The sequence below is a fragment of the Schistocerca piceifrons genome, chromosome X (assembly GCF_021461385.2).
Source record: "Schistocerca piceifrons isolate TAMUIC-IGC-003096 chromosome X, iqSchPice1.1, whole genome shotgun sequence".
Lineage (NCBI taxonomy): Eukaryota > Metazoa > Arthropoda > Insecta > Orthoptera > Acrididae > Schistocerca > Schistocerca piceifrons.
The window spans coordinates 320,058,472-320,202,650 of NC_060149.1; the positions used below are offsets into that span (position 1 = coordinate 320,058,472).

General features: G+C 40.0%; 1 protein-coding gene across 1 annotated transcript; it reads left to right on the forward strand.

Annotated features, from left to right (window-relative positions):
* Positions 1-8,546: 8,546 nt before the first annotated feature.
* Positions 8,547-115,064, forward strand: LOC124721615 (THUMP domain-containing protein 3-like). The gene is made up of 7 exons (XM_047246674.1): positions 8,547-8,843; positions 33,783-33,863; positions 62,829-63,318; positions 68,686-68,864; positions 74,782-74,967; positions 99,065-99,199; positions 114,163-115,064. Exons 1-7 carry the CDS (start codon positions 8,661-8,663, stop codon positions 114,331-114,333), a joined length of 1,425 nt encoding a protein of 474 aa, XP_047102630.1. The 5' UTR covers positions 8,547-8,660; the 3' UTR covers positions 114,334-115,064.
* The last annotated feature ends 29,115 nt before the right edge of the window (positions 115,065-144,179 follow it).

Sequence of the window (144,179 nt, forward strand, 5' to 3'; positions counted from 1 at the left end):
TGGATGTACCGTGCACTATTCAGTGTCCCCTCGACGATCACCAGTGGTGTACGGCCAGTGTAGGAGATCGCTCCCCACACCATGATGCCAGCTGTTGGCCCTGTGTGCCTCGGTCGTATGCAGTCCTGATTGTGGCGCTCACCTGCACGGCGCCAAACACGCATACGACCATCATTGGCACCAAGGCAGAAGCGACTCTCATCGCTGAAGACGACACGTCTCCATTCGTCCCTCCATTCACGCCTGTCGCGACACCACTGGAGGCGGGCTGCACGATGTTGGGGCGTGAGCGGAAGACGGCCTAACGGTGTGCGGGGCCGTAGCCCAGCTTCATGGAGACGGTTGCGAATAGTCCTCGCCGATACCCCAGGAGCAACAGTGTCCCTAATTTGCTGGGAAGTGGCGGTGCGGTCCCCTACGGCACTGTGTAGGATCCTACGGTCTTGGCGTGCATCCGTGCGTCGCTGCGGTCCGGTCCCAGGTCGACGGGCACGTGCACCTTCTGCCGACCACTGGCGACAACATCGATGTACTGTGGAGACCTCACGCCCCACGTGTTGAGCAATTCGGCGGTACGTCCACCCGGCCTCCCGCATGCCCACTATACGCCCTCGCTCAAAGTCCGTCAACTGCACATACGGTTCACGTCCACACTGTCGCGGCATGCTACCAGTGTTAAAGACTGCGATGGAGCTCCGTATGCCACGGCAAACTGGCTGACACTGACGGCGGCAGTGCACAAATGCTGCGCAGCTAGCGCCATTCGACGGCCAACACCGCGGTTCCTGGTGTGTCCGCTGTGCCGTGCGTGTGATCATTGCTTGTACAGCCCTCTCGCAGTGTCCGGAGCAAGTATGGTGGGTCTGACACACCGGTGTCAATGTGTTCTTTTTTCCATTTCCAGGAGTGTAGTTCCCACGCCTTCTGTGCAGGTGCGATTATCGTCAGTGTTTGTTTTGATTGAGCATGAGCTTTAAGTGTCAACCATGGGCTCTAAGCGGGAATGTCTGACAAGTACTGAAAGTCAAAAGTTAACTGAAGAAGTGGAAGCAGGAGAGAAGAAAAAGGAAGACACAGCTGCAGAGTTTGGGATTCTGGCAAGTAAGCTGTCGACAATAATCAAGAGCGACCATGTCTGGTCGTGGTTCAAACAAAACACCTGTACTTTGTGGTACTATTACTACAGCATTAGTAGAATACGCTATCATAGCACACATTGGAATGAAAATGAACATGGTTAATTAGCTATAAATACTAGAGTTAACAATAAACGTAAAATAAATGAGTTTCTTGTGGTAACCTGTGGAATAAAAGGTTTACTTTCACTTGCGCACTCGTGCATTAGCTTCAATACTAAATTTTCACAACACATTCACATAAGCACATGGCTGAAATAAACACACGCATTGCACATACACTACATACGTTTACACAGATTGTAGGGGTGTCTGGAAGAGGATCGCTCAGAACGTGGTGATGCCTCGGCCTCGAAGTCTGGACTGCGACCTCGCGATTCTCGCTTCCTGGGTTTGAGAACAGCAGGTCTGCCTCTCGGTCGGTTCACATTGTCTTGCGATACTACAGGAAATCAACCCAGAAATGGCTTTACACGATTGACATGAACGAGAATGGAACATAGGGCAGTTGAAGCTTAAGAGTGACTGGCGACAACACCTCCAAGATTGGATATTGTCCTTTCCAGAACTTCTTAAACTTTTTGACTTGACTCTTCTTTAACACCACGTTGCCCAGCTACACAAGATCTCCAACTTGATACTGTGGCACTGCTGCTTGGCGGTCGTGTTGTCTTGCTTGCTGAAGAAAAGATTGATGATTTTGCTGTTTCACTTCCCTCCATGCTTCCATTAGCTTGCATTCTGTATCCCTTACGTGTTCATTGCTGATTCCGGCAGTCGATCGTGCAGAGTCCAAGAGCGAATGCATTCTTCTTCCATAGACGATCTCATATGCACTTATGCCAGTTGAGCTGTGCATTTTCGCATTGTAACAACTTTCCAAGTTCAGTAAACAGACATCCCAATTGTCGTGTTTGTTGCTCACATAATGGCTAACCATTTTAATAATTGTTCTATGGATTCGCTCGACTCTTCCATTTCCTTCAGGGTGTGCTGGTGTAGTCCTTAACTGAGTTATTGGCTTGAGCTTACAAGTCTGTTTAAGTAATTCACTCATAAAATTCGTTCCTTGATCACCAACTTAAGAATCTACTCTTTTACAAAAACTTTAGGTATAGTCTCAGCGCTCTGATCAGGTATTGGTTTCATGAGAAGGTATCTAGAGAAATGATCTAACATTGTCAATATGTATTAGTTTCCATGTTAAGTCTTAGGCAATGTTCCTACGACATCTCGTCCTACTCGTTCAAATGGTTCACTTATCTCTGGCAATTCTTGCAATGGCACTCCGCTTTTTCTTACATTATTCTGTCTGTTACAGGAATCACATTGTGAAACAAACTCGAAAGCGTCAACTTTGCGGCTGTCCTGATAATAAAGAATTGTGTTGTTCTCTCATGATTTGCTTTTTCATGCTTTCTGGAATAACTAGGCGGTTTCCTTTACTAGCAATTTTGTACAGTAATCCATCTATTTCGATAAGACGTAGATCATTTTTCCATAATTTGCTTTGTGGATCTTCTTCTTGAGCTGTCTTTAACTCTTTTTCTCAACTTATTGTAACACAAACTTTGAATGTTCGCCTGATTGAATCAGCATTCATGTGTTGTTTACCAGGTCGGCGAATAACCCTAAATTGGTACTCACTTAATGCCCATCTTGTTAATCTGGAACTTGGATCCTTCAAGCTCAATAACCATTTAAGTGTGGCATGATCTGCAATAACTGTAAATTCTCTTCTTGATAAGAAATATATGTTATGTGTTATACCAAAAACCAAAGCACAAAGCTCCTTCTCAGTAGTAGTATAATTACATTCTGCTTTATTTAATTGTCTGGAAGCAAATGAGATTGGATGTTCATGATCATCAACTTCTTGAGACAAGATTGCACTTATGACAAAATTGGATACATCTGTTGAAAGAATAAAAGGTTTACTGAAATCCAGATAGGCTAACACTGGGGCTGTGGTTAGAGCAGTTTTAAGTTCTACCATTGACTTTTTGCACTCTGTTGACCAATTAACTGTGGCTCCTTTCTTCAGTAGCTGTGTCATTGGATGAGCTATATTCGTATAACTGGCTATAAATTGTCTGTAGAAATTTGACAATCCCAAGAATGATTGTAGTTCTTTCAAATTCTGTGGTTTAGGAAAATTCTCTACATCTTCAAATAATTTTGGATCAGGTCGAACACCTTCACTGGTTATAACATGACCAAGATAGTTAACTTTACTTTGGGCAAAATGACATTTATCAGTTGATAAAGACAGGTCTGCACTTCTTATATGCTCAAAAACAGCATGTAGTCTCTCAGTATGCTGCTTCATGTTTTCACCAAAACTTATTACATCATCAAGGTAAACAAGTGCTTGTGTTGGGGTGAGCCCTCGTAAAACTGAATCCATCAGGCGTTGAAATTTAGCTGGAGCATTACGAAGTCCAAACAGCATATGAAGATACTTGCATACTCCTGTTGCTGTTACAAATGAAGTTTTCAGCTTGATCATATGGATGCACTGTTAACTGGTGATAACCGCTTGTTAAATCATATACTGAAAAAATTCGACATCTGCCCAAGTAATCCAAGGTTTCCACTAAATTTGCCAAGGGATAAATGTCGGGTGTGTCACAGCATTCAAAGATCGGTAATCAACACAAAAACGGAACTGTGGTTGTCCAGAAATTGATTTCTTCTTTATAATTACAACAGGCGGACACCACTGTGGGTCTGAAGGATCTCTTGGTTTTGTAATTCTGGCTCCTAATTGTTCTTTAACTATGTCTTCTAGCAACTCTCTTTGACTAAATGGTATTTGGTAAGGTTTCTGTGTGATTAGGGCTGCATTCCCTGTATGAATACGATGCTGAACTAAATGAGTGACAGGTATATTTGCACGTTCTCGGAATAAATCTGCATACTCCAACAAAACAGGCGCTAAAATCTTCTGTTCATCAGTTGTCAAATGTTCTATCTTCTTCCAAATCTTGCCCTTCAGTTCATTATTAACTTCGTCTATGCGTAATTTTGCGGTACTGTTACGAAAATCTGTGTTTATAACTGCAGCATTTGTTACCTCACCTGGAATCTGTATTACATCACTTTTACTTATGTTCGACACTTCAGCAACTATCGTTCCTTGCGGCAAAACAACATCCTCATTGCTCATATTCGTTATTGTAACTGGGACTTTTGCGACGTTCTGTCTCACCATTGTAGCGACATCTACACTTCTAGCAACATAACAGTGAATTCTATCCAATAACTCACTTTTCTTGGATCGCTCGATTAATAACAAAGTTCCTTCCTTGTATTGTGGTGACTTAACTTCAATGTAGATTGTCTTTCATGCTCCTTTGGGAATTTGCTGAAGATGATCAATTTGAACATAGACTCGGACGCTTTGAACTGATGCATCGTTTGGGCGGTCCATTCGCACGACGTCAGTATTGCTTCTCTTTTGAGTACGATCTGAAGAACGATTTCCTAGGTTGTAGTTGCTACAGCATAGTCTGAGCTTTCTTTCTGCGATCTCTGCCTCGTTAGTGCACAAGAAATCAGATCCAAGTACACCGTCGTAACGCGTTTCGTTGTTTGAAACTACTTGCACCCTTTCTGTATATTTATCCTTATCTTTATTTTCACCTTCATCTTTGCCTTGCCCAAGAATTAATTCTAAGTCAACTTCTCCATAGTTATGTAGTTTTCCTGCGTTTAACCCTCGCACTTTTAATAGCAGCCGTTTCAGTTTATCCCGTTTATCTATGCCACACCACATTAATAAGGTCTGTGCTCCTGTGTCAATAAGTAGTTTGATGTTTCTCCTGCGATATACAGCACCTATCACGAAGTCATTTTCGGTCTGATTTTCGCTGGAACTAACAGGAATCACTGTCTTGGGCAAGGGGCAGACGGAGTGGTGACCCGTACGTCCCCGTATTCGATTAAAGATCTGGCAGATTGTCTTCTGTTCGCATTACCTTTCTTCTTGTTGCGACAATCTCTCGCAACATGACCCTGCATCCCCCAGTGATAGCAGATTTGATTCTCTTTACAACCCTTCTGCTTGTGACCCAGCTTATTGCATCTGTAGAGTTGTTCTGTTGTGTTGAAAACTCTGTGTTCTTGTTTCTGCATCTCATTCAGTCGTCTTAGTGCTTCAACAAAACCAACAGCTGATTCTATTGCCTCTTGAAACGTTTTGCATCGTGCCAGTCGAACAGCTTTGCTTACTTTTTCTCCATGCAACCCATGAATGAATGTGTCCAAGGCTCTCTAGTCGGTTTCGAAAAACTGAATGTGATTTTCATTTTCATCTTCTACTAATTCGTACGTTTGAGCGTTGATGTTTCGAATTCTGTCGACAAACTGCTCGATAGATTCGTCTCGTGGCATTCGCAAACTCTGAAGCTGCTCTCTGTAAAATCTGATCTCGTCTTTACGTTTAAATCTCTGAACAACAATCGTTCTAAACTCATTGTGATCTTCTGTTTTCACGTAAGTAGGCTCTGCGCTAATGAAATCTTGTGCTGCACCCTGAATTCTTAATTTGGCAACCACTAGCTTATCAGAATATTTCCATGATCCTAACAGGGCGGTACCTTCAAGTTCACGAAAATCACCTTCACATCATCTTCGGGTTTCCTGCTAAACACTGGTACTAATGGCAATAATGAAAAACTCTTTTCTATAGTTGTATCTGTACTGCATGAACTATCATTTGCCAAGTCTTTCGGAATGTTACGCTCACTTCTTTCTGCTTTTAACAGCCGAATCTCTTCTTTCAGTTCATTAATAACAGTTTGTAGATCGACAACGTTACTTTGACTGGATTGCGACACTTCGTCTAATTTAACGCCAACGAGTCACTCAAATTTAAAATAAAAATCCATCACTGCCTTTCGTATTCTAGCCAAACTGGAGTAGACCAACCTGAATTCCAATGTTGGATGTCCCCGTGTAGTTGGAAGACGTTCATGCTGTTACTGCTGCTCGAAGTTCATGTTGTGCTGTACCTCTTCAGGACTGTACATTTTCCATAATTATCCTCATGCTGACACCACTTCTATAAGGGGATAGCTTGTGTTGTTGCCCCGAATGATGATTACACGAATATTTTGTCAGTATTTGTAAGTGGTGGGTCCTTGAGGTACAGCAATACGCGAAAACGGAGGAGTAAGTTTAAACAGTATTATTAACAAAGGCGGATTATAAAACACGCACGCTACGCGCACCAATCATCGCTATGTCTGACATCCTAATTACGGTTGTATCGAAAAGCTCCATGGAGAGCTAAGAAAAGAGACATAATCGCGCTTGAGGCCGCGCTAGTGAATACGGCGCGCTGCGGACGGCGGCCAATCGCTTACTGCTGCGTCGCCTTGCCGCCGGACACACGTGTACTGACCAGCAAATTGTCAGCATTCCAGACAGGTCGGCTGGCGAGTGCGTGTTACGCATCGTACAGCTGCAGGCGACCCATAGACCCTTACACAGTAAACATTGTCAAAATCCTTCTCTACGTCTACAAATGCTGTAAACTTGGGTTCGCTTTCGTTGACCTACCTTCTATGAGAAGTCATAGAGTTGGTATTGCCTCACATGTTCCTACATTTCTCCAGCGTCCAAAGTGATCATCCCCAAGGTCGGCATCTACCAGCGTTTCCATTTTTCTGCAAAGAATTCGTGTTAGTATTTTGCAAACCTTCCCCTCAAATTCCTAACTTTTTGCAATTTCTTCAATTTTAATCTACAATTCGTAACTAATAAAATGTGGTCAGAGTCCACATCTACCCCTGGAATTGTATTACAGTTTAAAACCTGGTTCCAAAATCTCTTTTTTACCACTCTATAATCAACCCGAACTCTTCCAGTGTCTCCAGATTTCTTCCAAACGTACAACCATCTTTCATGATTCCTGAACCATGTGTTAGTGATGATTAAATTATGCTCTGTGCAAAATTCTACCAGGTGGCTTCCTCTTTCATTCCTTTCCCGCACTTGACATTCACCTATTACTTTTCTTTTCCTCCTACCAAGTTCCAGTTCTCCTTCACTATTAAATTTCCGTCTTCCTTAACTATCTGAATAATTTATTTTATCTCGTCATACATTTCTTCAATCTCTTGATCATCTGTGGAACTACTTGGCATATAAACTTGTACTACTATTGTGGGTGTGGGCTTCGTGTCTATCTTGATGATGAAGTCTTCTTGGGTTATCATCTGAATCAAGGGGTCTTTCTTCAGCAACGTTTCAACAACTTATTTCTCCTGATAACGACATCTATCTGAATATTCCCCACCCTGAGATTGGAATGGGAGACTATTTTACATCCAGAGTATTTTACCCAAGATGATACCATCATCATTTAACCACACGTAAGAGCTGCATGCCCTTGGGAAAAATTGCAGCTATCGTTTCCCCTTGCTTTCAGCCATTCACAGTACCAGCACAGTAAGGCCGTTTTGGTTGATATTACAGGGCCAGATCAGTCAATCATCCAGACTGTTGCCCCTGCGACTACTGAAAAGACTACTGCCCCTCTTCGAGAACTGCAGGTTTGCCTGGCCTCTCAATCCCATCCATTATGATTGCACCTGTGGTACAGCAATTTGTATCATTGAGGCGCGCAAGCCTCCCCACCAACGGCAAGGTCCATGGTTCACGAGGAGTTAAAATTGTTAGTAATGAAAATTGCTTCATCAATTTGTGGTTTTATGTATAAACAGTGTAGGTGTCAGCTCTCATCTGTTATTCTGAAACCTAAATCTTTTTCGCTTCCAGATATATGACCTCGCTTAAAGAAGAAAAATATCCAAGCTGTAATGGAACATTTCCACTTTACCATGAAAACAAAGCAAAATAATAAAAATAAAAATTAATGAGATACAACAGCAGAAAATCCGCTACTATAACATCAGTGATTGCGGCGAAAATAGGTTAACTTCCAGCATTAATAGATGACAACATCATTAAAACTACATCCCGAGAAACATTAAAGGCCAGTTTTTACTAACATGTTACATCTATGCAATTAAGTATATGGCTGTTCACTTTCACATCATCTTTAAATGTCATTTATATAATATCAATTCAGTTCGAGATCTTACCTTTCAGACAGACCATCGGTCTTTTGAGGCTAGGGAAACAGTTTATCAGACGTTGTATATCTCACGATTGAAGACAGACCATTCAGAATTTGGATTTGCCTGATCACAGTACTGCATCGATGGTAGACTATCCCCACGGAGATGCCACGGCTCTTAACACCGGCTTGCGTGGCAGGCTATAGTGGCGAGTTTGCGTTCATGCCATTTTAGCATGCATTCTGAAATCTGGCATAAATTCCTTCTGCCTGGTTTAGAATATCTTTGTGGAAATCTTTGAACGTCTCGGCGATCGCAGGTGATCTTTGGTTGGATGTAAACATCAACAGCTGTGTGCCTGCGTGCTTGTTGTGCTGAACTGCTATATAGTAGATTTGTAATATATTTCTACGTGGATTTTAAATTTTCTTTGACGATGAATATATTCAGATTAATGGAAATTAGTGCAGCACAAGCCACCAGGTGCACTGTGGAAGCAACTGTTGCTAGTGGTCTAGAATCAGTACCAGCAAGTGAATTCAAGAACGCTTTTCTCGCAGAACATTGTACTTCTCGAGGAAGAGTATTTGCTAATGTCTTATCGAGTCAAATTCCAGAGGTAAATATGGTTTATTCGTATGTGATTTAGCCGCGTGGTTAATGATTTTATCGTTTTCCATGCAGTAGATCGCCGGTAACTGTGACAAAGTCACTATGACAAGCGTCTGTTAGTGCATAACGCCTGCAGTACTAAGGTGTTTTGGGCACCCATGATGGTTGTAGTAAGTTTTTGATACTAAGTGGGACATTAAATACAAAACGCTTGTCACCAGTTTTAGTAACAGTTTGTTATTTCGCGTATAATCTTTAAATATGGAACCTACCGATACCACCCGTCATCTCTGATCTATGGAATCATCAAAGAAGTGACATAGGATCATGAAAAACATGACATAAACCCCTCATTCAAATGCATAAACTGTGCTGTAAGAAATGTTATCATTAGTCTCATATCATCACATTTGTTGGCTCTGCCAGCTCTAAACCATACTATCATTTTCCTACCCAACCCAGACCACGGATTATGATACAGATCAGTCTCCACAACCTAAATTCCAAAAAAGTAGTATAGAAGTGAACTAACTGCAGTATTTTCACTGTCCCATTGTTTGCACACGGATAGTGTCAGTACCACAACACAGTTAAATCACTTGTCTAACACATTGTCTGGCACTGGTCTGCTGATGGTGGTAATGTATATATGCATATAGTTCTCCAACCAGCTGCCTGCAGTTATTGCTGTTTCTTTACTGCCTTTCCTTCCAATTTCAACTAACATAAGTTTCTCAGGTGTCCAGAAAGGTAAGCTCATAAAACAGGCATGGCCTTATTTTGAATGTCGTACTTGTTTTTTTTTTTCTGTTTGAACATTGAGGGCTTTTACATAGTTTTCCTATTGGTGGTGAGAGAGAGAGAATGTCCCCAAGTTCCAGTGTCATCAAACAGGTTGCCGTTTGAAGGGGTTGTGAGTTGTGCTCGGATAGCTCAGTCGATAGAGCACATTCCTGCAAGAGGCAAAGGTCCCAGGGTCATTTTCTAGTTCCTCACACAGTTTTAATCTGCAGGGAAGTTTCAAATCCTCAGACACACTGCTGCAAAATGAAATTTCATTCTGGGAAGGGTACACTTGTACCCCACCTCGCGGTATCTTGCCAGGATGTACTCAATGCACGTGTTGAGTATTAGGCTCCCAATCACAACTCCGGTAGTAGCCATCATCGGTCATAATTTCAATGGACTCTTTATTGTGGCGCAACTGCCATCCTATTCATCTCCATTGATTGTGATTTTTGGGAATTATTTCTCACTTCGCACTGGTGTAGGGGGGGGGGGGGGGAGACAATTCTGGCCACATCCATGGCATTGAATGAGCCACTGATGCCCCCTGGATTGATCTGTTTTGTGAGCTGAAGCAGTAAGTGGTTGCCTGGGGATCAAATCCTGTACCCATAGATTTTTAGTCTGGTATTAGCACAGTGAGCCACACTATTCAACAGTACGTCACATGTCAGAACATTCGTGTGAACTTTTGTGGGGCATTTTTTGTAGTTGTATTAATTCTACCTGGCTGTGTGACGTATTTTGGAATTTTGCAGGCTACATAGTACACAGCTGTAGGGGTTTACCATATGTTGAATGGTGGCTGCTGGTTGAAAATACAACTACTTTAAGTGTTTGAACTTCTTAACAGAAATGTAGCAGTATATAGATGCGTCTGGCACCAAATGGCCCACCAATAATCATAGAAGTTAATAATCCAAATGTGATTGTTCTCCCATCATATGTTCTCAGAATAGAATGTCCAGCTGTAACCCTTCCCACAAGAGAAGTGCACTAACTGGCATTATCTGTTCATTATCTCTGTGGTAGTCTACAAAATGTTAATTAGACTAGATATACTAATTGTCCCATAGATCATAGCAAGGACATTTTTGAGTATGTGGAACTTGTGAGAAAACTTTTTGCCAGATGAAGTGTCTGTTTTGAAAAATCATTACACAGGGCCACTTCTTTTATAAACTGATAACTCATTGCTATAACATTGTCCCCCCCCCCCTTTTTTTTCTTGTTGCATTTGATAAAGTACCTTATCCTTTCTAGATTCAAGAGCTTTCTCTGTCCTTTGCCACAACAGTTATAAAATGTTACAGTCTCAGCCGATTGATTGATTTTTGTTTGCAGCAGTGTGCACTTTTTTGTAACTTCCTTTCAGAGTAAAACTGTGTGCAGGACCAGAACTTTACTCTGGAATCTTGCCTTTGTGATAATGCTCTTATTGAGTGAACTATTCAGTCATGACTTACGCCCCTTCCTCAAATGTTTACTTCCGCCAGGACTTCTTGCCTACCTTCTAAGCTTCACAGCTCTCCTGTGTGCTGGACCCATATACCTGGATGAAGCTATATTACAGAGAAGTGGTTTAGCCAAAGGTATTATTTCCAGAATGAGTCTTCACTGTGTAGTTGTATATGTGAGCTGTTTTGATACTTCGTGGTAGGTTAAAACTGTGTCCTAGCTTCAGGGTAGAAAAACCTGGGTATTAAAAAAATAAAAACACCAACCCAGTGAGTAAAATTTTCTTTTTTGGGTCTTATTGTGTTCTGAGGATTTTTGGGATTATGGAAGTGTCAGATTCCACCCGTCTGCTTTGACCTATGACGTAATCAGTATGGCGGAAACGGCTATTCTGAGCGTCTCCAATATGGCGCCTATGATGTTACTACATACACACGGCAACAAACACGAAAGTACGTATAAATAAGACAATATCTCCCTCCAAAAATATAATCAAACTAACAGGACAACCGTGGGAAATTGGGAGTTTTAGGGAGGAGACAAGCTAAATATAACATTAAAAAACACACACACACACACACACACACACACACACACCACGATCCCAAAACACACACGACGATGAACAAAAAACAATAATTACAAAATCTACAGGAACTGGACTCTTCCCTTGACCTTATAGGTCAACCGCAGCTGACGATACCAAAACACCAACACCTACATACAAAACCACGAAAATTGGAATCGCTCATTTCCCTTGACCTATATAGGTCAACCATAACTATTGATACGAAAAATTCAACACCTACAACTACGAAAAACAAAACAAAAACCACAACACCTCAAAGAGTCAAAAGTCAAACATCCCTATGTACATTAAAACACATTCAGTACACAACACCAACTCCCAAATTCCATTACACACAATATCCTCTGGAATCAGTCATTTCCCTTCACTTATATAGCTCAACCGCACCTGTCGCTACCACATTATAAAACACCAAAAATTACACCACCACCGCAACCATTGTTACCAAAAACCCTAGACAAACAAAATTGGAATTGAACACTTCCCTTTACCTATGTAGCTCAACAGCAGCTCACGATATCCAAACACCCATAGCTATGATCACACATTGGAATCTAACACAACAGCAGTCACAATACCAAAACACCCATAGCTGCGACCGCGCATTGTAATCGGACACTTCCCTCGACATATAGGTCAACTGCAACTCACGATACCAAAACACCAGTACCTACGACCACGCATTAGAATCGGACACAACAGCAGCTCATTGTACCCCGGCTATGACCGCACATTGGAATCGGGACACTTCCCTTAACCTATATAGGTCAACAGCAGCTCATAATACCAAAACACCGATACCACCAACCAAACAACACAGAAGTAACCCACCAACCATCATAACACACAAAAAATACACCCAAAAGAACGACTACTTACCACAAAAAAGTTCTGGTGCTGCACTCTAGGTCACACACACACACACACACACACACACACACACACACACACACAAAAAAAACACAACCAAAAGAAACTCCCAACCCACCCACAACCTGCCACTCCCCCCCCCCGCCACCCAACCTCCACACTCCCCCCAAAATCAAAGATTCATCAACAAATCAAAACCAAAAAATAAACAAATCTCAGTCACACACTACAACTCAGAAACAACTGCAACAGAATAGATCCTCCACAACATAATCACAAAACAGCCGCCATCCCCCCCCCCCCACCTATTCCACAAAGATTACCAACTACTACACCCCCCCTCCTTCCCCCTGAGCTTCAGCTGTCCACCCTTGCGGCACCTCCTTAACCAACCACCTTCGGCCTAAGCGTTTTACTAATTGCCCTTAAAAAAAATATAAAAATGCAGCAGTCCCCAGGGTCCCTCTTCGCCAACAATACTCATCTAAATGGCACTGAAGGTTAGAAGAACACCTCTTCCCCCTCCCAATAACTGACTTAACCGCCCCCAAAACCCCTCTATTCTATTTGTACATGCCCCAGTCTCATAATTCTTGAATTCTATACTATGGTTAACAACTAAATGATGATACCCCCTCTCACCCAACCCCCCTATAAGATGAAAAAGCATTGGAAACTATTGTGCTGCCCTCCTCTATACACTCCTCATTTAAGCCCACCAATTCACTTTTCGTGCACCCCTCCAAAGCCCTAAAAACACATTCTGAAAAACCAACCCCAAATACAATGGCCCTCCACACCCATACACCAACCAGAGACTTACACCTCTCATACTTCCTCTTCCCAAACTGCAGCTTGTCAACCTCCACCACCATCCCAGGTGCACTGAACTTATCCCTGTACTTAATGCATTCCGAACGAACTTCCCTACAAAACGAAAACCAGTCAAAAATCACACTGGACTCGCATTCGGGAGGACGACGGTTCAATCCCGTGTCTGGCCATCCTGATTTAAGTTTTCCGTGATTTCCCTAAATCGCTCCAGGCAAATGCCGGGATGGTTCCTTTCAAAGGGCACGGCCGACTTCCTTCCCCGTCCTTCCCTACTCCGATGAGACTGATGACCTCGCTGGAAATTTATGCAGAATTCTATGCCCATCAGCCTATAGCTGTGTTGGAGGCAGCTTGCCAATCACGTGACTGAATGGGACAGTGAAAATATCATGTTCATTTGGATCAAATGCAGTTTTCATTGAGTCAGTGGAGTAAAACCTCCATTACTTCAACTGCCTTTTCCTTTGTTGCAACTTTTTGAATAATACAAACATAATGAAAAATTTGCTTTCCCCTTTTTCCCCCAACTACTTTCACCTTAACAAATTTCATTTTGAGAGGAAGAAAAAAGAAGACAAAAAACCTTGACATTCACATTTAGTGAACAGCAAATCTTCAACGACAGTATCGTCTGAAGGATCAAAATTACGTTCATCAGTTTCCAGAGCTTCTGGCAGTTTCATTACATCAAGCTTATCTTCCAATGAAAAATTATCACACTTTAGGAAAAGATTTTTTGTTGGGCTTTGAGACTTCTTCGCTAGCTGTGGATGACTTGAAACAACTAGGCTGAGGATAGCTTATATCATTTGTACCTGCAGACAATTTGAACTTTTTATGTAGTGCAGATATGTTTTCATTTGATGACCTTTTGAATGATTTTGGGCCAATATTCAGTGTGTGAACAACTATTCTTTCTTTTTGTATTTGAAAGGCTATTTTTTTCTTCTTGAAAAAAAGAATGGATACTTTAAATAAGAAACCAAAGATTAAGCTAGAGCTTTATTTTTCTTGTCCATGTCCTATTCCCCTGGGAGTTTAGATAAGCTAGAGCTTTATTTTTCTTGTCCATGTCCTATTCCCCTGGGAGTTTAGAGTACAGCCTCTTGTTAATGTAGATGATCACTCAATTCTTCCAATGTTTCCTTATAGACATCTAAGTACCATCTTGCACCTGGAGACCTTTACTAAGTTCTAGGCATTGCAGTTCAGTTTTTAATGTAGTTATGGCTTTACTTTGTGTTCAAACTGACACTTTATTCTTTAATTTCACTGACAAGGGAACCTCCCCATTGCACCCCCCTCAGATTTAGTTATAAGTTGGCACAATGGATAGGCCTTGAAAAACTGAACACAGATCAGTCGGGAAAGCAGGAAGAAGTTGCATGGAACTATGAAAAGAATAAGCAAAATATACAAACTGAGTAGTCCATGTGCAAGATAGGCAACATCAAAGACAGTGTGACCTCTGGAGCGCCGTGGTCCCGTAGTTAGCGTGAGCAGCTGGGGAACGAGAGGTCCTCGGTTCAAGTCTTCCCTCGAGTAAAAATTTTCTTTCTTTATTTTCGCAAAGTTATGATCTGTCCGTTCGTTCATTGTGTCTGTGTTTTGCGACCGCACTGCAAAACCGTGTGATTAGTAGACGAAAGGATGTGCCTCTCCAATGGGAACCGAAAACATTTGATCGCAAGGTCATAGGTCAGCCGATTCCTCCACAGGAAAACACGTCTGATATATTCTATACGACATTCGTGACGGCATGTGCGTCACATGACAGGAATATGTTGTCAACCCACCTAACTTGTACACTTGGCGAATGGGTAAAAAGATTCTTCTACCTTGCCCGATTTAGGTTTTCTTGTGGATGTGATAATCACTCCCAAAAAAGTGGATGAAAACATAAGAGTTTGTCACATAAACTGGAAATAAAAAATTAAAGTTTTCACCCGAGGGAAGACTTGAACCAAGGACCTCTCGTTCCGCAGCTGCTCAAGCTAACCGCGGGACCACGGCGCTGCTAAGCTCAGACTATCGTTGATGATGCCTATCATGCACATGGACTACTCAGTTTGTATATTTTGCTTATTTTTTCATAGTTCCACGCACCTTCTTCCTGTTTTCTCGATTGATCTGTGTTCAGTTTTTCAAGGACTATCCACTGTGCCAACTAAATCTGAGCGGAGGTTTCCTTGTGAGCAATAAAGTTGTAGTGAATTGTGTCCATTCTTTAAAGTTAAAACAGAACATGAATCTCAATCTAAAACTTGTGCAATAAACAGAAAATTTGAAACAACAGACTATCTTTGAATTTAAATTCATGGTTGCCCCAATCGTAATTTGCAAACACTGATTATAAACTGCATTTTTGTTTTACACCATATTTAGGCAGTTACACGTGGATTAATGGAAATTCAGTGATGGTATTTAGGATGTTAATTTTACCCCTGAAGGAAAAAAAAGTTAGGAGGTAAAGGTTACTCTTTTTTAAAGAAATATGAATTGTTAATTGTTAAAATTGTTTGTACTGTCAACAAGGTGAGACATCTTCATTAAAATGTGTGAATTTTAACATATAAGAACCTGATGATAGGATGAACCATTTCTTCTGGGCCAAGAAAGTTTTTACCAATTGACTTCAGAAGTAGATATGTAGGACATGCTTAAAAAAAAATTTTGAACTATGATTTTTTTTTTAAAATTTTGTTTTAAGATATGTGAATTCAAATCAATGAGTTCCACTGTATTATATAATACTTTTTATTTGCAAGAAGATGTATAAGTTTATCCAGAAATGAAAAGGGTGAATATGACCATAGGGTCAGTGTTACCCCCATGGGGTCATAATCTCCCTATTTGGTAAATCACCTGTATGGCAAAACACCCATGTTCTGCTGTGTGAAGACGTCTGTAACTGCCTGCTTGACATCCTCATTGACACTTCAAGGCCTTTATTAAGGGACTGAAAGCACGATAATTGCATGGGGCGGATGCTTGACTGTCTCCCACTTACATTGTTGTCCATAATGGATGAGACTGACCACCCAGATTGACCTGCATTATGTGTTGAATTGCAACTGGCATAGAACTTGGAGCTCCATTCCATAACTGTGGTTTCCGACTGACATACTGCTCCCTTACACAGTCTTCATTCTCTGACAGGTGTCTGCCAGTATTTGTCCTTTGGCAGCCAAGAAAAGAATAACAGTGGGTGGGTCCTGTTTATATGCATTTGGTGATAAAATTGCTGCACTTTACGTTTTTGCGTTTAGCACATGCACATCAGAAAGATACAGATCCCACACTATTCCCATGCCTGCAAGTCAGTGCTTATGTACCCGTATCGGAGTTGTGCCATGCTGCAGCAACACCCTCAAATGGAAACTTTTTGATTACTCCTTATAAACTTTACTTTACAGTCACTATGATTCTAGATTAAAGTGCAAGAAAAGTTAAAACACTATATAATAAAATAAAGTTTTCTGACAGTAAATAGTTGCCCTCAATAAATATGATGGCTCTTTTGTGTAAGGCTACCTATTATTTTGTATATTAATTAAGTTTTTGTAATTAAATGTCATTGGTTTTTGCTGTTGACAAGTGTTTTTTTTATATGCGCATGATTTTTTTTTGGGTCGGGTTAATGGCAACCATCCTGCCCAGACGGGGATTCAAACACAGTACATTGTTTTTCATAGGCATTGCTCTTACAATTAACTTGAACAGGTACAAGTTGTGTACTCTTGTCACAAGTTTTGTATTGCAGTGCAATTTCTCCATTTAGTCCTGTGCGGGTTGTCTCCTCCAGATTCAACACCAACTATGTTCAGTTCTCCCTGTCAGGTATCAGCACTCTCATGTTGTACTTACCACGATGAAAGCTTAGATCTTTTGTGTAGCATCCCAGAAATTTGCCTAATGTGGTAACAATATTTCTCTCTTCCTGGAGCTCCCTCAGTATAAACTCCTTACAACACAGCTATCTGGAAAATTTCATTCACTTTGTGGAAAGGTATTTCTTACTCATGAGTCAAACTCAGTGGGACTGCAATCCATAGCATTTCACTTTCTTGGCACAGGACTTAACTTCATCTGGTGACAATATTATTCTATTATTTCCTACAGCCTCCAGAATTTGATCCAGCCATCTCAGATTTTCTATAAATGTTTGTGATATTATGATGAAGTCTTAATTGTACGTTTTTCATTAGGTATTGAATTGCAGCATTAAACTTCAATTTATCATTTGCACAAATGTGGAACTTTAATCCTCAATATCAAATTCTGGATTACTGAACATCAACCATGTGAGATGATACACTTAACGTAATGTACTCACATTTGGAAGAATGGCAGTTCGAGCCCCCAGCTAGCTATTCAGTTTAGCTTTCATTTATTTCCATTCCCAGTTGTGCAGAACATTTTATTTAGTAGCTCTCAAGGTTAAGCTCAAAAATTGAGTGTTGCTGTTAGTTGAACTTACCAAAAGAAGAAATTTGCATAACTGCATTAGCAGATATTACGGGGCTCCTGCAAAGATGAAATTGTAAGTTTCATGTGGTCTCTCTTGATTCATTTCTTCTTCTTCTCCTCTCATCTCTTTGTATCATGCACACAATTCTTTTCTAGTTACCCTGTTATTTTAATCATACCTTAGCTCTTGCCTCCATTTTCTAAGATATTCCTTCACTCCCATTCTTTAATGGTATAACATGCTACATCAACATGGAGGTTTTCTACTCAAGTTTCAATTTCTTGTTCTATTAAGATACGTTAAAATGTTTCCAGGTATTACTTTATTGACGCCATAGCTTTTATACCACCAGATAAGATGTTTTAAATTTCTTATGATACGTGATGACGATGGTCTGAGAACTGAAATTGGTCATAATACAAACAATTTATGTGGTGATTATCTGCTCTTGATTCTAAACTATCACTTGTTTTAAATATGTATAAGCTGTGGGGCACTATCTTCACAAAATATAGAAGGAAGGTGGTTAACACACATTCCTTCTTCGTTTTCACTGTTTAGTAATTTGAAAACTTCCATTAGGATTGCTGATGTAGAATATCTGTCCCAGAATCTTCTTACAATTATGAATGTTTCACTATCACGAAGAGGTCTAATATTGTTCAATATCCTTGATAGAGCTTGAATCCTTTTGCAAAGTCTGTAAGTACAGATTTCAGGGACATTGACTAACAGCTCTCAATTTTTAATAATCCAAGACAAAGTGGCAGTTTGTACTTGTTGCTTTGCTTTGTTGTTCCATTCACTACTTGCCAATGGCTCACCATGCTGTATCTACTTCTGAAACCAGTTCCGTCATTTACATGATTAAAATCCAATGTGTTTTCAAAGCTATTGGTGATTGTTGTAGTGACTATCTTGCACATCACAGAGAGTAAGCTGACAGTTCTATTATTACATGGTTTGCCTGTTTCTTTTCTTATGAAGTAGAAGAATTGCAGCACTGCCCTGGTTTTGAGGAAATGTCTTCTTTAGCAAACATTCTGTAAACAGTATTGCAGTTTCCTTTATTATTTTGTGCTCCAGCTTTAACCATTACTATTAAAACACCTTTTTTCTTTATTATATCTTGAATTACTTTATTATACCCTTCATTTGGAATTTCTTCTAGAGTGTCATTATTTTCACAGTCATCTGTTTGTGTTTTTTGTTCATCTCTTCAGCTGTATAAACATTGCAAGAAGTCTTTGTGTGTTTGGACATTTTTCTCTCTGTTGTTAGTGTACCATCTGCCTTCTTAACTGATGAAATATGGCGTGCACCCAACAAAAGTTTTTGTTTTGTTTTTTTTACACTTATTGTTTCCAAATTGTGTTTTCAATGTACCTTCTCAAATCCTCTTGAAGACATTTCTGAATAGTTCTGTTTAATTCAACATTTTCTATTACATTCGTACTATGGTTTGCTTGAAACTCGTACGTTATCATCGGTAGCTGTCTTGATCCATTTGAAATTCTTTTGCTCCCTTCATACTTGCAACATTTTATACTGTAAACACAAGTACTGTTGTTAAAGAATTGCCCCTACCCTCTTAAGTCTGTAGAATCCTAATTTTCTAAGATACTGGAGTTATTGTTTGATTTAATCTAGCGTACTTCCCTGTTATGTTATTACCGAAATTCTCATAATTTTCATTTTTCGATTCCTGCCTCATGACTCTATTCCTTTCTAAGTTTGTATGTGTTTTTCCTCTAGAAATTATGTAGAACCATGATATCTTGTAAATTTCTTTAATTCTTTGGTAAGATATAGGTTATGTTATTTTTAGTTCCATTGCTTCATTTTCCAAGTCCATTTTGTATTTATTGTGTTCTTGAAGAACATATTATAGACATACATGTCATATTCAGTGAATTCTGCTACAGCTCGGAGGGAAGCAGCAGGTGTGTAGGATAGGAATGTAGGAGAGAGGCAGCAGGGGTACAGAATAGGAATGAAACACAGGGCGCTGAAGTTGCTGTGTGTGTGTGTGTGTGGTGCATGATGATGATGGTTATTATTATTATTATTATTATTATTATTATTATTATTATACATGGAGGTGTGGATTGGGAGTGGGTGACAGAACAGAAGAGAGGGTGACTGTTGGATTGAGGACATGGGTGCAGTCGGTTAGTGGAGATTTATAGGAGTATTATAGGAATGAAGGATGTGTTGCAAGGATAACTCCCATGTGGGTAGTTCAGAACCTAGTTCTGTGGGTAAGAATCCAGATGACACACATCGGTTGTGAAGCAGTCATCAAACTTGAGCACGTTGTGTACAGCAGCATGTTCTGCCACTAGGTGGTCAACTCTGCTCTTGGCCACAATATAGCAGTGGCCATTCATTCTGTTGAGAAATTGCAACAGAGCTGATGTATGAACAGCGTTACTACAGGTTCTGGAAATCAGGGAATTTCAAACATTTCAGGGGAATTGGGAGAATGTCAGGGAAATTTGAAAAAAAAGAAAAAGAAAAACACTGGAAAAATCTCATTTTTGTCTCAGTACATGAAATGGTTTGTTTACTGAAGTGTCAGGCATCGTCGCTGGCTGGATGCAGCTGAGTTCCATGCGCCGCTTCACTCCTTCCTCATTACTACTGTTTCTCCCCTTCCTACAACTCCCATCAGCTGCCACCACTTCTTGCCACTAGCCTAGCAGCTGCCAGTGAGAGGCAGGGAGGCATGAGGAGTGGTTCATGTGGATCCGATTCTGACACTGTAGACGCCGTGGCTGGAGACAGCAATCATGTGCATGAGTTGTGTGTGAGTTATTGTGTGAATGTATGTGTGCTCTCATTGTCTGATAAAAGCTGTGGCTGAAAATTTAGTTGCAGCTCAGCAATCATTTTTGTGGTGAGTTGCTACCTATCTTCCGTATTGATTCTCAGAGTATTTGGACAAGTTATCTGTTGCATGGATAGATCACCATGGTTTAATTTCATCAACATGCTGTCTGTCATGAATAGCTGGTCACATGAGTGGAATACCACAACGGGCCAGAACCGCAGGCCGTTTCTGCAGGTGTTGTAATGGATTGGGCCTGCTGATCTAAAGCCACTTGGTTCCCACGAATGTGCAGGCCCTGCCCATCAGATCTCATCTCATGATCTGCCCACAGGCCGGGTCAGTTTGTGTGTAGTGTAATGCAGTGGATTTTCATGGTTTATCCATGGACCCAGTACTGCAGTGCTCCTCAGCAGGCCAGAGGCCATAGGCTATGGATTTCAGGAATTGCAACAATCTCACCGCAAGTACGTTGTACAGTGTGGCATTTTATAGACATTTTATTTGTTCTAGTACATATTGGCAATTAAAAAGTAGTTTGTGTTAGAAAGTATGGATGGTAAGAAGAAGAAAATTGTGTCAGTTGCTGGCAGTTTGTATGCTGTATGCTCAAATATTTCTCAAAAGAAAAATCACAAAATACCTGTAAAATAATAGACATAACACAGTGGGTAATAACCGACAGTAACGAACATAGTAGAACCAAATTTTATTGGCGGTCACGTATAGTGTTGGTTAACACAATTCATCCCCACCTTATAAACTTCTTTCAAGAGGCCTACTTTTTTCCGAGGTTGTTTCTGGACTCAGTGAAGGTATATTAAATCCGTCTTGTGATTCCAAGGAAATGCGTTTTTGTAACCAAATGTGTTTCATTATATTCAAATAAAATAACATCAGTGGTCTTAATGAAACACATATACCATTTGGCTTGGTTTCTCCATCTAAAAACATTCCATCACAAAAGATGTCGATGTTACTTAAGATTTTTGCTCACATCAGGAAACGCCATATGCTTGCAAATTTTTTTTTTTGATATTTCCTTTTTTGCACTATTGTTTCTTTTACAGTAGCTGCAAAGACAGTGTGTCAACTTATATCTTAACTTACCCTTGAGATTTTAAAATTTGTCAGGGAAAAATGCTAAGAGTAGCCTGGAAATCAGGGAAATATCAAGGAATTTCACTTGGGGAAACTTATGGCAACTCTGATGAAGTAACAGCTTTTGCAAGTGGCTCTGCCTCTGATGGGATAGGATAGGCCTGTCACAGGAATAGCGTAGGATGTGCCAGGTGGGTGAATTGGGCAAGACTTGCATGGGATATGTACCTGTGGCAAGGGCTTCTGACTGGGAGCAGCTTTGGGGTTGACCAGGATGTTACGTATATTGGGTGAGCAGTGTAATACTGCTTTAGTAGGGGTAGAAAGGATCATTGCATTATTTCTGGATGTGATGATAGGTAGTTGAAGCCCTGGTGTAAGATATGCCTCAGTTGCTCCAGTTCAGGATTACATTAGTGATGCGAAAGCTCCTTTGCAACTGTTTTTGTGGGGATAGTGCATGCCTGTGAAGGCCTTTGTGAGACTGTCACCATACTGCCAGGTCAAGCAGAAGGAAAAAAGTGTGTGTGGGGGGAGGGATTCATGCAGGTTCGAGAGAGAGCCAGAGAGAGAGAGAGAGAGAGAGAGAGAGAGAGAGAGAGAGAGTGCTATCTCTTTAAAGGATTCATCCAAAAGTTATTCTTTTTTGTCCACCTTTCAGCGAGTCAGTGCTTCTACTATTTAGTGAATTCTCCTTTATGCCCAAATTATTTACTGTGTATGGTCTCTGTCATTTATGATATCATAACTGAAGTTTCCCTCTGAAGAATTGTTGTTTATGATTTGTTGCACTTTCACAGTAGGATATCCCATTGCCATACTGGAATTTGCTTTCATCTCGTAGCTTCTGTAACTTGTTTTGGGGATATTCTGCCTCTTCCATAGAATTTGAGCACATAGATATATTTGAGTGAATGATTTCCATAGAATGTATTTTGTATTTTTTTGCCAAGTCTCTCTGTTTTTTCAGGAATGCCTTCACTATGTGTTATATTGTTTTTAATTTTCTTGTTCACAATGAAGTCTGCATTTAAATTTCCTGTATGCATTGTTCCTCTGTAGTAAAACATATGTCTTCATTTTAATTCTGTTTGGTCTGCATTTTCTGTGATTTTTCTGATAACCCCATTTGAAATCATTTCATTTCTCTTCCAACTTCACTAGCTTTGTGCGGTCCATTCTATATCTATTTAGCAACTTTGTGTAGCAAAGTGTGAGTGTAGAAGTAGCTGAGCATGCCTTGGGGCCCAAAACCATTGCCCAAGTTACCTTAGGCCACTACTTCATGTTTTTTCATGTAGGCTTTAATATCAACAATTCAGGAAGTCACATGTGTCAGTAAGACCTCCCACAATCATACCCATGATACATTTCCCTAGCAGTGACCAAATACTTTAATAAGGCATATCAACAGTGCTAAACCTTGACTGAGCTGTGCCCACTGAAGTTACAGCCCAAGCTCAAATGCTTCTGAATTCAGAACCTTGGATCAACACAATCAGATAACATGCCACAGATCACACAGTCTCCTGTCAGTACCTTTATTTGGCAGTCAGGTATTCAGTTAGCTCTAGAAGAAGTTGGAATTGGCTAGTTTATTACCAGCTAGTGATAGCCTGATTCATCTCTGTTCAGCAAAGTGCCTGTGGAAGTTGACACTTTGACTGTGCTTCAGTACTAACACATCAAGGAGGCACATTTATGTGAGTCGTGGCAAATTTATTTCCAAAGAGTGCTGTACTAAAAGAAAATAACAACTATATTGAATATTTACTTACCCTCACTTTGTCTATAATAATACTGAGCAAGGTGGCGCGGTGGTTAGCACACTCGTCTCGAATTCAGGAGGACAGTGGTTCAAATCCACATCTGGTTGTCCACATTTAGGTTTGCCATGATTTCCCTAAATTGCTCCAGGCAAGTGCCAAGGTGATTCCTTTGAAAGGATTTTTTTTTACCATCCTTGAAACAGTTGGAGCATGTACCATCTCTAACAATCTCGTTGTCAACATGGTGTTAAACTCTAATCATCCTCATTTGTTGTTTTGTTTAATATTCTATCAAGACAAAAACAAGGGACAGATATACTGTAGTGTGATAGTCCTTACAGCTGAGTGTAGTGATTAAGACACTGCACAGGAAGGACTGGCATTCAGGACAATTGGAATTCAGTTTCCATCTGGCCAGCCAGTTTTATGTTTTCCTTGGTTTCACATAAGGCAAATGCTGGGATGTTTGTTACAAAAATTCATAATAAGTTCAGGAAAAACCACTTGTGTGAACCAGAGCTCATGTTGTTCACACATTATTTGTTGCAAGTAGTAGATGCAGATGAAAAGGGAGAATACATCTAACCTAGATTTCCAAAGTGTCTGACACCCTACCACATTGTCGAGTAACTGGCAACATAAAATTGCCTGAAATATTTTCGGAGCTATGTGATCGTCTCAAAGAATTTTTTGACTAGTGAAACCTAACATACTATTTTCAGTGGTGAATGTTCAACAGAATCAAAAGTAACTTCAGATGTGCCCCAAAATAGCATAATAAGGTCACTAATGGTGTTAATAGAAATAAACTTTTTATCACATGGGGTCAGCAGTACCATCAAACTGTGCTTAACACTTTAAGTACTGGTCAGTGTGCATAGATTTCCTGTACATTGAATGACCGAGCCATCCTCCTGCCTGCCATTGAACTAAAACATTCATTTGACAGTAAATTTAATGTTGGGATGGACACCGTTCATGTGGTTGATGAGCATCTACCATCTCTAACAATCTCATTGTCAACATGGTGTTAAACTCTAATCATCCTCATTTGTTGTGTGCATTTTCACCATAAGGCCATATCAAGAAGGTGGCACCAACATATCAAAGGAAACAAGATGGTTGCAACCTTGCAGAATTCAGAGCTTGCTCCTCAAACTGCTCCATGAAAAAGATTGCGATCACCATAGACAGTGGGGATTCCATGGCTGTGCCATATGTCATCTCATAATAGTCATTAAGGTACATGAAGTACATTGTCATTCAGGCATGGTGGGACAGCTTTATGATCTCCGGTGAAAACTGTTGCACCAAAATGTCCAACATTAATTTTATGGAAAGGGATGGCAAGCATCTGTCCCAGTTTGGTCATTTGGTGTACAGGAAATCTACGCTCACTGAAGGGTACTTAAACACCTACAGATTTCACCAACCTGTACACAAGAAAGCAGCACTGAACACATTAGTACACAGGGCAAATATTATATCTGGTGATGTCCATTTAGAGTGTGAATTTCAACATTTGAAGCCCGTGTTGAGAGAAAATGATTATAGTAAGGAAGAAACTGCTAAAGCTTTCAAGTGCCACCGACCAAAGGCACCTCATGAATCAGTGGAAGAGGCCAAGGCAGCTGCATTCCTTCCACACTGTGGAACAACTAGTAGCAAGATAAGGTCTTGCTGAATAAACATGGACCAAGACCAGTGTTCCAGCCCACCTCCAAGATAAGAGATACGTTACACCTCGTTAAAGACAACATGGGTCTTAGAGTTCCTGGTGTGTATGGTGTCCCCTGTGAATACTGTAGTATGTACATAGGCCAAACCATTCACACTGTTGCCGAGCATTGTGCAGAGCATTCACGGCACATCAAACAAAGGTAACTTGAAAAGTTGGCCATGGTGGAACATTGCCTAGCAACTGCACATAAAAACAAATTTGAAAGAATGAGTATTTTGGTTACAACATCAGTAGAGCATGGGGACAGGCTTTGGGCATTGAGCGAAAGCAAAGATGTAGACTAGTGCTAGTAGAGATTCAGGAGCGGCAGTTTCAAACATGACACTGGCCACTCGCACCATGTGGAATCACTTGGTCCCACAGCGGGACAGAGTTGCTAGGAGCTATCCAACTTTCCTTCTGTATAGGCACCACTCTAGTCCTCTCCGGAAGGCTGTAGATGCTGCTGTTACATCTATATAAGAAAAACACTGTGCCAGCCCCAGCAGTCAGTGATTTCAACTCCTGATGATGATGACGGAGACAGCTGTCGTACACTCAAGTGTTTTATTTGAAATGATATGACATGTAAACTGAGAAGATTTTATTGAACCTTGCCACCATGTAAGACTGCAAGGACACAAGTACCTTACCTGATGCGTCATTTTGTTTTGTGATAAGACGAGAGAAATATATTGTATTGGTAATAATCAGCTTTCTGGACAGAATATTAGTCCCCACCCCTTAAAAAGAGTACATTGGTTACTTTGGGGTGCTATAGGTAGTGTAGAACTAATACAAGATTGTCATGTGACATCCTGCTCCCCCTCCCCATCTCTTACATAACTTGTGGCAGTGAAGTGATGAGCATATGCAGGTCAGTTGTATGGAATCATCACAGTAAGATGGATCAATTTGGAGGTGTGACAGAATATCAGAAAGGAGTTATTGTGTTTGGATGCATTCATGAACACACCATGAATGAAAATGACTGATTTATTGTGGTGCGTCAGTGTGGACTTTCCCGTGTGTGTACATGCAATGGTGCACTACTCACAGACACATAACATTGCATAACAACAGTGTTCATAAAAGTGTCCTGACTGACAGGGTACAGAGAAGAATGTCATGCCTTGTCAATAACAAACAGTTTCAGAGCTGGCAGGAATTGCAGCTGCCAGTGTATGCAGGTCCACCTCAGCTGGTTTCTAAGAGTTCACTGCAGAGGGAACTTCATGCGATTGACATTTGGAATAAGGTGCCTCGCAAAAGGACATTGCTCACAGCACCACATAAAGCTACATATCTTCATTGGGCCAAATAAAAAAGAAACTTAACAGTAGCTGACAGGCGACATATGGCATGGTCTGATGAGCCACAATTTTGCCTCTTTTCATATGCAGTGAGGCATGAAGTAGTACTATGGCCCAATGATGTGTTTAACCCATGGTGTGTATGTGCAGCATGCAGTTCAGGCCAGAAATGGTTATATGATGTTTTGGGGTTTTGTTTCATATCACGACTCTGGCCCACTCATTTAGGCTACCATCAGCATGAACCAGGACATTTATTTGCATATTATCGGTGACCAAGTGTTGCACTTTCTGTGACATCTCCATGATGTGTTTGCTGTGAACACTCGTGTCTCCAAGATGATAACATTAATGCTCACAAGGATGCATGCGTATGTTCCTGGTTTGACAAACACTCAGGCACTCTGTGACAATTTTGACTGGCCTGTTAAATAACCCGATCTTTATCCCACAGAAAATGTCTGTGACTATTTGGAACAGTGGGTGCAGTGTACCAATCAGTGTCCCCATAATTTGGTAGCTCTGCAAGTTCTAACAATCAGTGAGCGGCTTCAGCTGGATATGCTACACACAAAAAAAAAACAAACTATTGTGCTCTCTTCCTTGCCGAATTGTGGTCATTATCAAGACTAAAGCTGGTGTTTCATGCTATTAATGTGCTGCCTCCTATGGCTGACTATTTTTTTCATGGTGTGCTCATCGTGAATATCTATAGGAAACATGGTTGTTCTGGTTCTAGCTTATAAGAAAAAAGTGAATGATGGATTGTTATGGGTCAACAGAAAGTTGCATTCTTGTAAGGGATGATACATATGGAGTCCTCTGTCTGCCCCACAATCAAATCCCAGCAGAACTACATCAGTGTAGTCTAAGGAACTCTGGCCATATGTACAACCATTTTCCTGGATCAAAAGCACCAGTTCATGCAAAAGCTGAAAAGATGTTGTAGAGAAAAGTATTACTGATGGGAAATACACAAATTGCTTTAAAGCAACTTGGCAACAGAATACCTTCCATCCAAAAAGTTCTGAGACTGATTGTATTCCTAGTGTAGAAGCACTGCCAGCACTGTACCTTTGGCAGCAGTTTGAACTACTAATAACAGTAAATTACAGATGTGCTTTCTTTCAAAACTGCTTGTTGTGTAGAAAGACAGCGATCAAATTGAAATATGGTCTACTGTACAGATCAGTTCAGTTTAACCACTACGAAACGCAACATAGTAGCTTGTTGTGTAGAAATGGAGAAAATTAAAAGAGACGGAGCATTTCTCTAAATAGAAGCTGCTTTCATTTTCTGTCTGTTCATTTGCTAGGAAAGAAAAAGAAGAAGAAGAAAAATAGATTTTGCTGTGTATAGAACTAATTAATTGAGCAAGAACATTTGTATAGGTAGCCTAGCTGCAGCATGTCCCTGTTCACCATTTGTAAATTTTTTGAAAGATGCTTATAGGACAATGTACCAAAGTCAGTTGACACAACCCCTCACCCATCTTCAGTGCATAGAAATTCACAATTGTAGTATGTCCTATGATGAATAGATTGCATGACTTGTCACAGTAACTGTCATACGTTCTAACTGAAGATAAAGGAAGACACTTTATTAACTTTCACAAATTCTTCCATCTGTAGAATGGTGGGTAGTTCTTGTAGTTGTAAGACTTGCCATCAAGAAGTATTACATCTTACAGTCACCAAATTGGCCACAAGTGTCGCCTTAGTGATGGTATCAGTCAAAACTGAGGAATGATCATTCTGCAGTTGAATAGATAAGAGGGAATACTACAGATTTCTTTGAAAGTTGGATCTCACACTGCCAAGATGAAAATTTCATAAGCCTGATAGACTAACAAATTGAGAAATTGCATCTACATACATACTCTGCAAGTCACTGTAGAGTGCTAGCAGAGTGGTACCTTGTACCACTAATAGCTGTTCCCTTTTCAGTTCCACCCTTAAATCAAATGTGGGGAATATAACTGTCTATGTGCCTCTGTACTAGCTCTAGTTTTGTATTTGCAGTCTTTATGTGAGATGTACATTGGCAGCAGTAGAATCGTTCTGCAGTCAGCTGCAAATACTGGGTCTCTAAATTTTGCCAATAGTGTGTCATGAAAAGAAGGGAGTCCCATATGAACTCACAAAGTATCTCCATAATACATGGAAGTCTAGGAATGTGAAAGTTGCCCTTCATTTGTAGTTCACAGAATATAATGTGAGAAAATGGTATGCTGAGTTTCAGACAGGTGATGCTTTTTAAATCCATGCTGATTTGTGGACAGAAGCTTTTTTCTCTCAAGGAAATTTATTGTATTCGAGCTTAGAATATGCACAAGAGCTCTGCAGCAAACCAATGTTAAGGACATAGGTCCAGCATTTGCTATTGTGGCTCTGTGACTATGTCAATAAATTACATAATCAGAAAACAGAGCCGATGGGGTGACTAGGATCTCTAAGGACTGTCAGTGCATCCGAGGTAGGCTCCCTTAACTGAAGAAAAAGGAAGGAAGATTAGAATTTAGTGGCTGAATTGAATGAGGACAGGGAAAAAAAATGAGCTCTGTATTTTTCAAAGGAACTACCCTTCAGTTGATTTAGAGAACCCACAGATCACCTACATCAACACTGCCTGAGGATGATTTCTATCTTCATACTCCCAAATAGCATGTTCATTATTAGACCTACTCTTTTATTGCCCCTATTTAATTTTGTAATGATGACCTTGTACTCACCTGACCAGAAATATTATTCTTCGTGGCATTGCATTTCACTAGGCCTAATTCTCATTATATCTAACTTCAGTCTATCCATTTCTCTTATCAGATTCACAGAATAGAACTGCGTGTCTTTAGGAAATGTAACAGTTCTACTTACCTCTTACTTACAAGCATATCACAGTACCATCATAGCAGGTCTATGTCTGCTAATGTTACTAGTCCGTATCAGCTAGTCATTCAGACTTTTGCACTTACGACTACTGAAAAGGCTGCTGCACATCTTCAGGAACAAAACGATAGTCTGCTCTCTCCACAAATACCCATCTGATATGGTTATTTGTTTGGTATGGGTGTCTGGATCATTGAGGCATGCAAACCACTCTGCAGCTGGAAGTCTCACAGTTTGCGAGGGAGTAGAAGAGTATATGTCATTATTAGGCTTGAAAGGTACTCCATATTTTAACTTTCTTCAGCTCAGCTTCCACTTTCGTGAGCTAATTGAACATTTTGTGGTAACAAATGTTTGTTTAAGGCACAAAGCAATATGTGATGTAATTTTCACAGTTACAGAAAAACCATGAAATTAAAAACTTCATACAAATTAGTCTTGGTTGATTTGTTAATAATAAAGTTTTCTTTGAATCTTCTCTCAACAACACAAAAATTTCCCTTGTTTCCATGAAAATTAGTCCCTATAATGAGAACATCCGAAAATATTTCTGTTGCTTTGTACAGTTTGATCAGCTTTAACATTTCATCTATGGACTAAATTTTCATAGCTATTGTCGCTAGAAAGGGATTTAAATGTGAGAGCTGCTCACAATGCAAATGGTGTGCAAGTTATTTGAGCTACTTTCTGAGAGTGGAATTGTTTCCTGTCTACTCAAGAGTCAGTTGTGCTTACTCTTGTGCAGGTACCAGATATACCTCTCATGCCTCTGAATCTTAGCTCTGTGTACGCTTGTAAGGTGCATGCTAGAAGGCCTCACAAGAGCTACTCACTGATATTTACTCCGTAACTGACACACAGCTTAATTTGCTTGTTCAAGTCCATTGGCTCTATAATTCTGTAATATGGAATTTAATATGTGCAATATTTACGTGTGCCAGACTGAAGCACTATCATAGCTTCTCTCCCTTTCTGATATGCCAGTGATAGCAGCTGCATCCAGAAAGATTTTCACATGAGAGTTTTTGATGTGCTCTCTGTGCTGTCACCGTCAGACACCACACTTGCTAGGTGGTAGCCTTTAAATCGGCCGCGGTCCGTTAGTATACGTCGGACCCGCGTGTCGCCACTGTCAGTGATTGCAGACCAAGCGCCGCCACACGGCAGGTCTAGAGAGACGTCCTACCACTCGCCCCAGTTGTACAGCCGACTTTGCTAGCGATGGTTCACTGACAAATTACGCTCTCATTTGCCGAGACGATAGTTAGCATAGCCTTCAGCTACGTCATTTGCTACGACCTAGCAAGGCGCCATTATCATTTGCTATTTATCTTGTGATACATGTACCGTCAGACCAATGTTCACCAATTATGGATTAAAGTTAAGTATTCCCGCAGCTATGTACGTTCTTTGCTACTATAACTTCCTTTACCTGTTCCAGACCTCACGCCAGCCTGCGTGAGCTTAAACGCGTGCCTTTCGACTACCCGTCATTGTGGATTGGCTGTCTTGCCAGTCCACAACACTCTCTTCCTCTGAACATCTCATTTTGTAGAGCTGTTTTTTCCTACCGTTTTCACAGCAGCAACCCGTCTCTGACCGATTTGTCACATTGTAATGACTATTTATGGTCCCTGGTGTTGTCATGTGGTCATTGTTTTGGCTGTTAAATGGGCTGTATCGTTGTGCAGTCTGCCATGGAATATATCTACAATAAACCAAGTGATGACAATGCAGTGCACTCTGTGGAGGCATGCACAAACTATGTGAACACTAATGTGCCAGGTGTTCAAAAAGATATGATTCAGAAGTGTCAGTTTTTGAAGCTACATAATACGGAAAAGTCGCAGAACTTTCTCTCTATTAACTCCATGGACCGTGAAATTTCAACAGGAAATGGCAAATTTAGTAAACTTCTGATGCAGGATACACTGTAAGGAACAGTAAAGCACATCATCTGTCACCATAAGTAAAAAGACTTGTGGCTTTACATGAGACTGACCATTTGTGATCTTGAGTCATACACAAATAATTCCATGACTACCACACAAAGGAAGAAATGTTACGATGAAGTAGATGTATTAAGTAACCAGGCTAACAAATTATCCCATACAACACAGTAATCAATCAAATTGTTTTTTCACAAAGATGTAAACCGAAAATTATGTTCGTGATGTGGAAACAAAGTTGCAGAATGGGTAAGATTGTAATTCTACATTTTCCTTTGGTTTGTTTCCCTCAAAATTTACAGCAGAGGTTCAGTCTGGTCATTGTTCTATAGTCCCCCCCCTCCCCCCCCCCTCGTTTGGTTTCAAAATTTTAGATGCAATTAAAATGACAGTGTGATGTCTATACCAGCTGCTGTAGAAAGTTGAATGCAATTACTATGAAGCTCCTCATCTTTTTTGAACCCTCCTGGAGTTGTCCCACTTTTGGCAATTTTTCCGTTACCTTAAACCTCAGAGAGATTTGCTAAGTAGATCATCACGTTATTAGTCTTTTCTCTCTTGAGCATAGGTCAAACAATGTAGCTGGTTTATGGTATTGGCCTTTAGTAGACACAGTGTTGTATTTTGATTTCAGTGAGTGGCACTATTAAAGGTCTCGTCTACTGTAAAGTGAACTGAAACATCACTAAGCTTGATGGGATGCTCTTGCCTTCCTAAAACTGAAGAAATCGCACATACTCCCTGTTATTTCAAGATATACTCTTCAGTGCCTGCTCTGGATAAAAGTGTGGCTTGACGTTTGACATGTACACAAAGTATTGCCAAAATGGGTTATGTTATGTAATACAGATAGTCATAAGCTCTACAGGAAATTGTTCTTTGCAGCTTTCAACTACGATTCTGATTCCTTGAGTGTAGTACCAGCAGTACATAGTTCAATAACTGACAGTGATTTGCTGTGACTATTGGGTGGAAGGTAGTGTATATACACGAAAGAGAGGATTTAAAACACCCTCATGTAAACCATTACTTGAATTCCATTTTATTAAGTGAGAGAGACTAACAAGGCTCTGAAAACATTCAAAGAAAGGCAGTTTACTTGTGACTGGTTGCTTCAGTAAAAAGTTGAAGAAACTGCAATGGGAAAGGGATGAGACACTGAAAGCAAATTATTTTCATTAGAACTGCTCTTCAGATTTTCAGAGTCTGCACCATCAGAAGCTTTAAAGTGTGTATTGTTAACTGTGCCCTATCTAGATATGGTAGATGAACCAGAATGATAAGAAACTTCCTGGCAAATTAAAACTGTGTGCCAGAATGAGACTCGAACTCGGGACCTTTGCCTTTTGCAGCTAAGCGCTTTACCAATGCTGCTATCCAAGCATGACCCATGACCCATGACCCATGACCCATCCTCACAGCTCTACTTTTGCCAGGAAAGCGTCTGTGAAGTTTGGAAGGCAGTAGATGAGGTACTGGTGGAAGTAAAGCTGTAAGGACAGGTCGTGAGTCATGCTTGGGTGCTCAGTTGCTGGAGTATTTGCCCGCAAAAGACAAAGATCTTGAGTTCGAATATTGGTCCGGCACACAGTTTTAATCTGCCAGGAAGTTTCACATCAGCACACACTTTGCTGCAGAGTGAAACTTTCATTCCAGAATGATAAGACTGGAGTGATTAGAGTAGGGTATATAATGAAGTTGTAGTATCATGATTTTTCTTTTGCAGAAATTGTGAGTATGCTAAGCTCTATTGATGATGTAGGTTCTGTTGATGAATTTGTCCAGACAGAGGTTGCCATACTAATTTGTAATGAGACCCAAGCTGTGTGTAATACAGTTCTTCATGTGCTGTGTAGTTCCTTTCTTGTTGCTTATCCCATTAGAATTGACTGTGTATCTCTGCAAATTGACAAAGTGACCAAATAAACCTGTCAAAAACTGCACAGCTCCTCACTTTATTTTGTGTGTGTGTGTGTGGGGGGGGGGGGGGTGTCTTTCCCAGAGAAAGTTCCAGAACACACCCTTGTATCACAATATGCCATTTGCTGTTTTGCTTTATTAATAAGAATCATATGGTTCCATTTTACATTGTTCCGAACAGTCAAACTATATTCTCTTACTAAATTAGTTTCATCAGTGAAAAGTTTAATTCAGCTGTTGATACGATTAGTTATCAAGAATGAAGTGGAACTATTTTTGTTGGTTATCTGGTGATAAATAGCTTAAATGCATCCATATATAAATTTCATGTGTAACAGTGACAGTATATTTCTGATCATGATGATTATTATGGTTGAGATTTTTAGAACATGTACCTAATTAGCATGAGATTTGATGAACTGGCATGAAATTAATGTTTTCCTACATGTAGGTACTTCAGATGCGATCGGTGGACAATCTTTCATTAGTTGCGGAAGTAACAAAGGACATAACTTTCAGCACGGCTGATAAGGTATGGGCATTTTCATATTTGTTAATCATATATAGGTGTTTAATTTTTTTTATATTTTCTGTGAAAATACAAGAATTTTTTATGTGGGTGTATATAGTGCTGTATTATCAGTTAGTTAGTTAGTTACTTAATTAGTTAGTTAGTTTCATGTTCCATGGGCCATTTTGCATGATAAATTTTAATGATGTGGAACTAGTCATTTTCAGTTAGAAGTCTATTGAAGTTTCAACTCAGTGCTGCACTTTCTTATCCACATTGATTGCGTCAGCAACTGTGGCAGCTAGTCTTTCATTGAGTGATTTCAACAACCACCGGATTAGTTGCATATCTGTCTTCAACATAGGCTGAAACTAATTTTAAACTCATTGATGTATTAGATTGATGCATAAGTTCATAGTGTTTTGCACATTGGTATTTTGGCTGCTATGGGTCTATTTATCTATGTCATTTTTTGTATGTAGTTCACTGTTGCTATTTGAGTGCACATACTCTCATTTTGAGATAGTGAGTGGAGATGTGGACACTAGAAAATGGAGTGCCAAATGGAGAAATGGCAGTATTTCCAACATATTCTTGTGTTTGAGTTGGAAGTCTATTGACAGCAGCAGAGGCAACCAGAAGTATTTGTGCCATGTATGTGGATAATGCCATTGGACAGAGCATGACAAGAAAATGGATTTTTCGTTTTAAGGAGGATCATTTTTACATTAGTGACTCTCCATGTTCAGGAAGACCTTTGGAATTCGACAAAGGTTATTTAAACACATTGCTCCACAATGAGACATGTCAATGTACTCATGAACTGGAAAATGTGATGAAATGTGATCATTCCACCATTATGCAACATTTGCATGCTATGGGGAAGGTTCCAACATTGGGTGTGTGGGTACCATATGCTCTAAGCCAAAATCACAAAAATCAGCAGGTGACCATATCTGCATCTCTGCTTGCCCGTCATCAATTGGCTTGTGAACAACACCAACCACTCCTATCCTGTATTGTTACTGGTGACAAGAAATGGGGTCTTTATGCTAACATGAGTGGAAAAAAAGGAATGTTTGAGCCCAAACAAAGCAGCAACTTCCTGTACGGACACCTGTGCACATCCACGAAAGGTAATGTTATGCATCTGGTGCAGCGACAGTGTAGTGTACTATGAATTGCTTTCGTGGGGTGTAACCATCACTTCTGACATTTACTGTCAACAGCTGAGATGTCATGCAGAAACAATCCAAGAACGACGACCAGGAAGACTGCCTAAAGTGATGATAGTCCACGATAACACCCACCCGCATTCTGCTAGACTGACAAAAAATACTGTGGTTGGGAAGTCATTCCATATCCACCATATTCACTTGATCTTGCGCACTCAGATTGTCACCTTTCCTGCTCACTGTCAAACAACCTTCAAGGGACTTCCTTCCCAGATGAAAATCCACTCCGAACATGACTGAACTAGTTCTTTGCCTTAAAACTATGTGATTTCTACAGTCGTGGAATTGAAAAGTTACCCCAGCTTTGGGAGACTGTTATAAATAGCAAAGGAGAATATATTATTGATGACTAAAGTCTCTGTTATGTCTATCTGTTTTTTTTGATTGAATTATGGAAAATCTCTACAAACTTAGACACTAACCTAATATAAGGAGTACCTATGCTAGTGAGTATTCTGAAACCCAGGTTTTATAATATTTCAGGCGAGTCTCTTTAATACTACGGTAATATACACCGAGTTGTCTAACCAGAAATGTATCTTTAGATGCTTATTGAATTTTTCTCCAACGGTTTTATGGAACATTCACTGCATGAATGGTTTCAAAATCCATTGCAGTCAGCTCTAAGTGATCTGTCACGTATTTTGACAAGATTTTAATCAGCCTCTTTAACTATTGCAAGTGCTATACAAAATAATTGATAAATAACTAGCAGAAAAAATAGTTTTCAATATTCTAGACGCACCTCATACATAGCAAGTACATCCTATATTATAATCATTACTATTCTGGTGCTTACAAGGACACACAAAAATTTGCAAAAAGGAATAGAAAGTTAGCAGAAGACAAAGCCGCTTCCAACTTAGGCAATCATTCACAAATGCTTTACCCTTGCAGACAGTCATAATGAGAACAAGAACCAGGTTCAGCAGAAGTTGCAGGAAGTGAGTTTTTGTGATAGTGACGTGGATTTCAGTAAACTTGGCCAATGTCGATTGAGGAGGGTGAACATAGATGTTAACATGCATTCAGTTTAACAAACCATGTTGGATGTTTGATAGGTTGGGAGTGCACATGCAGTTTCTTAGACTAGACGGTAGTTTGAGGACCTCCGGAGAATGCTCACCAGTCAATTTGCAAAGAGTGAAATCACACTACTTACAGCGTAAAAACACTTCAGCTGTCAAAATTGTAACAGTAAATTGTTGAAGTATTTGTAACAAAGTTCCTAGATTTACTACCCTCCATGAAAGTTGTCATACTCAATTACTCTTGGAACTGAGATCTACCCGAAGTAGAAAGCTCCAAAATATTTAATGAGGTATGGATTGCTTATTAAAAGGACAGGTTTGATACCATAGGAGTGGAAATGTTTGTTGCTGTCAACAGAAATATTGCGTCTATCGAGGCTGAAATTGGGCGTGACAGTGAAATTATCTGGATGCAAGTAGTAGGTGTAGGTGAACTAAAATTAATTGTTGAATGATTTTACTAGCCATTTCTGCCATAAACGTTTTAGAATCATTCAGAGAAAGTGTATGCTTACTAGCACATAAATACACAGATATAGTTGGTTGCTTAATCTATTGAGTATAGACTGGGACATCCATGCATTCATTGCTAGTGATATGGACAGACAGTTTTGTGAAGTACTTATGAATAAGTTATCTGAAAACTGTCTTGAACAGCTAGTTATACAACCCACATGCAATGTAAATATTTTAGACCTTGTAGCTGCAAACAGGGCTGACACTCTAGCAGTAGTCTCATTATAGAGACAGTAATTGGTATTCATAACAATGACGGCTACTAAAGTTAATAAATCCATCGAAGAAGGCTAGCTGAGCACTTATGCTAGAAAGAACGGATAAGTAGTCGTTTGCATCCCACATGGACAATGGACATTGTTTAATTCCATTATGAAGGATGCAGAGGAACTATGGCCAAAGTTTAAAATGATTGTAAATCACACAATGGATGAGAATGTGCCAGGTAAATGGGTAAGGACAGAAAAGACACACCATGATTTAACAGTAGAATTCAGAAAGTGCTGGGGAAGCAGAGATTGTTGCATTCTTGGTTCAAAAAAGAATGTACAAATCAAGTCAGGTAAAAATGAGTAGAAATTTGTGCATCTGCTAGAAGATTGATGCATGAAGCATACAACTTCCACTGTCATACCTTAACAAAAGATCTTGCCAAGAAGCTGAGGAAATTTCACACGTAAGGAATCATTCATGCAGGAGGATTATACAAACTTACCATCGTTTGACCATTGCACAAACTTCTGTAAGGAGGACATAGAGTAGCTGTCCTTGGCAAAGGGAAGCAACTGAGATAGTTTAAAACAAATAGGTAGAAGGTTCTGGATGGAACACAAGTTTAGTTTTAGAGAGTACACTGTGGCATTGGCCCCTTAGCTTGCATTTATCATGGATTGCTCACTCAGTGCAAAGTCCAAAATGACTGGAAATAAATGCAGGTAATTACTGTACATAAGAAATGTAAAAGAATGGGCCCTCATAATTACAGACCAATGTCCATAACCTTGGTTTGTAGCAGATTTCATGATCATATTCTAGTTTGAATATTGTAAATTTCCATGAGAAGGAAATGCTTCTGTCTACAAATCAGCACAGATTTAGAGTGTATTGCTCATGCAAAACTCAGCTTGTACTTTTTGCACACGATGTCTGACAAAGCATGGATGAAGAGCAACAGGCAGATTCCTAGACGTGTGGAAAGCATTTTACAAGGTGCCCCACTGCAGACTGTTAACGAAGATACGGGCATACAAAATAGGTTCCCCAATATGTAAGTGGCTCAAAGACATCTTAAGTAATAGAACCGAGTATGTTGTCCTTGACTGCGAGTGTTCCTCAGGGACAAAGGGATAAGGAGTGCTCAGGGGAAGTGTGATAGGGCCACTCTTATTCTCTATATATGTAAATGATCTGATGGATATGGTGAGCAGCAATCCGCCGCTGTTTGCTGATGATAGTGTGGTGTAGAGGAAGATATTGTTGTTGAGTGACTGGAGGAGGGTTCAAGATGACTTATACAAAAGTTCTAGTTGGTATGGTGAGTGGCAGCTTGCTGTAGCTGTAGAAAAACATAAATTAATGCAGATGAGTTGGAAAAACAATCTCATAATGTTTGAGTACAGCATTAGTAGTGTGCTGCCTGACACAGTCACATTGATTGAATATTTAAGTGTAACACTGCAGAATGACATGAAATGGAATGATCACATAAGGACAGTAGTAGGGAAGATGGATGCTAGACTTTGGTTTATTGGGAAAATTTTAGGAAAGTGTAGCTCATCTATAAAGTGGATAGTGTATAGAACACTCATATGACCCAGTCTTCACTGCTGCTCAGGTATTTGTGATCCCCACCTAGTTGGATTAAGGAAGACATTGAAGATGTACTGCTAGATTTATTACTAGTTGGTTCGACCGGCATGCTAGTATTACAGAGATGCTTTGTGAACTCAAATGGGAATTCCTGGAGGGAAGACGACTTTCTATCTGTGAAGCACTATTGTGAAAATTTAGAGAACCGACATTTGAAGCTAACTGCAGAATGATTCAACTGCTGCCAATGTACATTTTGGGTAAGCACCACAGATGGAAGGAAAGAGAAATTAGGGTTCCTAAGTAAGCATGCAGATGATCATCTTCCTCCCGTTTCTTTTGTGAGTGGAGCAGGAAAGGAAATGGCTAGTATTGGCACGACATACTCTCCACCATGCACCATATGGAGGCTTGCGGAGGATATAGATGTAGTCACAAATGTAGTAACAGCAGCAGTGCCATGTAAAGTAATTGAACAGACTAATTTTGTCTCAAGTTTCTCTTTATAAATATGTGAAGAGGGCAAATGACTTGCCACTACTGATGAGTACAGGGCTGCAAAACATTAAACAAAATTAAGCAACAGTTTGATTGTTCTAGCTTACATACTTTTCCATTGTAAATACTGTTACTGATATTAACTGTGTTTATATTTTTCACTTATTCTTATAGGTGTTGTCATCTTGTTTTTAGAAACTATAGCTATAATCAAATTACTTCATTTCTATTTTTGTTGCACTTATTTAACTATTTTGTTATGGTCTTAATTACAGCCCTGTAGCTCCTTTCAAATAATTACGCCCATCTTTTGGCTTTTATTCCTCTGTGATAATTCTGGTAGTGACATTAAACATTATACCAATTTATTTTTCTTCTGTACTCTGTGCTCCATCTTATATGTATCTCACAAATGTTATTTTAGTAATCATATCTGATCTCTTCATCTCTTACAGTTGCCCTTTTGTGTGCCATGATACGTGCTGTTCCAGAGTGTTTTTCTCTTAAATTTCTTTTGTAATTGCCTGTAAAACCATTATTTGTAAATTCAAAAACAGCTGGCCCATGTAGTTAACAGTAAACCCCTCTTGTAGCATGTACCATTTGAGACCAATGAGCAATTCCATAACACACTTGCATTTACTAAACAAACTAGTAGTTAAATGAGCTGCTCTTCCTCAGATCTGCTCTGTCTTGGTTAAGGTCACATACACAGTACTCAGAAATTAGATGAGTGAGGGTTTTCTTCTTTGACTTCCGGAAGGCTTTTGATATACCTGGGTGCCATTATCTACTGCCTTGTAGCCCTCATGGATAAGCAGAGCAAACTGAGTTTTACAAGACCATCATTGTTCATTTCTTCAGAGGAATACATGAGTGTAAAATATGTTCTGTGACTGTGCAACATATTGTCATATATATAGTTCTATAGTAGTGCATATCTGTGTGCATGTCTATTCATTGACATTTCTTGAAAACTTTTTCTATTTCTTCAAATGCTTTTTTGCTGTAGTGATAAGTATCTCGTTGCACAATCAATTATCTCAAAATCTATTTCAGTGTTGATGCTATGCTTGAAAGGAGGAATTGTATTGCAGTCTAATGTAGTCAAACAGTTCTGAAGCACTGAATCCATTATCTTTGCCTTCTCTCTATCATCTTATGCTTTAGTGTCAGTATGATCACTAAGCATTTTTATGTGCGATTTTGATTCATTAACTGAGACTAAACTGGTCAAAGGCTTCTGTCCAGTCACTCGTCAACCAGTCTGCTGTGGCAGTAGAAGACATCAAAAGGGAACCTGAAGTTTTAAATTTCACATTTAAAAAAAATCATTCATACATACCATCATCTGACCATTGCACAAACTCCTGTATGGAAGAATTAGAAACAGGCATCCCTTACTTGAGAGGCAACTGAAAGTGTTAAAAACAAATAAGTTGCCGGGTCCAGATGGAATCCCAGTTTGATTTTACAGCATTCAGTTTTTCAGCAGGCCCCTTACCAAGCTTGAATGTATTGCAAATCTGTTGCCCACCACGAAGTCCTAAATGAATGGAAAAAGTGCTAGTGACTCGTGTATATATGAATGGTAAAAGAATATACTCGCAAAATTGCAGACCAATATCCTTATCAGTTTGCTGCAGAATTCGTGAGCATATTCTAAGTCAGAATGTAGTAAATTTCCTTGAAGCAGAAAACTTCTGTCAACAAATCAGCATGCATTTGGACAGCACTGTTCTTGTGAAACTCAGCTTGCCTATTGAAGCGATTCAAATGTGGGCTGCTAGATTTGCTATTAGTATGTTCTATGAACACCCAAGTATTGCAGAGGTGCTTCATGAACTTAAATGGGAATCTCTGGAGGGAAGATGATGATCATTTCACAAAGCATTATTGAAAAAAATTAGATAACTAATGTTTGGGACTGACTGCAGAATAATTCCACTCCCGCCAATCTACATTTTGTAGGAGGACTGTGAAGACAAAATAAGAGATTAGGGCTTGCATGGAGGCATATAGATTGTCTTTTTTTTTCGGACTCCATTTGTGAATTGAATAGGAAAGAGAGTCAGTAAGAGTGGTAAAGGTGCCACCCACTACCATCCTTCCTTCCTCCCTCTGAAACGGGCAGCGGAGGCAAGGGCGCTGTCTTTCTCTTCCAAGAATTGTGAATGTTACAGCAGTGCTTTTACTGTGAGGGAGCTTAAACATGCAGTCTCTTAGTCCCAGGCATCTGCTCCAGGACTGGGCAGCATTCACATTCTGATGTTGCTACACCTATCTCGTCAGTGCCTACGCTTTCTCCTCCACACATATAACCAGATTTGGACAGATCACACATTGCCCAGTCGCCAGCATGAGGCCATTGTTATTTCCATACCTAAGCCTGGTAAGGACAAGCACCTTTCTTCCAACTTCTGCTCAATTTACCTCATCAGTAGCATCTGCAGCTTGATGGAACATAAGATTAATGGTGGGCTGGTGTGGTGGCTTGAGTCTTGGAATCTCCTCACTAATGCCCAATGTGACATTCACCTGCTTTATTTCTTTGTTGATTGTTCTCGGTGTTGACATACTGCATTGTTATACTGGCTGAAAAATGAGGACTGGATGTTCAACACTGACTACTGTAAATGGTGCAGCTGACAGTTGCGTTTCACAGTTCTTTACTTTCACTGTTCACCCCCCCCCCCCCCCCCCCCAATGTTACACAGTTAATATGGCCAGTTCAGTATTGGTTAACTTTTGAGAAGCCTCATTAATAGTTTGCAGGTAAACGTCAGCATACTGCTTCAATAGTTTACCATTGAACATCTGTGAGCAGTAAAAACCTAAGCACACAGTTCTTGCAGAATAATACGGTATGTGTGGCACTATTGAACAGGCACTGTCATTATTTTAACACACGGCCTACTTGTGTTACACATGCACCCCCATATGTATTCGCCACTGGTCTTGAGTGATGTCTTGATCATCTTTACTCCTGGAGCATATGGCTTCTGCTTTTCCACTGACAGGACTGTCTGTATGAACTTCTGGTGATGTGGGAAGTTTCTTCCCTCATCCCTATGTCTCAGCCCATTCCTTTTTCCATTTGTTGACACAACGAAATTCTTGGGACTCATGTTTGATCGGAAACTCTGTTGGTCTTCCCACGTCTCTTACCTAGCAGATTGGACCACCTCCTCCATTTATACCGGTCCCTTGTCCATTTGAAACTGGATTATGGATGTATTGTATATTCATCCACACATTCATCTATCTGTACTAGTCCCATTGGAAGTCTTTGTGCTGAGGCTCCTGACTTACCGTTGTCCTACTGGTGGGATGTTCTCCTCAGCCATTACACGAACTGTCTGTCTGCTATGCCCGGTCATCCATGCTGTGGTCCCTTTTTTGACGATTCCCTTGACCCCCCAGTATGGGCTGCACCCATCTTCTCTGTTGCCTCCTGGAGTTCGCTTTCATTTGCTGCTTTGAGAGCTTTGCTTTATGCTACCTACCATGTTCTCCACAGGTGCAAGCATTTCACCACCCTGGCTTTGTGCTGAGGTGTGTGTTCATTTCGGACTTCCTGACTTGGTTTATTGCAGTGAGTTTCTTGCTCTTCGCATGCAGTTTGGGACAGTGTCGTCATCTACACCGATGGTACCAAGATCACTGTTGTGTCAGATGTGCTATTGTAATTGACGACAATCCTTTTCAATGTCGGCTTTTTTAGCAGTGTTCAATTTTTACTGTGGAGCTCTGTGCTCTTTATGAGGCACACCAACTTTCAAGTCGTGTCATCTGCTCAGATTCACTCACTGCTCTTCAGAGCCTTTGTGTGTGTATGCAGTCCACCCTTTAGTATAACGGACCCAAGAATGCCTCCACTCACTCACCGTAGGGGGAGCCAACATAGTGTGCCTATGAGTTCCTGATCATGGTGTGCCAGGGATCAAGGCTGCTGGTGCTGCTGCAAAGGCTGCAGCTCTCCTCCCCAGCTTGCTAGTCATTCTGTTCCTTTGGATGATCCTAGTGTCACTGTCTGTTGGCAAGTAGTATCACTTTGGAGTGCACAATGGTCTTCTCTCCAGGGGTACAAACTCCAGGACATTAAACAATGGTCGACTTCCTATTGGGCCTCATTTTGCGAGGCAGTCATTTTAGCCCAGCTGCGTATAGGACACTGTCATTTTAGTCACCACTATTTATTAAGTGGTGACCCTGCCCCACTCTGTGTCTGCTGCTCTCAACCCTTGATGGTGCACCACTTTCTAGACCATTGCCCATTTTTTAGCCGTTTATGTTTACATCTATGTTTGCCATCTACTTTGTCAAATGTTTTAGCAAATGACACAAATTTTGTTGATTGCGACTTGCTTTTTACTTGCCATAGCGGCATGGCAAAGCAAATTTGACCCCCTCCCCCCCCTCCACCCCCACCCCCCCACAGGGATCATCTCAATGATGTTTTAAGGAATTTTCCCTAGGGTTGTCCTTGTCCTTAGCTACTCCTCTTTTAAAGTTGCTTGATTGAGGGTTTTTTTTTTTTTTTTTTTTTTTTTTTTTTTTTGCCCCAAATTACTTGTCTTTTCCTACATTATGATACGGGCACTTATAACCGTAACAGTTTTGCGCCCTAAAGCACCAACCAACCACCCTGCTTAAGGCAATCTTTTAAAGTTTGGTAACCATTTGGAACATTCATCTCAGGTGGTATCTGGTCCAGTGCCCAAGAGAATTCTGCTGGGTTTGTAATGAATCAGGTATAATAGTTGTCCTTACCTAGAAATATTTTTAGATCTTTGACATTCATGGGGGCTGAATTTTATCAATCATCACAACATAATCCTTGGTTGCTTCCAGCAGTCCATTTGCTTAGAGTTTAAACCCCAAATGTGGAACACCTCTTGCTGGCAGCCTTTGAAACAAAAGTTCAGAGTTGTGAAGGTGATCCTCTGAAATTATACCTGTGACCAAAATATTGTCAGGGTAAGCTGTGTAGTTGAGAATGTCCTGTACTTGTTAATCCATGAAGTATTGAAATAATATGGCGGATGACTTAAGAGATTCTGAAAGGTAAATGATTGTAATGGTAAAGGCCTTGTGACTTGTTTAGCACAAGGTAAGTTTGTGATGCTTCATCAAGAGGATTTGAAAATATGCCCTTGCAACATCAATTTTACTGAATAAAATGCCATGGCTTAATTTTGCAAATAGTTCATCTGGGGTAGGTAGAGGATAAGTTTCCCCTTCAGCACGTGTGTTATCATTACTTTGAAATCACCACAGAATTTCAATTTTGAGGCTGTTCTTAAGCGCTAGGGCACCAGGCGGGTTTCTTCAAAACATGGAGCTGCTGTTATTTAAAGAAAGATGAGAACTTTGAAATCAGTTGTCAGCCTAGGTCAGATGAGAACATTTGCTTGTATTTGTCACAGAAAAGCTTCAAGGCAGTGCAAGGCTCTTTGGACTGAATGATGTGCACTATTTCATGAATCATAAATCCACATGTTGGAAAGTGTCCATCCCAGAGACATTACCCCTTTTTGGGTCAACTGCCACTAGAAAACTTACTGGACAATTGACTTAGTTATAAGTAAAATGTATAGGCACATGATGATGTCCATCAACCCAAAGATTTGTCTCAGCTGCCTACAGTGGTGGCAGTCCTAAAATTAAGTAAGTTGATTGGTTTAACTGTGACACAGATGCATCAGTGTCCAGGAGTAACCTCATAGGATGTTCGTTATGAATGCTTCCAAGTACTTTTTATGGGACATGTTTTGAGAAGTCAGGCCTTCCATAAATTGCAAACTCAGTTGGTTCACTACCACAGGATGGGGTGTGTTCGCAGCAGCACTGCGGGCTGTGCGCGTGGTGCAGGAAACAGTATTTACAGCTAGGCAATTGCACAACAGTTAGTGTGCCTTGTCGCCACCAGTACAGTTGTTTAAAGGGCTGCACTAGCTGCAGATCAGGTGAAGGCCCCACCGGAGGTGTAGTGACGTCCCACATGACCTGTACCGGAAAGCTAACTGCCATGTCTTCTTCCATTTGAAACACACTTTGATCTGTGCAAGCTGTTTTGTAATCTTTAGCTATTCACATTACTTCTATCAGCAATGGACCTGATTTCCCCAATAACTGATTTAAGAGTTGGTGTAGTTCTGCCTGCAGTTCTTGATCTCTGTAGGTTGGGGGCCCAGCCTGTGTAAGATTGATTAGGACACTTTTTTACAGCCAAAACTGTAGCCTAGTTGCAATAATGTGTTTACTTGTTGAAAAATGTTCTTGCAATAAAGAAAATGTTGTAGGTAGCTCAAGTTCTGCCAAATTTGTCAAGAACTCCAGTTTTTCTGTTAGTTGATACAGTACGGGATTTGCTGACAAGAACATGGCCTTTTGCCTTTCCATATCGGAAATCTGACAAGCCAAAAAATATAACTGCAATTGTTGCTGTTAAACATCACACTGTTCATTAAAAGGCAGAAATGCTATAAACACGGGTGGCATGGAAGACATTTTTGATCTATTGCTAACATTTGCACTGCCCATAATGTTATATTGCTAGAGAAGGCCGAAATGCATGCTATAAGCTCACGCAGGATGGCGTGAGGTCTGAAACATGATACGTAATGAATGCTATAAAGAAAAGTACGTAGCTTCTGGAATACTTAACTTTAGTCCATCATTTGTATACATCGTTCTTAATGAGACATGCTTCATACGATAACTATCAATTGCTATGGCGCCTTGCTAGGTCGTAGCCATTGACTTAGCTGAAGGCTATTCTAACTATCTTCTCTGCAAATAAATGAGGCTTCGTCAGTGTTGCATCACTAGCTAAGTCGTCTGTACAACTGGGGTGAGTGCTAGTAAGTCTCTCGAGACCTGCCGTGTGGTGGCGCTCGGTCTGCGATCACTGACAGTGGCGACACGCGGGTCCGACATGTACTAATGGACCGCGGCCGATTTAAAGCTACCACCTAGCAAGTGTGGTGTCTGGCGGTGACACCACACATAATATAGCTATCGTTAGCTCCAGATAACGGTGTGTGGTTTGCTTGGGGAGTTGTAGGTCCTCCATGGTTGAGAAACCCACATACTCTTGTTCAAGTACAAAAATTTTCAAAGCCTGATTTGCACACTTAACAGGTCCCAAGTTGTTGTCACTTTTGTAAAAAGATGATCTACTCATGCAGACAATGGAGTTCATTCACAACAAGGGATACCTGTATAAGGAACAGTGCAAGTTATCAGAAGTTCATATTCCCAAGCAACATCTAGTACTACCCATATCACAGTTCTGTATATTACAAGTAGAGTTCACCAGAATAATACCATAGCCACTACGATAAAACTTGTGGCACACAATCCACTGCTTGCATCATAATTGCTTAGGCCAACCATTGGCCAGTTTCAGTGCTGTAGTCTGATGTGATCCCATCATAAGTTGTGCCTGAAGATCAACAGCGTCTGAGAAGTGACACCACAATGGTTGTTAGTAATGTTGCAGCAGCTACTTGGTTTCCATGGTAACATCAGGTGGCGTCACTACGTCTATGATACTTGATTCTTTCTGGTTGTAAAGCCCACTTCATGAATGTCCACTTTTGTGTCCTAGAAATTTCCTGAGTAATCATATCTCTGGTCCAGATTAAAATTCATGCTCTTGCCGTATGCAAGCAGTGCTCTTAATGACCGAGCTCCTGGACATGACTCTCAGCTGGACTGAAAGCTTGAATCTACTAGTACATCTCATGTCTATTATGGTCCTCTAAGTTCTTTTGTTTGCATTAAAGCAACCAGTCACTAACAGTATCTCCACATTGATAGCTACTGCTGCTTCCACACTAACATAGCTGCTCTCCACCCTTCCTATCCTGCCTCTAGTCTTGTTTTGGATATTTCATCTACAATGATAACCAAGCCCTCTCCTAATATGATGTAGGCCTGTCAACTCCTTGTCACAAACAGATCTTCCATCATACCTTCCCAATTTTCCATAGCACTGCTAAACATCTACCAAGGAGCATCCTCTCCCTACATCCTTTCATACATAATACAATCCTGGACTGAAATGACTGAACCACATCCTTTGCCAGGGCTTTCAGCTTATCTTAAAATGAAGAATCTACTCACTCAAATGTTTCCTAGTTTTCCCATAATTGTAACTTGTCCATTCGTATGCCTCTTCTGTTCCTGACCCCTTGCCCTATCCGTACAAAAAACTCGGGTTCAAGACCTGTTCCATGAACTCATCCAGTGAAGACTATTCCATAACTGTTACTGGTGTAGTTTTATCTCATTAGAGGTGGGTCTACCTAGGAAAGCAGCCATGCTGTAACCACTACACTACTTTGTATGTGTACACGAGCACCAGTTTGCAATCCACAGAGTATGAATGGGATTCACAAGATGATGGTCAAAGCAGAGTATGCTTTTCTGCAAAACATTCTCCACTAGCTTCTCTGAAATGCATGTGTGGATATTGTCCCTCCAGTACATCATTCATTTTTGCTTTCTCTTTCACCTCCATCTTTCTCTTCTCCCTAATTTGTTGCTCCTGTTTCTATCTCATTTCCTGTTCCTCCACCACTGTTGTATTTCTCTGTTACCTTACATTTGTTTTATTTATCTAATCTTGACCATGACTGTAAACAGTGATTGTAAACTGATAGTCACAGAAAGGATGAAAAATATCAGACAACCAGTTATATAACTAGTTGGCTGATATTTTTCATCCATTCCAAGATTATAGTTGTAGGTTTATCTACAAATCTCATTAAACCCCTCCTCACTTAGTTCGTGTATCAGTTGTCTAGTTTTCTTAGCAATCTTCTTCCCCACCCAAATTTCCTCTTCATTCTTGTGTGCAACATGCAACTACCCATGTCTGCATCTTACATTTTCATCTTACTCACTCCTTTCTAGATATCTAGTCACATCATTTAAGCTGTAAAATTTTATGAGTGATAGCTATGTCTATGGATAGGTATTTTGATGGAGAATGAATATTCAAAAGTTGGGCTATAGTGTTTAATGCCAGGCGTTTGTCCTTGTCTATAGATCATTGCTTCCTCTGTATGATTAGTGGTTGTCCTTTTTTTATGCCATTGTATACTGCACGCTTCTGATGGCTGACATACCATATGGACCTAGTAGTAGCCCCAAATGAAAATCGAGAAACTAGGGATGTTAAACACATTGTACATTAACAGCTAAAGGCAGACAAATTTCATATTGTTTGAAATAAACCTGCAGAATTAGAAAGTGAGGCACCCTCTAAATGACATAAAATCAGTGCATTACTACCATTTCAGGCACTCTGTCTCTTAAATCATAGTATGAGCCAATTGTTCTTCTGGATGATTTTGGTGATGGTGGTTTTAATTGTACACACCTACTGCCAAACTAACACTCTATATTCACATTGAGACAGTTATTTATCTCCAATAATGTAGCAGCTAAGTACCGCATGTTTCACATGCAACATAACAGATGCTAGTCAGATATTAACTTCTTATATTTGTCTTGTATTGCATCCCTCACAACTTTTAGAGAAGTACCACACTAGGAATGCCCCAGCAGCTAACGATTCAGAAACAAAATGGCAGAAAACAAGAAGCAGGCTACAAGTAGAGGAAAAAAATGTGAATTTTCAAATAACTGTAGGAGCATGGCTGACATTTGAGATACATTGTACAATAAGTCTGAAAGATCTTTGTCATAGTCCTGAAATCTCCACAAAGAATGTAAGCTAGTGAACAGATTATAGAAAAATGAGTAAGATATCAAAACTGGATGTGCCTTTTGTCACATAGATATGGAATGTGTCACTACTTTAAATATAGAGCATCTAGTAAACTAAAGTTTGTGTCCTCCCACGTGTGCTATAGAGGGTCCCCTCACATCTTCACCAAAGGCACTTGAAATTTTTTTTTTTTTTAGTTTTGACTTTTTTCCCTTGACATTTAATTATATGTTCTTTAGTCTGTGTCTTAATTTGCCTGACATGGCTGTTAAATAAGTAATTAATTAGGAATTTGTCTCATTCCTGGCATTTTTTCCATCATACAGGGTTCTTTGTTTTAATGATTTGGCAAATTGTGCTTTATTAAACTTTATGAGCAGACACCCTTTGTCTTGCCACAGTAGGTAATTTTTATTCCATTTGTTATTGCATTTTAACTGTTTGTGCATCACACTTTTGCTGTTTAGATTGAGGAGAAGACCAGCTCTTGCCTAAACTAGTGAGGAAAACTATCTAAAAATGAAACCAAGGCTGACCAATATATCAGGTCAGTAGTCATTGATCTACACGCATTCAATTCAGATGTGGCTCACCTCCCTTTCTTTCAAGTTAGCGTGCTTCATGTTAAGCTGCATGAGCAGCCCAAGTAAATAAATTATGACTGATGATGGTGACGATGATGTCAGACTTTGGTAGAAAGGAAAGAAGCAACAGCTTTAAATACCTTTGGCTAGGAACCAGTAGAACTGACATCAGCCAAAGTGACAACCTTTACATCAGGAGGATCATATCAAGATGGCCTAAACTCGGACACTACAATATAGTAGTTATTAAAGGAACGTCTGTATCAAAATGACCGAGCAGGGTTGTACAGTGGTTAGCACCCTTGACTCACATTCGGGAGGACAATGGTTCAAACTTGCATCCAGCCATTCTGAGTTAGGTTTTCCATGATTTCCCAAAATTGCTTCAGGCAAACGCCAGGATGGTTCTTTTGAGAGGGCACAGCCACTTTCCTTCTCCATCCTTCTCTAATCGGAGCTTGCACTCGGTATCTAATGACCTTGTTGTTGACGGGATGTTAAACACTAATCTCCTCCTCCTCCTCCTCCTCCTCCTCCTCCTCCCCCCTCCTTTGTTTACAAAACATAGCCAGATATGTTTTTTGCCCAAAAAATTCTATTATTTTCATTCAAAAGTGAGTAAATTGCCTTAATAACTGAGAAACTACTCCTAAAGATCAAATATGAGGCCAGTAATAAGTTGTAGTGATTTAAAAAGCACCCACTGTAGTACACACACAGAGCAAAGTGATGCTGTGGTAAGTCACTGGACTTGGATGCAGGAGGGTATGGTTCAAATGGCCATCCAGCCATCCAGATTTAGGTTTTCTCTAATTTCCCTAAATGTCCACCTCCACAGCTCAGTTGTCAGCTCGTCTGTCCCAAGGGGGGGCCTGGGTTCAGTTTCCATACTGTCGGGGATTTTTCTTGCTGAGGGGTTGACCTGGGGTACACTCAGACATGTGATGCTAATTGAGGAGCTACTTAATGTAAAATACACTATCTGATCAAAGTTATCTGGATATCTTTATGATAGCTTGAAACTTTGCTGGAGACACTTACAGTGAGGTGTCTGAATGTCTGTGGAGGAATGGTAGCCCATTCTTCCTCAAGAGTCAAAGCCAGAGGAGGTAGTGATGATGAATGCTGTGATCTGAAGCAAAGTCAAAGTTCTAACTCATTCCAAAGGTATTCCATTGGGTTCAGGTCAAGGTCCTGGACAAGCCAGTCAATTTCTTGAATGTTATTGTCCACAGACCATTGCCTCACAGATACTGTTTTATGACAGGGTGCATTGTCATGTTGACACAGTCATCATCTTTGAACTGTTCCTCTACTGTACACAGTACTGAATGTTGTGAAATGTGTGCTTATCCTTCTGTGGGTTGCATTTTCTTAAGTGCAATAAGGGGACCACAAAAAACACCCCTTAACTTAACACTACTTCCTCTCTGGAATGCTTGACAGTCCCCGTCCGTTAACAAATGAGGTCCACCTGGTCTTGGTTTAACTGTGGTTGTTCCTTTGCATTTCCACTTCACAGTCACATCACCAACATTGAAATGTCTGTGATGAATTTGTTACACAGGTGACATCCAATGATTAGTCCACATTCTCCTGACCAACTCATTCTGCTGTTACTGCTTCTCTACTGACAACACAGTACTCCCCACCTCCTTTTGTGTGGGCAAGTCTGACTGTCCTGACATGTAACGATCAATTCTGTCTTACATGGGGGTGTCCAGATATTTTTGATTGGATGGTGTGGTTTCTCTAAGGTCTATTAAGTGACAGTGGTGTGGAGAACAGTGTGCTGACCCCATGCCTCTCACAACAAACCAAGATTTACAGCAACTTCTCGGGTTAACTGAAGTTTGCGATCCCACCTCCTTTTTGGTAATGCTTATTCCAATTTTCAGTTACAAAGTATGAGATTCATGAAACTTCCTGGCAGATTAAAACTGTGTGCCCGACCGAGACTCGAACTCGGGACGTTTGCCTTTCGCGGGCAAGTGCTCTACCAACTGAGCTACTCAAGCACGACTCACGACCCGTCCTCACAGCTTTACTTCCGCCAGTACCTCATCTCCTACCTTCCAAACTTTACAGAAGCTCTCATTATGAGATTCATGTTTCTTACATAATTATGCAATACATTGGTGCATTTACAAAATTTTATTCCCTTCCAAATTTGTCCATGATGAAATAATATCTTTACATGTTTCTGTGAGATAATGTTGTGCTATGAAAATTAATTATCCTACAAATTTCTTTTTATAATGACCTAGATTCAAAACAGAGTTTGTATCAATGCAAAACATACTTTTTTTCTTGATACCAGTCATAACAAATACTTGCCTGTAAATTTGTTGTTTAGCAAATGGAAAACTGTCATTATGTTCAAAAAACAACTTAACTTTTTCATAAATAATTCTATATTTTGTAAAAGCTAAATATACTCTGTCCTTTACACGTGGCATATTTGAAAATTATTGAATTTTTTTTCACAACAGTTAAATAGCTTTTGTTTATATTATATAACTGTAAATTTTGCATACAAAAAAATATATTTTCATTAAAATATTTCTCTATTCTTAAAATCAGAAATGGTATCAATTACCAATTTGACTTACAGTAGCTTCTATATGCATTGTTTTATTTCTATGAGAAGGTGTGCATGTAAATTCTTCTCTTTCATTTAAAAACTGTTAATGATGTGAGGTCTAGAATGAAATTTTCACTCTACAGTGGAGTCTGCGCTGATATGAAACTTCCTGGCAGATTAAAACTGTGTGCCGGACCGAGACTCGAACTCGGGACCTTTGCCTTTCGCGGGCAAGTGCTCTACCAACTGAGCTACCCAAGCACGACTCACGCCCCGTCCTCACAGCTTTACTTCTGTCAGTACCTTGTCTCCTACCTTCCAAACTTTACAGAAGCTCTCCTGCAAACCTTGCAGAACTAGCACTCCTGAAAGAAAGGATATTGTGGAGATGTGGCTGAGCCACAACCTGGGGGATGTTTCTAGAATGAAATTTTCACTCTAAAGCGGAGTGTGCTTGGGTAAGTGTTTGTGAACAGTCTTGTGATAAGTGAACATAAGAATTAAAAGTCAGCATTGCACAGGGTGATTATAATTAAAGTTAAACTTTCAAAACATAGTAGAAATTACACCACTGGTCAGAATGACATCAAATTGCAATGGAATATTATTGGAGAAGGGGGAAAACATATGGTAGAAGAAAAAATAGTGTGAAAATTGATCAGTAGATGGCCCTCTATGTGTCAGAATACGTAAATGAAAACACCTGTCATGTGCACGACCCACTGAAGTTGGTATAAACACACCGATTACATGGCTTTTCCTCCTTTCGTGTCTGTGACATTTGCCATGACTGTCTCAATGCAGGACCATGCTCTGCTTGTAAAGCTGTATTACAAGAATGATGACTGTGCACACATCGCTTTGCAGAAGTTCTGGACACTGAAGGGTTTGGAAAAAGGTATTGCTCCGATGACTACCGTGGGCCTGGAGAAAATGATTCGGAAATTCGAAAAGACAGGTTCTTTTGGTGTGCAACCTGGTAGAGGGAGGAAACGAATAGATTTGACGTCAGTGCAAGCAGTGGCCACAGCAATGCAGGAGGAGACAAGTGGTGGTGTGCAAATGTGTAGTGCACAGAGAATTGCTCGAACATTGGACATACTCGTGAGCATGGTGTGTAAAATCCAATTTTGTGGACAGACGAAGCCCAGTTTCATCTGACAGGATATGTCAGTAGACAGAATTGTTGAATATGGGCAACGGAAAATCCACATGCAAATCAAACAGTAGCACTTCATCCTGAAAAAGGTCACTATGTGGTTCAGGTTTATGGTATCATTTATCATAGGGCCATATTTTTCAAAGAGACAGATGCTTCCAGTCCTGTTATCTGTACCGTCACTGGTAAGCGCTACGAGTGACTTTTGCGCAAAATATGTCATTCCAGCTCTGCAACAGGGTGGATGTGTGGATGGGATCATTTTTATGCAAGATGGCGCATCTCTGCACATTGCAAATCCAGTTAAGCAGCTGCTGAATCACCATTTTGGAAATGCTAGAATTATCAGGTGCCAATTCCCTACAACCTGGCCGTTCTGATCATCTGATCTTGATCTGTATGACTTCTGGCTGTGGGGCTATCTAAAAGATGTTGTGTTCAGTCTTCTGATTGGAAACTTGGCTGCATTGAAGGCCCACTTTGCACAACACATTCTGAACGTGACCCCTGAAACACTTCGATCAGTTGTGGAACATGCTGTTTCTCAATTTCAGCTGAAAACGGCGGACAGCATATTGAACATGTTTTGTGCCGGTCACACGGAAACTAGTAATACAATATGATTTTGATTGATACTTTTTATGCAGTTTTTGGCCTCAGGACAATTAAAAATCAATGTGAATGATGCTTTTTATGTGGTTTTTGGCCTCAGGACAATTAAAAACTGATTTTTCCCACCCAGTGTGATATAACCTTGTCGTGGTGGATGGGCTTACGTAACTAACAGTATCACACCTGTACACCCATGCACACTGAGTAATACGGTTCGTTTAGCATCAAACGCATTGTTGTATGATTCATTTGTTATTTGTAGTCGACCACTATTGAATTATGATGCTTACAGTGCCGTCTATTGCTAAATTTTGTAACTATTTATTTTCCTTCTGCCAAACGTTTTCCCCCTTTCTCCTATAATATTCCATTCCAGTTTGACTCAATTCTGACCAGTGGTGTTATTTCTACAGCGGTTTGAAAGTTTAACTTTTATTATAATCACCCTGTACTTCAGCGATGATAAAAGAAACCATGCACAATTTATACTTTAATCAAGATTATTAATAAATGTCAACCCCTAGATGTTGATGTCACATACAACATAACTTATTGTCATGGTACATCAAAATACAAATAGCAAAAATAGTGATGTTCACCAGAAATGCATGAATGAAGTATTAGTAGCATATCCAATGAGGATGTTATACCCTCCATACAACATCTGAATGATACCATGTGGCATAGGGTGATTCAGCGGCCAATTGGTGGTGTTGTCCTCTGGGTCTGATTGCAGATTTTATTTTATTTATTTATTTTTTTAACTTCCCTAAGTTGTTTAAGATGAATGTCAGGATGGTTCTTTGAAAGGGGCAGTGCTGATTTCCTTCCCCACGCTTTCCCCAGTAAACTCACAATTTAGGCAGCACTAAGACCAAATCATCGTTCCTTCTTTCTATTGTACATAGCTTATGAAAAGCTTTCACCACTAAGTACTTTAAGTTAATTAAAGGGCATACACCTCTTTTTGTCCTATTCAGTATCTGATCATAACTATGCACACATTTCTTTACTATTTGTTTCTAAAAAACTACTCTCCGGTAGTTATCTTATAAATCCATTCTAAAAAATTGTTTATTGTATATAACTTTGTCAGGGCAGACATATGTTGGGCCTGGTGGTTTAATGATAAAGAGGTTGTAGGATAGAATCCTGGTCAGACCATGGAAATTTCCAGTCTGCCTTTAATCTAGCCTTTCACCTTTCAATGATGTGAGGAGTTGCCAAGAATGACATGTTGTTCAGATTCCACATTAAACTGTAGGTCCCCTTTTCCTGCTAGTGTGTATGTGTGTGTGTGGGGGGGGGGGGGGGGGAGGGGGGGGGGCTCTATTTTGGTGACTGACATTCCCATAATCTGATATATGGCAGACATATTGTCTTAGAGAAATTCACTCAGCAACTGGTAATGAACTAAGATGATTATTTATTCAAGTCATCAACAAAAGATAATTTTGATGAGTATTATTGGTTTCAGCGCCAAGAGGGCAGTTTCAAATATGTAAAGAGCACATATAAAATCAAAGTAATCTGTTGTTTGAACTGAAATACACAACTGTTTTGTACATATTAGAGATCTGCATCTGATGTTTATGTTCACTCATGTTGCTTGATGCATTTAGTTTCACTTAAGTCTGTCTGGTGTCAGTACAGCCACTTTGGACTGAGGGGACAGCCACACTTTACTTCCACAGCACATCACACACTCGAATTACCCGGTCGTCTACTGTAGTTATCCAAGTGCCTCTTAGTCACCTGCTGGCACATCAACATGAGATGGAGAGTGCAAAAGTGAAATTTGATTAAAAAAAAAATCCTGAATGGGAAATACAGTACTCGTAACAATGTTTGGGAGAGATTTTCATTAGTGACTGATACGGATGTCGGGTACATGTACTGTGACAAGTGCTCTGCTCTCTTCTCTCTCAGATCTGCTACCACAGATCTGAAGGGACATGTCTGCAGAATGTGGCAACGTGTTGTAAGTCCTGAAGCATTAGCAGTTTCAGTGAAAGTTGCTGTAATTACGAAGGTGCATAGGAATGTGCGTCTGAGACCTTTGTCCATTTACATTAACATTAGGTGTAGGATTTCGCACCTTGTCAGTAGCTTGTAAGTGTCAGTTCAGAAATGGAACATGTAGATGTTTCTAATATTTTGCCTCATGCTATATGATTGTAACACAAAACAGGGAAAGACAAGTTGATGAAATACGAGCTGGTATGATGCCCAGCGTTATCAGGATCATAGGGATGAATGATAGATATCAGAAAATGTGTTACATATGTAGTACTGCAAACTTTGCTTGTCAAGGTTATGTACTGCGAAATATGCTATTGGCAACAACTCACTTTCGTGAGAAGGAAAAATAATATGAGTAATTTATTAAGAACTACATCCGAGGAAACATTGTCAAATTGTTAGGAGTAAATCCCCAGTGTTTTAATATTTCATTTGCCACTGACCAAGGCACTAATATATGCAAGACCCTGCAATCCTTTTAGCATTATGCATGCATTACACGTTTTGAATGCAGTGCTGAAGCACGTGTTGGATGACGATTATTTAATAAATGGGCAGGGAGTGGTTTGTTCAGTGGCTTATGTTGCTAAAGACAGTGTCCGTTTCATGAAGAAAACTGGCAAAGGAATTATATGCAGACAAGCTTGATGCAAGAAATGTGTTTCTGAAAAACTTACTGGCTATCACAAAAACACTGCAAAAGAACTCGTGACATTTTTAGAGCCATTCAAAGACACAATAGGAACGCTGGAACATGAGAAAGTTTCCAAAAATTCAATTTGTTTTGTTATGGGTGTCCAAATTGAAAAGTCATTGCGATTCAGGATCTGAAGGTACAGAGGTACATAAGTTTACATTACTGTGGCATCACCAGCAGATAAAAACTGCACTTAACTGCAAAACGTCAGTTTCAGTGTCACCAATATTTTTGTAGTACAGTAAGAGGGACATATTATCATCAATTAAAAGTAAGTAGTAAGAGTACTGAAACATGGCTGGCTCTGTCTTGTGGTGAGAAAGTCAGAATTCCAACATTGCACAGAATAGTAACAATTCTGTGGTTGCCCTTCCAATGATTGGAAATGATATTTGTTTCTGATAAAGATGAGATGTTTATCTTTAGTCATATTGAAGATAGCTGTACATTAGCTTTTGCATGAATATTTCTCTGTGAAAATGATACAGTACAATTTGTTCAAGCCTCAGAAAGAGACTCGTGTTTTTCGGTGTAAAGAAATGGTCAAAAAATTTGACTAGGGAACGCAAAATCTTTATAGTACATTGTAATATGAGACAAATCTTTGGTACATTCAGACTTTTCAGAAACTGCAACATTCGTCTGTTTGGGTGTTCTGAAATCAACACAGTGGTTTGCTTGTGAAGCACTTCCAAGAAACTGATTTCTTGTGTCTTTGATAACAGTAAACATATTGTAATCATTGCTTTAGAGAACTATACTTCTCTGGAAACTACCTAGAATAGATAGTTCGGAACCCTACTTATGATGGAAATGTGGCAACTAATAGATCTAACCTCTTTGAGGATGCCCACATCGACATTGGCATCAGTGACCATTATACAGTCGTGGCAGCAATGATTATCAAAGTACAAAGGACAACTAAAACAAGCAGAAAGATATATATGTTCAGTAAACTGGATAAAAAAATCAGTAGTGTCATATCTCAATGAGGAACTTGAAACTTTCACCACAGGGAGGAGCATCTAGAGGAACTATGGTTCACTTTTAAAAGAATAGTTGTCCAAGTACTGCATAGATATGAACCCAGTTGAACAGTTCATTACGGGAGGGACACTTCATGGTATACTGACACTGTAAAGAAATTTCCAAAGAAATGGAGACTACTGCATAATAGGTGTAAAATGAAACATAGGGCTATAGACAGTGTTGCTGAATACAACACATTTGGCTGTCAAGAGAGCAATGTATGAAGTGGTTAGTGACTACCATAGCAGAATATTGTCAGATGATCTTTCATAAAACCCAAAGAAATTCTGGTCATATATGAAGGCTGTTAGTGGCACTAAAGTTTGTGTCCATTCCCTAGTGAATGAAAAAGTATGACTGATTGCTGCACTTTATAAGTCACATAACAGTCGCTGAGTGCACCCACTTTCTGAATGGAAGGTAACCCGATGTCATAGATCCCTCAAACAAAAAACTGTGTCCAGTGGTTGGTAGAAAGTGTGGATCACAGATGTCTACAAAAAGGATATCTGAACTGATACACAAAAATGCTATCCAATATCCTTGACATCCATTTCTTGCACAATCTTACAGCCTGTTCTGAGCTCAAAATTAATAGAAACAGAATTAACTCCTCCACGTTAACCAGCGAAGATTCTGAAAATATGGATCATTTGAAACCGAACTTGCAATTTTCTCACACAACATCCTGAAAGCCATGGATCAAGGCAGTTGGGATGAATTTGTGTTTCTTGATTTCTGATAAGCATTTCATTCAGTACCACAGCTATGTTTATTATCAAAAGTATGGTTGTATTGGGTATGAAGCAAAATTTGTGGTTTGATCAAGGAGATTTTGATAGAGAGGGCCTCAGAAGGAGAATCATTGACAGATGTAGAAGTAACTTCAGGTGTGCCCAGGGAAGTGTGTTGGGACCCTCACTGCTCATGTTGTATACTATTGACTGTACTATAATATTAATACTAACTCAGACTTCTTGCAGGTGGTGCAGTTATCTATAATGAAGTACTGCCTGAAAATGCTGCATAAATTTTCAGTCCGATCTTGATAAGATTTCAGAGTGGTGCAAAGATTGGCAGGTGTCTTTAAATGTTCAAAAATGTAAAATTGTGTGCTTCTCATAATGAAAAAACATAGTGTCATATGGCTGTAACATCAAGGAGTCACAGTTGGAATCAGTCAACTCGTACAAAACTACATGGGTATAACATTTTGTTGGGATATTAAATGGAAGGATGACATATGCCCAGTCATAAGTAAAGCAGGTGGCAGACATTGATTTATTGCTACAGTTCTAAGGAAATGCCATCAGTTTACAAAGGAGCTTGCGTAAAAAGCCCTTGTGTGACCCATCCTAGAATACTGCTCAGGTGTGTGGGACCCATACCAAATAGAGCTACCAGGGGATATTGAACACATACAGAAAAGGACAGTGTGAATGGTCACAGATTTGTTTGACCTGCAGGAGAGTGTCACTGAGATGTTGAAAGAACTGAACTGGTAAGCTCTTGAAGACAGGTAAAAACCCTGAGAAAATATACTAACAGAGTTTCAAGAACTGGCTTTAAATGATGACTGTAGAAATATACTACAACCCACTACGTATCACTCTCATGGGGATCGTGAGGACAAGATGAGAGTAATTACAGCAGACATAGATACTTTCAGACAGTCATTCTTCCCACGTTCCTTATGTGATTGAAATGGTAGGAAGGACTAATAACTGATACAATGAGATGAACCGTCTGCCATGCACTTCAGTGTTTTGCAGAGTATATATGAGATGTAACTGTGTAAAACTCCTAATTTCGGCACATAGCAAACCACTAAGTAGTAATTTATTTATAACAGATAGTTGGTTTGTTTACTGTTGTGTTCAATATGCTCATTTTGTAGCAGACTTCAGTACCTACCGTATGGTGTAGCATATGCAGTGTAGTATGTCCGTAACTTTAGTTGCTGCTTTTGTAAACAATTTTATACACAAATGCTAATAACTTCATTGATATTGGTTGTACAAATGTGGTAATAATTTTATTGAAATTGTCTCTTCATTGTGAATTCAGTGTTGCACTCAGATTTGTAGTTTGTCTGGAAGCAATTTTAGTGTTTTTGGTGAATATTTGAGACTTAAGATATTGACACAGTCTAACACTGATCATGTCTGCATGGCACTAAGAAGCAGACTGTGCTAAATGTCATGGGAATCCCAAGAAGTGGGTATAACCAGCCACTGGACCCTTATCTCATACCTATTTTGCTGCCTCGCTGCAACTTGCCAGCAACATGATGCTCAACTCCACATCCCTTTCTGTTGTTAATTTATACACAGCAAACATACCACACTATGTAAAATTCCTAATCAGATTGACCAGTCAAAGTTCTAAATTTTGGGTAGAAAAAATCATTCAAGCAGAAGCATCATACAAATTTCCTTATGGAGGATATAGAAATAGGCATCCCTGGTGTTGAAAAGCAGCTGAAAAATTTGAAAAGAAATGTTGCCATTCCAGATGGAGTCCCAGTTTGGTTTTAGCAAGAGTACTCCTCAACATTGGACCAGACTTGGCTTACCTTATCCTGAATGTCTCACCAAGTGGGAAGTGTTAAGCAACTAGGAGAAAGTGCAGGTGGCTCCTGTATATAACAAGGTTTCAAAGAATAGATCTGCAAAATTAGAGATGAATATACTGAACATTGGTTTGCTCCAGAATGCTTGAACATATTCTAAGTTTGAATATAATAAATTTTGTTGGGAGAGAAAAGCTTCTATACCTAAATCAACACAGATTTAGATAGCATTCTCTTGCGAAACTCAGCTTGTCCTTTTGTGGCACAGTATCGTACAAACCATGGATGAAGGACAACAAGCAGATTCTGTATACAAGATTTACAGAAAGCGTTTGTCGTAGTGCCACACTTCAGACTGTTAACAAAGGTCCAAACATACAGAGTAGGTTCTCAGATATCTGAGTGATTCAAAGAATTTAAATTAATTGAACCCAGTAAATTGTCCTGGAAGATAAGTGTTCATCGGAGATAATGGTTTTGCCTGGAGTGCCCCAGGGAAGTGTGATAGGCTCACTCTTGTTTGCTATATATGTAAATAATCTGACAGGGTGAGCAAAAAACCTGTGAATGTTTGGTAACAGTGCTGTAGTGTATGGGACAGTTTCATCTTCAAGTAACAGTGGGAAGATACGTGATGAGTTGGACAGAATTTCTACTTGGTGTGATGTAAATTAATACAGTTGAGCAGGAAAAAATGCTATAATGTTTGTTTGCATTATTAGTGGTGTGGTAATTGACACAGCCACTTCAATTAAATATCTATACATAATGTTCCAAAGTGACACGAAATGTTATGAGCATGTAAGGTAAGTTGTAGGGAAGGTGAATGTTCAATTTCGGATTATTGAAAGAATTCTAGGATAGTATAGCTCATCAATAGAGGATACAGTGTACAGAGTACTGGGGGGCACATTCTCGAGCAGGTGTACCTTCGTCATTAGCACTGACATTTTTCGGTATCAGCTTCTGGAACACTGGTTAGTATTTACTGCAGAGCTTTTCGCTCTGTATCAGGCCACACAGTACATCCTTCAACACAGGCTTTTCAATTGCGTCATCTGGAAGCTGTCACTTGCTCACTCTTGATGGAGCCACTGTGATGTTTATGTGGGTTCCTGGTCATGTCAATCTGACAGGCCACTGATGCGGCTGCCAAGGCTGCAGTTCTTGTTCTTCAGGCAGCCAGTTCTTACCTTCACTCTGATGATCTCTGTTGCTGTCTGTCAGCTGGTGGTGTCACTTTGGCATCACCGCTGGTCCTCTCTTCGTGGGAAGAAGCTCTGGGTTATTAAGACACTCCCAGTGGCTTGGACGACCTCCTCTCAGCCCTCTCACCATGAGGAGATCATTTCAGTTAGGCTGTGTATTGAGCACTGTCTTTTTAGCCATCTCCATTTGTTAAGTGGCGCTCCCCACCAATTTGTGCTAACTGCACTCAACCTTTGAAGGTCTGTCATTTCCTAATGGAATGCCCTTTTTGTAATCACATATGTTCTTTGTGTTTGCCATCTGAGTTATTGGCCATTTTAAAGAATGATGCGTGGACTGTTGAATGTATTTTACTTTTTATCTGTCATAGCAATATGGCAAAGGCCATTTAATTTTTAGCTCAGGACCTCTGTTTCTCTATGGCGTATTTTATAGAACTTTCTCCACATCCCTGTTTTAGCTGTCTTCTCTTCTGTTGATTGGGATTAACGTGTAACCATTCTTAACTCCTCTCTTTGTCTTTGTGTTCTGCAGTTCTGACGTGAGCGCGTATGATCCTAGTTGTTTTTGTGCCCTACAACAAAACAAACAAACATTGTTGAGCACTGCTCAAATATTTGGGATCTGCATCAGCTCTGTTTAAAGGAAGACATCAAAGCAATTCAGTGGAATGCTGCTAGATTTGTTACTGGTATGTTCAGTCTACACACGAGCATTACGGAAATGGACTCAAATGGAAATCCCTGGAGGGAAGAAGACATTCTTTTCGCAAAACACTATTGAGAAAGTCCAGGGAACTGGCATTTGTGACAGACAGTAGAACGATCTTACTGCCACTGATATACTTCTCATTCGAAAACTGTTAAGGCAAGATAACAGAAATTATTTCTTATATGGAAACATATAGATAGTCATTCCCCCCCTCCATTTATGAATGTAAAAGGAAATGAAATGCCTAGCAGTTGTTTTAGGTACCCTCTGCCATTCTCCATATGGTGACATGTGGAGTATAGATGTAGACTTCTGTGTTCCCCAGTACCCATAATACTCATCATCAGTAGTTTCAGAAGCACATTTTAAAACGAAGATGTGCTGAAAAGGGGTTTTCATTGGCATTAATTCTTTCTATTTTATTATTCCTCCTTTCTATGTGTCTTAAGGCTGATGTGTGCTGTTAATGTGTTGATGTACTCCCTTTACTTCTTTTTTCCTCCTTGCAGACAGCCATCTCTCTTCTCTTGTTAGTATCCATTTGCTAAGGGCAAGTTAGATGTTGATACCAATAAACCTTTCTCATTGCTGCTGTTTAACTTCTCTCAAAAAATGCAATAATGCAAGGGATATTTTATCTTTATAGTAAGTTAGTCACCATGACTGTCATTGTCATGGATTTATCTGTTGCTGTTTGTGTGTAATTGAATTGCTAGTGTGTATCTGCTTCTTTTGTTTCTAAAAGAAAAGAAAAACAGGTTTCTTAGAGTAGTAGGTTCCATATTAGCTGAAAGATGCTCAGTCTTACACATTGCCTTTGATCTTCAGACTGAATAGCAGTTTCAAGATACCTTTAAAAAGCTTTGTGTATTATTAGTATCAGATTACTTACATTTCAGTCCATTAGATACCATTGTTTTGATACAAAGCTTGATAAAGATACTAGGCTTGCTAATGCCATTGATTTAATTAGGAACAAGATCTCAAGAAATTGGAGAAGCTAGCTTATGCAATCCACTGGGACAAGACACTTTTGCTGTGGAAGAAAAGTACAGATTTTCATGGAATTCTGTATCCTACAAGAGACCAGTATGTTGCTTCTTTGGCTGTAGAAAAAGAATTAAAAAATAAACTGAAATCTTCACTACAAGAGAGTGTTTCTGAAATTGATAATGATCAGAATATGGAAAAAGAACATGAAGTACAAGAAGAAAGTCAGTCTCTGAATAATAACATTTGCAGAGAGAAGAAAGCTGCTAATATTTTATTATACAATCAGCTGGATTCTAGAAAATTGTCTGAGAAAGTCCTGAAGTTCAGAGTCACTTGCTACCATACTGGCAGCCATGCATTTGGATCCCAGGAGGCTGCCACTGCCTTTGGAGGGACTCTCCAGGATATATTTAATTGGGTTGTAGACTTGACATACTATGACCTGGAAATTGTTCTGAACATAAAAGAGGGTGAGTACTCTGCTATATTGTTTTTGGTCTTTTTTGTGATATTTCAGTATTGCTTCTTCATTACTGTGTTGTCTCATACATAGTGCGCCCCCAGTGTTTCTACTGTTACCTTTCCACAGCTGCTTTGGAATCTGCAGAATATTTGTCAAATAATAGATTCCTGTCACTGTGCAAGAGACCTTCACCTTTGTTGTAAGTCTTCTGTAATAATTTTTTTTGAACAGTTAGCAAGAAAACTTGGGTTGTTGTAAATGATAGTACAAAAGTTTAGTGGTCTGTTAGAAGACTTTGTAAAAGATGGCCACATGATTTCCTATATGGTAGGGTGATGCGCCACATTCATATCTCTTGTAATCCCACATTACATATTGCTAGATCAGCCAATATAATTACGCATACATCTGCCAAGAACTCAGAACTCAAGACACAGTGTGGAGTGATAGATCTGCTAGCAACAGGTCACATAGTGAACAACAGAAGCAGATTTAAGGACTGCCATGGAACATCTCACCCTCACTTGTCTCAGCTCGCTGATGTGAGCTACATGCTCTCTGGTGGACTTATTTATGGCAGTTTTGTGATACTTGGCTATTTTCTGCACTATGATTTGGACTCTTGTATTCCCTGCAGTTGATGTTTGGCTTGCATGAGTTTGAGACTATTTTCCTAAGGCATTGCTGTTGTGTTTGACCACGTTGTGCCTTCCATGACCAAATTCCGGCATGTATGTGCACCAAGAGATTGGTTCATATTTGAGTGCTTCCCAGTCAGACAAACTTAGTGTTTTCTTGCACTAATGTTTCAGATATTCAGTAAATCTACAGAGCATATTTTTGGCCAAAAAGTATCCACCCCCAGAAGCTTAGTTTAAGAAGAACCAGGATCTGTTATATTCTGTGATTTATTTGTACTTAACTGGTGTTCAGTTAAAACTGTGTTGTTGGAGCAGAGATACAATATCATCCTGGTTTATTAATTTTGATGGCTTGTATTGTTTCAAGGATGGTTATTCTCAGTGTGTTGCCATGTAACATGGACTATGGATGTATAGTGAACAAATTACTAACCTACAGTCACCACTGGGCAACTCATGCAAGGGATTTCTCATGTGCCACTATTTTTCCTTTGCCTCATGTGTAGACAATATACCTTCAAAGGGAATTGGGCAGTGGCTAGTCATTCATGAAAAAAGGTCTTATATGAACATACCACCATCTCTTCTCTTTACTGTTATAGCTAACAGCACAAAGAAGATAAATTACTGTTTGCTGCCAAAAAATCTTTTTTAATTGCTTAAACATTTTAAACTTGTGCTATCCTCACTTATCCTTCACAATAGAGGTTAATATTAATGAAAGTAACAATAATAGTAATAATAATAACAACAATAACAATAATAATAATAATAATAGATGAAGAAAACAATTGTTTTTCATTGGTGTGGAATCTGGTGAGACAGCATCACAATATTTCTTCAGTTTAGGGTATCAAGTTTTCACACCCGAAAAGTAAAAAGCATGGAAACTGGTGATCCATGCACAGATGGTTAATAACATTCTCCATATTCTTGTGTAATGATTGACTGTTGTACAGTTGCCAAAAGACGTTAAACCTAACCAAATCCTGACAGTTCCACACTGTTTTTACATAGAGCCCCTTGGATGTGTGAATATTGCTCACAGCTAGAAGTGATGCATTTAATGTATAATTGTTGAGTGTAGATGACCATGACAAATATGAAGAACAGTGTTAAGGTTCCTTTATATATCAAGTTCTGTACACTTGTGTAGAAGAATATATCATGTTTCAGTGGAAGGATAACAGGAAGGTAAGTAAAAAACTAGACCAACACTTGATTTTATTTTGTTTCATTTTCTTCATGTTTTGGTTTAATAGAAGTTACAAGCAGCGCCTTTGGGCTTGCAGAAATTAAAAAGGAAATTTAAAAAAGTCTAGGCAACTTTTGACTACATAGGATGTTGTGTATAGTTCTTATGTAAGTCTGCCGAACAATGATACTTTACACTTTTGAGTAATCTTACTTCATTTGAGGAGAATCAAACAGGATTGTGTCACTAAACAGCCTCGTGAAAATTGCGTTCCAAAGAGCTTTCAGTTTATGGAAGAACCACTGGGAGCAGTGTGGACGCCACCTCCACCCTCCCCGCAAGGGGACTTCTTTGAGACTGATGGTGATCAATAAAGGCAGATAAAGTGTATTTTATTTATTGGTATATTCCAGGAACTTTTGGGTAGCACCTCATGTTTACATTGTCATTTTTGGTTCTGCTTTATTTTCATACAAAAAATATAAAATTATCCTTACAGTGTCCTGTCTCTAGATTTTAGCAATGAAAGCTGTAGTAGGCACCTCTCTATTGCTCCTACCCCCCTCCCCGCTCCCCGCCTCCCAAAACACACTCACACACTTTTGTTTGTTGAAGAAGGATGTCCCACAAATTAGCTGTTTTGCCAATCCCCTTCCTGTGAGCTTCAAGTCCCACTCTTGCATATTCTCACATCTTGAAATAGTAATCTCCTCTTTCATACCTTTCTGGACTGTATGCTAATAACATCTTAGGTGATCTTTCATACTCAATTCTCCCAACATGGGCCTATCACAGCAGCTGACGATTCCAAGTTCTGTCAACTATTATGTCCTGGATATGAAACATGCTTGTCATGAGACCCAATTGGGATTTTTAGCAGAGTTTGTTATATTTTTAATGTACCAACACTCTGCACCCAATGTTGCAACTGGTCCGACTGTGGTCTTATATAGTGATATTTTTGTGTTCTTCCTCACCTTCACAATTGAGACTTCTTGTCGCTCTATTGAGTCAAGCCAATACTCTACGATTTATCATTTTAATGTTTCTGTACGCTGTCAGAATAATGCAATATGAACTACGAAAATTGGCACAAAAGAAATCAAAATTAACAGTAAACAAGTATAATGTATTAGGTATGCTGACAAGTGTAATGTATTAGGTATGCTGATAATATTGTAGTCTTAGCAGATTCTGAAAAGTACATGAACTGTATGTTAAATTTTTTGTCTGATTCCATGGACAGTCACAAACTGAAAATAAACAAGGCTGAAATAATGGTGATAAATTAATTGAACAGACAAGTAAGGACAAACATTGAGATCTGAAATAAAGTACTATTGCAAGTAAATGAATTGTGCTACTTGAGAAGTACAGTAACAGATGACACCAGAAGTACAATGGACAGTAGAAGAAGAATTGCAACAGCTGAAAAAGCCTTCAGAAAAAAGGGTAATTTATTAATAAAAAACCAATTTAATAGAGAAGGAAGAAATAAATTCATCAAAGCATTTATTTGGAGCATTTTAACCCTTTCAGACTGGAATTTTAATAGAGGAAGGAAGATTTTTCTTTATGCTCTGATGCTCTTAGGTGATTTTGCAGTGATTTTAGATGCAAGATTGATACAAATATATGTACCCATTTTCAATGCATACATTAAATATTTGGCTTCTTTTTAAGGACTAAAATAAATAATTTTGAAATATTCATTGTTGTGATTAGTAAGCAGATAATTCAATAATTAACATGCAAAATAATAATAATAATAATAATAATAAATTAGACAGTGGAGTATAACCAACAAACAACTTCTTTGAATTCTGGCAGTCACAAGCTGCTGCACACTGCTACACTCACATGTTGATTTTTTACAGTGACGCCCAACAGGTGGGAGCACTAGTACATGATGAAAAGATTGAACATTTGCAAATGGGTACATGGGATTTCCATTGAGGGAAAAATATTTCTGTTGCAGCTGATACACACTAAATATTAATGTACATAATTGTAGCCAGAGGGTCTGAAAGGGTTAAGCTATAGTTCTAAAGCATGGATGACAGGGAAACAAGAAAAGAAAACATTAGAAGCAATAAAGATGTGGCTGTGGAAAAGAGTCACAAAAACATACTTTATGGAAAGAAAATCTAATGAACAAATACTAAAAGAAATTAACAAGAAAAGGACATTAACATGATACAGAGAAGAAAAACTAAATTAATTTAACATCTAATGTGACATAACAGGCTGATCATTGTCAGACGGTAATGTACAGATCTCTGCACTAAAATGTTGATATTTATTGTAGCCTCTGTTGTTTACAGCTGTCTCTGTATTGTCATCTTTTGGCAGCCATATTTTAAAACAACTTTTTCTCTGACAAAAAAGTGATTTGTTCTGCCGTACACTTTACCAACAGATTCATTTGGGTCACTCAGAATTGCCTCCTTCTGAAGATATGTGTTCAGTAGCACACATGTCGCTACACTAAATAAATCATGTTTTTTTATGTATCTGGTCATTCATTGGGACATACACTTGTGTTATAACAATTATGTTACTGCCAAAAATTTCCATTTACATTTGGATAAATCTCCTGTCAATTTCTCCACAGTTTTTATCCTTATGTTTCCATTTTTTTGTACACAGCTACAGATATTCATCTTCTGACACACTTGCTTTTACTGGCTTGAACATATGACTGCACTTCCTTCCTTCTTTTACAGTTTTTCTTTGTCTCTGTTACTACTCAAATATCTGTTTTCATTTTTTGTAGTTCTTTGAACACATCTTTGTTATTTCAGGTAGCCATGAAGAAAGCCCGTTTTCATTTTTGTGTCCAAATAATGTGTTTACTTCATTACTTCTGAGGCTTTATATCCAAGATCTTTACCTGGATATGCTTTCCCTAAGGTTGGTGAGCTGATCTGATGCTTTGAACATTTCCTGCGGAGGCCAGGATTTTTGATCACAGTTTTCTACCCTATGCTTTAGAGAGCATTCACTACACTGCAGTGTTAGGCAGTACAAAGAAATTTCTTTTTTGGTGCTTGCTGAATAGGTAACCAAATCTGGACTCCATGCATTTAAATGAAACCAGTATAAAGAAAAACATGCTAAATGTGAAATATAATGGCACAAAGATACCGTATTTAGATGTTGCCTTTGACTCGCATTTGGGAGGACGATGGTTCAGATGCGCATCTGGTCATCTCGATTCTCTGTGATTTTCCTAAATTTCTCCAGGCAAGTGCAGGGATGGTTCCTTCAAAAGGTAATAGTCCTTGATGTATTCAGAGCTTGTGCTGTGACTCTAATGACCTTGATGTCAATGTGGTGTTAAACCCTAATCTTCCTTCCTTTCTTTTCGATGTTACCTGGAAGCCAAACACCCAACTTGTCAATGCCTTCCCTTTTCCTTTTCTTTGCTCATTGTAGTTGTTTACTGGCAAGTTAGCGTTATAAGGACTTCCGTTACATATTTTAAATTGAATACAGCTTGTGTTTATTTTTATTAATTTCACATGAAATATTGCAGATTTTGTTTACGTAACTGTTCCACTGACAAAGGAATCTTTGCACAGAAGAAGCATAACCTATTTTGGACCAACAACACTTCGTTCGACAATATGCTATGGCATGTTGACAATAGCATCTCCAGAAGTTGGAGACATAATTATTGACCCATTATGTGGTGGAGGCTCCATACCAATTGAGGTAAGTTCATCAGTAAAATAAAAATCCTCTTGGAACAGAAATGAATAATCGTTGAAAATTAAACAAATGAGAAGAGCAAAATTTTTTACATTGTGTTAAGTGATTGAATTAATTGCAACAGCTTGTTAATTGTGTAGCTGTATTGTTATGACTGTCAGATGATGCTGTTAACAGAGACAAATGTACCAGTATGAAGATGGTATCTGTTCTTTTGGATATGTCCGAAAGAGCAGATACCATCTTCATATAGTTAAGGCTAACCAGCCATTGACCTCCTCCTTCTGTGCTGGATGCACACGCATTGCTCAAACTCTTACGGGACTCGGTAAGTTTGTCTGGCGCAAGTAATGAGTGTAATGGGCAGAGGCACTATGAATGTAGTGTGTGGATATTAAGTTGGGAATGTGGGTCTCATGGGGAGCGGGCAGTGATAAATCCCTGCAGTTGTACTATCCTTTGTGCCCTCGGTGACTCAGATGGATAGAGCGTCTGCCATGTAAGCAGGAGATCTCGGGTTCGAGCCCCGGTCGGGGCACACATTTTCAACTGTCCCCGTTGATGTATATCAGTGCCTGTTGACAGCTTAGGGTCTTGATTTAATTATCATTTCAATGCATCAGTATGTCCTTTTGATAATTTTGTTGTTTTAATTTTGTAAAGCTTTAGTTCCAAAGAATAATATAATTAAATATAATAGTAACTACAAGACACAAATAATAAATCAGCACTTTAAGGCTTCCAAAACAATATTTTATTGACATCCAGAATCAAAACAGTTTTAAGTCTGTAGACAGTGTGGGGTTATGTTGTAGTAATAGGCCATTAAAACATGAAGAACAACAGGAGTTGCTGAGCAACATGCAGTGGTTAGGGGAGTGGAACTGAATTTGATGGGGATGGGGTTGAAAATCCATTTGGCCATCCAGATTTAGGTTTATGTGGTTTTTCCAAATCGGGCTGTCCCAGCTCGATTGTCAACACATGAGTAGTAACTGGGTGCCCATGTGCACAGGTGAGCAAAAAGCTGACGGTGTGGGTGTCAGGCAGTTGGACCATAGCATACGCGACTGTACTGCATGGGCTGAGCGCAAGAAGGCATGGATGGGCGCTGGGATTGCCCTTGCTGAATGGGGCAATGTTGGAATAATCTGCCCTAAATTGATTGAGGTGAAACCTAAAATGGTTTCTTCAAAAAGGATTCATTCCAGATCCAAGCTAGAACCTTATATCCTTATATCCAACTGTAGCCTACTTTCCTTTCTTATAGTAATCCAATCTGTAGCTTAGCCGTAATGACCACATTTGGTAAAAGCCATCTTAAATGTGCTACTCGGAACTTCCTCAAAGGAAAAGATACCAGTAATGTAAGATATGCTTGTCTCACATAGTACTGTCACTACTGGTTCGTTAGTGGGAGTTACACAATTGTGGATGCCTCATTGTCCAGTTGTGGCAGTTACATGAATTTTAATTTACATTTACATGAAGTGAAAAGTGCAGTTCTTTTGCCTACAAGATGTTTGACAAGCAGTTCATCTTATTTTCCATTTGTAGACAGATGTGTTTAGCAGGCTCGTAATGTGTGCCACATTGGATTGGTTTTAGTTGCTGTATGTGTTCAGTTTTGGAAAGGTACATCTTGAGAATGCCCCTGAATGATCGCCTTACAGTCCCATGTGAAATGTCACTTTATTTTCAAATTTGGCATGCACCACAATCCTCAAGTGAGGAAGCTGTATCTTGTTTTGTTGGTCTCATGTTCAACATTGTACACAGTTTCAGCTGATGTTTTAGGCCTCATGCCATTCATACAGTGTTTTAATCAGCCCTTGTCTTCCTTATTTCCCAGTGTGGATTTCAGCAAAGGAGAAATACGTTGGCATATACCAGTTCTAGTTCCTGGCATTGAGCAACAAAAGCTCAAAGCTGCACTTGCATATTTGTATTTTTGATAATAAGTCTTTACTAAAAGATGTTTATCTTTTACAAATGACATGCATCACATTTACTGAATACGGAACTTCAGTGAAAAGTCTGACTGCTAAAAAATGAGATGTCAGCTTTCACTACATATCTCCATCTACATTTGTGCTCTTAGAGCTACCTTACTGTATGTAGCAGAGAGTACTTTATGTACTGCCACAACTTTTGCCCTTCTTTCTTGTTCCATTTGCATAGAACTGTTGATGAACCTCTGTATGAGGTCAAATTTCTGTGGTCTTACCAGTGTGTTATTTTGTAAGATAGATGTGGGAGGTAGAAATATGAGAAGCAGTCAATAAGTAATTTTTTTCTGAAAACAGGTTGATTTTATTCAAGATCTAATACACCACATTATTCCCCACTCTTTTGGTTGCAAACCCTATTTTTCACCATAATTTCTGTTCAATTCAATGGTCTTATGCCCCATTACTGGGAGGGCCTGTATGCCCATATGGTATGGCTCTGCTAGTTATGTTGGAGCCAACATCTTGCCTCATCAATAATCTCCCCATAATCCATGTACTGCTTCCCATTGGGCCAAGGAGATTTAAGTTGGAAGGCTTGAGATGCGTGCTGTTGGGTGGATGACAAAGAGCAGTCCATTGAAGTTTTGTGAGCTTCTCTCAGGTGTGTAAACTTGTGTGAGGGCTTGGGTTGTCCTTGTGAAGTACACTTCAAGGTTGATCATTGCACCTTTGAGTACTGCAGCTGGTGGACAAGTGTGTCACCACTTCCAGCACACACACCCAGTTGTGCACCAAGGTGTTTAATTGTGAACCACCTTGAATGAGAGCGACTCACTGTGCTTTTGTTCACTGCTAGGTCTCCCTAGACATTCTAAAAGAGCCTATGAATATCTGTGATGCTCTGGTTTTCTGGTGAAAGAAACACCATGACCGCTCTCTATTCAGAATGCACCGCCTTTACAGATGCCATTTTGAATTATGTATGTCGTCATCTATCAGAGCTTCATGAAACTACTATAGGGGCTGAAGTGAGAATATTCCATGATGTCCCACAACAAATTCAGTATTTTTTCAGCCAAAATTGGCCAAGAAAAAATGTGTTTATTATTTATTGAACACTCCTCATAAATTTCTTTACTCTTCTTTGAATGCAAAACACACACACACACACACACACACACACACACACACACACACACACATGACTGCAGTCTCTGGCAACTGTATGGGAGTTGTGAGTTTGATCAGACTCAAACAAAAAAATTATATCCTTTTCAGTTTCCAGAGAAAAGGAAAGACATGGATCTTTTGATCAAAGAAATCTGGAATGGCATAGAAAACTTAATAATACAATTAAAAATATACAGTGTGATGCTTTCAGAATGCAAGTAATGACAGTAACAAATATGTATTTTAAGAGAGCAGAATAATCCTAGTCTCAGTAGAAGAAAGTTTGTTAATGTGTCATAGTATTAGGAATACTGGCAAAAAAGTGAAAAAAAGAAGTTGTGTAATCACAGTCTGTATAGGGCTGAATGATCAGAAGTAACACACTACAAGTTGTAAAATTTCTGGCACTATGTAGTAGTTGTCATAATTAAAATTTTGCATGTATTTGATACAAAGAAAGAAATTTGCAGAAAAATAAAACAAATGCTCAAATTCAATAATTCTCAAGTTACCTCGAACTAGGACCTGCTACACATAATGGCATTCAAACTGACTTCGAATGTGTCCATAAGGAAAAGCAGTCCTTATAGTCTCTGTACAACTCCAAAGTGCAGCTGTATTTAATAATAATAATAATTATTATAATTATATTTATAATAATTATTATTGTTATTATTACATTTGCCCACTGTTAGTATGCTTTATTTGATTACATTACTTTACATTTTTCAAGTTGTTTGTGGGAATATATAGTATACATAGTTTCCAGAAAATGGGTCTCACCTTGTGACTTTTGCAAGGAAACAAAAGTTGCTGCATTGACTCAAATTGTCCTGTGGAGGCTTAGGAACAATTTTCAGGTTTCAAGCTGATGATTTATCTGAGGACCTTATTTGCCTTTGGTTGGCTCGTTTGTGTTGGAGACTGCAGCCATTAAAAGCATGACCTAGTGGAGTCACAAGGCTTTGCTTATAGGAATAACACAGATTCTGCAGGTTGTCTTAAGAGTTGCCAATGATATTGCCCAGGTACATGTAGTGCATATAGGTTTGATAGACTTGACAAATCTATTACTTGCAGCAAGAAGTTAAGAACAATTATAAGAACATTAAAAATCATATTGTATTAAATAAAAAGTGTAATTTAAAATAATCCCATTAGTTTATAATTGATAGTGTATAGCTAAATGCCAACAGTATGTTAATGTGATGGTAAACACTTGTTTGTGAACAGTTTGTAGGTAATGATACTACTAATCTGCCAAGCTGATATTTGGCAGGTGACTGCTGTTTGTCATTGCGGCATAAGAAATGAGAGAGTAAAATGTAAGAAATAATACCGTATGGCAGATTTAAACTGCAAGCATGACTTGACCAGTCTGATAAAAGTTTGATGTAGTTGCTACTTTTATGTGAACTCTGTGGGAAAAACTATTAGTTGTGAACACTGGTGCTGGAGTTACTTCCATTTTCAGTTGCTACTAGTGTACAAGGTAGACACAGTGGGGCCTTCATAACTCTTGAACTACTTTAATTGGCTAGTGGAATAACCCAAAAACATTTTCCACCTAATTGAATACATTGTTGTTTGTCATTGTGTTTACTGTTTTCTAATGGTTCTTGAGTAAATTTTTTGTATTAGTTTAAAATTGATGGGATGGCATTGTATTCTTCACACAAGTTGAAATAAAACAATTTTCAAAACATAACTTATAGTTGTAAATTATCTCACACTGATCATCCTTCAGCCATTGCCCTTGCACTGTTATTTTCCTTATCATTATAACTTTCATGCCATGTTAATGACAATTGTTGTCCGTCCCTGGTAGCTGAGTGGTCAGCGCGACAGAATGTCAATCCTAAGAGCCTGGGTTTGATTCCCAGCTGCGTCAGAGATTTTCTCCACTCAGGGACTGGGTGTTGTGTTTTCCTAATCATCATCATTTCATCCCCATCGACCTATCGACATGCAAGTCACCGAAGTGGCATCAAATCAAAAGACTTGCACCCGGTGAGCAGTCTACCCGACGGGAGGCCCTAGTCACATGACATTTGTTCAATGACAGTTGTTAATATTTAATTTAAAGATGCAAATTTTTGTAGATTACATTCAGCTGTTGTTGGTTGCCTGATATAATAAGTCAAGTGGTACATTATATACCACCTCTCATAGTGATTCATCTGCTTCAGCAGCTGACTATATTATTACTGATAGTCATTGGTGAAATAACTGGTGTGAATACATTACTCAAAATTTTTAATTTATCACTCTAAACTGATTGTATCTTCAGAGATAGTGGCATCAAGGAAAGCTGTACCGTCTAGAATATTTACTTCTCTACTTTGTTATAAATTCAAAACTCCTTATAATGCTATCTGGGTACTTGTAGCTGTGTAAATCAAAAATATTTAAGGTCACTGTAAAAGAATAATGACTTACACATGCTAAAGTGACTGTGATGCATTGGTCATTCATATAAAAAAATACTTTTGTAAAAAAATTTCAACAGAACACTATCTGAAATTGTGTGCATTGTTGTAAGTTATTTTATTTTGTACCTATGTTGATGAAGCAGTAGATATTCCTCTGATCATCTTGACTGTGTTGAAGGTATAGAATAGAATACCAACATACTGATACCTGTTGTTGTTAACTTTGCTTGATCTGAAATAATGGACACTTCCTCTGCACTACACATATAAATCATTATTACAACATATACCTTGTAGTGTTGTGTGTAAGAGTGTAATCATTTGTGTGCTCTCTCAACATTTTGAATTTTGTTAATTTTGTTTCAGGGTGCACTTTCTTTTCCTGGATCATTGTTCCTTTCTGGAGACATACACCCAAAAGCTATTGAACGAACCAAATTAAATATCAATGAGTTGACAGCAAAACATGTGTCGAACATAGATGTTTTCAATTGGGATGCTCAAAAATTACCCTTGAAAGACTCATGTATAGACCTTTGTGTAACAGATTTGGTAAGTTTGAGAGTGAAAATTCTTTTACATGAGAATGCATCAACATATTTAAAATTTAGGACTTTATGATTCAGCCAATTCTGTTTCTTCTGTTGGTGTGGTGTATCACGAATTAATATCTCATACGTATTGGAAAATGTTTTACAACATTGTGTTCATAACATCTAAAATACAGCTGTAGTTGGTAACACCACACAGACTTGCTTATATGAAAAAGAATATTTTTTCTTACAACAGGTGTATCTGACTTTGGAAACCACTACTGCAAACACATTGCGTAAACCCAAATCCCTACTCCGCTCTGGGCCCCCGCAACCATCGCTAAAGCTAAAACACGCAAACAAACAGACATAGATGAGATGCCAGTGATGAAGTGTCCGGCTCCTAGCCGGCTTACTTCAGAGTGTTCCGCTACCAGAGATGACATGGAGCTGGGTGAGGAGACTGTAGTCGCCAGCTTCAATACCTCCAACAGCTTTACACAGATTTCATCCCCATAAGTGGATGAAATTGTGGCGAAGAGGGATCAGACCTCCACATCAGGGTCCCAGCCACATCAGAAGAGAGAAAAGATACCCCCCATCATTTCCACAATCCAAAATGGCACCATGAAAATTATCAAAGAAATTGCGCAGATGTTAAAAGGTGGCCTCAAAACCTCATGTAGGGGCACAACGGTAAAATTTCAGGCCTCCACACCTCCCAATTATAGGATAATAAAAGATTATTTCCAGAGGAACAACATTCCCCGTCACACCTATCCAACAATAGAATGTGACTCATTCAAGGCAGTGATTAAAGGGCTTCTGCAAGTTTAAAGTCATAGAGGTCATGCAAGAAACACACACCTCTGACCTGGCAGAACCAGGTGAAGTTTATAAAAATTGCGCATCCTTCAAAGCCATACTAACCCTGACCAGAAGAACTGCGAACTTTACATGATTAAACACATGCTGCGTAGCAACATAACCATTGAAAACTATTGGCCACCTGTGTCAGCAGCTCTACAAATAGCGCCGAGAACTGCAACCGCCTTCTGAAGTGCGTCAAATGCACCAGCCCCCACCTGACTAACAAGTGTACCAAGAAACGGGACACTCTGGGAAAATGCACTCTCGGCGGCAACAGTCATCCAGCAAACTATAGCCGCCACAATATTAGACTGAAACTGATGCCGAACTGTCCCCCGCAGTTGTCCCCACGAAGTGCTACTGCAGCTGCGACAACGGCCATGAGCTCTGCTTCCGCAGCCACAGCCACAGGTACAAACTCTGCTGTTGTCAAAAGCCACATACTGAATGTGCCAGGGCGTGAATCCTACCCTGTGCTTCCCCCACCACGTGCCCTGATGGCCGCTGCCGCCTGGCCACTGCGCGACCCACCACCTCAGCCCTCCCCACCCCAGTGCACGGAGACTGCTGCCACACAGCCACAATCTTTCCCCAGCACTCAACCAGGTACGTTTCTCGGCAAGCTGAAAGAACTGCACCAACTGTTTTTTGGATTCAGTCTTATCGCCCTGTTTAACACTTTTAAGTACATCTTGGCAAAGCTCCAGGCTGTGCCAGGTGCCCTATCAAAATTTATGATTATTGCCAAAGGAACAGCTACAGTGATGACATGTGTTGATGGATCACCCTAGGTCCAGAAGAATAAAAATAGCAACCTGGAATGCTGACGGCAGTAAAACTAGAAAAACTGTTTTGGAAGATTGATGTTATGCATATGACGGAAACCCACCTGAAGCCAGACGACCGATTCACTGTCAGTAATTACACCATCCACTGATATGACTGTGTGGACCACCCAGGCTGCAGGACAGCGGTATTGGTTAAGGGCAGGAGGGGTGGCCCTTGGAACTCAAACTATTGAGACTGCTGGTGTAGAAATCAAAATTGGCCAAAACATTTGGCAAATTATTTCGCCCCCCTCCACCTCCCCCCCCCCCCCCCCCCCCAACTTCATGTATGACAGCACAGGAACTTAAGGTACTGCTTAGGGCTGGCAATCGTGTATTGGTGGGACGGGACCTAAATTCAAAACATAGAGCCTGGGGCTGCCGTGCCGAGAATGCAAGTGGCAGGACTTCACAGGGGTTTGTCAAAGGGCATGCCACTGTAGTGTCATCACCCCAGATGAGTCCACGCACATTCCTGGCAGCATGGACAGAAATTCTGATATCTTAGATATTTTTGTCATGAAAAACTTGTATCTCGATGTGTCATCCACAGTGCACTACGAGCTGGACTCTGACCACAGTCCTGTCATGCTGGATCTCACCAGTGTCGAAGACGATGCCAGGAGGATGGCAAACACACATGTAATTACAAACTGGGACACGTATACCTACTTGGTGGGAGACCACATGGAGGAAATTCTCCCACTTCAGACAGAAGGAGACTGGACGAAGCCATTGAGAAATTCACTGGCATCCTCCATGCCTGTGCTTGTGCAACTAGCATCAGGATAACTACCGATCCTGACACCAGGAACCTGTCCTCTGATATCTGGGACCTCATAGTTGCCAAACGCAGGAGGCATAGACTGCGGCAGTGCTATCGCGACCCAGCCGACCACCGCCTGTTCTGGAGTCTAGAGGACCAGGTGATACAAAGACTACAAGAGCACAGAAGCCGCTGCTGGGAGGAGAAACTAAGATCGCCGAAGCAGACATTACCAGATGCAAAATATGGAAAATAAGCCAGCAGCAGAAAGCTCCCACCAGAGAAAACAAGCCATTCCACAGTGAGAATGGTCTTGCATATGACAAGCAAGAAAAGGCGGAAATAATGGAAAAATCATTGCAGTCACAATTCCGAAGACATGTCATCCACGATGACGAGAGCTATAGGCAGGAGAGAACAGTTACCGGACAGGTAACTCAGATAAGAAATATGCACCCAACAACAGAATTCATGCCCTTATTGAACCAACACTCTGCGCACTCATCAAGTGTCAGGGAACCCACGAAGCCCCTGGTCCCAATCGAGTCCGCACCCCACTCCTAAAACACCTTCTTCCTTCTGCCATATCCTACCCAGCAAGTGTTTATAACACCTGCCTGAAACTCATATTCTTCCCCTCAGTGTGGAAAACTGTGAAGGTCATCACCCTACCCAAACCTAATAAAAACCTGCTACTTCCCAAAAGCTACAGGCCCATTTCTCTCCTAACTGGCCTGAGTAAAATTCTAGAACTGATAATCCTTTAACCCCTCCATCAATTCCTGACTGAAAACAATATCCTATGCTGAGCATTCCACTATTCGACAATCCTTTTGCGTGGTAGAACACATTTGTCTGTCAAAGGCAAGGAGACAAGCAACAGGAGCAATGTTCCTGGACATAGAAAAAGCATTTGATCACGTCTGTCACAATGGCCTAATCTACAAGCTAGATAGGGTACCCACTTCACTTAACCTGGGTCATTGAGTCCCTTCTTACAGGACTTTTTTGCAAGGAAGGGAGACAAGTCCAGCCAGACATGGCAGATTGTGGCAGGAGTCCCTCAAGGATCGGTTTTAGGTCCCATTCTTTACACCACATATACGAAAGAAATCCCTAGGCAGATCCATGGAGAGATTGCTCTCTATGCAGATGGCACCACCATATGCAGAAGCAGTCGTAGCCTCCTCCTTATACACTGTTGCCTCCAACAACATTTCAATAAAGTAACACAGTGGTAACTGCTGGAAAATAAAGATCAATCCCATCAAGTGCCAGTTGACCTATTTCACCCCTAAAATCAACCTCCCTGACCATCAACTCACCATTGACAGCAGGGACTTGGTCTCGAGAAATTAAGTTATTTACTTGGGCTTCGAAATAAACTGACACCTAAAATGGAAGAGGCGCCTCACCATTGCAGCAAACAAAGGCTGCGCACTCTTCTGTAGGTTATATCCCCTGTTGAAAGGTGATGGGTTAACCATCCAGTGCAAGCTTCTCCTCTGGTGCCAGCTTATACTTCCGGTCATCTTGTATGGCTTGAAGGTATGGTCTATGGTGTCAGATGCAGCACTAACCCAACTGCAATGTCTCCAGAACAAAGTTGTCCATGTGATGTCAGGCACCAGCAGATACGTCGCCAACACATACATAAGAGACTTTTTAGGCCAATTCGCCATTTACACACTTATTCAGGACAAATTCACAAAATTCTATGACACAACACAAACTTTGCCCCACTTTCTCATTCAAAATTATGGACACGAACCACCAGAATCTTCTCACAAACACCTAAAATTAACCCTTACATGCCACTTTACGAACCAATAGCACATAAATAAAACACCAGACAGAAACTTGCACACTGAAAACAGGCACACAACCCTAATCCTTCATCATCACGAAAACCCCCTAGTGCATTCTGAAGTCAAACAGGCACAGCCCTGTGGTACTTCATACACAACAAAAACAACTATAGCTTCATCAACAGGTGTAGGTGAAGGCAGTACATTAGTTTCTGTTCCTCTTGTGATATGTTATTTGGATGTGGCTTTAGCCTAGTATTCATGGAATCTCTTAAGGTATAATGTGCTTCAATGATCAAATGATGTAGTGTCAAGAGACTGTGACTGCCTTGAACACTGCAGCCTTATGAACACATACATCGTAGCATCTTGTGCATACTCACACATATTCCGTGGGCTGCCATTGAATATTGCTGGAATAATGTCAATTTTTGCTAGTGTCAGAAACATTTCTGTGTTCGCAGCTGCATCTCGTAAATGAATGTATTCTTCTGAATGCAATGATTATATCCCCTGCTGAAAGGTGATGGGTTAACCATCCAGTACAAGCTTCTCCTCTGGTGCCAGCTCATACTTCCGGTCATATTGTCTGGTTCGGAGGTATGGTCTATGGTGTAGCATCTTGTGCATACTCACACATATGCCGTGAGCTGACATTGAATATTGCTGGAATAATGTCAATTTTGCTAGTGTCAGAAACACTTCTGTGTTCGCAGCTGCATCTCGTAAATGAATGTGTTCTTCTGAACGCAATGATGTTTGATTTAAACAAATGAGAAACAAACATTTGGATTCAGTTTTTTCATACATGTCTACCATGTATTGATGAAATAGTTGGCATTGCAGAATATGATTTGTTCCATTCTGTGGTGTCATTATGCAATATGAATAATAATTCAGAACTGATACTTTTTTAAATTTAATTCTTCACCTGTAAGAATAAAGAAAAATAAGGAGAAGAAAAATGTAAATTACACTTATGAATGTTTTTAAGTTAAAGAGAAAATATTATTTTCATTTGATAAAATTAAATAAAAATATATGTACTTACCTGTAATTGGGTTAGTTTGCATAAAATTGAAGTGTTATCCACCCTAACCCTCCCAAAAAATGTTGGGATTTATAGTGCATTGTGTGATCAATGTGTTTTAGCAACACACTGAATTGTATCGCTTGAAAAGTAGATCATGCGTATCACATTCTTCGTCAATTATGACAGTTGCAACTTCATTGATGGTAGGTGCATTGTAGCATCCAACATGCTGTCCAAGTGGTGTTTTGTCCGCTCATATGTGAATTGTGTAATTATCCACCTGTAAGTTGTCAGTTGAAGTTTTGAATAATTGTATCAGTGCATTATGGAAGAACACGATGCAACACGTTAAGATATTTGTCTTTGAATTTTGAAAGTAGGCGTGTACTGATCTTGGAAAACTTTGTCAGCTCCAAAAGATGTCATTTGAAACACTGAATGATATTTGCAAATGTTCTGCTAAAAGTGTTTAGAATCAGGTGAGTCACCTGAAAGCAATGATGATAATGGGTCAGGTGGTGGATGCAATGTTGGCAATTTGATTTCGCCATTCGTGCAGCACATTCCTAGTGTTCCATTTCTGAACTTAAGTGAACCACAACGCCCACACACCTTATCCATTTTGTCAATATTTACACCGGGATAATAACTGTAATCATAAGTAACATTAAACTGAAACACAGCAAGATTCAAATCAACAAGTACTGTTCATTGAGATTGAATAGCTCGTGAATGTTCTCTTTAAATTCTGACTGCATGTTAGTCGTCTGATTATGATGCTTGTGATTGGGTACCACATAAATATTCTCTTTAGATTGTTGCAGCATGTCAATCTTCTGATTGTGGTGCACATGAATAAATGATTCGTAAACGGTATGCTTCATTTCTTTCTGCATCTTTCTGCATACTTTGGGCACTCAATTTTTTTCAGTTCTCCTGGAAGCCTATTCAAAATGAAACTAGCTGAATAGTGCAGACTTTTCTGTACAATGCTTAAGGAAGTGTTATCTAAGTGTGTATCATTTTTCCATCCATTGTCCACTGAAGGGATTTTGCTATTCCTTCTGAAAATGTCACTCTCGTCAACATTATCCAATGATGGAATATATTTACAGGAACAGCAGAGTTAGAATTCAGAAACACCTGAACAACAGCCTACACAAACTACTGCTGCAAATCTTTTTGATTCCTGTTTCTGTACTAAGAATATTCTTGATGAGTGCACAGAGTTGCTCCAAAATATAACACCATATATGATGCTAAATAAAAGCAGTGGAGCCAGAACGTAACCTGTGGCTCTGCACATTTTACATGACTCCAGTCAGATTCAAACCCCCTTCCTATTTGTGGTCACTGGAGGTCAACATTCTACTTCCTACTTTCCAGATATGAAGTAAACCACTGTTGAGCATTTTCCCCTAATTGCGTAACACTCCAGCTTATGCAGGGGTATTACATGGTCCATGCAATCAAATACTTTTGTTAAATCAAATAAAATAGCTGCTGTCCTCAATCTATTGTCTATCCTTGCTAATGCCTCATACACAAAATAATAATTAGCATTTTCTGCAGGTACTCCCTTTCTAAAACCAAACGGAGAGTCTGACACCAAATTATGTGCACTGAGATGCGCTACTGTTCTCTTATACATTGCTGTTTCAAAAACTTCTGAAAGCACAGGTAGTAAGGAAATTGACTGGTAATTTTCTACGTTACCACACCTGAAAGATTCGTTGCACGGGTGACTAATGACGTACAAAACTAATGTATGTTGCACTGGTTTTCATAATTCTACCTGAAATTCCCTCATACCCATACTCTTTAATGGTGTTATAAATTGTTCAGTTCCCTCTTTGCTTGTTTACTGTAGCTTCATGTGACATTAGTTGTTTCAAAACACCAGTTTTCAAGAGTTCTACGTATTTACCTTTACCAGTAAAATTTTGATTTATCTTGCCTACTATTGACAAGATGTGATTATTAAATATTTTGCATGATTATGGTGGATCACTAACAGTTTTTGGAGGACGATGGTGCAAACCCATGTCCTGCCATCCAGTCGCTTAAGGCAAATGCTAGGATGATTCCTTTGCAATGGCACGACCAATTTCCTTCTCTGTCCTTCCCTAATCTGAGCTTGTTCTCCATCTAATGGCCTCATTGTCAGTGGACATTAATCACTAATCTCCTCCTCCTCCTCCTGCTAACAGTTTCACTCTCACACAAGAGAGGTGCAATGTGTTGATCACCCATTTTGTGCCCTGATACCTCTCTTACAACTGACCACATAGTTTTAATGTTGTTCTGAGAGCTTCCTATTCTCAGGTGTGATGCATTGCTTTAGCCTGTCTGATAACATTCCTCTGCACTTTGCAGTATTATCTGTTGTAAAATTCTGTTACTGCCTGTAATTGCTCTTCACATTATGATACAGTTCCTGTTTCCTCCTGCCTAACATTCTAATAGCCCTAGTTATCCACATTGGTTGCATGTTAATGCTGTGTATGTGCCTGCACTTTTTTAATAGGCTATAGCTATTAAAGAAAGTGATAAAGGTTTGAAGGAATGTATTATATTTGTCATTCAAGACAACTATATAGTAGACTTCCTACTAGGTTATCCCTTTTGCTACTTTGGGATATGATTCTACCTTGATTCCTTTCAGTAATTCTTTCTGTGAATCATGGTTTGACAGCCCGTTACTAATTTTTCTTACAGTATGCCCATCAACTAGAGAACAGTCTATGAATATAATTTCTGTCTATGCTGCTGTTTTACTAAACTCTAGTTGGAAAGTCATTCTCTAAGGGACTATAAAATTATTCGTAGGACAGGCACAAAATTTTTGAGAATTTTTTTTTTCAGTAACTTTTTCTACTGATTAAAAATCCTATCAGACTAGTTTGTAAATTTCCACTTCTTCCAGTATGTCAGAATCTGAATTTATTGTCTCATGACATACATATGTAAACCATTGATTTAAAGGCTAGGATACTCGGCCGTATACAGGGTGTCCCATCTCTCTTGACCATCTTAAATAACTGTTTGTCCAGATGCCAGTTACAAAATGTTTCAAGCAAATGTTATTTAGCCATCAGGGGGACATGAATCAGCATGATTGCCTTCATTGTAGCTTTGTTTTTTTTACAAAGATATGAACAGTGGTATGACTTTTTTAAATGGCACCCTTTATTTTTTATTCGATAATTCATTCCCTTTCCTAAAGACCTATTCAAAAATGTATCACAGTGTACCATTCACTGAATCACGACGTTATTAATTACATAACACAACTTTGACATTGACGCTCCCAGTGCTTAATGCAGGTACTGAGGGTAATGGAACACATCCACGTGCTGGTGTTGACAGAGGACAAATGTAAACATAAGCAGAATGCACACCCGTCATTCTGTCAATCATCGTCAGTTGAAGAGTTGTGTGAGTAGAATCTACACCAACAAAGAGAAGGTAGAAATGCTACTCATCTATGGGGAACGTAAGTTAGCGGAACAGTAATTGCAATACTTTAGTACAGCAGGCATACAGTAAAGGCTGTTCTTCCTACAGACTGCATCGACATAACATTTCTTTTATTGTTGTTGTTGAAGATGGGCAAAATGCTACACAGGCAGTGGAACTGTACAGAGAGCGATATCCTGACAAGAACCCATCTTCCCGATGGATATTTTCTCATCTTGTTGCGGTGATTCAGGAAATGAGAAGTTTCAACCCATGACAATGGAATCGTTGTAGCACTCGCACAGACGAAGCTGCCGAAGTTACTGTTCTCACTTCCATTGCTATGAATCCACATGTGAGCACATGGCAGTTTGAGCACGAGATTGGCTTTTCTGAAACCAGTTTACATCGTATTCTTACACGTCACCAGTTCCATCCATACCATGTACACCTACTTCAAGATTGCATGGGAATGATTTCCAGAATTGTGTACAGTTCTGTCAGTGGGCACAGTAGCAAATCCTCTCCAACCCGAACTTCTCCTCCAATGTTCTATTTACCAATGAATGTTCCCTCTCAAACAAAAGACAGGTAAATACGAGGAACATGCATTATTGGTCCAGCAACAACCCACGATGGCTTAGACAGGTGGAACATCAGCGTCAATGGAGAGTTAACGTCTGATGTGGGATGTTTGGTGCTACCATTATTGGCCCTTATTTCATCAATGGTAGTCTAAACGCCACAGCGTATGCCAACTTCCTCACACAAATTATTACTTCTCTTCTGGATGAAGTGCCGCTAAGAACATAATGCTTATGTGGTATCAGCATGATGGATGTCGAGCACATAATGCCTTGCATGCACGTCGTGTTCTGAACCGAAGGTATGCTGCCAGATGGATTGGTCGAGGAGGAACAGTTACTTGGCCTGCTAGGTCTTCTGATTTAGATCCTCTGGACTTATTTCTTTGGGGATGCATTAAAGACGTCTATCGTGATATTCCAACAACTCCAGAGGACGTGCAGGAATGTATCGTGTTTGCTTGTAATTCTCCTCAGCAGGCAACACTGGAAGCAATAAATAATTCTTTCATTCAACAAGAGCACCATTGTATCAGTGTCCGGGGTCACCACTTTGAGCACCTTTGAATGTTCTACTCCTGGGCAATGGTACAGGAGAGTCAAAGTCAATTTTGTCTTATGTTTTTACTTGGTTTTCATTTGTTTTCTGACAACTCCAGCAAGAGGACGAATCTGTGATCCTGGGCTCAAAGTCAATGTTGTGTTATGTAATTAATAACATTGTGTTTCAGTGAATGGTACACTGTGATACATTTTTGAATAGGTCTTTAGGAGAGGAAATGAATTACTGAATAAAAAATACAGTGTGTCATTTAATAAAGCCATACTGCTGTTCATATCTTTGTTAAAAAACAAAGCTACGACAAAGGCAATCATTCTGATTGATGCCCCTTTGATGGCTAAAGAACATTTGCTTGAAACATTTTGTAATTTGCATTTGAACAAACAGTTATTTAGGTGTCAAGATAAATGGGACACCCTGTATATAACATACCAGAGAGACACACAGTGTGTCAAACAAAGAACAAAAACAATCCTAATTTACAAAAATCATTCCACATTTGCTTCATTACTCTACAAAGAAATCTTCTTCATTATATAGAAATTCCATGAGTGGATAACAACATTTTTGGACTAGTGTGGTGTATAATTTTATCTTTAATAAACTTAGTTCCATAATGTGAGTTTTTCATTTTTAATTTATTATAAATTTTCATAGCCATGTATTGAGAAATCTGGGAGTAGAATTATAATCTATGAGATGGCACCATGAAATTTTCTTCGTTTCTGGTGTCATACATATGTTGAAAATGGTTTACTATAAATAATTCTGGATTGGTAGAGATAAAGACAAACAGTTCATATATGAACATATGTGGAATAGTTAGAATTTTTAGACCCTGAATAACAGTCAACATGACTCTCTGGGCTTAATATTACATGTATTTCATATAATAGTTTATTGAATTAATAATAATCTATTTACATTACTTGTATGCCCCCAAGGGATTATTCCGTATCACACAACAGCTTCGAAACAGTTGTGGAAAACAACTTTCCTAATGTCAGTGTCCCTTGCATAAGACAGTAATGTCATTGCAAATGCAAGACTGTTTAGTTTGTTTGCCAATTAGCTTATATGCAAAGACCAGGATGATTTATTTTTTTCTAAAAATGTCCCCAGGAAATTGACGAATTCTGCATCCTTAAGTTCCTGATTTTTATGTGTAAGTTGGAAATCACTTGGTTCTGAACGTTTAGTTTTGAACTGTGTAAGGTCAGTTTCTTTCATGTTAAGTTTTAATCCATTTATATCAAATCAGTGTTCTAAATTATTTAGGGTGTCAATGACTCTTTGAGGAATTTGTTCTGTGGTCTCATCTGAGCAGCTGAATGGGATGTTGTATTTAGAGGTAAATCAGGATTGGGCTTAAGATGGATGCTTGTGGGATTCCCTGTGAAATAATTTTCCTTTCCGAGAAACAATTTTTTGTACCTGGAGTTATAACTACACTTTGCTTTCTATCTGTTAAATATAATTTGAACCATTTAAAGGCACTATCATTTATTCTGTACCTTTCCAATTTATGTTACAGTAGAGAGTGGTCTATATTATAAAAAAAAAACTTCATAAGATCACAGAAAATTCTTGTGACATTTTGGGATTTGCCCAGAGATAAACAAATTTTCTCAGTAAATTTGTTGATGGCACATATTGTACTGTTCCTTTTCTGGAAGCCAAAGTGATTTAATTTGATGCTATTAGATTTTGCCATGAAATTTTGGATCCGGATTGCAACAAATTTTTCTGATATTTTTGAAAATGTGGGGAGAAGACTTACTGATTGGTAGTTTCCTGCATCTACTCTTGAGTCTTTGTTGAGTAATGGCTTTACTACTACATAAACTTGTCTGTTATCCTGATTGAAACCAAAGAGTTGGATATTATCTAGATATCCACTTACATCAACATCTGATTTTGATACATTTATAAAAAAAACTCATTGAAGTATTCTGGTGTTTCTGAAGTATTTACAATGGATTTGACACCTGTTTTAATTTTGGAAATTTGTGGACTGCCAGCTATTACACCTAGTCCAGATTTTACAACTGACCATACCGCCTTTGATCTTTTTGTATGATTCCAAATGAATTTTTTGTGTGCCATTTGGTTTGCTGCCTTTGCCACCCTTCAAAATGCAGTTTTATATCTTTTTGCATGGTTTAATACTCTACATTCTTATCACTTTACAGTTGATTATGTAACTGTCTTTTTCTGGCACGTGACACCTTTGTACAAGCAGTTATCCATTTCAGTTTAATTGTCATACTTTTATTGCAGACTGTGGGAGGAAATATTTCAGTAAAATGTCTCAAGAAACATGCCATAATTTTTAGAACTTGTAGTAGAGTGATCCACTGGCCAGTTTACTTCTTTAAGCCTAAAGTAGAACAAGTCTGTATTTTCCTACTGAAGCATTGTTTGATGCCCATTTTTCTAATGGCTGTTTCATTTCTTTTTGGTAGCTCCAAAACCAGTGCAGAACAATAAAAAATACCTAAATCAATGCAGAATTTTTTGTGTGATCAAATGAATAATATGTCAGAATGTTATCTATTCAATTTGCAGTTTGTTTACTCTGTCTTGTGAATTCGGTGAAGTTTAGCTTGAAACCAAATGCTTGAATAAGATCAATAAATTCCATTGATTCATCAGATTCCTTTATTACATTTATGTTAAAATCAACAGCTATAGCAATCCTTTTCTTCTGCTCTTCTTTGCTTTTCTATTTCTATGAGAGACACCTTACTTAAACAGAAATACTTTTGTTACTTCTTTTCCTGGGATTCTGTATCTCAAAATTATTACAATATTTTGTCCATCTAATTCTGTACAGCCACTTTCAAATATGTGCTCATCATTTAGAAAATTAAAGTCATCTCTTACCTTATATGTTAAAGAATTTTTAATTAGTATGCAGGAACTTCCACGAATTTTATTACTTTTACAAGAGGTACCATCTATAACATAGTTCTATAATTTATAAGGCTTGTTCGTTTTGGCAAAGACTGATATATTTCTCCCTCCTGCCAAGAAAATTTGTAGATTGTCAAATTTTTCTTCTCTGTCAGTCCTACGTTTTGTATGTAAGCCATTTATGTTTAAATGCATCAAAAATGATTTTTTTTTTATAAAATACATTTTAATTGTCAACTGTTTATTTGTCCCATTAGTCGTCTACTGGCTTTAGTTATTAAACATCATCCAGGATTTACGGTACAACAGATTAGTTAAAAGCACCCCATATTGCTTTGAAGCTGAACAGTATCAAAATTATTCAGTGAAATTGTACAAATATCTGGCATAATTTGTCTTAGAATACTGACAGTCATATCTCATGTCAAATAGACAGACATCACAGGAAAAACAAGACAAACAATTACTCTAATCAGTTTAACTAATCTGTTGTACCCTACATGCTGGATGGTGGTTAATAACCAAAACCAGTAAATGACTAATGGGAAAAATAAACAGCTGATTGTTAAAATATGTTTTATAAAATACCTTACAGCTGTTGAACCTCACCTTAAGGACAGCAACAAAAATGAACTTTTACTATTGTTTTAAGAATGGGTTTCCTTGATGTATTTTTACATTTTGTTCCTTTAGGTAGCTTGTAACCTCCATCATTCACATTTAGATTCTCTTGTTATTTATGATTTTGCACATATCACTAAATATCTTGCTGAATTTTGCTGACCATAACCTGTTTAAATGTAGGCCATCCTGTGCTAAGCAATGTGTGGTTATAACGTACTTGGCTCTCTACAAATATTGTTCCTATGCTGTTACACTGTTCTCTGATGCTGTTGATTATTTTGCCTATGTATTTGTTGCTCACTAATCTTTTATAGAGAATGCCACTCTTGATGATGGAAATACATTTCTCATTGTTGTGATCACATTTCTTGTTTTGTTGATGACATCATTTTCACCGTAGCTTCGAAGGCATTTATCCCCACATGGATAAAAACTGCTTTTTAATTTGCATTACAGTTTACACTTTTTGTTAGTCTGTTTTTGCTTCAAGAACAGTCTTCAAATGCTTATTTAATTATGAGTACTTATCCTTGGGTCAGTTGTGCAGCTTGGAGTTACAACATTTTTAATCATAGAATCTCTGATTATTAGAAATTCATTTTTGACTCTTTGTCCAACACTGTGTGTACTGTTTTTGTATTTTATGTTGGTCCACTTATATGTTTCTGTTAGTTTTGTATGCTGATTGTTATTTGCAATTTTTTCATTCACGCCAGACTGTCACATTACTGAAGTCTGTTCTATCATGTGCATGAGTTTTTGTGGTTATGTTTTGTCACTTTGTTGGTATTTTCATCAGCTCTTAACTTTTTTTCATTTTTGATTCTTGTGTCTTCTTCTTTCAAAAAATTTATTTTGTCTTTAAGAACTTCTGTGTCTCTCTTCAACAAGTTGATAATTTTGTTGTTAGAGCTCACTGCGTTTATCAACTACACACATTCACCATGTCCACATACATGGCACAGTCAAGGAAACTCATGATTTAAAAATTTTTAAGTTGACTTTGCGCACTTCTCATGAAACTAGAAGTTATTCTTCACACATAATACACCTATTAACACCCATTTTTCACGTATTTTGCATGCTGAACCACTATATGTAAGGTTTTTTGTGGAGATTGAGCTGTCACTGCACTGACGTGTCAGTGCCATCTTGGCTGTGCGTTATTTATTTCGTCCAAAACCTGTTTTGAGTCATCAGGGCTTTGTGTTTCGACCTGCTGGTTTGTTCTCCAGGGCTTGCATTGGCCTGGTGGCTGTAGCAACTCCATCAAAACAAGGAATCAGTATATTATGTTTGCTCTTAGTCTCATTCTTTGCCCTTGTTAAACCCAGTTGATTATAAGATCTCTGTATCTTGTCTCAATAGAGTCCTCTAAGATACAGTCCCAGTAATGTCAGTTTTAGCCAGGTCTCTGATTCAGTTGTACTCCATGTCATGTATTTCCTAAATGCAGTATACAATAGCTGAACACCTACAGGCCCAGGGAATCTTAAATCCTCGTAAGTTTTGACATTGTCTCCCTCATTACTAGGAGTCCCTTGCAAGAGCTTTAGAGCTTAGTGTTAAAGATTGGACTGAGAGAGCACTAACCTTTACAAGTATGTGATAATCTCCACATGATCTTTTTAAAGGGGTATAATATGAGTAGATGGAAGGGATTGTAATCAGCAGCCCACTCTGACTGGTGCTGGGGCAACTTGCATAAGGAAAACTTTGAAGATGTAAGAGTGAAAACTTGCTCCATGAAATCAACCAGCATCTTCCTGTATGTTAACAATACCTTCATTACATGGCCACATGGAAGAGATGAACTGAATAGATTTCTCACTCAACTCAATTCCAATCACCTGAACATAAAAATGATGGATGAATGGAAGCTTGCTCTAAACGGAGGAAAGTGTAGGCTAGTGCAGATGAGTAGAAAAAACAACCCTCTAATGTTCAATACAGTATTAGTAGTGTGCTGCTTGACACAGTGAAGTTGATGGAATATGTAGGTGTAACATTGCAAAGCAATATGAAATGGAACAAGCATGTAAGGACGTTAGTAGGGAAGGCAGATGGTAAACTTCTGTTGGTTGGGCAAATTTTAGGAAAGTGTTGTTCATTTGTAAAGGAAACCATCTATAGAACACTAGCACAACCCATTCTTGTGTACTGTTAGTGTGTTTGGCATTCCCAGAATGTCAGCTTAAATGAAGACATTAAAGAAATTGAGTAGCATGGTGCTACATTTGTCAATGATAGATTCAGTCACCATGCGAGCATTAGAGATGCTTTGTGAACTCAAATGGGAATTCCTGAAGGGAAGATTATGTCCTTTCCATGGAATAGTAGTGAGAAAATTTGGAGAACCAGCATTTGAAACTGACTGCAGAATGATTCTACTGCTGCCCAATGTACATTTTGCATAAGGACCACAAAGATAGAAATTAGGGCTCATATGGAGGCATGCGGACAGTTGTTTTTCTCTCACACTATTTGGGAGTGGAACAGAAAAAGAAATGACTAGTAGTAGAACACAGTATCTTCTTCTGTGCCCCATATGGCGGCTTGAGTATGTGTTAGACGTAGGCAGTGGAGATCAAATATGATAATGCGCTACCCTTTCTGAATGTTTGAGTGAAGAATAATGCAAATGGAACATTGGGTCAAAGTGTATACTGCACCAAGACTCATGCATACTATTATCTACACGCTCAGAGCTGCCACCATCCAGTACAGAGAAATGGTTTACTAAAAACCCTGGTCCACAGGGCATGTATGTTCTCTGAACTGGAGAATCTCAATTGTGAAATAGAAATTTGAAAATGGTTTTCAAAAAAATGGCTACACTGAGGGACAGATGTGAGAAACACTGTGAACTTGGGGAATTATTAAGAAAAATAGGATGGATCCTCTGGAAAAACAATAAGACAGTGCCCTGTCCATTACTGGGGTGTGTCAGGGACAGTGTTGCAGTTTCTAATACTGGATTGTATCACATCCCCTGCTAATGTGGCAAATCATACATCAGACAGGCAATACCACACACACTTGTGAAGACCACTTCCATGAACATCAGTGAGACACACTTTCGAAGCAGCCTAAAGGATCAGTTGTCCCAGACAATTGTATTCTGGAAACACATTACATGGAGTACAACTGCACCAGAGTGCTGGCTTAAATGTCACATTACTGGGACTGTGTCAGCAAGGAAACTATTGAGATGCTAACCAGGAACCACCTAATAAATTTGCATCACTGGCTACAACCTCCACAATGTTTAGGGCCCTAAATTGGGTATTATTAGGACAGTTAATGAAAGGGTCACCAAACATACTTCTGCACTTGATGGTGTGTAACAGCATACTGGCCAGAGGAGGGCTGTGGGGGTGAGGAGATAAGCAACCTTCAAGTCACCAGACAAATCAGTCAATCAGAATACTTGATGATAGTAAAAGAAAACATTATGCTCTTCAGGTGCCATCGGCTGGCAGGACATCCATTGAATATATTGTCGGTATAATTGTTGTTACCTTGTTGTGGTGACACACTGTCATCTTCCAATAATTTCAATTTATGTAAATTCCCTGAGCACCTTTGGCACGTTTATGTGTAATGATATCAATCTGATGAATTCCTAGCAGTGTTTTTGTAAATCCCTTCATCACTTCCATGTCATCAACATTGGCATGTGTTCTAGACATTTGAGCACTGTCACACTTGAATAGGTCACTTTTTAGTCTTGTATATGCTGTCCTAAGGAGACCAACTGCATTCTTCCAGAATTGCCTCAGCAAATCTAAGTCTTCAGTTTCCCATCTCTTCTGCTAATTTCAAATATATATTCTATTTAACACCAGTTTTTAGTATTGAAACAATGTGAAAGAAATATACCGTCATTGTTGGAACTGTTACTATTAGATTCTTTTTGTTGGATCTGTTACGATTAGTTTCTTTCTCACATTTATGCACATCATCTTGAATTTATGCACATTTAGAGAGGGCAGCAATTCACCACACGAGGGGATAACACACTCCAAGTTGTTCTGCATTTCCTTATAATTGGCCCGTTTTTGTGTACCAGGCTTAACACAACAAATACTATAAGAGGCCCCTACCGTGCTGGCACAACTAATTGCCTGGCACCTCTCAATTCTGAGCAGCAGCCTCTCCTTGCCAAGTCTATCTGAGCATCGTACTCACCATAGATAATGTTGCCAGCATGATAGGAAGCACTGTCAACTACAGACTTCATTGCTTCTGCCTTGTACTGGTGGAGATGGAAATCCTTCCACCAACAGGCACCGAACACGACATGCTGCAGATAATCCCACAGTTCCGATCCAGTAGTCGGACAGTTTAGTTCAGTGCGTGCAGCCAGCTCAGTACAGTTTGTTCTCTGAAGCCTACTTGGTAGTTGCTATTTACAGGGAACTAGGACAATCAAGTGTGTCTTCAATATTACTTTGTCATAGTGACAATATCACAGACTGCCAAAAGATAGCAAAGATATTTAGATTTCATTGTAGTAGGTATAGGTCATCAAGTGCCACACATCAAGCTGTACCAAAGTTAAGTGCTATTTTGTAACATTTTCTTAATAAATATTATTGGTTATTTCTTATTGTGTTGCCACATTTCTGTTCTAGTGCCACCCTGCCAAGCAAGTGTTTAAGTTCATAAGTTATAGCATGCAATCTGCTACCTTTAAAGAACTATAGCAGTGAAACCACTTTTCTGCTACAATTGTTGTTTGGGCTGAATTAATTGAAGCATTCTGTTACAATAATCCCTACACCTGTGATGCTACTTCTCTGTAGACAGCAGTCTGAAGATACTGATGAACTTACCCAATAAAATGTTAATGTTTAATGAAGATATTAGCTTTAAAATTGTACTTCCATTTGCAGTTGCAGCACCATAACATATAACATAATGGGATCTGAGACTCAAAATTTTCCTGAGGCAGTAACATATTTGAGGAGATACTCCACATAATTGAACCCTTTCCCCCAAAAAGCGCAGACCTCCTTACAGAAGTTTGGCCAAGAGAGCTCATCACTTCTTAATCTTACTCATGTGCAAGCTTCACCTTGTGTAACCCATCTTAGGCTGCATTCACAGTGGCTCTGACAGTGAACACTAGGTACTATCACTGGAGGTTGCCTGATAACGTCAGGCGATAGCTTGCTCGCAGCACGTCTGATCTCCTGCATCAGTTTTTGGGGAGATCAAGGTAAGGTAAGGTTAGGTTAGGTTATAATCCATTCTGTTAAGGAGGTTAGAATATATTTTACCCTTCATGTATGTGCTGGGTGCCACAAAGCCTATGTGATTGTAGGTGAGTGCTGCATTGCAGATTTTGCTGTTAAAAAGATACTGACTGCATGTGAGTATGCTATATCTGTCTTGAAAAGAAAGAGGCAAGTACTGTACTTTCTTTCCATAGTTATTGTATTAACCAGCAATGTTTTATGAATATGTGAGTTGAAGAGAGACATTTTAGGAGATGATTTGTGATGACACTGGAAAATAAGATTATATTATGCAAGTTGACCTTCAATGATATCATTCAGCATATGTGTGAAAGACAAAGATAGAATAAGGTGCTCTGAACACATGAAGCACTGAATAGTAGGAAAACCTACCCCACATTTGCAAACCATCGCATAGAACAGAATCACTACCCTACTGGCATAAAAATGCTAGTAAGCAGTAATAATAATTTGTAGACAGCTAATGCCCACCTACAAAAAAAAAACAAAAAAACACTACAGAGAGTCTAAACGTAAGATACACCACCCTTCTCACTTGAACAAATTATTTTTGACGTTATAATTTATGCTTAAAATTTTCAATAAAGATTTTGCCTGCTTGCGGTTTCCAGTAAATCTGCAATTTCATTTCATAGATCCCGAACTATATCCCACTTACAAAATTTTTCTTCCTCAGGATGTCACGATTCCTTTCTTGGACTAAACTTACCAGCTTGTTCTAACAGTCCATATGTCATTTGTGAGAATGTCAACCAATTTGACAGAAGAAAACGTATTGATCTGAATGTCACTGATTGTTGTCTGAAGTCTATATGTTTGGATGATGAGATTGCCTACATTATGACCATACATGTAGTGGCACACTGATTCGAAAACATCAGTTGTCAGCAACTGTTGTCAGTCGTCGATGGAGTGTGCCGATATTGGTGCCACTGTGACTGCAGCCTAAAGGTTATCTTCATGCAGAATATTGCAGTGTATTTCTTGTCAGAAAGTAACAACATATCTCAGTCCCTATATTAACCAGCTATAGGACTCTTCAAGTATCTGAATATTATAAAAGACAAGGTTGAAAAAATGTCAGAATAAACACACACAATTAGTTTTAACAACAACAACAACAACAACAACAACAACAACAACAACAACCATTAATACAAACCATAGAAACAATTTCACTAGTGAATTATTGTTATTGTGGTAAGTCTTCAACAACAACACAGTTTTATTGGACATCGATTAAGTACAAATAAATTGCAAAATATAGTAGAAGTAAAGACTTTACAAGTCTTTTTAAAAGTACTCTGGTTATTTACTGAATAACTCAAACATTAATGATGATGAACACTAAATTTGTCAGAGTGGAAGCATTCAGGTATGAACCACTCTCTGTGTCCACAAACACGGTCAGTTCACTCACAGAAGGCACAACATGTGATTGAATGGAGGCAGGACCACATTAGGAACTGCGTACAAGCCAAACGTCAACTGCATGGAATAACAAAGTCCAACTCACTGTTCAAAAACTAGTCAAGTATCTTAATGTCATTAGAAGTATGTCCACATGATCTGGCGCCAGAGAATTTATCACTCTGTGCCACACCTGGTGACCTCACCAGATATGAGCATATTGATTGCTCTGTTGATACATCTGGCAGGATTACAAAAGTTAAATTTTTGACGTGTGTGGGGTTTTTTTTTTTTTTTTTTTTTTTTTTTTTTTTTTTTTTTTTTTTTTTTTTTTTTTTTACAAGTGTTCAATATGTTCCCCGGTTCTGATACTACAAGTATTGAGTTACTGATAAAGTTTGTCTGATACACAATATAACATCTTAACATCAGTGTGTTCAAAAGCATTGCTGATGTGAGCTCATAGCTGTGGTATTTCTACTGATAAAAGTAGTGCAGACTGTGATTCTTTCACAGTACACCACACAAAAAAGATTACATAGGGTTAAAACAGGTAGTCATGGAGGTCATGACAAATTTGTCTACACATGTTGAATCATTTCTTCAGTGACTGTTGTTCAATGCATAGATTTCTCTTTATGAGACGACATGTAGCTGTAAACTGTGTATATCATTATTATGTGGACTTCACACTTGTTTGACCTTCGTGCTATTGTACTAGACCAATGTGAATGAAATTTAAGCACATCATTGGCTTACTGAGCACCAGTCACCATTTTCACTGACTCTTAATACAGGGTGTTTCAAAAATGACCGGTATATTTGAAACGGCAATAAAAACTAAACGAGCAGCAATAGAAATACACCGTTTGTTGCAATATGCTTGGGACAACAGTAAATTTTCAGGCAGACAAACTTTCGAAATTACAGTAGTTACAATTTTCAGCAACAGATGGCGCTGCGGTCTGGGAAACTCTATAGTACTATATTTTCCACATATCCACCATGCGTAGCAATAATATGGCGTAGTCTCTGAATGAAATTACCCGAAACCTTTGACAACGTGTCTGGCGGAATGGCTTCATATGCAGATGAGATGTACTGCTTCCGCTGTTCAATTGTTTCTGGATTCTAGTGGTACACCTGGTCTTTCAAGTGTCCCCACAGAAAGAAGTCACAGGGGTTCATGTCTGGCGAATAGGGAGGCCAATCCACGCTGCCTCCTGTATGTTTCGGATAGCCCAAAGCAATCACACGATCATCGAAATATTCATTCAGGAAATTAAAGACGTCGGCCGTGCGATGTGGCCGGGCACCATCTTGCATAAACCACGAGGTGTTCGCAGTGTCGTCTAAGGCAGTTTGTACCGCCACAAATTCACGAAGAATGTCCAGATAGTGTGATGCAGTAATCGTTTTGGATCTGAAAAATGGGCCAATGATTCCTTTGGAAGAAATGGCGGCCCAGACCAGTACTTTTTGAGGATGCAGGGACGATGGGACTGCAACATGGGCCTTTTCGGTTCCCCATATACGTCAGTTCTGTTTATTGACGAAGCCGTCCAGGTAAAAATAAGCTTCGTCAGTAAACCAAATGCTGCCCACATGCATATCGCCATCATCAATCCTGTGCACTATATCGTTAGCGAATGTCTCTCGTGCAGCAATGGTAGCGGCGCTGAGGGGTTGCCGCGTTTGAATTTTGTATGGATAGAGGTGTAAACTCAGGCGCATGAGACGATACATGGACGTTGGCGTCATTTGGACCGCAGCTGCAACACGGCGAACGGAAACCCGAGGCCGCTGTTGGATCACCTGCTGCACTAGCTGCGCGTTGCCCTCTGTGGTTGCCGTACGCAGTCGCCCTACCTTTCCAGCACGTTCATCCGTCACGTTCCCAGCCCGTTGAAATTTTTCAAACAGATCCTTTATTGTATCGCTTTTCAGTCCTTTGGTTACATTAAACCTCCATTGAAAACTTCGTCTTGTTGCAACAACACTGTGTTCTAGGCGGTGGAATTCCAACACCAGAAAAATCCTCTGTTCTAAGGAATAAACCATGTTGTCTACAGCACACTTGCACGTTGTGAACAGCACACGCTTACAGCAGAAAGACGACGTACAGAATGGCGCACCCACAGACTGCGTTGTCTTCTATATCTTTCACATCACTTGCAGCGCCATCTGTTGTTGAAAATTGTAACTACTGTAATTTCGAAAGTTTGTCTGCCTGAAAATGTACTGTTGTCCAAAGCATATTGCAACAAACGGTGTATTTCTATCGCTGCTCGTTTAGTTTTTATTGCCGTTTCAAATATACCGGTCATTTTTGAAACACCCTGTATCTATGGTTTAGGGAGAAAGCCAGAACTAATGCAACAAAACACAGTCTTATGAAAATGCAAATTATGGCCACCATCAGTGTCTTAAGAGCTTGTAAAGTAACACACACACACAAGGGATGCCAAGTGTAAAGTACTCATGAGGGTACATCAGATGCCATTGCCAAAGATGCAAATGGCTACCCTCAAATACTACACAGTGGGTTTATGAACACAGGAGCAAAAAAAAAAAAAAAAAGGGGGTTCTTCACTGTTGGCTACAGGCTCTAACATGCACGCAGTAAACAGTGCATAACAAAGTGGCATATGGGAAAGAATTTAGTGCTATTAAATTTGATATTATGGAGTAGTATTGGGATGCCACTGGATTTTATTTCTATTTATAGAAACAGATTCTGAGAGTCAGTCTATCATCATTCATGGCAAATTTTCCAGATGATAATCATTTCTAGAGCACCGCAAAAGACACAGTAAAAATCTCCACTCGATCTTAGAATTCACGCGAGATTAACACAAGCTGGCACAAGAATGTCATTGAGGCAACTTTTCATCTAAGTCTTCCCTCTTTACACGAGATCAAATTTTATACATGGATTCATGTATTATCTCATCAGGAACCAATCATAGACTAGTAGTGAGCTATCTTTGCAGTTTGGCACCTGTCCTCTCAGGACACACTTATGACTGGTCCATCCTCTCTATCAATAAGCCTTGATTTGTAATTAACATTTCCTGATAAATTGACTGATATTGAAATTATTATTAACAAGGTGTCAATGCAAGTAACCTCATCAGCGTGGTTGGAGCTGTATATTAATGTTTAAACAATAAATATAAATAATGAAATATTTGCTTCTTGGTGTCCAACATGGTAGATGAATCCCCCCCCCCCTCTCTCTCTCTCTCTCTCTCTCTCTCTCTCTCTCTCTCTCTCTCTCTCTCTGCTCTAGTACGATATGGCTCTCGCTCGCCCAGCCGTTCTCGTGCTTTGTGACCATCGGGTGTATCATTAGGTGAGTCTGCATTGTGATCCTACCTACTCACTAGCCTTCCGTAACAAAATCTTCCTGTACTGTGCATTAAAACATAGTAACAAAAATGTAGTAAATGTTGGCAGTGATGGAGCATAAACACCACAAGCTGTGTAGTACTCATATTTTATTCTGAAATTGCATAAGTGTCACAGCAAAGAGTTGTGTTGAGGAAGGCCTTTGCACTCTTGTTCTCACTTAAAAACCTCTAACAGTAGTGGACACACAGTTCTTCACCTGTAACATTGTTTTCTTTGAAGTTGTGACTGTTTTATGATAAATATTTGTTGTATCCTCCTGTCTTTTGTCCAAATATAATTTCGCACTTCAACTGCAATAATATAACAAAAAATGCAATATATTGCCTTGTTTTAATCATCTGGAATAACTGTGCGTTACTACTAGTACTACTACAACTGAACAGTAATAATACTGACAACAGCCAAAGGAGCCTTGGTATCAGAATTTCATGTTTTCAAAGTGTTTTGGTGGTAGCTTAAGCTATATTTGCATATTTTTTCATGGTTAGGACAGTTTTATTTAATTTCTTTTAACATATTTTAATTACTAAAACATTAATACATTTTACCCATATCTGAGTATTAAAATTTTTATTGCAGCCCTTTGGAAAAAGAATGGGATCAAAGAAGAATAACAGCACACTTTATGTAAGACTGCTGTTTGAACTAGCAAGAGTCATGAAGACATCTGGAAGAGCTGTGTTTTTAACATATGACAAGGGAAATTTTGTAAGAGTAAGTTTCTACTTTCTGGGGACCTCAATTAAGACATTCATTTTGAGTAAAGTATACATTGTTTTCAAACTGCTTGCGGTATAGGATAGAATAAAGTGTTCATACATTCTATCTTCTGTACATTGAACTGCCCTTGATAACTCTGATGAAGCCTGTGTATTTATTTGCTTTTGTTAGTGAACCATGTCAGGTAGAATAGGGATTATACTCTGAGTAAAATTACTTTGTGATTGACATTTCTGTATGTCGAGTGGTAGGGGTTGAGTGTCAGCCAATTGCAGCTGTGTTGCCTGTTCTGCAGGCGTGAGCAGCAGAGCCTTGCCAGGTGTTGCAGCATGCAAGGTTTGGGAGGAGGCCAGACAGGCAGGCCGCAAGGGTGGGAGGGGTTTGGAAGCAGAGTGAACTATGCATTGATTTTTGCATCATCTCTTGCACTACTATAAAAATATTTGTATGCAAATGAGGCAAAACTTTATCTTGTGCAGAAGTTTATATTTTCGTACAAGTTTTATTTTCTACACAAAATTGTGAAGATACAATGTCAGATTGACTGGTCGCAAATAATCTACTTGGTTAAAAACTTAGTCTTTCTCATCCTATGTTCTCACATCATAACTTGCCTTTTATGGTCACAGTTATTGTGATGATTTGAAATAAATGTGAATTCGGAGAGCTAGTGGTGAAAAATGTGGTAGCTTTGCATTGAGTGGACTTTGTCATATGTTGCTGTACATGAACTGCAGCCATCATACTGAAATCATTTCAAGAGTGGAAGGAGAGCCATATCTTCTTATAGTGGTGACTAAATATATAAACCACTGTGCATTACAGTCAAGGTTGCCCCATGCACTGTGCCGAATTCGTGTTTCATTGCTGTTGCTTAAGTGGTTTATCTCATCAGTCACATCCACAATCTCAGTTGGCATTACAGTTACAGTGTGCTGTAACAAAATTAAATGAAATGAAATCATCTGTGTGACACATTAGCAAAAGAGTAAAGCCACTGGACTGGTAATCGAAAAGTTGCAAGTTCAAATACACATTCATACTGTTAAGCTTGCTTGCTATTTTTCTCTAAGAAAATTATTTTTTCACAGTAATGCAGTCAGAAATTAATGGCTATCATTTTAGTTGGTATTAACCCTTTTACTAGTTGAACAAACTGTTTTGTTACTTTATTTCTACATGCATGGATGTAAAAGACTGGTAATTTGCACAAATCATTATTCCTTGGTTTTAGTTGTTGTTTGATTGCATTAAAACGCAATGGAGATATGTGTTGGCTAAAAGCATACAGAACTGGAATCTGTGAATTGTTGCTGGTATCAGAAGAAAATACATTTAATTTCAGAGTAATGTCCACAACACAGAAATGTCTCCTTGGCACAGATTCATCAGAAAGCATTTAAGTATTATAATAGAAATTTGACATAACGTATTTCTGCTGATAAATTAGATGAACTGTGTAATAGAGTCAAAACTTTCAGAGCAAATACGGTAATAGACTAATTATTCAAAAGGAAGAGAAACAGCACTTTTTTGGAAATCAACTGCATGCCGACTATTATAGCAACAGAGATAAGGCTGGCCTTCAAATCACTGCAACATGGTGGGAGAATAAAAAGAAAAAAAAGTGGCTACAAACTAGACTTCATTCTGCCCTTGAAACCACAATGATCATGTAGCAGTTCTACAGTGTGGTGCAGTGAATTGTGTTGTGTGATTATTTATTGTTATTCACAGTGTTTTAACATAAGAAGGAAGGAGAGGGACAGAACATCTGAGGATGGTTGCTGTGCGACTGCAGCAATGTTAGGAAATACACAGAGTGAGATAAAGACAATGGTAGGTCCTTGCTACCTCTCGCTAAAGTGATAAACAGAACCATGGTGCATTAAAAATTCACAGAAATAGTACTGTGAGAGTAGAGAGAGAAAATTATGCAAGAGCAGAAGAAACTGAGGCTGGACATCTCATCTAAGCATACAGGAAAGAAGAGAGAATTCAAGTAGCATGTTATGAATATCAGTGATCTTAGGGGAGATGAATTTAGATGTCATATTTATAATTACTCTTCGAGAAACGAACACTCAACCCTTGAAAAACTGAAGGCTTCCTTAGAAGAAGCAGAACTTTTTGGAGGCAGTAAGTCGTCTCTGTGAAATGTAGTACATTGCTTAGGCTTGAAGTATAAACAAAATTAACGGAAGAAAGGTCATAATGGAGAGAGGTGATACTGTAGCTTGGCATTGTCGTTTTTTGAGTGTAGTATCACAGGAAAACTTTGAGTGTATTGTGTGGCTCGACTTAACGTGGGTAAATGAAAATCATTCCATGAGTACAGCCTGGATAGATGATACAGTAACTGGCATCATGTCACAATCCACTGGCAAAAGTAATAGATTGATTCTTTTCCATGCAGATAAATCAGCAGGGTTTGTAGAAAACTGTATGTTATTTAGATAGAAGCAAACTGGTGATTACCTTTAAAAAATAAATGGATATACATTTCAGCAGTGGTTTAAGGATTCACTTCTGGAAAACTTGAACAAGCCTTCAGTGATAGTTATGGACAATGCCTTGTATTGTTTTCCTATCCATGATAAGGTGCCTACAACAGCTTCCAGAAAACAAGACATTATCAACTGGCTAAAATAAAAAAAATAGATTCTCATACAAGACAGCTGTAGGAAGAGTGAATTACTGGATCTCATGGCTCAGAATAAACTTCCTTGACCTCTGTGTGTTGTAGATGAAATGACGAACACATATGATCGTAGGCTCCTCAGACTGCCACCACACCACTACCAATTCAATTCTATTGAACTCAAATGGCCTCAAGTTAAAGGTTATGTGGTAGGTAACAACAAAAACTGTGTGTTAACATAAGTGGAAAGATTGACAAAAGATGCTTCATCATCAGATTGGCATATTGTTGTAAGACACACTAAAGAAGTGATGATAAAAGCATGGGAGAATGAGTGTGTAGTGGAAAATGACACTGAACTCAACTTATTATTTCATTAAATTCTGACAGCAGTTCTAGTGACCACCTAGATGACAGTGAAAGTGATTTAGATATAGGTGGTGTGCATCCATTGGTGGTATAGTGTGTTACCTGGTGGTATAGTGTGTTACCAAAAATTCACTTGTGTTCATCCCTTACAATTTTCTCCACTTATATAGAAAATGTGTTACTCTGTGATGTGTGTGACTGAATGCTCATATTATTGCTGTTATTCACCTATAATGAGAGAGACTGCTGTATATGGAGGACTGATCAACTGGAAAACATACAAAGGCATGTTTGCAGCATGGCAGAACTACTTCTAAAAGGCAAATATTGCAGCATACTTTTATAAGCAGCATTTCACCAGTGTCTATTTTCAATGTTTTAACCTTGTGCAAAATCCGTAACTTTATTATGTAAATAAGTAACATAGATAGTGGTAATATGATGAGCAGAATTACATGTAATTTTTATTAACCCTTTCACTGGTCAGGAGTTACCAGTAACTGTATTTCTTTCCTGCATTTATAGGAATACATTGTCCCTCTTATGTACACGCCTGGCATCTAGTGATACCCCGCTGCACAGCCTGTCGTTTCTGTTTGTTGTGAAATAAACCTGTAAGGGCTGTGGGAAGTACACATCCTACCAAATATCATTGATCTAAAGGTTCTTGAGAAGTATGTTTGCCAACAAAGTACTTTCTCAAAGAGGCATGGGAAGGATACTTACTACAAAATTGGGGATATCTTGCCACATCTGGATGCTTCTGACATCTTGTGATACACTGTACCAAGTATATAAAAACTGTTACAACAGTTAGTTTCTGTTTGTTGTGAGATCACTTATGTTGTCACTTGGGAAGTCTGAAAAAGTTGCTTCATATCTGCAGTGGAAAATACACCATCCACCAAAATAACAGGTCACAAAATGGCTTTGGGAATACTCATGCCACCATATTGTTTAGTTCTAAATCTCAAAAATAAAATTGTCAAAAAATGTAGTCAGTTGATCACAATTCTAATACAATAGAAAAAAAATTAACTTAGCTGATTTGCTACAAAATGTGCACCAGTGGATGGTTAAACAAAACACTTTACATGTAGAAATTTAAAATTAAGTCGTGATGTTCAAAAATTTGTATGTTTTGGCTTTGCAATTTGTAATATATCTGGAACTATGGTTGTGATACATCCAAATGCATAGAGTTACACAAATTAAAATCTGCTAAAACCAAACATAGGTGGGACTTTACAAATTTCATAACATAAAAAATGTTTACACACACACACACACACACACACACACACACACACACACACACACATGTTGAGCCAAACATTGAAATAAATTTAACAGTTTGTCTGTGCGGCCAAGGATATTGCTCATGATGTTACATTTTATAAAATTCTTGTAAATTCCTGGATTGGACAATCAAGTGTTACACTGTAGGTCTATCATTTCAAGTTTGAAATATGAGGCCATCAGCAGCCAAAATGGTGAGCATGACCTGACAAATAAAATGAAATAAGTCTTCAGTCACACAGTCTTTGAATTAATTTAATTCAGTTATTGAAACATAAGAAGTTATGCCTGGTCCAAAACTGACTTCCTTGAGTTCCAGGAAACACTGCATATCATAAACTTGAAGCCAGTTTGTCCATAAGCTGGTTTGAAAGCATCAGTCTTATGTGAAATTTAAAATTTTCCCAGCGAACTAAATATTCAAAAAGATTTCGGGCTTGCAGCCGGTTGTCGTTAGCTTCCATCCACGATATTTCGACTGGACAACTGCCAGCCATCCTCAGTTGTCCAGTCGAAATATCGTGGATGGAAGCTAACAACAACCGGCTGCAAGCCAGAAATCTTTCTGAGCATCAGTCTTGTTTGTCATACCTGTTACTAAATGATTCTCCCCTTGCATTGAGAGACTTGATGAATTCAAATAATTTGGTGATGTTTGGCATAAAAGTGAAGCCCAAATCAGAGAATCATGGAGATCCTTGCTTTCTTTTCCACTTCTCTCTAGGAATGTTGGAGTCTTGTCACACAAATTAAGGAACCTTGTTGATGACTTAACCGTCTTCGAATTCGGCTATGACATCAGCCAAGAATTCCCTAAATGTTCAGTCTGTGCAACAGAGTGTAGTTCACTATATGGAAACAAACCTCCATTATATCATTTACTTCAACTAATCTAGCACAAAGTGCCTCTTGATATATCAGACAATGAACTCCAAGTGTCAACAAGCCCCAAATAGATTCCAATTTACCCTTATCAAACTATCAGGACCACTTCACTCTCCCCACATTGTTGGTGTGCCATCATTTGTTATGCTGATGAGTTTTTTTATTCCATTCCAAAGGAATCTTCTCCACAGCACCAAAATTATTTGTGCCAATAGTAATTTCCATAAGTGAGATTAAATTCAGATAGTCCTCTGTCATTTCTAGCACGGTGTTTACTAACTGCACAAAAATCGCAACTCTGTGCTGTGGCTGACATGTCAGTGGAATTGTCACATGTGATGGAAAATAAAATGAACCTGGGTGCCCTTTGAGTCAATTGATGCTGTGCATCTGCAGCCAATCAGCAATGTGGGATTCCACGGCATGACGAGAAAGTGCGATATGCTTGAACTGTGCAACTTCTGGATTTCTGAAACCAATAAAATTAATATATTGGTTTTCCTTTCAGAACATGGATATTGAGCTGAGTTAATAAAATTTTTGGTCTTTATTACCTATTGTTCTGACACATCATAAAATATTACAAAAAAAAAAAAAAAAAAAAAAAAACTGCGTCGGTCAACTTCCCCAAACTTGAAGCTGACTGATTGTTATGAGACAATTGTAGATTGTTCAAATAATTTACGGGTTTACTGCCAGGTGACGTCATCGACCACTGCCTAAGTGGTTGATGATGTCACCCGGCAGCAAACCCGTAAATTATTTGAACGTTCAATTCGCTGGGAAAAGTTAAGGTATCAATTGTAGATTGTTTTTGACTTTAGGGCAACTTTAACTATTTTGAAGCCGTATCAATAACTCAAAAATAAATCTGCCATAATAAGTAAATTTTAATACTGAATTCAGATTAACGTACAAAGAAAGCTTAAGGACAAAAAAATGCGATCATGAATTTGCTTTTGTGAAATTCCAAAAAAACTCGCACACCCTTTTACTTTAGCACTGAGAACTGGCTGACCACCTTGTGTTTTACCATGATCATCTTGAATGCTGTTTATCAGGCCTCCTTTGGGAATTTTATGCACTCGGCTAGCCTTGTTAATGCTTATTTATCCATTTAAAATTTTGATGAGACACAGTTCTAAAACATCCATACTATGATTTCTTCACTCCACCATTGGACTGTTATAGACAGTTGTTGCTGCATGCACTGTCACATCGTTGCTGCATTCATTAGGTCACATTCCTGCCATGTTTACAAATGTTTGTTCATAAAAGAAATGCTGAACAAATGACAGTCAACTTCACTCCGATTCCACCAAGAATTTGCAAAAGTTTTATTTATGCCTCTATAAATGGGTAGGTTGGTGAAAAGAGTAGCAGTTATTTCAATATCGAGACCTCTGATGGAAAACCAGTCCTAACCAAAGAAGGGAAAGCTGAAAGATGGAAGGAGTATATAGAGGGTCTGTACAATGGAGATGAACTTGAAAGCAATATTATACAAAGAGAAAAGGACATAGAAGAGAATGAGATGGGAGATATGAAACGGTGAGAAGAATTTGACTGAGCACTAAAAGACCTAAGTCATAACAAGGCCCTGGGAGTAGACGATATTCCATCAGAACTACTGATAGCCTTGGGAGAGCCAACCATGACAAAATTATTCCATCTGGTGTGCAAGATGTAGGAGACAAGCAAAATACCCTCACACTTCAAGAAGAATTTAATAATTACAATTTCAAAGAAAGCCAATACTGATAGGTGTGATAATTAACAAACTATCAGTATAATAAGTCATGGCGGCGAAATACTAACATGAATTCTTTACAGAAGAATGGAAAAAGTGGTAGAAGCCAACCTTTGGGTAGATCAGTTTGGATTTCAGAGAAATGTAGGAACATGCTAAGCGATACTTCCCATACAACTTACTTTAGAGGATAGGTTAAGGACAGGAAAACCTACGTTTATAGCATTTGTGGACTTAGAGAAAGCTTTTGACAATTTTGACTGGAATGCACTCTCTGAAATTCTGAAGGTAGAAGGGGTAAAATACAGGGAGGAAAAGGCTATTTACAGCTTGTACTGAAACCAGATGGCAGTTGCGAGTCGAGGGACATAAAAAGGAAGCAGTGGTTGAGAAAGCAGTAAGACAGGGTTATAGCCTATCCCCGGTGTTATTCAGTCTGTACATAGAGCAAGCCGTAATGGAAACCAAACAAAAATTTGGAGTAGGAGTTAACATTTAGGGAGAAAAAATAAAAACTTTGAAGTTTGCCAGTTGCATTGAATTCTGTCAAAGACAGCAAAGGACTTGGAAGAGCAGTTAAACTGAATGGACAGTGTCTTGGAAGGTTGATATAGGATAAACGTCAACAAAAGTGAAAGCAGAATAATGGAATGTTGTCAAATTAAATTAGGTAATGCTGAGAGAATTAGATTAGGAAATGAGAGACTGAAAGTATTAGAAAAGCATTTCTGAAGAAGAGAAATTTTTTAACATCAAATATAGATTTGTGTTGGGAAGTCTTCTGTGAGGTATTTGTCTGGAGTGTTGGCACATATGGAACTGAAACATGGATGATAAACAGTTTGAACAAGAAGAGAATAGAGGCTTTTGAAATGTGATGCTACAGAAGAATGCTGAAGATTAGATGGATAGATCATGTAACTAATGAGGAGATACTGAATGAAATTGATAAGAAAAGAAATTTGTGGCACAACCTGATTAGAAGAAGGGATTTGCTGATACGCCACATTCTAAGACATCAAGGGATCATGAATTTAGTATTGGAGGGGAGTGTGGTGGAGGAGGGGGGGGGGGGGGGGGAGACCAAAAGATGAATATGTTAAGTGGATTCAGAAAGATGTAGGTTGTAGTAGTTATTTGAAGATGAAGAGGCTTGCACAAGATAGAGTAGTATGGAGAGCTGTATCAAACCAGTCTTTGGACTGAAGACCGCATCCACGAATAGATATATATTATAAATAAACTTTCGTTATTGCTCTAGTTATCATTGTAAAGAGGGGTCAGTGCATGACATACGTAAGACCTATACATAGAAGCTTTTATATGCCAGTCAAACGAATAAAATTCTTAGCGTGTAAAAAAAGTTAATACTATCAGTCCTTCTGAAAATGATCAGTATTCAGATTGAGGTTCAGAAAACTGTACATTTAGCCATTAATAACTTTCAAAAAGTAAATATATTTAACTAAAATAAAAGAATTTTCATTACTAATATGTAGTTATTTAACATATAAAAATTTTTAAACTTTTCGGTCAACTTCACCCAGCTTGACAGTTCTCTCCATCACAAAATGGCCTTTTGAAAACTGTTTTGTAACTCACTAGTGACAATGGTCCTTTGATGTTGTCTTCCTCCCATATATATTTTTAATCAATTATAACTTCAAATTGTACACAAAATGATGACTTTCTTTCATTGATGTTAGTAGCTCTCTTTTTTATTTAGTTACATCTTTATGGTCTTCTTTCTTTAAACCTTCATGATATATCACTTGTAAGATTTCATCGCTTCTTTACTTACTCTTGACTCAGTTTTTCCCATAAGGGTGACCATTTCTGACAGCATTCTCTCTTGTTTGTGAAAACAAGTGCATCATATTTTCTTCGTGTCTGGTGTTGTAATGACACTCCAGTGAGTGTTTTCTTCCTGTCCATAGTAGTGCAATGGCATTTTAAGTTCTTTGCATGGTCCTCAAACAAATGAAAAAGTAAAGCAGTTCCCATTTTGCATTGAATAGTGTGGCTTCTTCACTTTTTCTTTTTCTGGACAAGTGCAGAGGCATCATTATTACCAATGCAGAATATATATCCAGTTCAACACTACTAGTATTGCTAGAAAACTGCTTGGCATGTGATATGGCCACTGCCTTACTCTAGCTGCACCTGGCCACAGCCTTCCTTTTGCTTTTTCCTCCTCACCCCTGATCGCTGTGCTCAGAAAGATAGACAGGCATGCGGCGCAATTATTTGCATTCGCGGAGCACTGTTTGGCCAAGCCTGCTGTAGTGAGTCAACATGGAAATGCGACATATACCTACCACCTACACCAGTGGTGTATCATATAATTCATCTGAAGAGCGTGTTTGTAGGGACTTGGCGAACCCTATCTGTCACCTGTTACACGTCGGACGCATGGGCCGGCCTCCAGGAGCACACACGGAGAAAGAAAAAGAGGAACTTCAAACGCCAAAGTGGAGGAAGGATAGGAGAAGGTGAACGACAAAACAAGAAAGGAACAGTGGACAGTATTCTGGTACTGACTACCACAAATGCAGAATATGTGTAACAGGTGACAGGTAGGGTTCGCACGTACCCTTTGGTACAGGTCAGACCCAGGGAGTTGTGATTGCTTGAACTGCTACCTTCCCAGATTGCTGATTGGTCCCTCTGTCAGGTGTTTGAGAGGTGTGACCTGAGGTGTGAAAAATCACCTAACGGAGGTGCACCCCCTTCTGAAGGGGGCCCCCAGTTGGAAGGAGCATGCCATCCGAGATGCTGACAATCATGGGGGATTTTCTCAAAATGAGCCAATCATTTTCACAGTCAATGGCTATGAAATGTAAACAGAATGAGGCTGATGATTCAACGACCCTCCCAGCTGCACCAAGGTTCCTCATGGTTTTACGTACTGAAGATGGTCAGTTCTTCTCTGCGGTAAATCCGTTTATTATTCAGAAAGGTACTGATGCAATTGCTGGCCCTGTGAAATACTGCTCTCGTTTACACACTGGCACTTTGCTTTTGGAGACTACTTCTGATTCACTAATTCAGAAGCACTACAACTGCTTGCAGTTTCGCTCCTCCATGGTTATCCTGTTTGTGTCGAGGCCCATCGAACACTGAATTCTTCCTGTGGTGATATTTACCCTAGGCTGCTTGATGGACTGACTGAGGCAGGAAGCCAAACATACATGTCTGATCAGGGTGTCATTGCTGTCCATCAGGTGATGAAAAAAGTAGATGCCTCCTTAGTGCCCACATGCACTCTCTCACTTTTGATAGAGTGGTTCTTGTGTCAGAAATCAAACCAGGTTATGAACTTATCACAGTCAGACCATATATTCCGAACCCGATGTGCTGCTACCAGTGTCATCATTACAACCATACAAGAGAGTCCTGTCGACATCCAGCCAAATGTGTAACTTGTGGTAGGGATGCTCACGAGGGCCTTTGTCTGTCTCCTCCTACCCACTGCATCAACTGCAATGGCGACCATTCTGCCCCCTCCCGTGGTAATGCCATGTATCTCGATGAACAGGAGTCACTCACAAGTCACTTAGATCCATTAAAAAGGATTTACGGCTGCTCTTAGAATTGCAGCATCCACTTGTTCTCTGCATTCAGGAAAGAAAATTGTGTCCTCATGACTCCTTTGAGCTCTCGCATTTCTTCCCGGTCCATTTTGATCTTCCCCCTGAGGTCAGCATTCTGTCTCATGGGGGAGTCATGCTGCTTATTCGGGATGATGTTCATAGTCAACCATCTCCCCAACTACCCGCCTTCAAGCTGTTATGGTTCGCCTTTCTCTTCCTCACTTGACTTTTTCCCTTTGTCCTGTTTACATTCCTCCATCATATGATGTCACCGGAACAGATTTCCTCAAGCTTATTCGGCAGCTACCTCACCCCTTTGTGCTGCTTGGTGACTTTAATGTGCACCATCCCCTCTTGGCTGACCTTCTTAATCAACTTAATCTCTTCTGCCTTAACATAGGAGCACGTACATTCCTTTCAGACTCCACGCACACCTATTCCCATTTGGACCTATCCTCCAGCACTGTCCAACTTGCCCATCATCTCGAGTGGTCGATTCTCTCTGACACATACTCGAGCAACCATTTCCCATGTGTTATCCATTTGCTGACACCTACTGCACCTTCCTGCATACCCAAATGGCAGCTACTAACACCAACTGGAGGCTTTACTCCTCCCTGGCGACTAACATTATTTCCTCAGTTGTGGTTTCCAGGTGGAAAATCTTACAGACGTGATCCTTACCGCTGCAGAATGGTCCATTCCATGCACTTTCTCTTTACCACGCCATGTCCCGGTCTCTTGGTGGACTGAGGCATGCTGCAACGCAATTCGCACATAGAGACATGCTCTCTGCGTTTTTTCATTCACTAGTTCTTTCAACAGTTTGACTCCTTATTCTGTCATGTTGGCCAATCTCCGATGGCTCTCTGGGACCAAGATCCATTCCCCAATTTCCAGCCTGACAGTAGCAGACAATGTTATTGTAGATCCTGTTGCCATCTTCAACACCTTGGGCCACCATTCTGCAGAGATTTCAAGCTCCTCTCACTACCACCCTGCCTTCCTCCTTCGGAAACGAGCAGAGGAGGCTCGGGCATTACCCTTCTCTTTTCTGAATTGTGAGTGCTGCAATGCCGCTTTTACTGTGAGGGAGCTAGATCATGCTCTCACTTCATCCCGATCCTCTGCCCCAGGGCCAGACACCGTTCACATTCATGTATTGCAGCACCTATCTCTTGCGGGCAAGCACTTTCCGCTTAGTACGTACAACCATAACTGGGCAGAGGGCGTGTTTTCTAGACACTGGCGTGAAGCCACTGTCATACACATACTTAAGCCCAGTGAGGACAAACACCTCCCTTCTAGCTACTGCCCCATTTCTCTTACCAGATATGTTTGCAAGGTGATGGAACGTATGGTTCATGCCCAGTTGGTATGGTGCTGGAGTCTTGCAATTTACTAACCACTGCACAGTGTGAATTTTGAGTGCAGTGTTCTCCAGTTGACCATCTCGTCTCTCTGTCCACCCATGTCATGAATGGTTTTCTGCGGAAATCCCAGACTGTGGCCGTGTTTTTTGATTTGGAGAAAGCCTACAACACTTGCTGGAGGACTGGTATCCTTCATACTCTCTACACATGGGGCTCTTGTGGCTGCCTGCCCCGTTTCCTTCAGGAATTTTAAAAGACTGAGTTTTCATGATATGCGCGGTTTCTGCCTTGTCAGACACCTTTATCCAGGAAAATGATGTGCCTCAGGGTTCCGTCCTGAGCATTAACCCTATAATGGCCTGTCTCCTGCAGGACATCTCCAGCTCCCTTTTTGTTGATGATTTTGCCATCTATACCAGTTCTCCATGGACTTGTCTTCAGTGATGTCTCGATCATCTTCACTCGTGGAGCATCAACAATGGCTTTTGTTTTTCCTCTGACAAAACTGTTTGTATGTATTTCTGGCAGCGCAATTGGTTTCTTCCACCATCTTCATGACGTGGACCTGCTACTCTTCTGTTCATTGATACTACAAAATTCGTGGGACTCCTGCTCGATAGGAAACTCTCTTGTTTGTCCCACGTGTCATACCTGGCAGCCTGCTGTATGCAGTCCTTCAGTATCCTCAATGATACTTCTTGGGGGTGCAGATCAAACCACCCTCTTCCGTTTGTACTGGTCCCTTTTCTGTTCAAAACTACAGTTTGGATGTTTCATTTATGCATTTGCACATCAGCCCCTCTTATGCCGTCTCAATGCTATCCACCACCGTGGCATCCATTTGGCCACAGGCGCCCTTTACACTAGCCCGGTTGAGAGTCTGTATGCAGAAGTTGCTGAACTACGGCTATCCTACTGCCATGACTTTCTCTTCAGAAGATATGCATGCTGTTTGTCTACCATGTGTGGCCACCCATCCTATGCCTCCTTCTTCAATGACTCCTTTGATTGCCAGTATGGTGTGCGTCCGTCTTCTCTGTAACCTCCTGGAGTTTGGTTTCAGCTTTTGCTCCAGCAGCTTAAATTCACACTACCTGCAACTTTGTGTGGCAGCCTGTGTTCACCTTGGCCTTCATTCACTTCCTTAGGAAACTACTCCAGCCTCGCTCTATCGCCTTCAGTTTCATGATCTTCTCATGAAATTTCACGATAGTACCTTTGTCTACACTGATGGCTCTCGGACTGACCGTAATGTCAGGTGTGCTTTCGTCATTGGCAGCAACATTTTTCGGCATTGGCTTCCAGAACACTGCTCAGTATTTAAAGCAGAGCTATTGGTTGAAATGGCTCTGAGCACTATGGGACTTAACATCTGTGGTCATCAGTCCCCTAGAACTTAGAACTACTTAAACCTAACTAACCCAAGGACATCACACACATCCATGCCCAAGGCAGGATTCGAACCTGCGACCGTAGCGGTCACGCAGTTCCAGACTGAAGCGCCTAGAACCGCACGGCCACACCGGCTGGCGCAGAACTATTCACCCTGAATCAGGCCACACAGTAGATCTGGCAACACGGGCTTTTCAATTGCATCATCCGCTCAGACACACTCAGCACCCTTCAAAGCCTCTGTGTTCAGCACACTGTCCATCCCTTAGTGCTACAGGTCCAGGAAGGCTGTCACCTACTCACTGTTGATGGAGCCACTGTGATGTTTATGTGGGTTCCTGGTCACATCAGTCTGACAGGACATGAGGCTGCTGACACTGCTGCCAAGGCTGCAGTCCTTGTACCTCGGCCAGGTAGTTCTTACCTTCCCTCTGATGATCTCTCTGTTGTCGTCTGTCAGCAGGTGGTGTCACTTTGACATTACTACTGGTCCTCCCTTCATGGGAACAAGCTCCGAGTTATCCTCTCCCAGCGGCTTGGACGACCTCATCTCGGCCCTCTTGCCATGAGAAGATGATTTTAACTAGGTTGCGTATTAGGCACTGTCTCTTTAGCAATCGCCATTTGTTAAGAGGTGCTCTCTCACCACTTTGTGCACATTGCATCCAACTTTTGACTGTCTGCCATTTCCTGACGGTTTGCCGTCTGAGTTATCGGCGGTTTTAGTGAATGATGCATGGGCTGTTGACCATGTTTTACTTTTTATCCACCATAGTAATATGGCAAAGGCCATTTAATTTTTAGTTCTGGACTTCTGTTTCTCTATGGCATATTTTACAGACCTTTCTCCACATCCCTGTTTTTAGCTGTCTTCATGTCTGTTGATTGGGATTGACGTGTAATTGTCCTCTTTTTGTCTTCTTGTTCTACAGTTTTGACCTGGGCACATATGACCCTAGTTGTTTTTGTTCCCCAAAACAAAACAAAACATTTTACTGACATAATGTAAAGTCACATCACGTTGGATTATTGACGAGTTGGAGTCTATCTGTATTGGACAGTGGCTGAATATCACCCATAGTATCACTTCACAGCTGTGGAGAAGATTTTAGGAGGCAGGAAACATTTGAAACTGTATGTGCAAGGTTGAACATAGCTACAATTCAACACCAGGATCATTACATTACCTTACATACCCAAAGACGTTCAACCTGCGCAGAAACACCCTTAGCTAGAGCTTTTCTGGCTCACTCTGGGAGAGCGTGTTAGTCAACAAATTTGAATATTAGGTTTACAGAGTTCATGTCTGTAATCCTATTGAAATATTCCTCAAGAAATCATAGACACCATCAGTGAAACATCCAAATAACTGTCTTCTTGCATACTGTAAACTAATTAGAATCTTTATTATATGAAATGGTTATTTGCATACTAAATATTAGTAGAAAATACGAACATCTTTTAGAAGTAGTACTTCCATACACAGAACTACTGTGACATGAAGAGACATGTAATCTTATGAATGACATTAATATCATATGTGAAAAACAAGAAATTCCATACTGTTTTGTGTGAGATAATCTTGTATGTTACGTTTACACATCAGCCTTAACTGTGGTAATTGCTTTTATAACCAGGAATGTAATTTCTTGCAGGCTGTGTCAACAATACATGGGCTTTTTAAGATGATAAGAATACTGACAGTTAATATTGGTGGACTGGCAGCTCGTCTTTATGTAATTCAAAGAACAGCAAAGGAGTATCAGCAGTCTCTGCCACTGGAAGTCAAGAAAAGGCGAAAGAAGAAAAATAAACTGGAAAAGTGATTTGTGCCTTAATGTAATGCCAAATAAATATTGGGGCTCTTGATTTATTTATCTTACCTTTGTCATAAAGAAACGAGTATTTGTTATGTCCTCCTAAACTGATGCTGAAAAGTAATATGCGTGATAAGTGACTAGCCCTCCAGGTGCACAGCGAACCTGTAGTAACAGATTGCAGATTTCTCCAGCATTTAAAGTGAAACCCAGTTCTTTGCTCCATTGGACAATATTTTGATCTGTACTGTACACAGACTCATACAGTGTTTTCTTGTAATGCTCTCCTGTGTGCATCTAATGAGGAGAACATGGCAAGTGCCATAACCCGATCTCCCAGAAACTTCGCTCAGTGAAAGAGGAGTCAAAATAAATGAACATTTGTCTGGGCTTATTCACAGATGCTAGACTGTTTGTGGGAAAACAACAGTTAAAGTTTTTGAGGCACTTTATGTGCCTTTTACTGGGCAGACCATTCAGCCAAATTGGTGGTGCATTGGCAAGCGTTACAGCATCACGTTTCTGTGCCCCATGTTCAAAACCCAATTTAATACTTTTATTTTTGTTTTTCATTTATCTACCCATGTTCCTAAAAGATTACTACTTGAATGTTTCCCAATCTGTATTGAAATAATGTTTTCCTTATTTGCGGGCTAATTGTATGTGTGGTGAATGATTAAAACAAAGAAAGAAGAAGAGAGACAGAAACAAGAAAAATCAATAAATGAATGAGAAAATTATTTTAAGTTGTTTTCAGTGAAATTCCTGTAGTGTGTTTAGATTCACAATTAATTGCAAGTGCCAGTTTTCAGTAAAGTGATCCATTACATATGGTTTGCCACAAAATTATTGCCAACATGTGAAATCTTCTGCAATGTGAGACCTGAGATTTAACTGGTGTATGTAATGTTCAAATAACTTTTGAGAATGCCGCCAGGGTCGTCGCCGACAACCACCGATATTTCAATAGAAGCACACTCTGCCATTTTCAAGTAAGGGCTCTGTTGGTTTTTATTTAAATTCTGCATGAAATCTTGCACTCTCCCTTGTCAAAAAACAGAGGGACACCATTAATTCTACCTCACCAGCTGATTATTGATGTTACTATTGATAACTTCTGATACTGGTGATCTTTGGTTTGTGATTGCATTAGTATTTACTTACAGTGTGTGTGTGTGTGTGTGTGTTTTATATCTTTCTGGAGTTTCTCTGAAAACCAAGGTTTTAAATTCCCTTGCACAGTGCTTACTTGCTGCAGTTATGCCTTGACAATGGCAGGGTGTGCTCTCGTCAAAATATTGGCGGCCACATTCCCATCATCAGCAATTTTAATGACATTTCTTCTTGAAGTGAGATTCAAATGAAGAAATGTCCCTATGGCAAACCTGCCTCTGCACAATTCTCGTGGTGTTTGGAATTTCTCTGTAGTGAAAGTTCCTACGCTTGGTCTCGTCAAAGGGCAAGCACCATTTATTCCTGAAGAATAAACATGAGAATAAGATATTAGAATTAATATAAGCATCAGTATAAGAATGACATACACTGATCAACCAGAATATTATGACCACCTACCTAATAGTCAGTATGTCCACCTTTGACACTAACAACAGCTGGAGGGAGTTGGCACCGTATCTGCACACACAAGTCACCTAAGTCCCCTAAATTCTGGGGAGGGAGCGATGAGCTCTGATGCCACATTGTCACCTCCCAAATGTGTTTGATTGGGTTCATATGTGGCGAGTTGGGGGGGGGGGGGGCAATCACAAGTATTGGAACTCGCCACTGTGTTCCTCAGACTACTCCATCACATTCCTGGTCTTGTGACATGGCGCATTACCTTGTTGAAAAATGCCACTGCCATTGGGAAACAGGGTTGTCATGAAACGGTGTACATCAGGGGTAGGCAACCACAAAGCCTTCACAGTCTCCTACTCTGTACGGACATATCAAAGTGATCTACTTTTAAAAATTCAATTGCTACATTTTTAATTTTTGGGTACCAGAACTGTAAAACAACTATTTAAAATAAAGGTTTCAAATCTTCACTATTTATTTGAAAGATAATAATTTTATTTCATAATATTCTCAAGTATATTCTTACATTAATAACACAAGAATTATTTTACATTTAATGTGAAATCTGAGTAGCTGTTCTGTCAACAGTGTACTTCATATTTGGTGTATAGCTTGTTACACTTAGTCTAATACATGAGTCCACATGTTCATCAGTCAACCTTGTTCTGTGTTTATTTTTAATAAATTTCATATTTGAAAACAGTGATTCACACAGGTAGGTAGAAGCAAACAAGGCCTTTATTATAAGAGCAACATTAACTAAGATAGGGTATTTCTACGGAGGGATTAGAGGCCAACAGGTTTTTGGTTCTGCAACACTTTTGAGAAACAAATCATTTTTAATGATATTATTTCAAGTTCAAGAGCTGCCCTATCTATGTCAAAAACTTTTGCAATGGAAGAAGATATATTCAATAGTTCGCAATGTTAGTCCAAGGTAAAGATACAAACTGGTTTACCACTGAAATCTTTTTGAAGTCTGAAAACTGATCACTGAAATCATCCCTGAAATTGGAGATCACTATGCATGACATTCACTATTGTAAGGTATCCCAATTTCTTCTATTTGTGTCTTCAGAGTTGGAAAATGTCTTAATTCACCCCTCTTAAGGCAGAACTCCCACAAAAAAAAAAAAAAAAAAAAATAAAAAAAATAAAAAAATAAATCTGTGAAAGAATTTACTTCAGATATCATATCAGCAATATCTTCATCATTGCTTTGAAATTTCAAATTCAGCTCATTAACCGTTAACTACTATCGACCGTCTCTCAGGCAGCTACTAATTTTTGTGTCGAGATATTGCTCACGTCCCTGCAAAGCCAAATGGACTCTTCCATGTACCTTCCTATTGGCTGTCAAACTACATGTGCCAGCATTCTTGCATTGTTGCTGCTCTTTGTTTCATAATTATTAGCCCTGAGATGTCTCACAGATGTACCATAGTGTTTGCGTGCCGTGTTTTTGTTGCATGCTACTATTTCTCCATGGCGGGGAAAGCTGGACCTTCTATGCAACATGTGTTATGTGAGACAGATGTAGATGTTCAAGATCGCCGCGTTGAATCTTCGGATGAAGACTTTGATGACAGCGATAATGACCTTGATTTTGAGATATTTAGTGATGAAACTGAAAGTGATGAAGATGTGACAGCTGATGACGATGGAGCTTACTTCTTCGGTAAGAACAGATGTTTTCGATGGAGAAAAAAGCAGCCACCAGCTAACATAAGAACAAGGAAACACATCATCATCTTGCAGCTTCCTGGACTGCGACAGATGGTGAAAAGTCTTGAAGAAAATCCTGCTGTTTTGGAGGTATGGAAACTGTTCTTTACACTAGACATTCTAGACTAAATCATTTGATGGACAAATCTAAAAATATATAAGCTTAGAGCACAATATGCTAACAATCGCTTATCCTAACTGCAAAATGTTGATGTCATTGAATTGAAGGCTCTAATTGGTCTATTAGTGTATTCAGCCATTTTCAAGTCGGGGGAACGAGTCTGTTTGCGGCATGTTTGCAACCGATGGAACAGGCAGAGATGTTTTCAGATGCACTGTTAGCAAAGAAAGATTTCTATTTTTATTGTCTGCATTACGATTTGACAATGGAGATGATCGGGTGGAAAGAAAGAAAATAGACCAATCAGCAGAAATTTCACAAATCTTTTTGCGTTTCATCGAAAACAGTCAACTTTGCTACTCTGTAAGTGCAACAGTGTGTGTCGATGAAATGCTTGTTCCTTTTCGTGGAAGGTGTGGGTTTAGAATGTACATGCCAAACAAACCGGCAAAGTATGGCCTGAAAGTTCAGTGTTTGACTGACGCTCGTACAAATTACTTGTATAATGCATACATTTATTCTGGAAAAGGCAGCGACGGTCACGCACTTCCCAGCCATGAGAAAGGTCACAGTGTTCCCACACAGGCTGTTCTTCGATTGCTGAAACCCAATGAAAACACAAGGAGAAATGTTACAGGTGACAGCTGGTACTCATCAGTAGAACTAGTCCATGAACTTTCAAAAAAAGGTCTCACATACGTTGGTATGCTGAAAAAGAACAAAAACGAGATCCCACAGAACTTCTTACCTAATAAGAAACGTGGTGTGAAGACATCTGTTTACAGTTTTACAGAAGACATGACTCTGGTTTCCTTTGTGCCCAAGAAGTCCAAAGCTGCAATACTGATATCTCCTATGCACCATTCAGTAAACAATGATGCTGAATCAGGAAAACCTGAGATCATCCTGTTTTATAACACAAAAAAGGTGGTGTGTACTGTGTCGACCAAAGGTGTGCAGCTTATTCGTCAAGCCGCTGGACAAGAAGATGGTCTTTGGCCATTTTCTTCACATTGGTGGATGTTGCTTGTGGTGTAAATTGTTATGTGGTACATCAAGCTTATCCAAGGACAGAGGTAATGACGAGATTGAGCTTCATGAAGATTCTAGCAAGAGACATAGTTGAACCTCATATGAAGCATAGAATTTCTATTGGATGCTTGCCACGAGAGATGAGTGACACGGTCAGAAGAATACTTCACTTACAAGATAAGCCTCAGACACAGAAAGAAGAATTTGAAAATCAAAAACCATGTGCCTTTTGCCCTCCTCATCTGAAGAGGAAAACAAAATATCCATGTCAACGGTGTGGTGTTCCGATTTGTTTGGAGTGTTCCAGGAAGGTCTACGTGAAGTGTGTGCAGATGGAAATTGACAAAAGTATGATTCAGTGGCACATGAGAACATGTATTTAGTTTTTACTTGTAATTTTAGAAGTAAAATGTGGCAAAGTTTCTCCATTCATAGACTTATGGACTGAAATATTCACTCTACATTGCAAAGATGAGTCATAAACTGAAAGTTGACTTCACACACAATTTAACGTAAGTCAAGTTGGATTTTTCCACATAGTTATATTGCCAATTTGTAATATAATCCTTCTGATGAAAATCTGTGTGTGAGTGGAGAGCTAACTATTTTCTGTTATTTTCGTAACTCATAAAATAAAAATATACTACAAATTTCACTTTGTTTTAATTGTCGAAGTGGTTAAAATACTTCATTGCTTAACAAAAATCAAATTTCCACAAACACCACCTCTAAGAAGTGTAATGAACGACAAGAAGTCAAGAAACTCTATATTCAGCAAAATTCTGGTTTGATATATAAAATATAAAAATGCAGTCTGTGAGACCCCTCCATAGTAATTGTGTTCCTGTGAATGACCATAGTAGTTACGGGTTAAGCTTTTCTGTTTGGTCAATTAAGGAAGCAAAATTCATAAGCCAGAGAGAGGATCTTCAATACAAGCTGACAGACTATTCTCATCTTGTTCTTGCAAAAACAGTTTAATAGCCGGTAAAAGCTTGTGGAAATGTTGCAGCACTTTTCCCTTGCTGAGTCAGTGCACTTCAGTGTGGAGCAGTAAATCTCCATACTGTAGTTCTAGTTCATTTGCCAAATCTTTGAAAAGTCTTCTTTGAAAAGAGTGAGACCTAATTTTGTTGACTATCTTTACAACAGTATTCATAGTTTCATTCAACAGTGGAAAACTTTCATCTCTTTGGCACACAGAGCAATAAAACCACTTTTAGAACCTCTCAATGCTGGCTCCATCTGTGGTAATGCTTACAAGCTTGTGGATAGGTATTTTCTCCGTTAGAATGAGTTGCTTCATGGCAAAAAATATATCTTCTCCTCTTGTATGGCCTTTCAAAGAAATTACTTTCAAAAGTTCTTCCTTGACAGTAAAGTTATTAAAAACCGTCCTTGCAAAAACTGGCAACTGAGCAGTACCTGTTGCATCAATGGACTCATCTAATTTCATTGAAAAATAACAGCACTCATCCAGATCTGTTTTTAGTTGAGAGAAAACATCATTAGACATATTTTCAACTCTCCGTGTGACTGTTCTTGATGAAAGTTGAAGGGATTCGATGGCAGCAACTATTTCAGACTTGTTCTTGAAATCGTCAGCAGCTTCTCAAAATGCTTCTTTTACGAATTCACCATCTTCGAAGGGTTTCTTCCTTTTCACCAATACATTCGAAATATAATAAGAAGCAGGAGTGGCAGCAACACTTTTGTCTACTGGTTTTGTGAACATTCTTTGTTGAACACTTAATTGATTTTTAAGTTTCTTGATTTTCTCAGTTCGGAGTTTACAGGAAACTCGGTGTTAACATGTGGGTGCACAGTTTTGAAATGTCTCTTGACGTTTGTCTTTTTCACAAAAGCAATCTTAGTGTAACACAGTAAACAAATGCATGTGACATTTCTTTCAGTTACGACAAATTCGTGTTCCCATTCAGAATGAAAATGATAAATTTCACTTTTTTTTTTAATACAAAACTCATTATGTATGAAGTCGCTGCACTACTCGTACGTTCACGAAAGTGTCAACATGGTATGCAACTACTCAGTGCTGAGTACTGATGGCACAAAAAAGTTCTACCTATGTCCTTTCCATACTCTACTACATCGCAGAAGTTGGTAGTAGACGGCACGAAACTCACCGCCTTCTCCTGACACGTATCAAACACATTTCACAAAGATGAGTGAAACAATGCAGCAACAAGTGCCATGCAGGTGGCGGCTGATTTAACTAATGTGGCAGAAAATTTTATAGGTTCAAGATAGATGTTGGTACCAGTTCTACGCTGTTATTAACAAACAAAACAACTTGTGTTGAACAAGGACAAATTTTTACTGCTACGGAAAACAATTAACGATTTTATTCAACAATTTTTCTTTTGCACTCTCAGTACTCACGTGATCTACCAAATAAGCACTCGCGATCTACCAGTAGATTGCGATCAACGTGTTGCCGACCCCTGGTGTACATGGTCTACAACCAGTGTGCGATACTCTTGTCCATTATGCCACCTTGCACGAGCTCCACTGGACCCATGGATGCCCACATGAATGTTCCCCAGAGCATAGTGCAGCTGCCGGCAGCTTGTCTCCATCCCACAGCACACATGTCGAGGAGTTGTCGCCCTGGAAGACGATGGATTCGCACCCTCCCATCGACATGGTGAAGAAGGTGTCAGTATTCATCAGACTATGCAACACTCTGCCACTACATCAACATTCAGTGCCAATGGTCTCTTGCCAATTTCTTGCCGATGTCGTGGCATTAACATCGGCACATGTATGGGTTGTTGGCTGTGGAGGCCCATCGTTACGAATGTTCGGTGCACTGCACGTTCAGACACACTTATACTCTGCCCAGCATTAGTCTGATGTTAGTTCCACCACAGTTTGCTGCCTGTCCTGTTTTACCAGTCTGCCCAGCCTGCGATGTCTGCCATCTGTAATAAGAGGTGGCCACCAAACCCCAAAACGTCCGGAATTGATTTCATCTTGGTTTCACATGTGTTGAAGACACTGACGCCAGCACTCCTCGAACACCTGACAAGCCATGCAGTTTCCAAAATGCTCATGCCGAGCCTCTGGGCCATCACTATCTGCCCTCGGTCAGACTCAGATAGATCGCTCACCATTCCCATTCTACACATGGGCAGCATGCTCACTGTGTGTGTCTGACTAGCAGCCATTCCTCACCAAGTGACATTGCTATCACCTTGGTGGGTTTATATCGATAGTAGGTCAGTGGTCATAATGTTCTGGCTGATCAGTGTATAAGAATATGAGAATTTAAAAAAGATTGTAACCCATGAAAATACCTTACATGCATATATAATATAGTTTTGTATGGCATTTAGTTTGAAACCCAGTTGTAATTTTGCAGTTAATATCCATGTATCCCTTATCTTGATAAAGAAACATTCATGGATAGATTAATAAAAAACAAAAATAAAAATAAAAGTAATAATCAGGTTTCAAACACAGGGCGCAGAATTGAGAATCTGTGCCACCATTTTGACTGAGAGTAGCGAGCACTAAAAGCCACCTAAATTACATTGAAGTTATGGCAGTTGCCACGTTCTTCTCATAAGAGATAAGGCATTTCATAAATGATTAGGAGTTTACTGATCAGCTGTGCAACATAAGGCAGGAAAGCTATTGAAGCAACTGGAAGTGTGGTATAAAGTTTTAATTTCAAACGTCTGTTATTTGCGTCCTATAAAAACTGAATTATTTGTGTTATGTATCTTCCTTCAGTTTCTGAATTTTTTTTAGTTGTGTGGTCATGAAGGAAATTTTTAACATTTTAAAACACAATGATCTTTTTGAGCTTGTGCTCCATCTTATATTCTAGTAAAACTATGTTTTACACACACTTTTGTCATGTAGTGCAACTTGCTCTCCCTTATACCATATACTGAGATGTTTTCACACTGTGGGTTACGTGGCATGGTTGCCAGAACTTTGTTAACACTCAGAAATGCTAAGTTGGCACATACAGTTGCACAACCAGGTGCTGTGGATCACCATGAACAATATTACTGTCTGTCCAAAAAAGTCCAGAGGAAGTTGTTGAAAATCATAGAGGTTGTTATTAGTAATAAAGTAACAAGTGGAGTAAGCAGCCAATTGAAATCGAAATCGAAAGCAAACATGGAAGCAGTTAATCCAGGCAGAGGAAAGTGCATCACTGAAGTAAACAATGAAATGATTTACAAGCCTATGGTAGTGTTAGGTACATCACTGCAGGCAGTTGCAACTGTGCCACTGCTAATGGTGCAGGTTTAGCTTCAGGTTTGTGATAGCTCCCTCAGTTTTGGTGAGTCTTGAAAGTCTGAAGTATCTTCCCACCTGTGGCTGGTGAACATGACTGAAATCTACCAGTTTTGGCCGGCCAGAGTGGCCGAGCGATTCTAGGCGCTACAGTCTGGAGCCGCGCGACTGCTCTGGTCGCAGGTTCGAATCCTGCCTCGGGCATGGATGTGTGTCCTGTCCTTAGGTTAGTTAGGTTTAAGTAGTTCTAAGTTCTAGGGGACTGATGACCACAATAGTTAAGTCCCATAGTGCTCAGAGCCATTTTCTACCAGTTTTGTGCTTGCTACTCCACAGGAGAGGAATGCTGACAAGAGCTACTTCTGCATCTACATGAATACTCTTCAGGCCCCCTGATGGTGTGTGATGTGGCTACTTCTGGTACTTCTAACTGATTCCCCCTTCGCTATTCCATTTGCAGATTGTGCGTGAGAGGAATGATTGTTGGTAAGCCTCTATGTTAGCTCCAATTTCCCCATTGTGATCATTTTGCTAGACGTATGTGGGAGGAAGTAATATGTTGTCCTACTTTTCCCAGAAAGTACTCTCTCATAATTTCTGTAGCAAACTTCTCTATGACACATAGTATCTCTCTTGCATCATCTACCACTGGAGTTTGTTGAGCATCGGCTGGCCGAAGTGGCCGTGCGGTTAAAGGCGCTGCAGTCTGGAACCGCAAGATCGCTATGGTCGCAGGTTTGAATCCTGCCTTGGGCATGGATGTTTGTGATGTCCTTAGGTTAGTTAGGTTTAGCTAGTTCTAAGTTCTAGGGGACTAATGACCTCAGCAGTTGAGTCCCATAGTGCTCAGAGCCATTTGAACCATTTTTTTGTTGAGCATCTCTATAACATTCTGTTGCCAACTAAACAATCCCTTGATGAAAGGTGCCACTCTTTGTTTGATCTTCTCTCTTTTATGTCAGTCCTACATGGAAAGCATCCTAGATTGATACACAATACTCAGGAATCAGTCAAACAAGTGCTTTTTGGTGAAGACAGTTCTTTAGTGGATGAATTACATTTCCTCAAGAGTCTCCCTACCAATCTGTCTCGCATCTGCTTTTCCTACTATTTGTTTTATGTGGTTGTTCCACTAAAGGTAGCACCAGATAGAAATTCTCAGATATTCTAAGGTGGTTCTTGTTTCCAGCAATTTGTCATCAATAGTGTAGTTGTTCAGTAGTGCAACACTTTTGCTATGAATATGCAATATACACTCCTGGAAATTGAAATAAGAACACCGTGAATTCATTGTCCCAGGAAGGGGAAACTTTATTGACACATTCCTGGGGTCAGATACATCACATGATCACACTGACAGAACCACAGGCACATAGACACAGGCAACAGAGCATGCACAATGTCGGCACTAGTACAGTGTATATCCACCTTTCGCAGCAATGCAGGCTGCTATTCTCCCATGGAGACGATTGTAGAGATGCTGGATGTAGTCCTCTGGAACGGCTTGCCATGCCATTTCCACCTGGCGCCTCAGTTGGACCAGCGTTCGTGCTGGACGTGCAGACCGCGTGAGACGACGCTTCATCCAGTCCCAAACATGCTCAATGGGGGACAGATCCGGAGATCTTGCTGGCCAGGGTAGTTGACTTACACCTTCTAGAGCACGTTGGGTGGCACGGGATACATGCGGACGTGCATTGTCCTGTTGGAACAGCAAGTTCCCTTGCCGGTCTAGGAATGGTAGAACGATGGGTTCGATGACGGTTTGGATGTACCGTGCACTATTCAGTGTCCCCTCGACGGTCACCAGTGGTGTACGGCCAGTGTAGGAGATCGCTCCCCACACCATGATGCCGGGTGTTGGCCCTGTGTGCCTCGGTCGTATGCAATCCTGATTGTGGCGCTCACCTGCACGGCGCCAAACACGCATACGACCATCATTGGCACCAAGGCAGAAGCGACTCTCATCGCTGAAGACGACACGTCTCCATTCGTCCCTCCATTCACGCTTGTCGCGACACCACTGGAGGCGGGCTGCACGATGTTGGGGCGTGAGCGGAAGACGGCCTAACGGTGTGAGGGACCGTAACCCAGCTTCATGGAGACGGTTGCGAATGGTCCTCGCCGATACCCCAGGAGCAACAGTGTCCCTAATTTGCTGGGAAGTGGCGGTGCGGTCCCCTACGGCACTGCATAGGATCCTACGGTCTTGGCGTGCATCCGTGCGTCGCTGCGGTGCGGTCCCAGGTCGATGGGCACGTGCATCTTCCACCGACCACTGGCGACAACATCGATGTACTGTGGAGACCTCACGCCCCACGTGTTGAGCAATTCGGCGGTACGTCCACCCGGCCTCCCGCATGCCCACTATACGCCCTCGCTCAAAGTCCGTCAACTGCACATACGGTTCACGTCCACGCTGTCGCGGCATGCTACCAGTGTTAAAGACTGCGATGGAGATCCGTATGCCACGGCAAACTGGCTGACACTGACGGCGGCGGTGCACAAATGCTGCGCAGCTAGCGCCATTCGACGGCCAACACCGCGGTTGCTGGTGTGTCCGCTGTGCTGTGCGTGTGATCATTGCTTGTACAGCCCTCTCGCAGTGTCCGGAGCAAGTATGGTGGGTCTGACACACCGGTGTCAATGTGTTCTTTTTTCCATTTCCAGGAGTGTATAACATTTATTTATGTCCAGGATCAACTGCCAGTTCCTGCATCATTCATCAGTCCTCTGCAAATCTTTGCCACCTGTGCTGGCCCGTGGTGTAACAGTCCCTGGTTCACAGTTCAAGATAAGAGGTTTTGAGGACATTTGGTTCCAAGGAGGGAGGAGACATTAGTGTAGCAGCTATGGTTCTAATAGTGGAGCAGTGAAATGGGTGGGGGTCAGGTCTTTGGCATGAGCATATGTTAGAACCATGGAAGTCCAATGGTAGGGAAGAAATAATTATGTCAGTACTGATGATGTGATCTCAGTGGATAACCACTCCAGAGAACCTGTCTCCTGTCTGTAAGTTTGTGGCATGCAGAAATGGTGTTGGGTGGACAGCATAAAACAGGCAGGTCTGGAGCTGCACAGGCTAGCAGGCATATAAATTATGAACACACAGTTTCCCCCTCCAGACCATCACTGTTGTGAAGTATCTGCTCTCGATAACATTTTAAGGCATACTGAAACTGGAGTGCTGTCCACATATCAGTCTACCTAGTTGATGTGAGGTAGAGATTGCCATCCATAAAGGAGTTTAATTAGGGGTATTGAAAAGCATTCCAAGTAATCAAAATGAGTGTCAGAGCCATCTCAATGCCCCAGAGCTTTCTGTGTCTTTTGTTTGAGATTCTTTATCAGTTGGTTGGTCTCACCATCTGATGGAATAATCCTGCCTGCCATCAAATGTTGGCTGCTGTTGCAGTTACATAACTAGTGGAACAACATTGTCTACTACAATAGTTTGAGATGGCTCATCAGTAGCCAAATTCTCTATACAAACTAAAGGAATCGGCTCTCAAGAGTAGACGAGGACCATATCACATCAAGATTGTGAAATGGTGTACGCCAGAGGGACAGTCTGTCATATTGAGAAACTTACTTCATTCACATGCACTTCATTGACAAGCCATGAAATACCTACTACTATCACGTGGGACCTTCTTTTGCTTTTCATAGTGCAGCAACTCAATGTGGCATGGACTAAACAAGTCATTGGAAGTCCCCTGCTTCCTCTATAGCCATCCACAATTGCAAAAGTGTTGCCAGAGCAGGATTTTGTGCACAAACTCCCCTCGCGATTATGTCCCATAAATGTTCTATGGGATTCATGTTGGGCGATCTCGGTGGCCAAACCATTCACTCAAATATATGAAGATGGTACCTGTTCTTTCGGACATGTCCAAAAGAACAGATAATATTGGTGGTTTTGCAGCTCTTGAAGAATGAAATTACAATGAAATCCAGACCATTAGCTGCTTACAGGCGTTGATAAATATCAATGGGGACAGTTGAAAATGTGTGTTCTGACCGGCACTCGAACCCAGGAACTCCTGTACATGGCAGATGCTCTATCCCACTGAGTCACTGAGGACACAGAGGCTAGTGTGACTGCAGGGACTTATCTCTGGCATGCTCCCCATGAGACCAAATTCCAATTTACTGTCCGCGCACTACATTTGTAGTGTCCCTGCCCACTGTAATCAGTACTGACGGCAGTCAGTCTACTGATTCCTGTATGAGTTTGAGCAATGTGAGTGCATCCACTCTGAAGAAGATCATTGGATGGTAAGCCTTATCTATATGAAGATAGTATCTGTTCTTTTGGACATGTCTCAATATCCTGTAGAACCTGGTCCTCCCAACCTGGTATACACCGTCTGCCGCATCCCTGCATGTTTGTCCATCTGAAAGGACCCATGATCACAGAAATGCCCAAGAAGGGCTTGAAATGTTGTGTGATGTGGTTGGTGTCCGTAGGGGTACTTGTTTTGGTATAGCTGTGTTGTCTCTCAACCATTTCCATCTGCTTGGCCGTAAACAAACACCATGTCGGCTTGTTCCCAACATGAACGCCAGACCATTCTGTAGCTTACAGTAAGCTGCGTCAATCACATATCCTTCAGCACAAAAGGCACACATGGCACATGGTCAGAGGAACTGTTATTCATCTACACCATCTACTGTGGCAACAATACATTTCCGGATACATGTTCATAGAATTTTTTTCCTCCATTCCAGTCAGGACTCTGTCCCTGCAGTTTGTTGGTTTTATTAATGTTCACTCTGTAAACACATACTTTCTCCACGACCATCAACCCAACCAAGGAAAAGATAAAAATCACGAAGTATCAACAACTAGCTGATGTAATTGCTGAGGATGGTAGCAAAATAATGAAAACTGAAATCCTAAGTAAGAAAACAAAATGTTGGCCCCAAAGAAGCAGAACTCACTGCTGATCTTATATGATGTTCCCTCACCATGGTGGAGGAGGAAATATCATACAATGCAAGGGAGCAGACTTTTGACGATATTACTGAAGAAGAATTTAAGAAAATGTTCGAGTTAATATTTAAGAGAGGCACTAAGGCAAGATATAGTAGTTCATCGTGTTGTTGTAGAGGTTGCTGCTACCCTCTGCAACATTATACTAAAGTAGGGCGGAGTGTGTCTGGGATACAACTCGGTCACAGATAAGGATTACATAGTGGTACCAAGGTGCTACAAATGCCATGGTCTTGAGAGATGGCAAATCCTTTCAATACATCCATTTCCCAGATGGAAGGCCCTCCAGGCTGCTCCATCTCTCATTTTTATCTGTATCAAATTTAACTATGGTATGTTTAATGATTGGGTATATGCACACAGTGATTAATCTAATCATACTTGCATGTTCTGGGATTACAATTACTTGGGCTGTCGGAAACTCCTTCCTAGTGCCCTGTCTGTTCTCTTTCACTTCCAGCACTTGGCAGCATTGCCACAGCGGACTAACTTGGCCATGTCACAGCCAGACATCAACAGGGTTGGCGTGTTTGGCAGGTCAGTTCATGGAAGGCACTTTGTGCACATAGTATCGTTAACGGCTGACACAATCACAAGCAGGTGGCGAGTGAGGTTATTGGCCACAGAGCTAGTGACTGTTGCTAAACTCTGCTGAGCCTGACACTGGAAGCCAGCTCCATCCAGGTGGTACATTTTCATGTCATCTTGGACTGCCCTGATGCCATGCTAATAGCTTTACTGTGGGGGCAGTGTGCAGTGCCAACCAGACACTGTTTGTTCCCATCATGGTGGAGCACTGGTCACAGAGCCAGCTGGCTTTTGGTTGCCAACTTTTCCCAAAGTGCTCATCTGGTACAGCAGGGAGTGGAATACAGTGGCACTTCACATAGGCCGTGGCTGTACATATGTTTTGGCCTGATTCCAAGCCAAGTGCTTCCCATGGTTGTAATTACCAAGACTGGTAGTAGGAGGACCGCATTGCGACGTCAGAGTGCACATGACAGAGCTGCTTTCACAGTGTGAGGGAAATTCATTGGCCAGAGTTGTTGGGAGTAAAATGCCATGGTTCTCTGAAATGCAATTGGTGCAGAGTTTCCAATACAGCCATGATTGAGAAGTAGTAGTTTTTGGCAGATTTAACAGGACAGTCTTTACCTGGTGACTACAGAGTGTGCTGAAGAGGCATTCTCTGCCAGACAGCTGGCAAGTTCACTAGTCTTTTATCTGCACTGTCCCAATGGTCAGAGAACTTCGAGTTTTTGCGAATGCACTTCTTGACCAGGTTGGTGGTGGTCTGCCTATCAGCTTCACCCAGAGTCATCTCATCTACAACATCGGCAGCCACACTGTAGCCAATGGCACCGTACAGGATGACACCAGTCAGTGTAACTCTGGGTTCGGTCTGGGGCAGCAGTGGGGTGGCTGGACTGCTGTGGCCTGTTGTGTGGTTGTGAACCACTGAGGGCTATGGCGGGATGAAGCTTCTCTGTCATTTCTAGGGGCAGTTCGGAGATTGTTAAGTTGTTCCGACGCCACTCTGGTGCAGGGTTTTCAGTAGCACTAACACACCACACTTCACTATTGCATGATAATTGTACCTCACACCAGTGCTTAATCACATGCATGCAGTTTCTGAGTCATTAATCATTTTTGTTGCCCCCTCACATCACACTGGGTAGGTTTATGGTCAAACTCACCAATTGACCAGTCTCAGATTTGTCTGTAGCTAATTGATGTTTGTTCCCGATTCACAATTGTGATTGTCAGTAACATATCTGTTGTCTTTAGCAATAAATTTAATTGTGAAATTTTATTCTTGAACCATTTCAGATCATATATTTTGGGGGATGTTAATGATGGTTTAATTTATATTAAGTTATGGAAAAGTGTTCAAACTCACTGGATAGTACACAAGGGTGGCAATTAAAATTCATGTTTACAGATCTTTGCACTACATTACAGGTGTCATCTGCTGGGGGTAGTGCATATTGATGATTGGGTCTCTAATACAGGTTTAAGCAACCAGGCAGCCTTCAGCTGCCACATCAGAGGGATAATTTCTAATTTTAACCAAATACGGCAACAGGGTGGCAGTGCAGGAGGAACGTAATAAGAAAGACTGCAACAAACTGAACAGCATGCACACCATGCAAAAGGCAATGGAAATCATGCAGTGTTTCTGGTTGTGATTGTAAAACTTATAAAATGTTTGAACAAATGCTGTTGTGCTTGTCGACCAGAGTTCACACGCAATCTAGTACAGGGGAGAACAAGAAAAAGCATAACTCTCCCAGTAAATAAAGGATAAAAGTGATCAGAGTCCAAAGAATAAGAGGGGCTTTTGGTCAGCCAAATAGGCTAGAGAGAGCTACTCAGACGGAGACTACTGTGGAGGATGCTCACCCTACTAAAGGAGTGTTCCCATATCCTGAGCTGACCTATAGAGACTGTAAGCACATAGTGCAACTGGCTTTTTTAAAGGATCCGGCAGTATTGACTGTGGGCCGAGGAACCTGGCGTACGTGGGGGACTCAAATGGGAAAAAGATCTTCTTCCTGTTGATGGAGGCAGTTGATAGAATACACCTGAAGTCAACTGGCCATGGATATGTGTTTGATTCGGTGTATGAAGTATTTCAGAGGAGAAGTATTCTGTGTAGAGGTGATCTATAACCAGGTCGTCAGCTCATATGAAAGAGTTGCATTAGATCACACTAAAACATGGTTAGAATGCAACATCCGTAATACCTACCATGATAGGTGGCAGAATCAAACTGGTACAGCTAAATGCTGTGTGAAGCAAGCTGATCTTGCAGGAACTCCAGTGGGCAATGTAAGAGAGGAGACACAATGTCTTCTACATGAAGTAGCTGTACTCCTACAATGGACCGATACCATCCACTGCTGTTAACAGGCAAATAATGACTAACTGATAGCAGCGTCAGTCAGCCTTCATAATTTTTAACAATTCTATAAGAGCTATAGAGATGAACCAGTTTTGTAGCCAACATGTGACAGTCATAGAGCTCAGCACAAGTATGTGACTATTGTATAAGGGATGATGAAAAAGTTTCTGTTCAGAGGCTGCATAGTCCAGAGTAGGTATGCCAACTGGGCAAAATCACCATGAGCATTGAGGCAATCATCCCACCGAAGCACCAGGTTGGAGGCACCTTTTGGTAAAACACTGTGACCTGCTGCACACCCTCGTCCAACAGGAATCTTCAACCCTTGAAGACCTTTTTTTAAGGGACCAATGATAACAGAATCGCATGGGAAGAGATCAGGATTGTAGGGGTGGGGGTGGGGGGTTGCTTGAGTGTCTCCGACCTGACTTGTCGTAACGTCTGTTAAATGGTTTTTGTTTTATAATCAGAATAGGCTGGAGATGGAAATGTATACTGTGAACTCTGAGGTCTATTCAGCTCATTCTACGTTTAATTAATTATTTAGGGTCGCCATCCAACTAAGTTGAGAAAATTCAGTTATAAGCGAGGAAATTAATGACTGCTTTGATCCACTTTAATTATATGTCCTTAATTGCTTTTATCTAGTGACCACTTGAAGTCAAACTGTTCATGAAGTATATTCTTTCCGTGTGAAAGGTAGCAAGAGGTTGTCTCCAAACAATATAATTCTCACTAAGGAACAGGAAAATAATGAGCCTAAACGAACTGTTTTGCCCGTAAGGGCAATGTTCTGTTGGATGTATTATGCTTTTTTCTAACAAGGAAGGGGCTGCTTGAGAAACAGTCGTCAACTTTTCATAGAAATAAAAAATTTCAGACACTGCATACGAATTTCAGTGAACTTAAAGTTGCCACTGCCTGCATTTAGATACTGATATCATTGCAAGAAACACAATGTTGGACACTGAAGCACTTCATGAATACAATTCATACAAAATTGGGGGAAGGATACGATAAATTCACCCCCACACTACGTTCGCACTAAAAGAGTATAGGTTAATTGGAAGTGAAACCTTCACCATGTAACTACAGACCGCGATGTTCGTGCCTTCCAACACGTTAAGGTTGCAGTAAGAAAGAAACGGCAGCGAGTGTTCATACACATAGCAAGTCTATGCACAAAAGAACCACGTGGGTGCAATACCTATTAAGATGTAAAGCTCGCAAATTGTCTTACCATGTATAACATAAATTGATAAATACATGCCGCAGGAGGAAAGATCCAAATGAATTGCAAAGGAAATTAACAATGATAGATATAAGGAGCTGAGAGGGTTCAAAGGTCTATTCTGTGCGTATGGCCTATACAGGGTGTTACAAAAAGGTACGGCCAAACTTTCACGAAACATTCCTCACACACAAAGAAAGAAAATATGTTATGTGGACATGTGTCCGGAAACGCTTACTTTCCATATTAGAGCTCATTTTATTACTTCTCTTCAAATCACATTAATCATGGAATGGAAACACACAGCAACAGAACGTACCAGCGTGACTTCAAACACTTTGTTACAGGAAATGTTCAAAATGTCCTCCGTTAGCGAGGATTCATGCATCCACCCTACGTCGCATGGAATCCATGATGCGCTGATGCAGCCCTGGAGAATGGCGTATTGCATCACAGCCGTCCACAATACGAGCACGAAGAGTCTCTACATTTGGTACCGGGGTTGCGTAGACAAGAGCTTTCAAATGCCCCCATGAATGAAGGTCAAGAGGGTTGACGTCAGGAGGGCGTGGAGGCCATGGAATTGGTCCGCCTCTACCAGTCCATCGGTCACCGAACCTGTTGTTGAGAAGCGTACGAACACTTCGACTGAAATGTGCAGGAGCTCCATCGTGCATGAACCACATGTTGTGTCGTACTTGTAAAGGCACATGTTCTAGCAACACAGAGTATCCCGTATGAAATCATGATAACGTGCTCCATTGAGCGTAGGTGGAAGAAACTAAAATGAGCTCTAACATGGAAATTAAGCGTTTCCGGACACATGTCCACGTAATATCTTTTCTTTATTTGTGTGTGAGGAATGTTTCCTGAAAGTTTGGCCGTAACTTTTTGTAACACCCTGTATAAACAAAGGAAGTACATGAAAATCAGAGTTTAAGATAATAAAATTACACGAAAACATTTAAGTACATTTAATATTTACTGTCACATGAGTTCACATAGAAAATATAGTTGGAAAGAATTTATGACCAAGTGTAGTGACATACAAAAGAAAGTTGCGAAGTTACTCATAAAATTGAAACGGAAATAAATTCACAAGAAATGGAAAAATATCCACGTGAGAGAACACGCACATTCTCACTAAAAAGAAACCACTCACTCAAAGCCTCAGCATATCGCGGTGGAATGCATTTCCATACCGCAAGTTCTGCTAATACAAAGTAAGTCTCAGAAAAACTTCACATAACTTGAAAAATACACCATTTTCTACTCTGAATAAAATGTTTAGTGTCATTCTGAGGATATCGCTGTAAAATAAATTGAATCAGTATACAGACTTACACATTTCATATTCTAAGACAAAGTGCCTAGTCTCGCTCTTAAAGTTACGATATGCCCTCACCCTGGACTCGCATTCGGCAGGACGACGGTTCAGACCCGCGTCCGGCCATCCTGATTTTGGTTTTTTGTGATTTCCCTAAATCGCTTCTGGAAAATGCCAGGATGGTTCCTTTGAAAGGGTACGGCCGATTTCCTTCCCTATCCTTCCATAATCCGATAGGACCAATTACCCCGCTGCTTGGTCCCCTCTCCCAAACCAACCAACCAACCTATGCCCTCACCCTCACCCACACTCCAACGCCAAGTGCTTTAGTACACTCTCCTAATAACGAACCCCAGCCCCAGATCTACATTTCCGAACAGGGGCAAAAACTTGATGGTGACGATACCAAACCCCCCCTCCCCCCTCCCGCACTACCCACTCTCTAGCGTTTGAGACCGGACGTCAAAAATTTTAAAAGTAATCAATTTTTCAAAAATATTTTCATTTTATAGCGCATATTTGATCATATTTCTTTGTCAAAGGAATATGATAGTGTAATACCGGCGTCAGTAATGTAGCCTTCTGGCAAAAATTTTTTGTCAAAATTTCATTTTCTTGGATACACCGAGAAGATAACCCAGCCGGGTTTATGCGGCTCATCTCGTATAGCGCCGTCCCCTTTTGTCTGCGGGAAAGTTTTTTATTTCTAGATGCGGCGGGGCCCGGGCCCTTGGGATTGACAGTCTGTAGCGCTGATCACTCAGCTACCGGGGGCGGACGCGGCAGTTGCTAATACCACAATTGCATTGCGTGTTTATTTGGAAGAAAAGTGGCGGGAAAAAAGGAAACATACTTGGGCGAAGCCATAGGTATTACGTCTAGATACTAAAAGCATTCAGCAAAATTTGTTATGAGAGCTGCTAGTGGAGGACGTCAAGTCATATATAAATTACTTACGAATGGATGAGAGTGTATTTCAGTATTTGCTTAGTAAAGTGCTTTCTCATATTACAAAACAGAATACTCTCTTGAGAAATGCTACACGTGCAGAAGACAGGCAATCTGTGACACTGTGATTTTTTGACGAGAGAGAGCGACTCTAGTTTACAACACAGCACTCGAATATCACGTTGCACATTAACCAAAATAGTTCCAGAAACGCGTGAAGCTGTTTATAAAGCACTAAAGAGAGAATATGTGAAAGCAAATAAATGCTCCGTACACTATATGGGCAATAATAACTATTTTAAATTATGAATAATTTAATTAATGGAATTAGTGTTCCAACAACTGCAAAATTAATAAAAAGTGCGAAACAGATGAAGCGCTTTTTAACTTGTGGCATACAGAGTTCAAAAATAGACAAAGTAGAATGGAAAGCTAAGAAAGATTTTCTTTTTATTTTAGAGTGTGACGGCATCGTCTATTCCGACTTTCTGAATAGCTGCCTGGATGATTCCAGATGTAGAAGTGGATGGTTGTAGCGGTGATTGTTGCCTGGAGCATATTCCACCTGCCCATCAACACGCAATTAATAGCATGCAGTGTGCCCCTCGCTCACCCCGCACACTAGTCGAAGAAAAGAAAAAAAAAATCGAAGGAACACACCTACAATAATTGACCGAGCGAGGTGGCGCAGTGGTTAGACACTGGACTCGCATTCGGGAGGACGACGGTTCAATCCCGCGTCCGGCCATTCTGATTTAGGTTTCCGTGATTTCCCCAAATCACTCCAGGCAAATGCCGGGATGGTTCCTCTAACAGGGCACGGCCGACTTCCTTCCTCATCCTTCCCTAATCCGATGAGACCGATGACCTCGCTGTCTGGTCTCCTTCCCCCAACAACCCAACCCCAACCTGTAATAAAAAATAATCTAGTCACTTGCTAAGTTTAAGAAAGTTTTATTTAAACTGATTATACACATATAGAAGACAATGCCATCTTATGATGAATTCAATGCGCCTATTCTTCCTGGCAAATTGGTTAATTACATCGTCAAATGGCTCTGAGCACTATGGGACTTAACAGCTGTGGTCATCAGTCCCCTAGAACTTAGAACTACTTAAACCTAACTAACCTAAGGACATCACACACATCCATGCCCGAGGCAGGATTCGAACCTGCGACCGTAGCAGTCGCGAGGTTCCGGACTGCGCGCCTAGAACCGCTAGACCACCGCGGCCGGCAATTACATCGTCAATACGGCAATCAATGTCAGGGTGAGTGTTCAACAGAACCAAGCCATTCAGTCGATTCTCCTTCACTGTCGACCTCGGCCATGTCTTTGTACGCCGCAATGTTGAAAAACTTCTTCCTACTGTAGCAATAGGTGCAGGTAAACAAGCAAATATTTTGTACAGCATGCGCGAAGTAGGATAGTCAGATCTAGGACAAACAGACAACACTTGCATTACAGAATCACGACCATTAACGGCGTTTATGTTCGTTTGCTTGTATTGAAGAATCTCTCCCTTAGTCTCTTTTTAATCACAAAGAGTGATTCTTCTTCAAAGAACGGGGGCGAAGCGGCGCGCCCCACGTATGTATCCGTCACAGGCCGAAGAGCCAGTTGTACCACAGTCGTTGACTGTGGTTGTACAGTCCCCCGTTAGGAAAGTTCTATTCTCGGAATAGCGTGGAAAACGCGTTGTACGAACACGTAATAACGCCTACCTGGAGAATAAACGCGGAACAGCTGAACTAGTGGTTCTGGCAACGTTAGTGAAGTTAAACGGAGAATAAGTGTTGACAATGGCAGGAATAGTTACAGAATTAGTGATGACAAGACTGTTTGTCAGAACGAGGAAGGAGAAGAAAGGGGGACATCAAACAAATTATATGGAAGAATATAACGATTCCAAATTCATATAAAAATTTTGTACTACTACATTTCAATCTCATGCTTGAGAAACTGGAGTGTATGAGTGAAATGTGAAACTATTTCCTAGCATAAAACTTTTTGCTTTTAGTAGGCCTAACAGCCATTTTTATTGGTACTTTGTGAATTATATTCTGTCGTGTTATTTATGTACATAAGGCACACAAAAATTATCGTTCGTGTCAAAACAGCCTCGCTTATTTGGTGTGTTTTACAACTGTTTCAATATTAGAAAGATCTATTTCGTTTTATCTAACAGACAGGGACAAAATAGACGTAATCAAATCGAGAAACCACATCAGTCTTGGTTACTATTCGTATTAACAGCTTTCTCATTATTAGACAACGACATTTTGATTTTTTATGTAGCAAAAAGCTTGACGAACTTTGATGAAGTAATAGATTCTTTCGCAGAAACAAAAGCACACCATGTAAAGATGCAGGAAGACAGAAATGAAGAATGCTATGACCTAAGGACTGAAGAAATGTGTACTGTCTTGCTTGTCTCTTGTCTTTACTGGTTTTATGTTTCCTATATATAATTTTATGTCAAATAAAAGAGTAAGTTATTAACTAAGAGGCAATAAAGAGTGCAAATCTTCTGAAGAGTTCTTATACTTCCGGTCACAAATAATAAAAATAAATAAATAACTAAAAATGGTTCAAATGGCTCTGAGCACTATGGGACTTAACTTCTGAGGTCATCAGTCCCCTAAAACTTAGAACTACTTAAACTTAACTAACCTAAGGACATCACACACATCCATGCCCGAGGCAGAATTCGAACCTGCGACCGTAGCGGTCGCGCGGTTCCAGACTGTAGCGCCTAGAACCGCTCAGCGCCACGGCTGGCCACAAATAATCCCACCAAGTATTAATCGCGAAATTTTTTAAAGGGGGGAGGGATTAGGGGAGGCACCACAGGACTTTTAATTTCCACTGTCGTAAATATAGGTTTGATGGCTTCCCTTACAAAATATACACATTTGAATTCCACAGAGCGAAATAGAGTGACGTGCGATGGAAGAATGCTGTGTGGTGAGGCGTGGCACTTCACTTTGGCAAATTTAACACCATCTTACATTTCCTGAATCTGTGGATTTCGCTAATAATTATAACAATGCTGATCATTTGCACACCAAATCAACCACATAAGCACACGGCGATTGGGCCCCCATCGACGCGCAAGTCGCCGCAGTGGCGTCAAATCGAAAGCCTTGCACCAGGCGAGCGGTCTATCCGACGGGAGGCCCTCGTCACACGACATTATTATAGCAACTGCACCGCATAGTAACAAGTTGTTGTTCGCCATCTTGAAATTTGACAAAAAATACAACAGTGCAATACCCCTTTTAAGCGCCACGTCAAAGAAATTTGACGAATATCTGATCATATTTCTTTGTCAAAGAAATATGATAGTGTAATACCGGCGTCAGTAATGTAGCCTTCTGGCAAAATTTTTTTGTCAAAATTTCATTTTCTTGGATTCACCGAGAAGATAATATGTAGCCTTTCTTACATGTTATTCGTATTAGCCGTTTATTTCCAATCTGGTAGTCTGAATCTGTGGATTTCGCTAATAATTATAACAATGTTGATCATTTGCACACCAAATCAACCACATAAACACACGGCGATTGGCATTCACCCAGCCGGGTTTATGCGGCCCATCTCGTATAGCGCCGTTCCCTTTTGTCTGCGGGAAAGTTTTTTATTTCTAGATGCGGCGGGGATTCCCCCAGCACAGACATCACGCACACGATGCACGCATCCAAAAATGAACTGATGATTCGTTCAGAAAACAACCTGGAATGTGTTCAAAAATGTTCAAAAACAACTTGGGATGCTTTTCGAAATCATATGGATAATCGATAGACCAACGTGCACTGGATGCTAGGCGCTCTGGGAAGGAAGGTATTTTTTTTCTCTTCAAAAATATGAATTTGTCTCTCTCTGAAATTGCCGCTCGGAGCAGATATCCTGGTTGCCCCCCCCAGCGCCGCTTTTGATCCGGGCCTGACAAACCCCCAGAGAAGCAGAACTGACCAGAGGGGTACCTGTGGCCACCAACCTAACGACAGTTGAGAGACCACTTCTTAGGGGGCGCAAACCGCTTTGCTTTATCTGAACTCATTAAGTTTGATTAAGTTTGGCACCCTTTGTCTACAGCAGACAGCAAAGTGCTGTGCTACTAACTAATATTGAAATACTAAACAAAGACATCCATTCACTCACTCTTCCACACAGAGTATAAGGAAGGAAGAGAAATGTTGAAGGACAAAATAGAAACGGTGTAAATAGTATGAGTATATAAATACGATACAGAGATACAGAACAGTTTTTTTTGCATCGTTCTGTTAATTTATTACGAGATAAGCATGTCCCACTGCTCAATATTCTCGCGGGTTGGGCCAAGAAACATACCGATAATTCGAGGTTCCAGTATTAAGTGGAAATAACATAAAACCCGAGGAAGACTACATGAAACATTTCCGACAGAGATGTTTCACTGTGCTACGAGTGGCATGTGACAGCAGCGGTTGATCACACCGGAAGAACCTCCTCTATTGACGTCTGGTCAATCTTATTCACTGTGACAACTGACATTCATTATACCAACACGCTCCCTTGTCGTACCCTCTTATCGTCAAGTATCAACGATGCAGGTAGATGTTGCATAGCTCGCGGCTTAATGAGCTCCACGTCTTCATTATCATCATGATTATCGATGCCCGTGTCATGCTCCTGCAGTGCTCTGACTGTTTTGTTACACGCGCCACTGCGCCACTGCACGGGTGCCCTTCAGCCTGGCCAACTGCGCGTGCGCCCCAATTGACAACTCAACCAGGAACGCCCCCTTGGCTCGGAACGTGCCGAGTCTGAGTGGATGTACCCGCCAGCCGTTATCGCGCCGCTAGAAGACCCTGATTAGGCGGCATCTTACGTGAGCGAACTGTTGCGAACGCGATGCTGCGTGGCAGCCCCGCGAAAATATCAGAACAGTTGCCTACGGTCAAATTGTCCAACATGAGCGCAAACGCGCGGGACATCTTGGGACCAGTGTGCGATTTGTGCTTTTACCAGTGTGTGTGGGGGGGGGGGGGGGGGGATGTCTTAGGGGGTTAGTATAATTATATATGTTACGAGCTTGGACCGTGGCGTTACCCATGGTTAAACAGTTATTTATAAAAAGATGTTAATGCCGAAACTCACTATTCACCAGTATGCACTATCAGAAAAGCCATCCGTTGTTATATCTTTAAAACTACATTATAGATAAAGCTTATTTACAAAATCATCGACATACAGGTATACGAGGGGAGTTCAAAAAGTAAAGGCAAATTTGTGAAAAGCTATACTTATTCTGACGATAGAAAACTGAAACATGCGTTTTTTTCTATGTAACCTCCCTGGAATTCAATGCAGTTTTCCCGACATTTTACGAATTTTTTTTTTATTTCGTCAGAAAATACGTTTTTTGATTGCATCTGTAACCAATTTTGCACGTCAGCAATGACGTCTTCATCACTTTCAAATCTTCTTCCCTGTAGTGCTTCCGTTAAGGTCCAAACATGTGAAAATCGCTTGGAGCCAGGTCTGGACTGTATGGTGGATGTTCCAGCACCTCGAATCTCAACTCCTATATTGCGTCGGCTGTCCGTTTGGCAGAATGTGGGCGAGAGTTATCTTGCTGCAGGATGACACCTCTTCACAGTTTTCCACGACGTTTGGATCTGATCGTAGGTTTTCGTTTCGTACGCAACACATCACATCCACCATACAATACAGACCTGGCTCTAAAGCCTCGTTTACGCTGGGGCGACGTCTTGCAACATTGTGGCATGCTACGGAAATGTGGCACGCGTCGTCTTGCAGCATGCTTATAACAGGCATCTTGCGGCGTATGTTGCATGCAGCAGGTTAATTTGTACCAAAGCAACAGAATTTGTGCCACACGTGTGTCGGTCTTGCAGTACAATGGATGATAAAGTGATCGCAGCGGCGGCCTACTTCGTAGTTGCACATGCAGCTAACAACGGAAATGAAAACCAAAGGAAAAGAAAACGATGGTGGAAGAAAAGAGTATTTAAAGAAGGTCCACGAAATAGTATCCTAGTAACTAGAAGCAGACGATGGTGCGTTATTTAGTAATTTTACGAGAATGTCGACTGAAGACTTTAATTACTTACTGCAGTTAACTACACCTCTTATTGTAAAGGAAGATAACAACTGCCAAGGCAGTATTTCACCAAGAATTCGATGGGCCATCACATTACGATTTTTAGCCACTGGCGATTCATACAAGTCACTACTGTACTTATTTAAAGTATCATATTCTGCTATTTCCCTCATAGTGCCAGAAGTATGTGAAGCTATTTCATTGGTGTTGAAGAACAACATAAAGGTAAGCACGCAACATTCAATACTGATTTCATTTAAGTAATGTTTTATTGACATTTTTAAGCAAATTAAAATGGATATTAAAGGAATGTTAAAAAACACTCATTTCTAAAATCGAATTCATTCCAGCTCTTCTGTTTCTGTTTGAACAAATTCGTCACAATTATTATTGTCCACATATACAATTTCACAGCTAGGTTTAGCAACCAATGTTTCGATGCTCGGAGTTTGCTGCTCATACTCCCCCAAGGACGCTTTAAAAAGAACATTTGCAAATATGTGCTTAACATATGTGGGAGGTGCATGTTCTTCAGGAGCTACATCGCCGTCATCTTTTGATACTGTGTCCTCTGTGTCAGCAGTCTGAAACAATAGGGAAAGGATGAGTACGTTTTATTTTTCAGATTCCAAAGGTTACTGAAGAATGGCAGAAGGTAGCAAGAAATTTCGAAGTGAAGTGGAATTTCCCTCACTGCATAGGAGCCATATATGGCAAACATGTGCAAATTATGTGTCCTCCGAATACTAAAAGTGAATACATGAACTACACAAAAACATTCAGCATTGTTCTTATGGCAATTGCAGACGCAAATTATTACTTTCAATATGTAAATGTTGGATGTCACAGGGACCGAAAGAGAGGGGAGGAGGAGATTGACTTAGAGGGGGAGAGAAATTGACCTTAGTGAAGGGGAGAGTGACGGAGGGGGTAGGAGGTGATAAAGGAGAGAAGCAGATGGACAGAAAGAAGGGCAGGAGAAGATGGGGAGTGGGAAAAGAAGGAGATGGACATAAGGGGAAGGTAGAGACATCCGGGCAATGCCGAGTTTATTTACCTCATTTATAAAATTAATAAATCTTCATATGTTGTCAACCCTTTGTGCGTCACATTTAGAAAAAAATTGGGGAATTTTTCTTATAATGAGTAAAAAAAATGCCTCTGAGTACTATGGGACTTAACATCTATGGTCATCAGTCCCCTAGAACTACTTAAACATAACTAACCTAAGGACAGCACACAACACCCAGTCATCACGAGGCAGAGAAAATCCCTGACCCCGCCGGGAATCGAACCCGGGAACCCGGGCGTGGGAAACGAGAACGCTACCGCACGACCACGAGCTGCGGACTATAATGAATATTCACTGTATATGTTGCACATATGCCATATCCATTGCAAAATTTCTTTTGAAGCTATTGGTTAATAAATAAAATAATGATTCCAAATGGCATCATTCCCACAGAAATTATTTAGGTGTAAAGTTGTCAGTATAAATACATAAGCCAATTTCTTATTTATTTTATTAGTAAGAGTTGAGACTCTTTATTGTTTTGTTAAGGAATAAAACAGCATGTTTGTTTGAACCTTTCATTTATTTTTAACACAAAACCATGCTACAAAATTGACTTTTTTACTAATTTATTTACAATGAAAATTTCTGAAACAGTTGTTTTGTTTGTTACAACACAATGCATCATTGCACTTGGAGCATTTAACTCTTGAATATGCCTTTATACAAAGTTTGCATCTTGATTTTGATTCTAAATGCTCTGGCCACTGTCCTATTTGGTCAAAGCACACGTCAGCGACTGGGTGAATTGCCTTAGGCTTTCTTTTGGGAGCAGGTAGACTTGGAGAGTCTGTGGCTGGACGGTCCCTCTTTCTTGCAGGAGTACCAATTCCTTTCTTCAGCAAGTCACTTGCTATTTCTGCTCAAAACTTCAGCAGTGGTGTATATTTCTCATTTTTCTGAGTGCAATGTCCCCTGTAATGCAGCCAAGCGTTCACACAAGCCATGTCTATGAAATGGAAAACAATTCTCAGGTAGTACCTCTTGCTTTTTATGTTTCTTCTGTATATCTGGACCAACATATCATGGACGTCCACTGCTCCCATGTGCATATTATATTCCTGCACAATGTTGGGACGTGGAATGTCTATATACGATATGTTTTTGTTTACTCCAACGTTCCACATTTTCAACAAGTTCCTTGCCTTTATACGTAGAAATCAGGTGAAAAGCTTTATTGTCATACCATTTCAAAATTATAATTTTGTTTTTTTTTTTTTTCATCTACACGGTAACCACAGGTTCCTCTGCCTTCTTTTTTCACCTCTCCATCACTTTTCAGATGGCATCCACCCAATCTGTTTTTTCTGATGGTTCCCACAACATATATTCCTTCATTTCTAAGATTTACTGCTGGGCTGAGGAAAGTAAACCAATTTTCCATAAAGAGTTTGGAATTGGCGTGCCTGGGCAAGTTCTCAATCAGCCAAATCACTAGATTTCCACTCATTCCTAACTCAGGATTACTTGCAGTGTTTGTTCACATCCCAACATACACTTCAAAATCATAAATGTAGTCACTTACACCAGCTCAAGCAAATACTTTTATGCCCCATTTATGTGGCTTTGATTTTATATACTGGCGCAGAGATGTATGTGATTTCAGAGAAATAATAAGTTCATCAATACTGTTGTGTTCTTCAACTTTGGTTTCTAGAAAATTGTTCTTTAGTTGATCTAAAAATGACCTGACCTTGAACAACTTGTCATATTGAGGGTCATCCATAGGTAACATATCTGCATTGTCGTTCACATGCAAATACCTCCTCAAATTATAAAATCGACGGAGTGGCATCATGTCAGCTATCTGATTATGCCTTGTCTCATTTGCCCAATACATCATGTACATGTTGTAACAACATCACGTCGCTCAACCCATCTCGTTTGATAATGTGACTGCAGCGAGTGTTTTAGGTGACTCTTCGCTGTTGCGAACCGCTTGTTAGATGCTGTAAAGAACGCTACTACTTCTTCAATAGTACCAAGTTTCTCACACTTGTAACTTTGCAACTGCGAGAGACAGCGAAGTTGAGCTGATGTTTCAACACTGTGCTACTTGCGCCTTGATAGCTTTCTTTTTATTGTAGTCACAGCTCCTTTCAATTCTGACATATTAACTGAGCAACCATCACAGCCTGTACCCACACAGTACTCCAGAGACAGAGAAAGGCTTTCCATTCTCCTTAGAATCGTAGTACCTAATACTTCACCACTAACGCAACGCTCTTCATCTTGACTCTCTGGAGGTTCATCGCCAATGTTTCCACTATAATCATTGTCTACATCCACATCCATACTCCGCAAGCCACCTGACGGTGTGTGGCTGTGGGTACCTTGAGTACCTCTATCGGTTCTCCCTTCTATTCCAGTCTCGTATTGTTCGTGGAAAGAAGGATTGTCGGTATGCTTCTGTGTGGGCTCTAATCTCTCTGATTTTATCCTCATGGTCTCTTCGCGAGATATACGTAGGAGGGAGCAATATACTGCTTGACTCTCCGGTGAAGGTATGTTCTCGAAACTTTAACAAAAACCTGTACCGA

Coding starts and splice junctions, on each gene's coding strand:
- LOC124721615 (XM_047246674.1), top strand. CDS start 8,661: ATGAATATATTCAGATTAATGGAAATTAGTGCAGCACAAGCCACCAGG. Junction 8,844..33,782: donor TATCGAGTCAAATTCCAGAG/GTAAATATGGTT, acceptor TCCTACATGTAG/GTACTTCAGATGCGATCGGT. Junction 68,865..74,781: donor GAGGCTCCATACCAATTGAG/GTAAGTTCATCA, acceptor ATTTTGTTTCAG/GGTGCACTTTCTTTTCCTGG.